The sequence below is a fragment of the Dendrobates tinctorius genome, unplaced genomic scaffold (assembly GCF_039654945.1).
Source record: "Dendrobates tinctorius isolate UK_male_01 unplaced genomic scaffold, ASM3965494v1 ptg000051l, whole genome shotgun sequence".
Taxonomy (NCBI): domain Eukaryota; kingdom Metazoa; phylum Chordata; class Amphibia; order Anura; family Dendrobatidae; genus Dendrobates; species Dendrobates tinctorius.
In genome coordinates, this window is record NW_027361719.1 from 17,848,755 (window position 1) to 17,992,933 (window position 144,179).

A 144,179-nucleotide genomic window follows, 5' to 3' on the forward strand; every position below is an offset into this window, starting at 1 on the left:
ATTGCACAAAGGTTAGAAAGGGTACCGTATCCCCGGAAAACATGTATGGATAGCGTACACATTCAAAATATATGTCTATACAGCATGAGGCAGGCTCAGACGGTGTTAGGCCCAGTATGGATTGCACGTGATTGCACAAAGGTTAGAAAGGGTACCGTATCACCGGATAACATGTATGGATAGCGTACACATTCAAAATATATGTCTATACAGCATGAGGCAGGCTCAGACGGTGTTAGGCCCAGTATGGATTGCCCGTGATTGCACAAAGGTTAGAAAGGGTACCGTATCCCCGGATAACATGTATGGATAGCGTACACATTCAAAATATATGTCTATACAGCATGAGGCAGGCTCAGACGGTGTTAGGCCCAGTATCGATTGCACGTGATTGCACAAAGGTTAGAAAGGGTACCGTATCACTGGATAACATGTATGGATAGCGTACACATTCAAAATATATGTCTATACAGCATGAGGCAGGCTCAGACGGTGTTAGGCCCAGTATGGATTGCACATGTTTGCACAAAGGTTAGAAAGGGTACCGTATCCCCGGATAACATGTATGGATAGCGTACACATTCAAAATATATGTCTATACAGCATGAGGCAGGCTCAGACGGTGTTAGGCCCAGTATGGATTGCACGTGATTGCACAAAGGTTAGAAAGGGTACCGTATCACCGAATACATGTATGGATAGCGTACACATTCAAAATATATGTCTATACAGCATGAGGCAGGCTCAGACGGTGTTAGGCCCAGTATGGATTGCACCTGATTGCACAAAGGTTAGAAAGGGTTCCGTATCCCCTGATAACATGTATGGATAGCGTACACATTCAAAATATATGTCTATACAGCATGAGGCAGGCTCAGACGGTGTTAGGCCCAGTATGGATTGCACGTGATTGCACAAAGGTTAGAAAGGGTACCGTATCACCGGATAACATGTATGGATAGCGTACACATTCAAAATATATGTCTATACAGCATGAGGTAGGCTCAGACGGTGTTAGGCCCAGTATGGATTGCACGTGATTGCACAAAGGTTAGAAAGGGTACCGTATCCCCGGATAACATGTATGGATAGCGTACACATTCAAAATATATGTCTATACAGCATGAGGCAGGCTCAGACGGTGTTAGGCCCAGTATGGATTGCACGTGATTGCACAAAGGTTAGAAAGGGTACCGTATCACCGGATAACATGTATGGATAGCGTACACATTCAAAATATATGTCTATACAGCATGAGGCAGGCTCAGACGGTGTTAGGCCCAGTATGGATTGCACGTGACTGCACAAAGGTTAGAAAGGGTACCGTATCCCTGGATAACATGTATGGATAGCGTACACATTCAAAATATATGTCTCAGGAGTCAGGCTCAGACGGTGTTAGGCCCAGTATGGATTGCACGTGATTGCACAAAGGTTAGAAAGGGTACTGTATCACCGGATAACATGTATGGATAGCGTACAAATTCAAAATATATGTCTATACAGCATGAGGCAGGCTCAGACGGTGTTAGGCCCAGTATGGATTGCACGTGATTGCACAAAGGTTAAAAAGGGTAACGTATCCCTGGATAACATGTATGGATAGCGTACACATTCAAAATATATGTCTATACAGCATGAGGCAGGCTCAGACGGTGTTAGGCCCAGTATGGATTGCACGTGATTGCACAAAGGTTAGAAAGGGTACCGTATCCCCGGATAACATGTATGGATAGCGTACACATTCAAAACACATGTCTCAGGAGGCAGGCTCAGACGGTGTTAGGCCCAGTATGGATTGCACGTGATTGCACAAAGGTTAGAAAGGGTACCGTATCCCCGGATAACATGTATGGATAGCGTACACATTCAAAATATATGTCTATACAGCATGAGGCAGGCTCAGACGGTGTTAGGCCCAGTATGGATTGCACATGATTGCACAAAGGTTAGAAAGGGTACCGTATCCGCGGATAACATGTATGGATAGCGTACACATTCAAAATATATGTCTATACAGCATGAGGCAGGCTCAGACGGTGTTAGGCCCAGTATGGATTGCACGTGATTGCACAAAGGTTAGAAAGGGTACCGTATCACCGGATAACATGTATGGATAGCGTACACATTCAAAATATATGTCTATACAGCATGAGGCAGGCTCAGACGGTGTTAGGCCCAGTATGGATTGCACGTGATTGCACAAAGGTTAGAAAGGGTACCGTATCCCCGGATAACATGTATGGATAGCGTACACATTCAAAATATATGTCTATACAGCATGAGGCAGGCTCAGACGGTGTTAGGCCCAGTATGGATTGCACGTGATTGCACAAATTTTAGAAAGGGTACCGTATCACCGGATAACATGTATGGATAGCGTACACATTCAAAATATATGTCTATACAGCATGAGGCAGGCTCAGACGGTGTTAGGCCCAGTATGGATTGCACGTGATTGCACAAAGGTTAGAAAGGGTACCGTATCCCTGGATAACATGTATGGATAGCGTACACATTCAAAATATATGTCTCAGGAGGCAGGCTCAGACAGTGTTAGGCCCAGTATGGATTGCACGTGATTGCACAAAGGTTAGAAAGGGTACCGTATCACCGGATAACATGTATGGATAGCGTGCACATTCAAAATATATGTCTATACAGCATGAGGCAGGCTCAGACGGTGTTAGGCCCAGTATGGATTGCACGTGATTGCACAAAGGTTAGAAAGGGTACCGTATCACCGGATACATGTATGGATAGCGTATACATTCAAAATATATGTCTATACAGCATGAGGCAGGCTCAGACGGTGTTAGGCCCAGTATGGATTGCACGTGATTGCACAAAGGTTAGAAAGGGTACCGTATCCCCGGATAACATGTATGGATAGCGTACACATTCAAAATATATGTCTATACAGCATGAGGCAGGCTCAGACGGTGTTAGGCCCAGTATGGATTGCACGTGATTGCACAAAGGTTAGAAAGGGTACCGTATCACCGGATAACATGTATGGATAGCGTACACATTCAAAATATATGTCTATGCAGCATGAGGCAGGCTCAGACGGTGTTAGGCCCAGTATGGATTGCACGTGATTGCACAAAGGTTAGAAAGGGTACCGTATCACCGGATAACATGTATGGATAGCGTACACATTCAAAATATATGTCTATACAGCATGAGGCAGGCTCAGACGGTGTTAGGCCCAGTATGGATTGCACGTGATTGCACAAAGGTTAGAAAGGGTACCGTATCACCGGATAACATGTATGGATAGCGTACACATTCAAAATATATGTCTATACAGCATGAGGCAGGCTCAGACGGTGTTAGGCCCAGTATGGATTGCACGTGATTGCACAAATGTTAGAAAGGGTACCGTATCCCTGGATAACATGTAAGGATAGCGTACACATTCAAAATATATGTCTCAGGAGGCAGGCTCAGACAGTGTTAGGCCCAGTATGGATTGCACGTGAGTGCACAAAGGTTAGAAAGGGTACCGTATCACCGGATAACATGTATGGATAGCGTACACATTCAAAATATATGTCTATACAGCATGAGGCAGGCTCAGACGGTGTTAGGCCCAGTATGGATTGCACGTGATTGCACAAAGGTTAGAAAGTGTACCGTATCACCGGATACATGTATGGATAGCGTACACATTCAAAATATATGTCTATACAGCATGAGGCAGGCTCAGACGGTGTTAGGCCCAGTATGGATTGCACCTGATTGCACAAAGGTTAGAAAGGGTACCGTATCCCCGGATAACATGTATGGATAGCGTACACATTCAAAATATATGTCTATACAGCATGAGGCAGGCTCTGATGGTGTTAGGCCCAGTATGGATTGCACGTGATTGCACAAAGGTTAGAAAGGGTACCGTATCACCGGATAACATGTATGGATAGCGTACACATTCAAAATATATGTCTATACAGCATGAGGCAGGCTCAGACGGTGTTAGGCCCAGTATGGATTGCACGTGATTGCACAAAGGTTAGAAAGGGTACCGTATCCCCGGATAACATGTATGGATAGCGTACACATTCAAAATATATGTCTATATAGCATGAGGCAGGCTCAGACGGTGTTAGGCCCAGTATGGATTGCACGTGATTGCACAAAGGTTAGAAAGGGTACCGTATCACCGTATAACATGTATGGATAGCGTACACATTCAAAATATATGTCTATACAGCATGAGGCAGGCTCAGACGGTGTTAGGCCCAGTATGGATTGCACGTGATTGCACAAAGGTTAGAAAGGGTACCGTATCCCTGGCTAACATGTATGGATAGCGTACACATTCAAAATATATGTCTCAGGAGTCAGGCTCAGACGGTGTTAGGCCCAGTATGGATTGCACGTGATTGCACAAAGGTTAGAAAGGGTACCGTATCCCTGGCTAACATGTATGGATAGCGTACACATTCAAAATATATGTCTCAGGAGTCAGGCTCAGACGGTGTTAGGCCCAGTATGGATTGCACGTGATTGCACAAAGGTTAGAAAGGGTACCGTATCACCGGATAACATGTATGGATAGCGTACACATTCAAAATATCTGTCTATACAGCATGAGGCAGGCTCAGACGGTGTTAGGCCCAGTATGGATTGCACGTGATTGCACAAAGGTTAGAAAGGGTACCGTATCACCGGATAACATGTATGGATAGCGTACACATTCAAAATATCTGTCTATACAGCATGAGGCAGGCTCAGACGGTGTTAGGCCCAGTATGGATTGCACGTGATTGCACAAAGGTTAGAAAGGGTACCGTATCCCCGGATAACATGTATGGATAGCGTACACATTCAAAATATATGTCTATACAGCATGAGGCAGGCTCAGACGGTGTTAGGCCCAGTATGGATTGCACGTGATTGCACAAAGGTTAGAAAGGGTACCGTATCACCGGATAACATGTAAGGATAGCGTACACATTCAAAATATATGTCTATACAGCATGAGATAGGCTCAGACGGTGTTAGGCCCAGTATGGATTGCACGTGATTGCACAAAGATTAGAAAGGGTACCGTATCCCTGGATAACATGTATGGATAGCGTACACATTCAAAATATATGTCTCAGGAGGCAGGCTCAGACGGTGTTAGGCCCAGTATGGATTGCACGTGATTGCACAAAGGTTAGAAAGGGTACCGTTTCACCGGATAACATGTATGGATAGCGTACACATTCAAAATATATGTCTATACAGCATGAGGCAGGCTCAGACGGTGTTAGGCCCAGTATGGATTGCACGTGATTGCACAAAGGTTAGAAAGGGTACCGTATCACCGGATAACATGTATGGATAGCGTACACATTCAAAATATATGTCTATACAGCATGAGGCAGGCTCAGATGTGTTAGGCCCAGTATGGATTGCACGTGATTGCACAAAGGTTAGAAAGGGTACCGTATCCCTGGATAACATGTATGGATAGCGTACACATTCAAAATATATGTCTCAGGAGGCAGGCTCAGACGGTGTTAGACCCAGTATGGATTGCACGTGATTGCACAAAGGTTAGAAAGGGTACCGTATCACCGGATAACATGTATGGATAGCGTACACATTCAAAATATATGTCTCAGGAGTCAGGCTCAGACGGTGTTAGGCCCAGTATGGATTGCACGTGATTGCACAAAGGTTAGAAAGGGTACCGTATCACCGAATACATGTATGGATAGCGTACACATTCAAAATATATGTCTATACAGCATGAGGCAGGCTCAGACGGTGTTAGGCCCAGTATGGATTGCACCTGATTGCACAAAGGTTAGAAAGGGTACCGTATCCCCGGATAACATGTATGGATAGCGTACACATTCAAAATATATGTCTATACAGCATGAGGCAGGCTCAGACGGTGTTAGGTCCAGTATGGATTGCACGTGATTGCACAAAGGTTAGAAAGGGTACCGTATCACCGGATAACATGTATGGATAGCGTACACATTCAAAATATATGTCTATACAGCATGAGGTAGGCTCAGACGGTGTTAGGCCCAGTATGGATTGCACGTGATTGCACAAAGGTTAGAAAGGGTACCGTATCCCCGGATAACATGTATGGATAGTGTACACATTCAAAATATATGTCTATACAGCATGAGGCAGGCTCAGACGGTGTTAGGCACAGTATGGATTGCACGTGATTGCACAAAGGTTAGAAAGGGTACCGTATCACCGGATAACATGTATGGATAGCGTACACATTCAAAATATATGTCTCAGGAGGCAGGCTCAGATGGTGTTAGGCCCAGTATGGATTGCACGTGATTGCACAAATTTTAGAAAGGGTACCGTATCCCCGGATAACATGTATGGATAGCGTACACATTCAAAATATATGTCTATACAGCATGAGGCAGGCTCAGACGGTGTTAGGCCCAGTATCTATTGCACGTGTTTGCACAAAGGTTAGAAAGGGTACCGTATCCCAAGATAACATGTATGGATAGCGTACACATTCAAAATATATGTCTCAGGAGGCAGGCTCAGACGGTGTTAGGCCCAGTATGGATTGCACGTGATTGCACAAAGGTTAGAAAGGGTACCGTATCCCTGGATAACATGTATGGATAGCGTACACATTCAAAATATATGTCTATACAGCATGAGGCAGGCTCAGAGGTGTTAGGCCCAGTATGGATTGCACGTGATTGCACAAAGGTTAGAAAGGGTACCGTATCCCCGGATAACATGTATGGAAAGCGTACACATTCAAAATATATGTCTCAGGAGGCAGGCTCAGACGGTGTTAGGCCCAGTAGGGATTGCACGTGATTGCACAAAGTTTAGAAAGGGTACAGTATCCCTGGATAACATGTATGGAAAGCGTACACATTCAAAATATATGTCTATACAGCATGAGGCAGGCTCAGACGGTGTTAGTCCCAGTATGGATTGCACGTGATTGCACAACGGTTAGAAAGGGTACCGTATCCCCGGATGACATGTATGGATAGCGTACACATTCAAAATATATGTCTATACAGCATGAGGCAGGCTCAGACGGTGTTAGGCCCAGTATGGATTGCACGTGATTGCACAAAGGTTAGAAAGGGTACCGTATCCCTGGATAACATGTATGGATAGCGTACAAATTCAAAATATATGTCTATACAGCATGAGGCAGGCTCAGACGGTGTTAGGCCCAGTATGGATTGCAGGTGATTTCACAAAGGTTAGAAAGGGTACCGTATCCCCGGATAACATGTATGGATAGCGTACACATTCAAAATATATGTCTATACAGCATGAGGCAGGCTCAGACGGTGTTAGGCCCAGTATGGATTGCACGTGATTGCACAAAGGTTAGAAAGGGTACCGTATCCCAAGATAACATGTATGGATAGCGTACACATTCAAAATATATGTCTCAGGAGGCAGGCTCAGACGGTGTTAGGCCCAGTATGGATTGCACGTGATTGCACAAAGGTTAGAAAGGGTACCGTATCCCCGGATAACATGTATGGATAGCGTACACATTCAAAATATATGTCTATACAGCATGAGGCAGGCTCAGACGGTGTTAGGCCCAGTATGGATTGCACGTGATTGCACACAGGTTAGAAAGGGTACCGTATCACCGGACAACATTTATGGATAGCGTACACATTCAAAATATATGTCTATACAGCATGAGGCAGGCTCAGACGGTGTTAGGCCCAGTATGGAATGCACGTGATTGCACAAAGGTTAGAAAGGGTACCGTATCCCTGGATAACATGTATGGATAGCGTACACATTCAAAATATATGTCTCAGGAGGCAGGCTCAGACGGTGTTAGGCCCAGTATGGATTGCACGTCATTGCACAAAGGTTAGAAAGGGTACCGTATCCCCGGATAACATGTATGGATAGCGTACACATTCAAAATATATGTCTATACAGCATGAGGCAGGCTCAGACGGTGTTAGGCCCAGTATGGATTGCACGTGATTGCACAAAGGTTAGAAAGGGTACCGTATCACTGGATAACATGTATGGATAGCGTACACATTCAAAATATATGTCTATACAGCATGAGGCAGGCTGAGACGGTGTTAGGCCCAGTATGGATTGCACATGATTGCACAAAGGTTAGAAAGGGTACCGTATCCCCGGATAACATGTATGGATAGCGTACACATTCAAAATATATGTCTATACAGCATGAGGCAGGCTCAGACGGTGTTAGGCCCAGTATGGATTGCACGTGATTGCACAAAGGTTAGAAAGGGTACCGTATCACCGAATACATGTATGGATAGCGTACACATTCAAAATATATGTCTATACAGCATGAGGCAGGCTCAGACGGTGTTAGGCCCAGTATGGATTGCACCTGATTGCACAAAGGTTAGAAAGGGTACCGTATCCCCGGATAACATGTATGGATAGCGTACACATTCAAAATATATGTCTATACAGCATGAGGCAGGCTCAGACGGTGTTAGGCCCAGTATGGATTGCACGTGATTGCACAAAGGTTAGAAAGGGTACCGTATCACCGGATAACATGTATGGATAGCGTACACATTCAAAATATATGTCTATACAGCATGAGGTAGGCTCAGACGGTGTTAGGCCCAGTATGGATTGCACGTGATTGCACAAAGGTTAGAAAGGGTACCGTATCCCCGGATAACATGTATGGATAGCGTACACATTCAAAATATATGTCTATACAGCATGAGGCAGGCTCAGACGGTGTTAGGCCCAGTATGGATTGCACGTGATTGCACAAAGGTTAGAAAGGGTACCGTATCCCTGGATAACATGTATGGATAGCGTACACATTCAAAATATATGTCTCAGGAGTCAGGCTCAGACGGTGTTAATCCCAGTATGGATTGCACGTGATTGCACAAAGGTTAGAAAGGGTACCGTATCACCGGATAACATGTATGGATAGCGTACACATTCAAAATATATGCCTATACAGCATGAGGCAGGCTCAGACGGTGTTAGGCCCAGTATGGATTGCACGTGATTGCACAAAGGTTAGAAAGGGTACCGTATCACCGGATAACATGTATGGATAGCGTACACATTCAAAATATATGTCTATACAGCATGAGGTAGAATCAGACGGTGTTAGGCCCAGTATGGATTGCACGTGATTGCACAAAGGTTAGAAAGGGTACCGTATCCCCGGATAACATGTATGGATAGCGTACACATTCAAAATATATGTCTATACAGCATGAGGCAGGCTCAGACGGTGTTAGGCCCAGTATGGATTGCACGTGATTGCACAAAGGTTAGAAAGGGTACCGTATCACCGGATAACATGTATGGATAGCGTACACATTCAAAATATATGTCTATACAGCATGAGGCAGGCTCAGACGGTGTTAGGCCCAGTATGGATTGCACGTGATTGCACAAAGGTTAGAAAGGGTACCGTATCCCTGGATAACATGTATGGATAGCGTACACATTCAAAATATATGTCTCAGGAGTCAGGCTCAGACGGTGTTAGGCCCAGTATGGATTGCACGTGATTGCAGAAAGGTTAGAAAGGGTACCGTATCACCGGATAACATGTATGGATAGCGTACACATTCAAAATATATGTCTCAGGAGGCAGGCTCAGATGGTGTTAGGCCCAGTATGGATTGCACGTGATTGCACAAAGGTTAGAAAGGGTACCGTATCCCCGGATAACATGTATGGATAGCGTACACATTCAAAATATATGTCTATACAGCATGAGGCAGGCTCAGACGGTGTTAGGCCCAGTATCTATTGCACGTGTTTGCACAAAGGTTAGAAAGGGTACCGTATCCCAAGATAACATGTATGGATAGCGTACACATTCAAAATATATGTCTCAGGAGGCAGGCTCAGACGGTGTTAGGCCCAGTATGGATTGCACGTGATTGCACAAAGGTTAGAAAGGGTACCGTATCCCCGGATAACATGTATGGATAGCGTACACATTCAAAATATATGTCTATACAGCATGAGGCAGGCTCAGACGGTGTTAGGCCCAGTATGGATTGCACGTGATTGTACAAAGGTTAGAAAGGGTACCGTATCCCCGGATAACATGTATGGATAGCGTACACATTCAAAATATATGTCTATACAGCATGAGGCAGGCTCAGACGGTGTTAGGCCCAGTATGGATTGCACGTGATTGCACAAAGGTTAGAAAGGGTACCGTATCCCCGGACAACATGTATGGATAGCGTACACATTCAAAATATATGTCTCAGGAGGCAGGCTCAGACGGTGTTAGGCCCAGTAGGGATTGCACGTGATTGCACAAAGGTTAGAAAGGGTACAGTATCCCTGGATAACATGTATGGAAAGCGTACACATTCAAAATATATGTCTATACAGCATGAGGCAGGCTCAGACGGTGTTAGGCCCAGTATGGATTGCACGTGATTGCACAACGGTTAGAAAGGGTACCGTATCCCCGGATAACATGTATGGATAGCGTACACATTCAAAATATATGTCTATACAGCATGAGGCAGGCTCAGACGGTGTTAGGCCCAGTATGGATTGCACGTGATTGCACAAAGGTTAGAAAGGGTACCGTATCCCTGGATAACATGTATGGATAGCGTACAAATTCAAAATATATGTCTATACAGCATGAGGCAGGCTCAGACGGTGTTAGGCCCAGTATGGATTGCAGGTGATTTCACAAAGGTTAGAAAGGGTACCGTATCCCCGGATAACATGTATGGATAGCGTACACATTCAAAATATATGTCTATACAGCATGAGGCAGGCTCAGACGGTGTTAGGCCCAGTATGGATTGCACGTGATTGCACAAAGGTTAGAAAGGGTACCGTATCAACAGATAACATGTATGGATAGCGTACACATTCAAAATATATGTCTCAGGAGGCAGGCTCAGACGGTGTTAGGCCCAGTATGGATTGCACGTGATTGCACAAAGGTTAGAAAGGGTACCGTATCCCCGGATAACATGTATGGATAGCGTACACATTCAAAATATATGTCTATACAGCATGAGGCAGGCTCAGACGGTGTTAGGCCCAGTATGGATTGCACGTGATTGCACACAGGTTAGAAAGGGTACCGTATCACCGGACAACATTTATGGATAGCGTACACATTCAAAATATATGTCTATACAGCATGAGGCAGGCTCAGACGGTGTTAGGCCCAGTATGGAATGCACGTGATTGCACAAAGGTTAGAAAGGGTACCGTATCCCTGGATAACATGTATGGATAGCGTACACATTCAAAATATATGTCTCAGGAGGCAGGCTCAGACGGTGTTAGGCCCAGTATGGATTGCACGTGATTGCACAAAGGTTAGAAAGGGTACCGTATCCCCGGATAACATGTATGGATAGCGTACACATTCAAAATATATGTCTATACAGCATGAGGCAGGCTCAGACGGTGTTAGGCCCAGTATGGATTGCACGTGATTGCACAAAGGTTAGAAAGGGTACCGTATCACTGGATAACATGTATGGATAGCGTACACATTCAAAATATATGTCTATACAGCATGAGGCAGGCTGAGACGGTGTTAGGCCCAGTATGGATTGCACATGATTGCACAAAGGTTAGAAAGGGTACCGTATCCCCGGATAACATGTATGGATAGCGTACACATTCAAAATATATGTCTATACAGCATGAGGCAGGCTCAGACGGTGTTAGACCCAGTATGGATTGCACGTGATTGCACAAAGGTTAGAAAGGGTACCGTATCACCGAATACATGTATGGATAGCGTACACATTCAAAATATATGTCTATACAGCATGAGGCAGGCTCAGACGGTGTTAGGCCCAGTATGGATTGCACCTGATTGCACAAAGGTTAGAAAGGGTACCGTATCCCCGGATAACATGTATGGATAGCGTACACATTCAAAATATATGTCTATACAGCATGAGGCAGGCTCAGACGGTGTTAGGCCCAGTATGGATTGCACGTGATTGCACAAAGGTTAGAAAGGGTACCGTATCACCGGATAACATGTATGGATAGCGTACACATTCAAAATATATGTCTATACAGCATGAGGTAGGCTCAGACGGTGTTAGGCCCAGTATGGATTGCACTTGATTGCACAAAGGTTAGAAAGGGTACCGTATCCCCGGATAACATGTATGGATAGCGTACACATTCAAAATATATGTCTATACAGCATGAGGCAGGCTCAGACGGTGTTAGGCCCAGTATGGATTGCACGTGATTGCACAAAGGTTAGAAAGGGTACCGTATCACCGGATAACATGTATGGATAGCGTACACATTCAAAATATATGTCTATACAGCATGAGGCAGGCTCAGACGGTGTTAGGCCCAGTATGGATTGCACGTGATTGCACAAAGGTTAGAAAGGGTACCGTATCCCTGGATAACATGTATGGAGAGCGTACACATTCAAAATATATGTCTCAGGAGTCAGGCTCAGACGGTGTTAGGCCCAGTATGGATTGCACGTGATTGCACAAAGGTTAGAAAGGGTACCGTATCACCGGATAACATGTATGGATAGCGTACACATTCAAAATATATGTCTATACAGCATGAGGCAGGCTCAGACGGTGTTAGGCCCAGTATGGATTGCACGTGATTGCACAAAGGTTAGAAAGGGTACCGTATCCCCGGATAACATGTATGGATAGCGTACACATTCAAAATATATGTCTATACAGCATGAGGCAGGCTCAGACGGTGTTAGGCCCAGTATGGATTGCACGTGATTGCACAAAGGTTAGAAAGGGTACCGTATCCCTGTATAACATGTATGGATAGCGTACACATTCAAAATATATGTCTCAGGAGTCAGGCTCAGACGGTGTTAGGCCCAGTATGGATTGCACGTGATTGCACAAAGGTTAGAAAGGGTACCTTATCCCCGGATAACATGTATGGATAGCGTACACATTCAAAATATATGTCTATACAGCATGAGGCAGGCTCAGACGGTGTTAGGCCCAGTATGGATTGCACGTGATTGCACAAAGGTTAGAAAGGGTACCGTATCACTGGATAACATGTATGGATAGCGTACACATTCAAAATATATGTCTATACAGCATGAGGCAGGCTCAGACGGTGTTAGGCCCAGTATGGATTGCACATGTTTGCACAAAGGTTAGAAAGGGTACCGTATCCCCGGATAACATGTATGGATAGCGTACACATTCAAAATATATGTCTATACAGCATGAGGCAGGCTCAGACGGTGTTAGGCCCAGTATGGATTGCACGTGATTGCACAAAGGTTAGAAAGGGTACCGTATCACCGAATACATGTATGGATAGCGCACACATTCAAAATATATGTCTATACAGCATGAGGCAGGCTCAGACGGTGTTAGGCCCAGTATGGATTGCACGTGATTGCACAAAGGTTAGAAAGGGTACCGTATCCCCGGATAACATGTATGGATAGCGTACACATTCAAAATATATGTCTATACAGCATGAGGCAGGCTCAGACGGTGTTAGGCCCAGTATGGATTGCACGTGATTGCACAAAGGTTAGAAAGGGTACCGTATCACCGGATAACATGTATGGATAGCGTACACATTCAAAATATATGTCTATACAGCATGAGGTAGGCTCAGACGGTGTTAGGCCCAGTATGGATTGCACGTGATTGCACAAAGGTTAGAAAGGGTACCGTATCCCCGGATAACATGTATGGATAGCGTACACATTCAAAATATATGTCTATACAGCATGAGGCAGGCTCAGACGGTGTTAGGCCCAGTATGGATTGCACGTGATTGCACAAAGGTTAGAAAGGGTACCGTATCACCGGATAACATGTATGGATAGCGTACACATTCAAAATATATGTCTATACAGCATGAGGCAGGCTCAGACGGTGTTAGGCCCAGTATGGATTGCACGTGATTGCACAAAGGTTAGAAAGGGTACCGTATCCCTGGATAACATGTATGGATAGCGTACACATTCAAAATATATGTCTCAGGAGTCAGGCTCAGACGGTGTTAGGCCCAGTATGGATTGCACGTGATTGCACAAAGGTTAGAAAGGGTACTGTATCACCGGATAACATGTATGGATAGCGTACAAATTCAAAATATATGTCTATACAGCATGAGGCAGGCTCAGACGGTGTTAGGCCCAGTATGGATTGCACGTGATTGCACAAAGGTTAGAAAGGGTACCGTATCCCCGGATAACATGTATGGATAGCGTACACATTCAAAATATATGTCTATACAGCATGAGGCAGGCTCAGACGGTGTTAGGCCCAGTATGGATTGCACGTGATTGCACAAAGGTTAGAAAGGGTACCGTATCACCGGATAACATGTATGGATAGCGTACACATTCAAAATATATGTCTATACAGCATGAGGCAGGCTCAGACGGTGTTAGGCCCAGTATGGATTGCACGTGATTGCACAAAGGTTAGAAAGGGTACCGTATCCCTGGATAACATGTATGGATAGCGTACACATTCAAAATATATGTCTCAGGAGTCAGGCTCAGACGGTGTTAGGCCCAGTATGGATTGCACGTGATTGCACAAAGGTTAGAAAGGGTACCGTATCCCCGGATAACATGTATGGATAGCGTACACATTCAAAATATATGTCTATACAGCATGAGGCAGGCTCAGACGGTGTTAGGCCCAGTATGGATTGCACGTGATTGCACAAAGGTTAGAAAGGGTACCGTATCACTGGATAACATGTATGGATAGCGTACACATTCAAAATATATGTCTATACAGCATGAGGCAGGCTCAGACGGTGTTAGGCCCAGTATGGATTGCACATGTTTGCACAAAGGTTAGAAAGGGTACCGTATCCCCGGATAACATGCATGGATAGCGTACACATTCAAAATATATGTCTATACAGCATGAGGCAGGCTCAGACGGTGTTAGGCCCAGTATGGATTGCACGTGATTGCACAAAGGTTAGAAAGGGTACCGTATCACCGAATACATGTATGGATAGCGTACACATTCAAAATATATGTCTATACAGCATGAGGCAGGCTCAGACGGTGTTAGGCCCAGTATGGATTGCACCTGATTGCACAAAGGTTAGAAAGGGTACCGTATCCCCGGATAACATGTATGGATAGCGTACACATTCAAAATATATGTCTATACAGCATGAGGCAGGCTCAGACGGTGTTAGGCCCAGTATGGATTGCACGTGATTGCACAAAGGTTAGAAAGGGTACCGTATCACCGGATAACATGTATGGATAGCGTACACATTCAAAATATATGTCTATACAGCATGAGGTAGGCTCAGACGGTGTTAGGCCCAGTATGGATTGCACGTGATTGCACAAAGGTTAGAAAGGGTACCGTATCCCCGGATAACATGTATGGATAGCGTACACATTCAAAATATATGTCTATACAGCATGAGGCAGGCTCAGACGGTGTTAGGCCCAGTATGGATTGCACGTGATTGCACAAAGGTTAGAAAGGGTACCGTATCACCGGATAACATGTATGGATAGCGTACACATTCAAAATATATGTCTATACAGCATGAGGCAGGCTCAGACGGTGTTAGGCCCAGTATGGATTGCACGTGATTGCACAAAGGTTAGAAAGGGTACCGTATCCCTGGATAACATGTATGGATAGCGTACACATTCAAAATATATGTCTCAGGAGTCAGGCTCAGACGGTGTTAGGCCCAGTATGGATTGCACGTGATTGCACAAAGGTTAGAAAGGGTACCGTATCACCGGATAACATGTATGGATAGCGTACAAATTCAAAATATATGTCTATACAGCATGAGGCAGGCTCAGACGGTGTTAGGCCCAGTATGGATTGCACGTGATTGCACAAAGGTTAGAAAGGGTAACGTATCCCTGGATAACATGTATGGATAGCGTACACATTCAAAATATATGTCTATACAGCATGAGGCAGGCTCAGACGGTGTTAGGCCCAGTATGGATTGCACGTGATTGCACAAAGGTTAGAAAGGGTACCGTATCCCCGGATAACATGTATGGATAGCGTACACATTCAAAATATATGTCTCAGGAGGCAGGCTCAGACGGTGTTAGGCCCAGTATGGATTGCACGTGATTGCACAAAGGTTAGAAAGGGTACCGTATCCCCGGATAACATGTATGGATAGCGTACACATTCAAAATATATGTCTATACAGCATGAGGCAGGCTCAGACGGTGTTAGGCCCAGTATGGATTGCACATGATTGCACAAAGGTTAGAAAGGGTACCGTATCCGCGGATAACATGTATGGATAGCGTACACATTCAAAATATATGTCTATACAGCATGAGGCAGGCTCAGACGGTGTTAGGCCCAGTATGGATTGCACGTGATTGCACAAAGGTTAGAAAGGGTACCGTATCACCGGATAACATGTATGGATAGCGTACACATTCAAAATATATGTCTATACAGCATGAGGCAGGCTCAGACGGTGTTAGGCCCAGTATGGATTGCACGTGATTGCACAAAGGTTAGAAAGGGTACCGTATCACCGGATAACATGTATGGATAGCGTACACATTCAAAATATATGTCTATACAGCATGAGGTAGGCTCAGACGGTGTTAGGCCCAGTATGGATTGCACGTGATTGCACAAAGGTTAGAAAGGGTACCGTATCCCCGGATAACATGTATGGATAGCGTACACATTCAAAATATATGTCTATACAGCATGAGGCAGGCTCAGACGGTGTTAGGCCCAGTATGGATTGCACGTGATTGCACAAAGGTTAGAAAGGGTACCGTATCACCGGATAACATGTATGGATAGCGTACACATTCAAAATATATGTCTATACAGCATGAGGCAGGCTCAGACGGTGTTAGGCCCAGTATGGATTGCACGTGATTGCACAAAGGTTAGAAAGGGTACCGTATCCCTGGATAACATGTATGGATAGCATACACATTCAAAATATATGTCTCAGGAGTCAGGCTCAGACGGTGTTAGGCCCAGTATGGATTGCACGTGATTGCACAAAGGTTAGAAAGGGTACCGTATCACCGGATAACATGTATGGATAGCGTACACATTCAAAATATATGTCTATACAGCATGAGGCAGGCTCAGACGGTGTTAGGCCCAGTATGGATTGCACGTGATTGCACAAAGGTTAGAAAGGGTACCGTATCACCGAATACATGTATGGATAGCGTACACATTCAAAATATATGTCTATACAGCATGAGGCAGGCTCAGACGGTGTTAGGCCCAGTATGGATTGCACCTGATTGCACAAAGGTTAGAAAGGGTACCGTATCCCCGGATAACATGTATGGATAGCGTACACATTGAAAATATATGTCTATACAGCATGAGGCAGGCTCAGACGGTGTTAGGCCCAGTATGGATTGCACGTGATTGCACAAAGGTTAGAAAGGGTACCGTATCACCAGATAACATGTATGGATAGCGTACACATTCAAAATATATGTCTATACAGCATGAGGTAGAATCAGACGGTGTTAGGCCCAGTATGGATTGCACGTGATTGCACAAAGGTTAGAAAGGGTACCGTATCCCCGGATAACATGTATGGATAGCGTATACATTCAAAATATATGTCTATACAGCATGAGGCAGGCTCAGACGGTGTTAGGCCCAGTATGGATTGCACGTGATTGCACAAAGGTTAGAAAGGGTACCGTATCACCGGATAACATGTATGGATAGCGTACACATTCAAAATATATGTCTATACAGCATGAGGCAGGCTCAGACGGTGTTAGGCCCAGTATGGATTGCACGTGATTGCACAAAGGTTAGAAAGGGTACCGTATCCCTGGATAACATGTATGGATAGCGTACACATTCAAAATATATGTCTCAGGAGTCAGGCTCAGACGGTGTTAGGCCCAGTATGGATTGCACGTGATTGCACAAAGGTTAGAAAGGGTACCGTATCCCCGGATAACATGTATGGATAGCGTACACATTCAAAATATATGTCTATACAGCATGAGGCAGGCTCAGACGGTGTTAGGCCCAGTATCGATTGCACGTGATTGCACAAAGGTTAGAAAGGGTACCGTATCACTGGATAACATGTATGGATAGCGTACACATTCAAAATATATGTCTATACAGCATGAGGCAGGCTCAGACGGTGTTAGGCCCAGTATGGATTGCACATGTTTGCACAAAGGTTAGAAAGGGTACCGTATCCCCGGATAACATGTATGGATAGCGTACACATTCAAAATATATGTCTATACAGCATGAGGCAGGCTCCGACGGTGTTAGGCCCAGTATGTATTGCACGTGATTGCACAAAGGTTAGAAAGGGTACCGTATCACCGAATACATGTATGGATAGCGTACACATTCAAAATATATGTCTATACAGCATGAGGCAGGCTCAGACGGTGTTAGGCCCAGTATGGATTGCACCTGATTGCACAAAGGTTAGAAAGGGTTCCGTATCCCCGGATAACATGTATGGATAGCGTACACATTCAAAATATATGTCTATACAGCATGAGGCAGGCTCAGATGGTGTTAGGCCCAGTATGGATTGCACGTGATTGCACAAAGGTTAGAAAGGGTACCGTATCACCGGATAACATGTATGGATAGCGTACACATTCAAAATATATGTCTATACAGCATGAGGTAGGCTCAGACGGTGTTAGGCCCAGTATGGATTGCACGTGATTGCACAAAGGTTAGAAAGGGTACCGTATCCCCGGATAACATGTATGGATAGCGTACACATTCAAAATATATGTCTATACAGCATGAGGCAGGCTCAGACGGTGTTAGGCCCAGTATGGATTGCACGTGATTGCACAAAGGTTAGAAAGGGTACCGTATCACCGGATAACATGTATGGATAGCGTACACATTCAAAATATATGTCTATACAGCATGAGGCAGGCTCAGACGGTGTTAGGCCCAGTATGGATTGCACGTGATTGCACAAAGGTTAGAAAGGGTACCGTATCCCTGGATAACATGTATGGATAGCGTACACATTCAAAATATATGTCTCAGGAGTCAGGCTCAGACGGTGTTAGGCCCAGTATGGATTGCACGTGATTGCACAAAGGTTAGAAAGGGTACCGTATCACCGGATAACATGTATGGATAGCGTACAAATTCAAAATATATGTCTATACAGCATGAGGCAGGCTCAGACGGTGTTAGGCCCAGTATGGATTGCACTTGATTGCACAAAGGTTAGAAAGGGTAACGTATCCCTGGATAACATGTATGGATAGCGTACACATTCAAAATATATGTCTATACAGCATGAGGCAGGCTCAGACGGTGTTAGGCCCAGTATGGATTGCACGTGATTGCACAAAGGTTAGAAAGGGTACCGTATCCCCGGATAACATGTATGGATAGTGTACACATTCAAAACACATGTCTCAGGAGGCAGGCTCAGACGGTGTTAGGCTCAGTATGGATTGCACGTGATTGCACAAAGGTTAGAAAGGGTACCGTATCCCCGGATAACATGTATGGATAGCGTACACATTCAAAATATATGTCTATACAGCATGAGGCAGGCTCAGACGGTGTTAGGCCCAGTATGGATTGCACATGATTGCACAAAGGTTAGAAAGGGTACCGTATCCGCGGATAACATGTATGGATAGCGTACACATTCAAAATATATGTCTATACAGCATGAGGCAGGCTCAGACGGTGTTAGGCCCAGTATGGATTGCACGTGATTGCACAAAGGTTAGAAAGGGTACCGTATCACCGGATAACATGTATGGATAGCGTACACATTCAAAATATATGTCTATACAGCATGAGGCAGGCTCAGACGGTGTTAGGCCCAGTATGGATTGCACGTGATTGCACAAAGGTTAGAAAGGGTACCGTATCCCCGGATAACATGTATGGATAGCATACACATTCAAAATATATGTCTATACAGCATGAGGCAAGCTCAGACGGTGTTAGGCCCAGTATGGATTGCACGTGATTGCACAAATTTTAGAAAGGGTACCGTATCACCGGATAACATGTATGGATAGCGTACACATTCAAAATATATGTCTATACAGCATGAGGCAGGCTCAGACGGTGTTAGGCCCAGTATGGATTGCACGTGATTGCACAAAGGTTAGAAAGGGTACCGTATCCCTGGATAACATGTATGGATAGCGTACACATTCAAAATATATGTCTCAGGAGGCAGGCTCAGACAGTGTTAGGCCCAGTATGGATTGCACGTGATTGCACAAAGGTTAGAAAGGGTACCGTATCACCGGATAACATGTATGGATAGCGTGCACATTCAAAATATATGTCTATACAGCATGAGGCAGGCTCAGACGGTGTTAGGCCCAGTATGGATTGCACGTGATTGCACAAAGGTTAGAAAGGGTACCGTATCACCGGATACATGTATGGATAGCGTATACATTCAAAATATATGTCTATACAGCATGAGGCAGGCTCAGACGGTGTTAGGCCCAGTATGGATTGCACGTGATTGCACAAAGGTTAGAAAGGGTACCGTATCACCGGATAACATGTATGGATAGCGTACACATTCAAAATATATGTCTATGCAGCATGAGGCAGGCTCAGACGGTGTTAGGCCCAGTATGGATTGCACGTGATTGCACAAAGGTTAGAAAGGGTACCGTATCACCGGATAACATGTATGGATAGCGTACACATTCAAAATATATGTCAATACAGCATGAGGCAGGCTCAGACGGTGTTAGGCCCAGTATGGATTGCACGTGATTGCACAAAGGTTAGAAAGGGTACCGTATCACCGGATAACATGTATGGATAGCGTACACATTCAAAATATATGTCTATACAGCATGAGGCAGGCTCAGACGGTGTTAGGCCCAGTATGGATTGCACGTGATTGCACAAATGTTAGAAAGGGTACCGTATCCCTGGATAACATGTAAGGATAGCGTACACATTCAAAATATATGTCTCAGGAGGCAGGCTCAGACAGTGTTAGGCCCAGTATGGATTGCACGTGATTGCACAAAGGTTAGAAAGGGTACCGTATCACCGGTTAACATGTATGGATAGCGTACACATTCAAAATATATGTCTATACAGCATGAGGCAGGCTCAGACGGTGTTAGGCCCAGTATGGATTGCACGTGATTGCACAAAGGTTAGAAAGTGTACCGTATCACCGGATACATGTATGGATAGCGTACACATTCAAAATATATGTCTATACAGCATGAGGCAGGCTCAGACGGTGTTAGGCCCAGTATGGATTGCACCTGATTGCACAAAGGTTAGAAAGGGTACCGTATCCCCGGATAACATGTATGGATAGCGTACACATTCAAAATATATGTCTATACAGCATGAGGCAGGCTCTGATGGTGTTAGGCCCAGTATGGATTGCACGTGATTGCACAAAGGTTAGAAAGGGTACCGTATCACCGGATAACATGTATGGATAGCGTACACATTCAAAATATATGTCTATACAGCATGAGGCAGGCTCAGACGGTGTTTGGCCCAGTATGGATTGCACGTGATTGCACAAAGGTTAGAAAGGGTACCGTATCCCCGGATAACATGTATTGATAGCGTACACATTCAAAATATATGTCTATACAGCATGAGGCAGGCTCAGACGGTGTTAGGCCCAGTATGGATTGCACGTGATTGCACAAAGGTTAGAAAGGGTACCGTATCACCGTATAACATGTATGGATAGCGTACACATTCAAAATATATGTCTATACAGCATGAGGCAGGCTCAGACGGTGTTAGGCCCAGTATGGATTGCACGTGATTGCACAAAGGTTAGAAAGGGTACCGTATCCCTGGCTAACATGTATGGATAGCGTACACATTCAAAATATATGTCTCAGGAGTCAGGCTCAGACGGTGTTAGGCCCAGTATGGATTGCACGTGATTGCACAAAGGTTAGAAAGGGTACCGTATCACCGGATAACATGTATGGATAGCGTACACATTCAAAATATATGTCTATACAGCATGAGGCAGGCTCAGACGGTGTTAGGCCCAGTATGGATTGCACGTGATTGCACAAAGGTTAGAAAGGGTACCGTATCCCTGGATAACATGTATGGATAGCGTACACATTCAAAATTTATGTCTATACAGCAAGAGGCAGGCTCAGACGGTGTTAGGCCCAGTATGGATTGCACGTGATTGCACAAAGGTTAGAAAGGGTACCGTATCCCCGGATAACATGTATGGATAGCGTACACATTCAAAATATATGTCTATACAGCATGAGGCAGGCTCAGACGGTGTTAGGCCCAGTATGGATTGCACGTGATTGCACAAAGGTTAGAAAGGGTACCGTATCACCGGATAACATGTAAGGATAGCGTACACATTCAAAATATATGTCTATACAGCATGAGATAGGCTCAGACGGTGTTAGGCCCAGTATGGATTGCACGTGATTGCACAAAGATTAGAAAGGGTACCGTATCCCTGGATAACATGTATGGATAGCGTACACATTCAAAATATATGTCTCAGGAGGCAGGCTCAGACGGTGTTAGGCCCAGTATGGATTGCACGTGATTGCACAAAGGTTAGAAAGGGTACCGTATCACCGGATAACATGTATGGATAGCGTACACATTCAAAATATATGTCTATACAGCATGAGGCAGGCTCAGACGGTGTTAGGCCCAGTATGGATTGCACGTGATTGCACAAAGGTTAGAAAGGGTACCGTATCACCGGATAACATGTATGGATAGCGTACACATTCAAAATATATGTCTATACAGCATGAGGCAGGCTCAGATGTGTTAGGCCCAGTATGGATTGCACGTGATTGCACAAAGGTTAGAAAGGGTACCGTATCCCTGGATAACATGTATGGATAGCGTACACATTCAAAATATATGTCTCAGGAGGCAGGCTCAGACGGTGTTAGACCCAGTATGGATTGCACGTGATTGCACAAAGGTTAGAAAGGGTACCGTATCACCGGATAACATGTATGGATAGCGTACACATTCAAAATATATGTCTATACAGCATGAGGCAGGCTCAGACGGTGTTAGGCCCAGTATGGATTGCACGTGATTGCACAAAGGTTAGAAAGGGTACCGTATCACCGGATAACATGTATGGAGAGCGTACACATTCAAAATATATGTCTATACAGCATGAGGCAGGCTCAGACGGTGTTAGGCCCAGTATGGATTGCACGTGATTGCACAAAGGTTAGAAAGGGTACCGTATCACCGGATAACATGTATGGATAGCGTACACATTCAAAATATATGTCTATACAGCATGAGGCAGGCTCAGACGGTGTTAGGCCCAGTATGGATTGCACGTGATTGCACAAAGGTTAGAAAGGGTACGGTATCCCTGGATAACATGTATGGATAGCGTACACTTTCAAAATATATGTCTATACAGCATGAGGCAGGCTCAGACGGTGTTAGGCCCAGTATGGATTGCACGTGATTGCACAAAGGTTAGAAAGGGTACCATATCCCTGGATAACATGTATGGATAGCGTACACATTCAAAATATATGTCTCAGGAGGCAGGCTCAGATGGTGTTAGGCCCAGTATGGATTGCACTTGATTGCACAAAGGTTAGAAAGGGTACCGTATCACCGGATAACATGTATGGATAGCGTACACATTCAAAATATATGTCTATACAGCATGAGGCAGGCTCAGACGGTGTTAGGCCCAGTATGGATTGCACGTGATTGCACAAAGGTTAGAAAGGGTACCGTATCCCTGGATAACATGTATGGATAGCGTACACATTCAAAATATATGTCTATACAGCATGAGGCAGGCTCAGACGGTGTTAGGCCCAGTATGGATTGCACGTGATTGCACAAAGGTTAGAAAGGGTACCGTATCACCGGATAACATGTATGGATAGCGTACACATTCAAAATATATGTCTATACAGCATGAGGCAGGCTCAGACGGTGTTAGGCCCAGTATGGATTGCACGTGACTGCACAAAGGTTAGAAAGGGTACCGTATCCCTGGATAACATGTATGGATAGCGTACACATTCAAAATATATGTCTATACAGCATGAGGCAGGCTCAGACGGTGTTTGGCCCAGTATGGATTACACGTGATTGCACAAAGTTTAGAAAGGGTACCGTATCACCGGATAACATGTATGGATAGCGTACACATTTAAAATATATGTCTCAGGAGGCAGGCTCAGACGGTGTTAGGCCCAGTAGGGATTGCACGTGATTGCACAAAGTTTAGAAAGGGTACAGTATCCCTGGATAACATGTATGGAAAGCGTACACATTCAAAATATATGTCTATACAGCATGAGGCAGGCTCTGATGGTGTTAGGCCCAGTATGGATTGCACGTGATTGCACAAAGGTTAGAAAGGGTACCGTATCACCGGATAACATGTATGGATAGCGTACACATTCAAAATATATGTCTATACAGCATGAGGCAGGCTCAGACGGTGTTTGGCCCAGTATGGATTGCACGTGATTGCACAAAGGTTAGAAAGGGTACCGTATCCCCGGATAACATGTATTGATAGCGTACACATTCAAAATATATGTCTATACAGCATGAGGCAGGCTCAGACGGTGTTAGGCCCAGTATGGATTGCACGTGATTGCACAAAGGTTAGAAAGGGTACCGTATCACCGTATAACATGTATGGATAGCGTACACATTCAAAATATATGTCTATACAGCATGAGGCAGGCTCAGACGGTGTTAGGCCCAGTATGGATTGCACGTGATTGCACAAAGGTTAGAAAGGGTACCGTATCCCTGGCTAACATGTATGGATAGCGTACACATTCAAAATATATGTCTCAGGAGTCAGGCTCAGACGGTGTTAGGCCCAGTATGGATTGCACGTGATTGCACAAAGGTTAGAAAGGGTACCGTATCACCGGATAACATGTATGGATAGCGTACACATTCAAAATATATGTCTATACAGCATGAGGCAGGCTCAGACGGTGTTAGGCCCAGTATGGATTGCACGTGATTGCACAAAGGTTAGAAAGGGTACCGTATCCCTGGATAACATGTATGGATAGCGTACACATTCAAAATTTATGTCTATACAGCAAGAGGCAGGCTCAGACGGTGTTAGGCCCAGTATGGATTGCACGTGATTGCACAAAGGTTAGAAAGGGTACCGTATCCCCGGATAACATGTATGGATAGCGTACACATTCAAAATATATGTCTATACAGCATGAGGCAGGCTCAGACGGTGTTAGGCCCAGTATGGATTGCACGTGATTGCACAAAGGTTAGAAAGGGTACCGTATCACCGGATAACATGTAAGGATAGCGTACACATTCAAAATATATGTCTATACAGCATGAGATAGGCTCAGACGGTGTTAGGCCCAGTATGGATTGCACGTGATTGCACAAAGATTAGAAAGGGTACCGTATCCCTGGATAACATGTATGGATAGCGTACACATTCAAAATATATGTCTCAGGAGGCAGGCTCAGACGGTGTTAGGCCCAGTATGGATTGCACGTGATTGCACAAAGGTTAGAAAGGGTACCGTATCACCGGATAACATGTATGGATAGCGTACACATTCAAAATATATGTCTATACAGCATGAGGCAGGCTCAGACGGTGTTAGGCCCAGTATGGATTGCACGTGATTGCACAAAGGTTAGAAAGGGTACCGTATCACCGGATAACATGTATGGATAGCGTACACATTCAAAATATATGTCTATACAGCATGAGGCAGGCTCAGATGTGTTAGGCCCAGTATGGATTGCACGTGATTGCACAAAGGTTAGAAAGGGTACCGTATCCCTGGATAACATGTATGGATAGCGTACACATTCAAAATATATGTCTCAGGAGGCAGGCTCAGACGGTGTTAGACCCAGTATGGATTGCACGTGATTGCACAAAGGTTAGAAAGGGTACCGTATCACCGGATAACATGTATGGATAGCGTACACATTCAAAATATATGTCTATACAGCATGAGGCAGGCTCAGACGGTGTTAGGCCCAGTATGGATTGCACGTGATTGCACAAAGGTTAGAAAGGGTACCGTATCACCGGATAACATGTATGGAGAGCGTACACATTCAAAATATATGTCTATACAGCATGAGGCAGGCTCAGACGGTGTTAGGCCCAGTATGGATTGCACGTGATTGCACAAAGGTTAGAAAGGGTACCGTATCACCGGATAACATGTATGGATAGCGTACACATTCAAAATATATGTCTATACAGCATGAGGCAGGCTCAGACGGTGTTAGGCCCAGTATGGATTGCACGTGATTGCACAAAGGTTAGAAAGGGTACGGTATCCCTGGATAACATGTATGGATAGCGTACACTTTCAAAATATATGTCTATACAGCATGAGGCAGGCTCAGACGGTGTTAGGCCCAGTATGGATTGCACGTGATTGCACAAAGGTTAGAAAGGGTACCATATCCCTGGATAACATGTATGGATAGCGTACACATTCAAAATATATGTCTCAGGAGGCAGGCTCAGATGGTGTTAGGCCCAGTATGGATTGCACTTGATTGCACAAAGGTTAGAAAGGGTACCGTATCACCGGATAACATGTATGGATAGCGTACACATTCAAAATATATGTCTATACAGCATGAGGCAGGCTCAGACGGTGTTAGGCCCAGTATGGATTGCACGTGATTGCACAAAGGTTAGAAAGGGTACCGTATCCCTGGATAACATGTATGGATAGCGTACACATTCAAAATATATGTCTATACAGCATGAGGCAGGCTCAGACGGTGTTAGGCCCAGTATGGATTGCACGTGATTGCACAAAGGTTAGAAAGGGTACCGTATCACCGGATAACATGTATGGATAGCGTACACATTCAAAATATATGTCTATACAGCATGAGGCAGGCTCAGACGGTGTTAGGCCCAGTATGGATTGCACGTGACTGCACAAAGGTTAGAAAGGGTACCGTATCCCTGGATAACATGTATGGATAGCGTACACATTCAAAATATATGTCTATACAGCATGAGGCAGGCTCAGACGGTGTTTGGCCCAGTATGGATTACACGTGATTGCACAAAGTTTAGAAAGGGTACCGTATCACCGGATAACATGTATGGATAGCGTACACATTTAAAATATATGTCTATACAGCATGAGGCAGGCTCAGACGGTGTTAGGCCCAGTATGGATTGCACGTGATTGCACAAAGGTTAGAAAGGGTACCGTATCCCTGGATAACATGTATGGATAGCGTACACATTCAAAATATATGTCTATACAGCATGAGGCAGGCTCAGATGGTGTTAGGCCCAGTATGGATTGCACGTGATTGCACAAAGGTTAGAAAGGGTACCGTATCACCGGATAACATGTATGGATAGCGTACACATTCAAAATATATGTCTATACAGCATGAGGCAGGCTCAGACGGTGTTAGGCCCAGTATGGATTACACGTGATTGCACAAAGGTTAGAAAGGGTACCGTATCCCTGGATAACATGTATGGATAGCATACACATTCAAAATATATGTCTCAGGATCCAGGCTCAGACGGTGTTAGGCGCAGTATGGATTGCACGTGATTGCACAAAGGTTAGAAAGGGTACCGAATCACCGGATAACATGTATGGATAGCGTACACATTCAAAATATATGTCTATACAGCATGAGGCAGGCTCAGACGGTGTTAGGCCCAGTATGGATTGCATGTGATTGCACAAAGGTTAGAAAGGGTACCGTATCCCTGGATAACATGTATGGATAGCGTACACATTCAAAATATATGTCTCAGGAGGCAGGCTCAGACGGTGTTAGGCCCAGTATGGATTGCACGTGATTGCACAAAGGTTAGAAAGGGTACCGTATCACCGGATAACATGTATGGATAGCGTACACATTCAAAATATATGTCTATACAGCATGAGGCAGGCTCAGACGGTGTTAGGCTCAGTATGGATTGCACGTGATTGCACAAAGGTTAGAAAGGGTACCGTATCCCTGAATAACATGTATGGATAGCGTACACATTCAAAATATATGTCTCAGGAGGCAGGCTCAGACGGTGTCAGGCACAGTATGGATTTGACGGCCCAGATTACACAGCGGAGGAGCAGGGAGAGGTAAAGATTGCAAATGCTGGGGCCCTGCCCAAGCAAGGGGGGCCCACTCATGGGCGTCGGTACTGGCACTGGGCCCCTCATAGTACATCGGTGTGTCTGACGGCGGGTGTGCACCACCACCGTCAGAGACACTTGATTGCACTACGAGGGACCCTGTGCCAGTGCCCTCGCCCAAGAGTTGGCCTACCCACCTGTCCAGGGCAACGGCACTCGCACGGTGTCGTGCGGTAGGTGGTGACCCCGGCCATGGGGGGGGAGACAGCACAGTTAGGGAGTTTTAGAAAGTGGCATATGTTGATGTTGGACATTCAGCTGATGCAAAAGGCGAAATAGGTGAAGTACCAGGAAGAGGTGGACCAAAGCAAGCCATTTTTCTGTCACCCTATGTGTCATCAGGGGAAGGTGGGACAAAATCCTTGGAAACCCATGCGTGGTTCATTTTAATGAAGGTTAGATCATCCACATTTTGGGTTGACAGACGGGTCCTTTTTTCTGTCAGGATTGATCCAGCTGCACTGAAGACTCTTTCCGATAGCATACTTGCAGCTGGGCAAGCGAGCTCCTGTAAGGCATATTGGGCCAATTCAGGCCAGGTGTCCAGTTTGGCGGCCCAATAGTCAAAGGGGAATGACCTGTGTGGGAGAACATCGATATGGGAGGAAAAGTAGTTTGTAACCATAGTTGACAACTGCTGTCTCTTGTCACTTTCCATCGATGCAGTATTACCAGTTGTGTGAGTGGTATTTGAAAAATCAGTCCACAACATTGTCATGAAACCCCTGTCTCCAACGCCACTTCTGCTGTGTGCACCACGAACACCTCTGCCAAGCTGCCCCCGGCCCGTACGGCTCGTGTGAGAACCATCACCGCTGCTGTGTGCTGGGAATGCCTCATGCAACCGATTTACCAGAGTTGCTTGTTTATTAGCCAGTATTAGGTCAAGGTTCTCCTGTGGCATGATGTTTTGTAATTTGCCTTTATAGCGTGGATCCAGGATGCTGGCCAACCAGTAGTCGTCATCGTTCATCATTTTGGCAATGCGGGGGTCCCTTTTTAGGATCCGCAAGGCATAATCTGGCATGTGGGCCAATGTTCCCGGTGTCAATGATGCACTGCGAGTGCTAGGTGGAGGAGCACTTTCTGGCAAATCCACATCCCTCCAGTCACGCACAAACCCTGTACCAGACCTTGCCACGCCAACATTTTCACTTGCCCCACGAGATGCATCCTTTTCCCCTAAGTAATCATCCCCATCATCATCCTCCTCCTCCTCTTCTTCCTCCACCTCGTCCAGGAGAGGTCCCTGAGCAGACAATGGCTGAATGTCATCAAGGATTCCCTCCTCCTCTTCCTCCTCATCAACATTGGCTGCAGACGCCTGCTCCTTAAGGTGCGTCAAAGTTTGCATGAGCAGACGCATAATTGGGATGCTCATGCTTAGGATGGCGTCGTCTGCGCTTACCAGCCGTGTGCATTCCTCAAAACACTGAAGGACTTTACAAAGGTCTTTCAGCTTCGACCACTGCACACCTGTCAACTCCATGTCTGCTCTCAAAGTGCCTGGCCGTGTATCCTCCCACAAATGCATTATGGCCTGCCTCTGCTCGCACAGCCGCTCCACCATGTGCAGGGTGGAGTTCCACCTTGTTGCAATGTCGATAATGAGGCGGTGGTTGGGAAGGTGGAGCAATCGCTGCAGCTTCTGCATACGAACGGAGTGTACAGGCGACCGGTGGATGTGCGCGCACAGTCTTCGCACCTTCTGGAGCAGGGCTGTTAAGTCCGGATAATTTTTGAGGAAGCACTGCACCACCAGGTTCAAGGTGTGAGCCGAGCAAGGTATGTGGCTGAGTTTTGAAAGGGCTATGGCTGCCACAAAATTACGGCCGTTATGACTAACTACCTTGCCTGCCTCAAGATGTACACTGCCCAGCCATGACTCAGTTTGTCGCTTCAAGTACTCGGCCAGCACCTCGGTGGTGTGTCTGTCGCCCAAACACATCATCTGCAACACAGCCTGCTGACGCTTTCCACTAGCTGCTCGATAGGGGGACACATCGTGTGCAACAGTGGCAGCTGCAGATGGAGTGCTCGTACGACTGCGCTCTGTGGACGAGCTTTCGCTTCTGGAGGAGGAGGAGGAGGAGGAGGGTCGAACGCCTACAGCCAACTGTTTCCTATACCGTGGGCTAGGCAGCACTGTCCCACCACCGCTGTCCCCTGTGGACCCTGCATCCACCACATTAACCCAGTGCGCAGTGATGGACACGTAACGGCCCTGGCCATGCCGACTGAACCATGCATCAGTTGTGAGGTGCACCTTTCCGCTCACTGACTGCTTGAGTGCATGGACAATGCGGTCTTTCACATGATGGTGGAGGGCTGGGATGGCTTTGCGAGAGAAGAAGTGGCGACTGGGTAGGTCATAGCGTGGTACTGCATAGGCCATGAGTTCGCGGAAAGCTGTGCTTTCCACCAACCGAAAGGGCATCATCTCAAACGAGATTAGTTTGGCAATGTGGGCGTTCAAACCCAGTGTACGCGGATGAGAGACTGAGTACTTTCTTGAACTACTCATAGTGTCTGGGAGGGTGAGCTGGACTTGAGAGCTGCATATGGTGGAAGTAGCGGTGGACAGGGTGGACTGAGAGAGGGTTGATGATGGTGATGGAGTTGGTGTTCTTTCTGATGGCCTAGAATCAGTCTTTCGTTGATATAACAGTGGGATTCCCTGACTGCTGTGGTCTTGCAACGACACCTCAACATTTGCTGCTGTGCTAACCGGTGGGCTTACAGTGGGGGAAACAATGTAGCGTTGCTGACTACCTTCGTTGTGATCAGTTGCACATATGGCACTTGAGGTTTGGTGTTGTGTCCACGCTTGCAAGTGCATGCTGGTTAAATGTCTAAGCATGCAACTGGTATTCAAATTTTTCAGATTTTTCCCTCGGCTAAAGGTCTTTGCGCACTTCTTACAGATAACCTTGGCCTGATAATGAGGATTTTGTTCAAAAAAGTGCCACACTGCACTCTTCCTACTTTGGCAGACATTTTGCGGCCTAGCACGCTGTGATCTTTTGACCCTCTGGACAAGCTGTCCAGCAACTCTTTTGATGTTTGGAACCTGTCTTTGGAGTGCTCCGGGCCTGCCAGATAACAGCTATTGCGATGTCGATGTCTGCTGTGGATGCTCCTCATCTGAGCTATTGGAAGCAGCACCCTCTTGCCCCAATGGATGCCAATCTGGGTCAACAACTGGGTCATCCATCACCTCCTCTTCTATGTCATGTGCACGTTCCTCTGTGTCACCGTGTATGGTGGTATAGTGTGCGGGAAGGGGCACCTGAGTCTCATCAGGGTCAGAATCTGGCTCTGTACACTGCGAGGACAATGTAGTGCTCTGAGTGAATGTACCAGCAGAATCATCCATCAGCGGCTGTGCATCAGTGCACTCCATGTCAGATTCATCTTGGCCTGGGTAATTCACCATTTAACTTGATAATCCAGGCATGGTATGTGAAAACAGCTCCATGGAGTAATCAGTAGTATGGCCTGCGTCATCCTTCAATCTTGGTTGGGGTGAAGGACACAAGGAAAGGTGTGGTTCATGAACATGAGCCTCCAATGACGACTCAGTGCTTTTACTTTTTACAACTGAAGAAGAGGAGGCGATAGAGCTGGAGGCTGAGTCAGCAATGTAAGACAAAACTTTTTCCTGATTCTCTGGCTTTAAAAGCGGTTTGCCAACTCCTAGAAAACTAAGCGTTCGAGACCTTATGTAGCCAGACGATGACGCAGGGTCAGCACCTCCTGCATTCGGTCCTATTTTGCTCTTGCCACTACCATCAGATCCACCACCAACACCATCATTACCAGCTGCCAACCCCTGCCCAATTCCACGGCCTCTTCCACCAGCCTTCCTCATTTTTGGTAGAAATGTAGACAAAATCCAACAAACTATATAGTAATGTAAAACAAGGTACAAGGTGTCTATAGGACAGGGGAGATTTTGAATTTCTGCACACACTTTTGGACACTGGACACTTTTGGATTGTGTGAGGCCCACTGATATCTGATCGCTATGTGACAGGCTCGATGGCACAGCTGTGACCAAAGTGACGAGAGGATAAGGGAGATTTTGAATATCTGCACACACTTTTGGACAGTGGACACTTTTGGATTGTGTGAGGCCCACTGATATCTGAGCGCTATGTGACAGGCTCGATGGCACTGCTGTGACAAAAGTGACTAGAGGATAAGGGAGATTTTGAATATCTGCACACACTTTTGGACACTGGACACTTTTGGATTGTGTGAGGCCCACTGATATCTCAGCGCTATGTGACAGGCTCGATGGCACTGCTGTGACAAAAGTGACTAGAGGATAAGGGAGATTTTGAATTTCTGCACACACTTGTGGACAGTTGACACTTTTGGATTGTGTGAGGCCCACTGATATCTGAGCGCTATGTGACAGGCTCGATGGCACTGCTGTGACAAAAGTGACTAGAGGATAAGGGAGATTTTGAATATCTGCACACACTTTTGGACACTGGACACTTTTTGATTGTGTGAGGCCCACTGATATCTGAGCGTTATGTGACAGGCTCGATGGCACTGCTGTGACAAAAGTGACTAGAGGATAAGGGAGATTTTGAATATCTGCACACACTTTTGGACACTGGACACTTTTGGATTGTGTGAGGCCCACTGATATCTCAGCGCTATGTGACAGGCTCGATGGCACTGCTGTGACAAAAGTGACTAGAGGATAAGGGAGATTTTGAATTTCTGCACACACTTGTGGACAGTGGACACTTTTGGATTGTGTGAGGCCCACTGATATCTGAGCGCTATGTGACAGGCTCGATGGCACTGCTGTGACAAAGGTGACTAGAGGATAAGGGAGATTTTGAATATCTGCACACACTTTTGGACACTGGACACTTTTGGATTGTGTGAGGCCCACTGATATCTGAGCGCTATGTGACAGGCTCGATGGCACTGCTGTGACAAAAGTGACTAGAGGATAAGGGAGATTTTGAATATCTGCACACACTTTTGGACACTGGACACTTTTGGATTGTGTGAGGCCCACTGATATCTCAGCGCTATGTGACAGGCTCGATGGCACTGCTGTGACAAAAGTGACTAGAGGATAAGGGAGATTTTGAATATCTGCACACACTTTTGGACACTGGACACTTTTGGATTGTGTGAGGCCCACTGACATCTCAGCGCTATGTGACAGGCTCGATGGCACTGCTGTGACAAAAGTGACTAGAGGATAAGGGTGATTTTGAATTTCTGCACACACTTGTGGACAGTGGACACTTTTGGATTGTGTGAGGCCCACTGATATCTGAGCGCTATGTGACAGGCTCGATGACACTGCTGTGACAAAAGTGACTAGAGGATAAGGGAGATTTTGAATATCTGCACACACTTTTGGACACTGGACACTTTTGGATTGTGTGAGGCCCACTGATATCTGAGCGCTATGTGACAGGCTCGATGGCACTGCTGTGACAAAAGTGACTAGAGGATAAGGGAGATTTTGAATATCTGCACACACTTTTGGACACTGGACACTTTTGGATTGTGTGAGGCCCACTGATATCTCAGCGCTATGTGACAGGCTCGATGGCACTGCTGTGACAAAAGTGACTAGAGGATAAGGGAGATTTTGAATTTCTGCACACACTTGTGGACAGTGGACACTTTTGGATTGTGTGAGGCCCACTGATATCTGAGCGCTATGTGACAGGCTCGATGGCACAGCTGTGACAAAAGTGACTAGAGGATAAGGGAGATTTTGAATATCTGCACACACTTTTGGACACTGGACACTTTTGGATTGTGTGAGGCCCACTGATATCTCAGCGCTATGTGACAGGCTCGATGGCACTGCTGTGACAAAAGTGACTAGAGGATAAGGGAGATTTTGAATTTCTGCACACACTTGTGGACAGTGGACACTTTTGGATTGTGTGAGGCCCACTGATATCTGAGCGCTATGTGACAGGCTCGATGGCACTGCTGTGACAAAGGTGACTAGAGGATAAGGGAGATTTTGAATATCTGCACACACTTTTGGACACTGGACACTTTTGGATTGTGTGAGGCCCACTGATATCTGAGCGCTATGTGACAGGCTCGATGGCACTGCTGTGACAAAAGTGACTAGAGGATAAGGGAGATTTTGAATATCTGCACACACTTTTGGACACTGGACACTTTTGGATTGTGTGAGGCCCACTGATATCTCAGCGCTATGTGACAGGCTCGATGGCACTGCTGTGACAAAAGTGACTAGAGGATAAGGGAGATTTTGAATATCTGCACACACTTTTGGACACTGGACACTTTTGGATTGTGTGAGGCCCACTGACATCTTAGCGCTATGTGACAGGCTCGATGGCACTGCTGTGACAAAAGTGACTAGAGGATAAGGGTGATTTTGAATTTCTGCACACACTTGTGGACAGTGGACACTTTTGGATTGTGTGAGGCCCACTGATATCTGAGCGCTATGTGACAGGCTCGATGACACTGCTGTGACAAAAGTGACTAGAGGATAAGGGAGATTTTGAATATCTGCACACACTTTTGGACACTGGACACTTTTGGATTGTGTGAGGCCCACTGATATCTGAGCGCTATGTGACAGGCTCGATGGCACTGCTGTGACAAAAGTGACTAGAGGATAAGGGAGATTTTGAATATCTGCACACACTTTTGGACACTGGACACTTTTGGATTGTGTGAGGCCCACTGATATCTCAGCGCTATGTGACAGGCTCGATGGCACTGCTGTGACAAAAGTGACTAGAGGATAAGGGAGATTTTGAATTTCTGCACACACTTGTGGACAGTGGACACTTTTGGATTGTGTGAGGCCCACTGATATCTGAGCGCTATGTGACAGGCTCGATGGCACAGCTGTGACAAAAGTGACTAGAGGATAAGGGAGATTTTGAATATCTGCACACACTTTTGGACACTGGACACTTTTGGATTGTGTGAGGCCCACTGATATCTGAGCGCTATGTGACAGGCTCGATGGCACTGCTGTGACAAAAGTGACTAGAGGATAAGGGAGATTTTGAATCTCTGCACACACTTTTGGACACTGGACACTTTTGGATTGTGTGAGGCCCACTGATATCTGAGCGCTATGTGACAGGCTCGATGGCACTGCTGTGACAAAAGTGACTAGAGGATAAGGGAGATTTTGAATTTCTGCACACACTTGTGGACAGTGGACACTTTTGGATTGTGTGAGGCCCACTGATATCTGAGCGCTATGTGACAGGCTCGATGGCACTGCTGTGACAAAAGTGACTAGAGGATAAGGGAGATTTTGAATATCTGCACACACTTTTGGACACTGGACACTTTTGGATTGTGTGAGGCCCACTGATATCTGAGCGCTATGTGACAGGCTCGATGGCACTGCTGTGACAAAAGTGACTAGAGGATAAGGGAGATTTTGAATTTCTGCACACACTTGTGGACAGTGGACACTTTTGGATTGTGTGAGGCCCACTGATATCTGAGCGCTATGTGACAGGCTCGATGGCACAGCTGTGACAAAAGTGACTAGAGGATAAGGGAGATTTTGAATTTCTGCACACACTTGTGGACAGTGGACACTTTTGGATTGTGTGAGGCCCACTGATATCTGAGCGCTATGTGACAGGCTCGATGGCACTGCTGTGACAAAAGTGACTAGAGGATAAGGGAGATTTTGAATATCTGCACACACTTTTGGACACTGGACACTTTTGGATTGTGTGAGGCCCACTGATATCTGAGCGCTATGTGACAGGCTCGATGGCACTGCTGTGACAAAAGTGACTAGAGGATAAGGGAGATTTTGAATATCTGCACACACTTTTGGACACTGGACACTTTTGGATTGTGTGAGGCCCACTGATATCTGAGCGCTATGTGACAGGCTCGATGGCACAGCTGTGACCAAAGTGACTAGAGGATAAGGGAGATTTTGAATATCTGCACACACTTTTGGACACTGGACACTTTTGGATTGTGTGAGGCCCACTGATATCTGAGCGCTATGTGACAGGCTCGATGGCACTGCTGTGACAAAAGTGACTAGAGGATAAGGGAGATTTTGAATATCTGCACACACTTTTGGACACTGGACACTTTTGGATTGTGTGAGGCCCACTGATATCTGAGCGCTATGTGACAGGCTCGATGGCACTGCTGTGACAAAAGTGACTAGAGGATAAGGGAGATTTTGAATATCTGCACACACTTTTGGACACTGGACACTTTTGGATTGTGTGAGGCCCACTGATATCTCAGCGCTATGTGACAGGCTCGATGGCACTGCTGTGACAAAAGTGACTAGAGGATAAGGGAGATTTTGAATTTCTGCACACACTTGTGGACAGTGGACACTTTTGGATTGTGTGAGGCCCACTGATATCTGAGCGCTATGTGACAGGCTCGATGGCACAGCTGTGACAAAAGTGACTAGAGGATAAGGGAGATTTTGAATTTCTGCACATAGTTGTGGACAGTGGACACTTTTGGATTGTGTGAGGCCCACTGATATCTGAGCGCTATGTGACAGGCTCGATGGCACTGCTGTGACAAAAGTGACTAGAGGATAAGGGAGATTTTGAATTTCTGCACACACTTGTGGACAGTGGACACTTTTGGATTGTGTGAGGCCCACTGATATCTGAGCGCTATGTGACAGGCTCGATGGCACAGCTGTGACAAAAGTGACTAGAGGATAAGGGAGATTTTGAATTTCTGCACACACTTGTGGACAGTGGACACTTTTGGATTGTGTGAGGCCCACTGATATCTGAGCGCTATGTGACAGGCTCGATGGCACAGCTGTGACAAACGTGACTAGAGGATAAGGGAGATTTTGAATCTCTGCACACACTTTTGGACACTGGACACTTTTGGATTGTGTGAGGCCCAATGAATATCTGAGCGCTATGTGACAGGCTCGATGGCACAGCTGTGACAAAAGTGACCAGAGGATAAGGGAGATTGGATTGCTTTTAAAAAAGCAGTTTGCGGAGCAGTAGGTAAACAGCAATGCCTGCCTGTCAGGAAGCCTTAGAAGGCAGCCCAACAACCAACACCACTGATACACCACTATATAGCCTCCCCTTGCACTGCACACACAGTGACTGGTGTGTTGTGCAGGCCAAATTGCTAGCAGCAGAAGCAGTTTTTTTTTCTTCTCAGCAGGACAAAAAAAAAAAATTGGGATTGCTTTTAAAAAAGCAGTTTGCGGAGCAGTGGGTAAACAGCAATGCCAGCCTGTCAGGAAGCCTTAAAAGGCAGCCCAACAACCAACACCACTGATACACCACTATATAGCCTCCCCTTGCACTGCACACACAGTGACTGGTGTGTTGTGCAGGCCAAATCGCTAGCAGCAGAAGCAGTTTTTTTGTCTTCTTCCCTGCCTAACGCTCTCCCTACAGAATCAGCAGCAACCTCTCCCTATACTAAGATCGGCAGAAGTAAGATGGCGGTCGGCGTGCACGCCCTTTTATACCCCCTGTGACGCCCACCAAAGCAAGCCAATCACTTGCATGCCCTTCTGAAAGATGGTGGTGACCCGTGCCTATGTCATCACGTTGCCCACAGTGTCCGTGGATCCTGATTGGCTGAAAAAGAGCGCAAAACAAACTTTTGAAACGCGACTTTGGCGCGTAAGTCGCCGACCTCGTGGCCGACCTCATCCTAGGGTCGGGTTTCGTTTCATGAAACCCGACTTTGCCAAAAGTCGGGGACTTTTGAATTTTTTCGACCCGTTTCGCTCAACTCTAGTAGTGACTATAATAACTTTAAAGCAATTTTTCAAAGAAACTGCAACCTATTTTGTAAAGAAAGTATTTATTTTAATAGTAGCTATATTGGTGATTTAATAATAATAGTAATACATTTTTTAAACAACAGTGATCATTTAAGTCATTGAGGTATGCAGAGATTTTTGAACCCAATATATTTAGTTAAATATTAAATACCTATTTTATTTACTCCACACCAGAAAAAAAATCTTAGAAATGTACTGTTTGAGCAATAGGATGTTGACTCCATAATATCTTCTACATTGACTACAAGTCTGTACATTTATGCTTTGTTGCTCACCTTGAGAAGACATTACTTCAATCCTGGATTCTGGAAATTGGGGATAGTTTAGGAAATGTTTACTATATTGGTAAATGAATAGGTGCCATAAAGTAGATTTGTAGGATTTTTTACTTTGCAGTGAAGAGTAAAATCACACTGAAACCATTGCCCTCTGTCTGGCCTGTAAATGCAATTTGCTTTCGTAAATGAGCAACTATCTCTTCTTAATTGGATTAACTGTTATCAGGATGCCATGGTTCAGTGACAATGAAATTGAAATCCATAAAATTGTTCTTCTTGTTCTGCAGGTCTTTAAATTGTCACCATGATACTTTATTTTACTTCCACAACTTTATGTATCCCAGACTCACAGATCTGAAACCAGTGATAGAATTGTTGACATTTCTGTGACTGTCCAACTCATCTGTAGGGTGAGTGCAGAAATCCAGGCCCATGTTACACAAAGTATGTCCGATCTTTGATGAAAATAACTGAATTTCAGACACAGAAATTTGGGTAACATCTCCTAAGGCCTCTTTCACACTTCAGTTTTTGCATCAGTCAAAATTCGCCAAAAGGACGGATGGTGGATCCGTTTTAGTACTGATGACAACGGATGCCACCTGTCCGTTTTTTTTTGACGGATCCGACAAATGAAGAATTTTAAAAGAATCGCAGCCTGGAAAAGGAAAGAGAGAGAGAGAGAGAGAGAGAGGGAGAGAGAGAGAGAGTTTTTTTTGGCCGGCACCCAGAAAGAATTTCGGGTTAAATGAGTGTCTGGAGGATCCGCCAGAGAAAAAAACGTTGCAAGCTCCGTTTTGAAATCTGTGAGGATGGTGACGGACAGCAACTTTTGGCTGATCCTAAAAAATAACGGATGCAATGGACGGCAATCCGTCACAATCCGCCATTAATGGAAGTCAATGGGGGAAAAAAACGGATCCTCAAAAGAAAATTGAGGATCCGTTTTTTTCAAAACCTGGCGGATTGTGACTGATTGTAAAAAACTGAAGTGTGAAAGAGGCCTAACGGCCCCGTCACACATAACGACGCACCAGCGATCCCGACAACGATATGAACTTATCAGGATCGCTGGTGTGTCGCTACATGATCGCTGGTGAGCTGCCAAACAGGCAGCTTCACCAGCAATCAGCACCAGCGACAGGAGGGTAACAAGCGACGCACGTCGCTTAGTTACCCACTGTGTACCTTAGTTACCAGCGCACTGGTGCAGGGAGCTGGTAACCAAGGTACACATCGGGTTTCTAAGCGGCGCGCGGATTTAGAAACCAGATGTGTACCTTGGTTACCAGCTCCCTGCACCAGCGCGCTGGTAACTAAGGTACACATCGGGTTTCTAAGCACTGCGTGCCACTTAGAAAGCCGATGTGTACCTTAGTTACCAGCGCCAGCTCGCTGATCGCTGGTCTCCCGCTTGCCACACACAGTAATGCATGCTGGCAAGCGGGAGACCAGCGATCAAAAAAATGTCCAGGTCATTCGAGGACGATCAGCGATACCCGGCAGGGGGGCCGGTCGTTGCTAAGTGTCACACACAGCAATCTCGCTAGTGAGGTCGCAGTTGCGTCACAAAACTTGTGACTAAGCAGCGATCTCGCTAGCGAGATCGCTCTGTGTGACGGGGGCTTAAGACAGTTTTTTCATTAATGATCAAGGCCTGTTTTTCAAATTTATGGGGTACTAACTCTGGAATGCTTCACCATATCCCAGTGATTCTGAAACAGGTTTTGTTTAATACGTTGTACTGTATGTTAGCAATAAATTTAGGTCTGTATGATTTGCTTTTTTAGGAAAATATCTGAAATTTGCTAACAATTTTTGAAAAATTTGAAATTTTCAAGCTTTGTATGTTTATACCCTTGAACCAGATAGTCATACCACACAAAATAGTTAATACGTAACATTTCCTTTAAGTTTATTTTATCTCAGCATCATTTTCAAACATCCTTTTAGAATGTCATAAAGTAAGAAAGGTTAAAATATAGCAGCAATGTATAAAGAAAACTTACAGATCTTATTTTTTGGCTGGAGTCACACACAACGTATAAAAAACGTACAAATGTTTCATGAACAGTGATTCGTATGTCATCCGATTGTAATGCCAGGATGTGATTTTCTCACATCTAAGCATCCATGTGACATCCGTATGACATCCGTATGGCGAGATTTTCTCGCCGGCTTGCAAAATGGACATACAGTCATATGTAAAAGTTTGGGCACCCCTATTAATGTTAACCTTTTTTCTTTATAACAATTTTGGTTTTTGCAACAGCTATTTCAGTTTCATATATCTAATAACTGATGGACTCAGTTATATTTCTGGATTCAAATGAGGTTTATTGTACTAACAGAAAATGTGCAATCTGCATTTAAACAAAATTTGACCGGTGCAAAAGTATGGGCACCCTTATCATTTTCTTGATTTGAACACTCCTAACTACTTTTTACTGACTTCCTGAAGCACTAAATTGGTTTTGTAACCTCATTGAGCTTTGAACTTCATAGCCAGGTATATCAAATCATGAGAAAAGGTATTTAAAGTGGCCACTTGCAAGTAGTTCTCCTATTTGATTCTCCTATAAAGAGTGGCATCATGGGCTCCTCAAATCAACTCTCAAATGATCTGAAAACAAAGATTATTCAACATAGCTTTTCAGGGGAAGGATACAAAAAGTTGTCTCAGAGATTTAACCTGTCAGTTTCCACTGTGAGGAACATAGTAAGGAAATGGAAGAACACAGGTACAGTTCTTGTTAAGCCCAGAAGTGGGAGGCCAAGAAAAATATCAGAAAGGCAGAGAAGAAGAATGGTGAGAACAGTCAAGGACAATCCACAGACCACCTCCAAAGACCTGCAGCATCATCTTGCTGCAGATGGTGTCACTGTGCATCGGTCAACAATACAGCGCATGCATAACGCCTTTTTGTATGACCAAACAACTCAATCTTTGTTTCATCAGTCCACAGGACCTTCTTCCAAAATGTAACTGGCTTGTCCAAATGTGCTTTTGCATACCTCAGGCGACTCTGTTTGTGGCGTGCTTGCAGAAACGGCTTCTTTCGCATCACTCTCCCATACAGCTTCTCCTTGTGCAAAGTGCGCTGTATTGTTGACCGATGCACAGTGACACCATCTGCAGCAAGATGATGCTGCAGGTCTTTGGAGGTGGTCTGTGGATTGTCCTTGACTGTTCTCACCATTCTTCTTCTCTGCCTTTCTGATATTTTTCTTGGCCTGCCACTTCTGGGCTTAACAAGAACTGTACCTGTGTTCTTCCATTTCCTTATTATGTTCCTCACAGTGGAAACTGACAGGTTAAATCTCTGAGACAACTTTTTGTATCCTTCCCCTGAAAAGCTATGTTGAATAATCTTTGTTTTCAGATCATTTGAGAGTTGTTTTGAGGAGCCCATGATGCCACTCTTCATAGGAGAATCTAATAGGAGAACTACTTGCAAGTGGCCACTTTAAATACCTTTTCTCATGATTTGATACACCTGGCTATGAAGTTCAAAGCTTAATGAGGATACAAACCCAATTTAGTGCTTCAGGAAGTCAGTAAAAAGTAGTTAGGAGTGTTCAAATCAAGAAAATGATAAGGGTGCCCATACTTTTGCACTGGTCAAATTTTGTTTAAATGCAGATTGCACATTTTCTGTTAGTACAATAAACCTCATTTGAATCCAGAAATATAACTGAGTCCATCAGTTATTAGATATATGAAACTGAAATATCTGTTGCAAAAACCAAAATTGTTATAAAGAAAAAAGGTTAACATTAATAGGGGTGCCCAAACTTTTACATATGACTGTATAATGGATCCCAATGATAGGTTAAAACACAAACGAAAGAATAGATATATATACACATAGAATATACACTCACTGGCCACTTTATTAGGTACACCTGTCCAACTGTGTGTTAAGACTTAATTTCTAATCAGCCAATCACATGGCGGCAACTCAGTGCATTTAGGCATGTAGACATGGTCAAGACAATCTCCTGCAGTTCAAACCGAGCATCAGTATGGGGAAGAAAGGTGATTTGAGTGCCTTTGAACGTGGCATGATTGTTGGTGCCAGAAGGGCTGGTCTGAGAATTTCAGAAACTGCTGATCTACTGGGATTTTCACGCACAACCATCTCTAGGGTTTACAGAGAATGGTCCGAAAAAGAAAAAAAATCCAGTGAGCGGCAGTTCTGTGGCCGGAAATGCCATGTTGATGCCAGAGGTCAGAGGAGAATGGGCAGACTGGTTCGAGCTGATAGAAAGGCAACAGTGACTCAAATTGCCACCCGTTACAACCAAGGTAGGCAGAAGAGCATCTCTGAACGCACAGTGCGTCGAACTTTGAGGCAGATGGGCTACAGCAGCAGAAGACCACACTGGGTACCACTCCTCTCAGCTAAGAAAAGGAAACTGAGGCTACAATTTGCACAAGCTCATCGAAATTGGACAGTAGAAGATTGGAAAAACGTTGCCTGGTCTGATGAGTCTCGATTTCTGCTGCGACATTCGGATGGTAGGGTCAGAATTTGGCGTAAACAACATGAAAGCATGGATCCATCCTGCCTTGTATCAACGGTTCAGGCTGGTGGTGGTGGTGTCATGGTGTGGGGAATTTTTTCTGGGCACTCTTTGGGCCCCTTGGTACCAATTGAGCATCGTTGCAACGCCACAGCCTACCTGAGTATTGTTGCTGACCATGTCCATCCCTTTATGACCACAATGTACCCAACATCTGATGGCTACTTTCAGCAGGATAATGCGCCATGTCATAAAGCTCGAATCATCTCAGATTGGTTTCTTGAACATGACAATGAGTTTACTGTACTCAAATGGCCTCCTCAGTCACCAGATCTCAATCCAATAGAGCATCTTTGGGATGTGGTGGAACGGGAGATTCGCATCAGGGATGTGCAGCCGACAAATATGCGCCAACTGTGTGATGCCATCATGTCAATATGGTCCAAAATCTCTGAGGAATGCTTCCAGCACCTTGTTGAATCTCTGCCACGAAGAATTGAGGCAGTTCTGAAGGCAAAAGGGGGTCCAACCCCTTACTAGCATGGTGTACCTAATAAAGTGGCCAGTGAGTGTATATATATATATACACATGTCATTGAGACACATTTTTTTTTATATTTCATTGAGTGCTAGATAGTGTACTAGCCGCTAAATCAATTGCCGGCTTCTGTAAAATCGTTACAGAACCCGACATGAAATGACAAATGGTTTACATACAGCAAACCATTTAATTTCATTTAGTTTTTTTTATATGTCTTTGACTAATAATTAGATTAGTGTATGTGTGTAAAATCTTGGACATGTAGGTGTTAAATTAACGGGTAAATTAGTTGAAAATAATTGCGTGGGTTCCAGCGGTATTTTTTCCACCAGAGAGGGAAAGCCAGTGATTGAGGGCAGATATTAATAGCCTAGAGAGGGACCATGGTTATTGCCCCCCCGACTACAAACATCTGCCCACAGCCACCCCAGAAAAGGCGCATCTATAAGATGCGCCTTTACTGGCACTTAGCCGCTCTATTCCCATTTCCTTTAGCGGTGGCTAATGAGTTAATAAGGGGTTAATGTCACCTTGCTATTGACGTCACTAACGTAACTGAGGAAGCGCGGAGTCCCCGACTGACCTGAGGTGATCTGACAGCATGGGAAAAAGTTCAGAAACTTTCCCACGCTAATCAGTTCATCCAGCGGTCAGCCGGGGAGCCTGCGCAGACATGCTACACTTGTAAGGAGAGCTTTAAACTAGAACAACATGGGAAGGGAAGCAAAAGACCAGAAAAAGCCATACACCTGACAAATGCTATTGAGAACTCTGCTATTAGAAGTGGAAAGGAAGAACAAAGACAAAAGAATATAATTAATAAAAATATTGGAGAAAGAGAAACCAATCACAAACTAAAATGTTTCTATACTAATGCACAAAGCATGGGCAACAAACAAGGAGAATTGGAACTACTAATGCAGGAGAAGAAATATGATGTCATTGGAATCACTGAAACTTGGTGGGACAATACACATGATTGGAATACAAGACTAGAAGGATACAACTTATTTGCAAGAAACAGACTTGATAAACGAGGAGGAGGTGTCGCATTGCATGTTAGAAACGCTTATATCTGCACAGAGATTGAAGCTTCAGAGACTGGGAGTTCTGTGGAAACTGTTTGGGTAAGAATACAAGGACAGAACAATGGAAAGGACACCATTGTAGGCATTTACTACAGGCCGCCTGTGCAAGCTGAAGATATGGATGAACTCTTTATGCATCAAATGGCCAAGTTCTCCCAAAAATATGACATAGTTGTCATGGGAGATTTCAACTATCCAGACATTTGTTGGGAATCTCTCTCAGACAAAACTAACAGGTCAAGGAAATTCTTATCCTCTCTGGCTGACAACTTTATCTTCCAAAAGGTAGGGGAGAAAACAAGGGGAACTGCTACCTTGGATCTAATCCTTATAAACAGGGAGGAAATGGTTGAGGAGGTAAAAGTGGCTGGGACCCTAGGAGGTAGCGACCATGCTATTTTAGAATTTTAGATAACTAGAGGCAGAAGACCTGTGAAGACTCAGACGTCAAGGTTAAATTTCAGAAAGGCAGATTTTAAGGGATTCAAAAAGAGAATTGGAGGGATCCAATGGCTGGATATCCTTAAAGACAAAAATGTCCAGGAAGGATGGGAAATCTTGAAAAATGAAATTCTCAAAGCACAATTGTTAACAATTCCGAAAAGAGGGAAGAATAGGAAGCATTTAAGGAAGCCAGGATGGATGAACACAGAACTTAAGCACATGCTAAAAAGGAAGAAAAAAATGTTTATAAAATGGAAAGAGGGAGGCATATCTAAAGAAGAATATAATGCTGTCTGCAGAACCTGCAGGGCACAAATCAGATTAGCTAAAGCTGACAATGAATTGAGGCTTGCAAGAGATGTCAAAAGCAATAATAAAGGATTTTGGGGATATGTCAAAAGTAAAAGAAAAGTCAAAGATGCTATAGGATTTTTACAGGATGAAAATGATGAAATGGTAAGACAGGATGTTGAGAAGGCCGAACTTTTAAATTCCTATTTTGCATCTGTTTTCTCTCAGAAAGGAAATGTGACATCAACTGTTCTTCACTGTCCTATTAAGGGAATAGAAGAATCCAGGATATATATAAACAGAAAGATAGTGAGGAAACACTTAGCTAACCTAAATGAATTCAAGTCTCCAGGTCCAGATGAATTACACCCCAGAGTACTGAAGGAGATAGCAGAAGAAATTTTTGAACCCCTCTCCATAATCTTTGAAAATTCTTGGAAAACAGGAGAAGTCCCAGAAGACTGGAGAAGAGCAAATGTTGTTCCTATCTTCAAAAAGGGGAAGAAGGTGGACCCAGGCAACTATAGGCCGGTGAGTCTGACTTCTATACCAGGAAAGATCTTTGAACAAATTATTAAATAACATGTATGTCAATACCTGGATAAGAATTGAAGTGATTAAACAGAGTCAGCATGGGTTTGTAACTAGTAAGTCATGTCAGACTAACTTAATTTCCTTCTATGACGGAATCACTGATTGGGTGGATCAAGGAAATGCTGTAGATATAGTATATCTTGACTTCAGCAAAGCATTTGACAAAGTATCTCATACAATCCTTATTGAAAAAATGACTAAGTATGGAATGGACAAGGCAACTGTTAGGTGGATTCATAACTGGCTTAGTGATCGGACCCAAAGAGTGGTCGTAAATGGCTGCACATCCAGTTGGAAGAATGTCTCAAGTGGGGTACCACAGGGCTCTGTCCTGGGCCCTGTATTGTTCAACATCTTTATCAACGATTTAGATGAAGGAATTGAGGGTAAACTGATTAAATTTGCTGATGACACAAAGCTAGGAGGGATAGCTAATACTAGAGAAGAGAGAGAGAGGATTCAAAACGATATAAATAAACTGGAGAAGTGGGCAGCAACTAACAGAATGGTTTTTAACAGGGAAAAATGCAAAGTACTACATCTGGGCAATAAAAATGAAAAAAGCATATACAGAATGGGAGGAATAGGCCTAAGCAACAGCACATGTGAAAAAGACTTGGGTATACTAATAGATCACAGACTGAATATGAGTCAACAGTGTGATGCAGCAGCAAAAAAAAGCAAATACAATTCTAGGATGTATTAACAGAAGCATACAGTCTAGATCACGTGAAGTCATTATTTCCCTCTACTCCTCTTTGGTCAGACCTCAACTGGAATATTGTGTCCAGTTTTGGGCACCACATTTTAAAAAAGACATCAACAAACTGGAGCAAGTTCAGAAAAGAGCAACCAGAATGGTGACCGGTCTGCAAACCCTGTCTTATGAGGAAAGGGTGCAGGATTTGGGATTGTTTAGTTTGCAAAAGAGAAGACTGAGAGGAGACTTAATAGCTGTCTACAAATATCTAAAGGGCTGTCACATTGTAGAAGGATCAACTTTATTCTCATTTGCACAAGGAAAGACTAGAAGCAATGGGATGAAACTGAATGGGAGGAGACACAGATTAGATATTAGAAAAAACTTTTTGACAGTTAGGGTGATCAATGAGTGGAACAAGCTGCCACGAGAAGTGGTGAGTTCTCCTTCAATGGATGTCTTCAAACAGAGGCTGGACAGACATCTGACTGGGATGATTTAGCGAATCATGCTTTGAGCAGGGGGTTGGACCAGATGGCCCAGGAGGTCCCTTCCAACTCTACGATTCTATGATTCTATGATTTCATTCATTCTGCAGTGGTTTACAGCCGGGCTGGTAGTATTAGACAGGATCCCTTATTTTATTCTAAACTGCTCTCAGGACATTTCTCTTAACTCCCTGAGCTTTTTTAGATTTTTCGTTTTCGCTTTTCGCTCCTCTTCTTTCCAGAGCTATAACTTTTTTATTTTTTCATCAATATGGCCATGTGAGAGCTTATTTTTTGTGGGACGAGTTGTACTTTTGAACAACACCATTGGTTTTACCATGTAGTGTATTCAAAAACGGGAAAAAAATTCCAAGTGCAGTGAAATTGAAAAAAAAGTGCAATCCCACACGTGTTTTTTGTTTGGCTTTTTTGCTAGGTTCAATAAATTCTAAAACTGACCTGCCATTATGATTCTCCAGGTCATTACAAGTTCATAAACACCAAACATGTCTAGGTTCTCTTTTATCTAAGTGGTGGAAAAAAATTCCAAAGTTTTCTAAAAAAAAAAAAAATGGTGCCATTTTCCAAGACCCGTAGCGTCTCAATTTTTCATGATCTCGGGTCGGGTGAGGGCTTATTTTTTGCATGCTGAGCTGACGTTTTTAATGATACCACAGACATCTTCCTTTGATCGCTTGTTATTGCATTTTAATGCAATGTCACAGCGACCAAAAAATGTAATTTTGGCGTTTTGATTTTTTTCTCGCTAGGCCGATTTACTGCATTGTTATGAGCGCCGACCATCTTCTTCTCTTCTCTATGGGGTTAAGGTTAGGTAAGTTTGCTGGCCAATCAAGTACAGTGATACTGTTGTTTTTAAACCAGGTATTGGTGTTATGAAACCTAGAGTGGACCCACTGGATCGCGGTACCGACCGACCCTGGGCGAGCTGGCCAGGTGGAACCGACCCATATACAGGGACCATTAGGGGCAGGCCCAGGAGGAAGGTATACCACAATAGCTAGTGCCAGAGTATCGGCTCGAGGACAAGGAGAAGAATCAGGGTATTCACCGAGAATGAGACAGAGCTGAGCGGCCGCGGAGAGACACGGGATCCTGGACAAGGCAGAGTTCACAGAGCACAGAGACACAGGGTCCGGGACAAGACAGAGTTCACCGAGGATGCGAGATCCTGGGCAGAGCAGAGCACGCCCTGGCAGGTGTACATAGATAGAGCAGATCAGAGCACACACTGGAAAGCATACTGGGACAAAGCAGAGCAAAGCACACACTGGAAGCATACAGGGAAAGAGCAGAGCACACACTGGAAAGCATACTGGTAGAAAGCAGAGCAGAGCCTGTACTGGAAGCATACAGGGACAGAGCAGAGCAGAGCACGCACTGGAAGCGCACAGGGACAGAGCAGAGCACGCACTGGAAGCATACAGGGAAAGAGCAGTGTAGAGGACACACTGGAAGTGTACAGGGACCTGGGAGAGCACCTACACAGGCAACTGCAGGAAGTAATAATCAGGTGCCAAGGAATGGCTGAAGCCGTCTGATATACCTGACACCGGGTGCCCAGCGAGATCACTTCCGGGTCAGGACTCTTGGCAGAAGCCTAGTGCACCTGGCAAGAGCACGGCTGAGGCCTAAGAGTGCGCATGTGCGGACAGCAAGGAACACAGTGACAGCATGGCGTGCCCCGGTCCCCGCAGCCCTTCGGGAGACCGGAGAGCGGGGAGCAAGGGCGGACATGGCGGTAATAATTGGTGTTGTGAATTCGCTTTCTGGCCTACCTCTGGTTACTAGTGAAGATAGTGGAGCTGGTTATATTGACAGAGGGGTTGTGAGTTCTTTTTCTGGGCTCCATCTGGTGGTTACTGGAGGTAATGGAGCTGATCTAATTAACAGAGGCCTGCCACCTAATAATGAGGAGGATGACTGGAGATCTGGAGTTTCTGACTGGATTTAATCCCTGCTGGTGATTTTTTCCTGCCTCCTGAGGTCTTAGTTTCCAGCTCAGTCCCTGCATGCTCAGCTAAGTGTTCTTTTGCTATTGTTCACATTTGATCTGGTTTTGTGTATTTCAGTTTTGTGTGGTCAGCCAGCTCTGGCTGGTGTTGTGCTGAATTTCCATCCTCATGTTACTGCTTGTGCCAGTTTGTTTTTGTCCCTTATTAGATTGGCCTCCTTTTGTTCTGCTTTCAGAATACCAGAGTGCTGATATAGTGGGCGAAGTCTAGTGACTTCAGTATTTTTTCTATCAGACGTGTTGGGCATTTTTTGCAGGTTTTTTTGCGTGATTGCAGACAGAGTCTTTCCTGTCCTGTCTAGTTAGTATGCTCAGTCTATTTTCCTACCTGCGTTTGTGTTTTCATCTTGTCTCACCGACAATATATGTTTGGGGGCTATCTATTCCTTTGGGGTCTGCTCTGGGGCAGTTTAAATTTCCCCTTTCTTGCTTTATGCTTATTTAGTTCTCCGGCTGTGTTGAGGCGTCTAGGATCATCGTAGGTACACTCCACAGCTACTGCTAGTTGTGTGGATAGGATCAGGGGTCTGCAATCCGCTTAGTTACCAACCTCTCTGGTTTTTTGTGGCTTAGCTTGGTCTTGCTTTCCTCCTCGGTGACCCAATCATAACAAATGGGTACTTTTGGCAGTGTGGACAGGTGCCAATTCCTGCTGGAGAATGAAATTTCCATCTCCAAAAAACTTGTCGCAGAAGGATGCCTGAAGTGCTCTAAAATTTGTGGTCTTGATAAAACACAGTAGACCTACACCAGCAGATGATATGGCTCCCCTAACCATCACTAATTGTGGAAACTTCACATTAGACCTCAAGCAGCTTGTATTGTGTGCCTCTCCACTCTTCCTCCAGACTCTAGGACCTTAATTTTCAAATGAAATGCGAGTACTCATTTACTGCAAAGTATGGAATTCTGCTGTCAACGCCCAGTTCTTGAGAAACCCTATTTAGAACAGTAACAGTATCAAATGCCCCTTTAAATGTAAAGTCATTTATTTGAGCAGTCCCAAAATTCCCCCAAGAACCTCTCAACTCAGGAATGTGAGCCTCATGGGTCTCTGTTTCGACCTCGTCGCCAGCAAGGACACACAGGGGGAACTCATCTGCCTCCAACAGCGATGGGAATTCTTTATGGTTGAACCTGCCCTTATCTGAGTAACTTGGCACCACTATTTTTTTCTTCATAAGTCCCAAAATAAGCTAAATACCACCCCATTGTTACTGGTTGTAGCAGGTCTTTAACTACTCTGACCTCATGGGACTCAGTTTGTGCCACAGTTCATTTTTATGGCTACTTTGGTGAAAGGGTAGTCCTTGGCGTCCCTGTGACTAAAGCTGATGCCAATGCTCTTTCTGGGGATCAAAAGTTGGGAGAGTGTGGCCCTTACCTGGGTCACCAAACTCCCCGAGTTAAATGGGTATGTGTCAGCGCCCGGTTTCCTAAAGGACTTCTCGATCACCTGGTATCTTTCTACTAGTCCAGCCAGGTTATCCGCATTCCGAAGGTCTCCCTTGGCAATTCAGGTCTGCAGAGGCATAGGAATGGAGTGAATAAATGACTATAACAATGTGCTTGACCATCTGGGCTGGGGTATGAATTATCACCTGGACATGGGGGAACAAGCCACCCGCTCAGGTCCAATAAAAAAGTTCAACTTTTTTTTAACAGACGCACAGCTTTGGAGATCTCCAGAGACACTGAACACTGAAGGATTCCAATGGCTTCACCTTTAGCTGGGGTGGAGATATGGTGAACAGCCTCCCACCCACTCTTCAGCTGTTCCCAAAAACACAGCCCTTATCATGGATGATTAACCACTCTCAGCACTTAGTATGCTGGAGTATGTTTCCATGTTTATATCCCTGAGGCTAACATCCTGAGTGACACATATCTCCTCTCCAGTATTTTACCACAATTTACCTTCTCAAAATTGCCACAGTCTTTTTCACAGCTCAAATAAAATCATTTAGTCGAGGACTTGGGCCTTCCTAAACATTCTGCAGGGCTCTAGACTAAAGGAAAATAACCTGCTAGCTACTGGTACCTGTTTTTCATGGTACTGAAGCAGAGAAAATGAATTTCTTCCATACTTTTCTGAAGACATTGCTCTAGTGTATTGCAGTGATATTCCTGGGCTTATGGAAAAATGTAACATTGAGTACAATGTGAATGGAGAGTTTTTATTGATTCATCCAAAAAAAAATCTGAAAGCTGTGCTGCACAATGGCAGCATGTATGCTTCAGTGCCTGTAGGGCATTCTGTGCACTTGAAAGAAAGCTATGAGAATTTAGACTTTTATTCTCAAGAAACTTAGCTATGAGGATCAAGGATGGCCAACATGTGATCTGAAAGTTCTCTCTTTGCTCCTTGGGCAGCAAGAAGCCTCCACAAAGTTCCATGATTTTTGTGTGAATGGGATAGCCTTGATAGGACTCATCCCCGGAGCCAAAAAATATGGCCAATGAGAACATCTTTGCAACCTGTTGCAACAAGTTTTGAGGCTTGTCTCTGTGCTGTTTTGTGTATTGTAAACAAGATACTTTGTGGCATTTGCACAGTAATGGCTTTCTTTTGGCGACTTGACCATGCAGCACATTTTTATTCAAGCGTCTCCTTATTGTGCATCTTGAAACAGCCACACCGCTAGTTTTCAGAGTCCAGTATTTCAGCTGATGTTATTTGTGGATTTTTCTTTGCATCCCAAACAATATTCCTGGCATTTGTCACAGGTCACTGGTGAGGATGTTACCTTTAGTAGCTATTCAAACCCATCTGTGTTAACTTCTGTGCATGTTATCAGGCCAAAATCACCAGGGTATGTGAACTTTTGATCAGGGTCATTTGGATGTTTTGGGTTGTCAATATGATTTAAAAAGAGAAAACACAATAGTTTGACAATAAGTGGCTTCACCCAACCAGTAACCATGAGTGGAGAAAAAGTTTTGGTGTTATCATTCATATTCTCTGAAAAAGGCCAAGAAAGCAAAAATTCTGTTATAAAAGCTATACACTCTTAAATTTTTTATTTTACGAAAAAATGAATGTATTTTTGCATTATCATAATCTGAGAACTGTACGATCTTTATTTTTCTGGCAACATAGCCATGTGAGGGCTTTTTTTGCAGAATAAGATGGCATATTCAATGATAACATTTCTTTTATATACAGCCTTTTGGTTCAGGTCGTTCTGAATGTGGCAATGACAGATATGTGTACGTTTTTCTTTATTTCTGTTTTTACAAAAAATCCTGCGTTTTTAGTGGCAAAATTTGGTTTTTTTACATCTTTTTGAAGATTTTTTTTTATTACACTATGACTTGAATAATTTTCTCTATTATGGCTGGTTTGATACACTGCAGTATGTCTGTACTGCTGTAAATCAGACCAATCAGTGTTATACTGTCTAACAGAATACCCTATTTGGAAGATCCCGAGGCCATTACTTGGCTGCAGATTACTCTCGCAACCAGTGGGACCCTTCTGGGTCCCTGCAGGAGCTCCCTCCTTCTGTATGCATCTAGATGCAGCTGTTGTTATTGATAGTGGCATCTAGAAGGTTATTTATTGTAGTAGGACACACACTACCTTACAGCGTCTTTAATCTTCTTTGTGACATGACTGAGAACACTGGAGGTGGGAGAGCTGGATAAACCAGCTCCCTTCACTGTGATTGGTCTGTCTATATAGACAGACCAATCACATAAGTTGCCGGGCTGGGCAAAGCTGATTGGTCCCCTGCCAACTGACTGTATGTCTCTGGTGTCCTGGACAGCAGTTTTCATTAATATTCATTCATTTCATTACTAGCTGTGAACCCGTCCTACGCCCAGGTGGTGGGCATTTTTATTGGTATATGGTCTCCCATCCTGCTATGTGCTGCCACCCTCCTATCCTGGTACGCATGGCACCCCTCATTCCTACCCTGGTATGCATGGTACCCTCACCCCCCAATGCTGGTATGCATGGCACCCCATTCTTCATCCTGGTATGCAAGGTCCCCTCACCCCCCAAACCTGGTATGCATGGTACTCCCTCATCCCTATCATGGTATGCATGGTCCCCTCACCCCCAATCCTGGTATGCATGGCCCCCTCACCCCCAATCCTGGTATGCATGGCCCCCTCACCCCCTATCCTGGTATGCATGGTCCTCTCATCATCCAATCCTGGTATGCATGGTACCCCTCATCCCCCAATCCTGGTATACATGGTCCTTTCACCCCCCCAATCCTGGTATGCATGGTACTCCCTCATCCCTATCCTGGTATGCATGGCCCCCTCACCCCCCAATACTGGTAAGCATGGTCCTCACCCCCCTATCCTGGTATGCATGGTACCCCTCATCCCCCAATCCTGCTTTGCATGGCCCCCTCATCCCCCAATCCTGGTATGCATGGCCCCCTTACCCCCCTATCCTGGTATGCATGTTCCTCTCAGCTCCCCTATCCTGGCATGCATGTTCCCCTCACTCCTATTAATACTACACACATACAAAAAAAAAACATTTATACTCACCCTTCTTTTCCTGTGCTCCAGCACTGTCACGTTCTACTGGAGGCCGAAGCAGGAGTGCAGCCGGAATCGTGCATGCGCATAGCGCGATCTGGCGGCATTTTACTGAAGACATACTTGCAAGTGTGTCTTCAGTAAAATGGCGTCGCCCCGGTCTCCGGCCGAAGAGAAGCGCAGCGGCAGCGCTCCTTCCGGTCAGGTAAGTATGTAAGTATGGCGTCGGAGATGGCGGTATGCAGTGTGTACGGTACCGCCATCTCTGGCGCCATACACACTCCTCACCGCTGGCTGCCTCATTCTGCCTAGAGCCAGACTGCGTAGGCGCTTCTATAAAGTCTATAAAGGATTCGGACAGAGTGACGCTTAGCCGGTTATATTATAGTTTATTATTTATTATCATAGCGCCATTTAATCCATGGCGCTTTACATTTAAAAAGGGGTAAACATAATAAAAAACATGTAATATAATCATGAACTGGTACAGGAGGAGATAGGACCCTGCCCGCAAGGGCTCACTGTCTACCAGGGATGAGTAAGGATACAGTTAGTTATTGTAGAGCTTGGCCATGCAGCAGTATAGTGGAATGAGAGTTACTGAAGGTTGTAAGCTTGTTGGAAGACATAGGTATATAGGTTCCTTTTGAAGGTTTCCCCAGGTAGGCAAGAGTCTGGTATGCTGGGGTAGAGAGTTCCAGAGTTGGGGGGATGTGCGGGAGAAATTTTGTATGTGATTGTGGGAAAAGGAGATAAGAGGGTAATAGAGAAAGAGATCTTGTGAGGATCGAATGTTGTAAGCAGATAAGCACCTGTCAGGGCTGGCGGAACGCACCAACTTATAAAATAATAGTAGGTGCTTTCGCAGCCCGGGGTCCACCGTGCAGAGGTGGTATACTGCTGCTAGGTAATGGCGGAAGTATAAAGCGGTGTGGAAAGGTCACACGTGGGTTACGTCACCCCGTGGGAACAGGAGCGGACTCTGTTTACTCACAGAGCCGCACAACCGCTGAACATAAATGCTGGGGCCTGTTTAGCTCACAGAGCCCGGCTAAAGCGCCCACAGAATGCGGCCACAGAACTCTACCCCAAGGACACGGGGTTAGAGTCCCTCTAGGCCCTCTGAGCGCGCAGTGTCGCTGCCACGAACGCCGCTATAGACGCTGGCAATGGAGTGTAGAGCACGTGCACTGAGGCGTGCCAAGTCACTGATGATGCCTAAAACCTGACTCAGACTCTGACCTACCTACACCTAAGCCTGGGCGCTAGCAGGCTAGGCTGCACAACACATGCATACCAAGGGTAGGGGTTTCATAATGAGTCAGTCACCAGAGACATTCATACGTGCATACACCACTCACTCCTCATAGTCTGAAATTAGTCTATCCTAGCGCATGGCCGAGCGGCCATGCAAACCTTTTATAGCCGCGCGCGTCCGGGACCCTCCTGGCTTCTCGGAAGGGCCAATCCGAACACGCGCAGGATCTGAGCATGTGACCTTCGATCTCCAATGGGAGATCACTCCACGAGCATGCCCAGTGGCCCGAAATGGGGACCTAGTCCCTGGAAAAACTCGCTGCTGAGCAGCATGCATTGCCATAGCTGTGCCAGAGGTGGCAGCAGCAAGCAAACCCACAGAGCTGGTCTGGGCAGAGCGCCGGGACCGACGAGTTTGCTTAGCAACCTCCTCTGCGGCTGGGGAGGAATGGGAGACCACCGGGAGCAGGGCTCGGGATTCCCGCTGTGCAGCAACAGGAACCCAACGCCTAACAGTACCGGGAGACTAGGTCACAGATGTATGGAGGAGACAGGTTGGGGATGGCTTTGTATGTCATGGTGAGAGTTTTGAACTGGTTTCTCCAGGCAATGGGGAGCCAGTGAAGGGACTGGCAGAGAATAGAGGCTGAAGAATAGTGGGGGAACAGGTGGATTAGCTGGGCAGAAGAGTTTAGGATAGATTGAAGGGGTGCAAGAGTGTTAGAAGAGAGGTCAAAGAGCAGGAGGTTGCAGTTTTCGAGGTGGAATATGATGAGGGCATGCACTAGTGTTTTTGCAGATTCTTGGTTAAGGAATGTATAGATCTGGGAAATATTTTTGAGATGGAGTCCGCAGGAGGTGGAAGGAAGTCAAGAATTACCCCAAAGAAACGACCTTGTGGGATTAGGGAGAGTGAGCAGCCATTGACTTTGACAGGTCTGTTGGGGGGATTAAGTGAGATGAGGAAAAATTATCAATTTCATTTTGTCCATGTTAAGTTTTAGAAATCGAGCAGAAAAGAAGGATGAAATAGCTGACAGACATTGTGGGATTCTGGTTTGTAAGGAGGCCAAAGGTGTAGATGAAGAAGAGAAGGTGTTCTGGAGCTGAACCTTGGGGGACACCGACAGATAGGTGTCAAAATGAGAAGTTAATATGTGAGGGGGAGACGCAGGATGTACGGTCTGTTAGTAGGAAGTGATGCAAGATAGGGCCTAGTCTGTCATGTTACTGTAAGATAGAATCTGCAGTAAGAGGGAATAGTCCACTGTGTTGAAGGCAGAGGACAGGTGTAGGAGGAGGACAGAGTAGTGTTGCTTGGCTTGGTGGTTAGTAGGTCTTTGGTGACTTTAGTTAAGGCAGTTTTGCTTGAATGATGTGGTCTGAAGCCAGATCGTAACCAGTCAAAGACTGAGCAGGAAGAGAGGTGGGAGGACAGTTCTAGATGGACATGCTGTTCCATTAATTTTGATGCATAGGGAAGAAGAGATATGGGGCGATAGCTAGACACAGATGAGGGGTCAAGGAAGTGCATTTTAGGATGGGCGTGATCGAGGCATGTTTAAAGCATAAGAGCAAGACACTAGTTCTTAGTGACAGGTTGAAGAGATGGGTTAGAGTTGGGATGAAGACTGTGGTGAGGTTTGGAATGAGGTGGGATGGTATCAGGGCAAGTGCACTTGTGGTGAGATGTGATCTTGAGAGTAGTGGTGAAAGCTTATTGGTTTTGGACGGAGAGATGTGAGTAGTTATGAGGAGGGGCTGTGGGGCTGTAGGCCAAAGCTTTCTTTGATGTTATCTTCATCTTGAAGAATGAGACAAAGTCTTTAGCTGTGCTGAAAATCTGGCTTATACACGAGTCTATACGGTAATTTTTTAGAGTACACTTATATATATGATACACTTGCATGATGCAAAGGTAGAATAGTATGGCAGATTATGGGAAAGTACAGCATCCCTAACGCACAAATACATAGTTTTGCATTAAGTGGTTAATAAAAAGCCCTCCAATTAATTTTAACAGGTGATGTTGGGCTAGTCAATGAAATAGGGCTCAATAATAAACCTGCTCCTGAGCTCTCCCTAGTGGCACCACAATAATTTTATGAATTATTTAGCTGTGTAGAAAAAAACATGATTTTAACAATAAGCAGAACTAGAATTTTTATAGATTAGGACTTTCAGATCCAAATGCATTTTTTGGAATTCCATTTCTAATTGACTTGCCACAGTATGTCTGTTGAAGTGCAAATGGACTCGTAACTTATTGTACTATAATTTAATTGTATTTATTCTACCAGAGAGCTAATTGAAATTATTCAACAATATACGGTTTATTTCTTGGCAGTGAAAAATTGTCAAACATCCACTGATATAAATTGTGCCATGAGGACTGTATAGTTGTTAGTGTACTAGGTAACGCCAATTTGTGTGGTTCTGTTTCCTTGGTGCACAGGAGTACCTTGAAGCTCCCGGGCCCCAGTGCATAATCTGTAATAGGGGGCCACATTTTCCATGCAACCTTCCTATTTTCAAAGGGCCCTCAGGACCCCATATGCCCCTGAACTTGGATGTGACTTTCTTCTGCACCTGCTCTAGCTACCCTCTTGTGTGGATAATTCCCAAGCAAATTGAGTGTGATATCAGCAACAATTGTACTGAATTTATGATTTTCTAAGCAAAATCTTTCTACGTGGCCTGTGTGCTCACAGGAATTTAATGTATGCAAGTCTCACAGCAACCACATTTTTGTCTGCTTTTCGTCTAGCCTTCTCTTTAATAATGTGTAAGAAAAGAAGCCAATGTTATCATCATCATATTCTCTACTGTATTTGGACTGCCTTGCTTTTAACTTTGCTTCTTTTAGAGGAATTGATTTGAGCAGTCTACATTTGATCAAAGGTTGACAAAGTGGCAGTGGAAAGCGGACTTGTCACCTTCTCACCCATCTGATAAAATATTTGTGAGACCTCTGTAGCTCATAATAAATATGTAGCTGACTGTCATAACACTGACATGCTAGGCCCTCATTTTCATTACAGTCTTCAGCTTTCTAGATGTTCACTGGTTCTGAACTTTTTTCTTTCCCCACTCTTAAAGGGAATCTGTCAGCGGGTTTTTGCTATGTAATCTAATAGCAGCGTTATGTGAGAACAGAGACCCTGAATACAATGAGTTGTCACTTACTGGGCAGTGTTTTTGCTATTTCGATACAATCAGTGTTTTATCAGAAATAGATTATCACTAGAGAACAACGGGCCTTGTGCATCATAGTTCAGCCATCTCCCCAGCTCTGTCATTATACAATGTACTCAGAAAGCTTTGATAACTATAAAAAGAGGTTATATGCTTCTGTATGATGAGACAGAGATTGAGCCAAGACATCAAAACATCCAAAGGACCAGAGATAGGACAGCAGCCAAGGTATCATGGCTCCATCACGAGGGACATAGATTTATCATTCTTCAGGATGCCAGCTTATGGGACCTCAGTCCCTGCTGAAAAATACTGCTCCATTGGCTACCATGGATGCATTTGGAGAAAGCCAGGATTGGGAACCGCCGGTCTCCTGGCTGTATGGAGATGTTCGGAGAAGCCAGGTTGTGGCCCTCTGGTCAACTGGCCTTGTACCTCAATGGACTGTCATATTCCTAAGCTTGTCGTTACCTCCTCTCTGCGTGCCACATGGGGGAAGTCGTCCCTTGAAACTGAAGCCATGTTGTAATTTAAGGAGGTGGCGGAGAACCTCATGTGTCTTCTCTCTCCCGGGCGCTGTTCACACAGTCATCTGCGGCACCTCATGGATTATAAATATAAGTGTGGTTTTCTAATCTTATTGATGTAATGTTTGCATGTTGTGATGTTATGTACTGTCTGTAGGATTAGAGTTAGAGTAGGAACTTATATAGTATAGGATAACTGCTAGTAAGATCGGGGCCTGTCCAGATGATAGGGAAAGAAAGGAAGATGACTCTGTATGTGATGTGTGCCACCAAAGTAATGACTGTTTTAATGTTAAGCAATGCTACACTGTTGGGCAAGAACATGGAGCACAGAGTGATTTATGGGACTTATGCATCAAAGGCTGAAGTAACACGGATTGTGGAAATTTCAGCAGCTGAAGTGAGTACAGTACTGCATGCAGAGCTGAAAGGACTTGTTGTTTCATCTCTGAGGTGCCAGGGTGTGGGAACAGAACAGCTAGTTGCCACATCTACCACCCTGGCCGCCTTACAGTAACTAGGGTTTTTTAGGGTGTTACAGGGTCACCGACGTTGAGCGGGGGCACCACATCGTCAACAACTAGGGTGCCAACTTCCGCGATCAGGAAGGGACTTATTAGGGCCCATAAGGGCGAGTGTAGTTGTCCTGAGTATTTTACTAATTTCTGTTTGGTGGTTTTTTGGTGATTTATTGTCCTGTACCCTACGAGTTGGGATTGTCCAAAAGTTTTTAAATATCTAATTAAAAGTGAATTTTTAGGTGTCATTATAAGCCGAGGCACCTAATTTTGCCACGGAAAACTGGGTAAGCTTATTGACTCGAGTATAAGCTGGGTATGCATTGTCCTCTCATCCCTGTCCTGGTATGCGTGGCCCCCCTGTTGTATGTATGGCTCCTCCGTCCTCCCACTGTTGCATTCAAGGCTCCCCCGTCCTCCCCCTGTTGTATGCATGGCTCCCCCATCCTCCCCTGTTTTATGCATGGCTCCTCCATCCTCCCCCTGTTGTATGCATGGCTCCTCCATCCTCCTTCTGTTGTATGCATGGCTCCTCCGTCCTCCCCCTGTTGTATGCATGGCTCCTCTGTTCTCCCCCTGTTGTATGCATGGCTCCCCCATCCTCCCCCTTTTGTATGCATGGCTTCTCCATCCTCCCACTGTTGCATTCAAGGCTCCCCCGTCCTCCCCCTGTTGTATGCATGGCTCCTCCATCCTCCCAATGTTGCATTCAAGGCTCCCCCGTCCTCCTCCTGTTGTATGCATGGCTCCCCCATCCTCCCCTGTTTTATGCATGGCTCCTCCATCCTCCCCCTGTTGTATGCATTGCTCCTCCATCCTCCCTCTGTTGTATGCATGGCTCCTCCGTCCTCCCCTGTTGTATGCATGGCTCCTCCGTCCTCCCCCTGTTGTATGCATGGCTCCCCCGTCCTCTCCCTGTTGTATGAATGGCTCCTTTGTCCTCCCTTGTTGTATGCATAGCTCCTCCCTCTTCCCCCTGTTGTATGCATGGCTCCCCCATCCTCCCCCTGTTGTATGCATGGCTCCTTTGTCCTCTCCTTGTTGTATGCATGGCTCCTCCGTCCTCTCCCTTTTGTATGCATGGCCCCTCTGTCCTCTCCCTTTTGTATACATGGCTCCTCCGTCCTCCCCCTGCTATATGCATGGCTGAGCTCGGCTGCCCCTGTCTTCCCCCGTCATATTCACCCACTCTTGGTGCTGTCGCTGCAAGTCCTCCCTGCATTTCTCTGTTGTCTCGGCGAGGCAGCTTCTTCCTGTGTTCAGCGGTCACGTGACCCCGCTCATTAAAGTAATGAATATGCGCTCCATGCCTATGGGAGTGGAGACGCGTGCATATTCATTACTTTAAAGAGCGGTACCACGTGACCGCTGAACACAGGAAGAAGCTGCCTCTCCGGTACAACAGAGAGATGCAGAGAAGACTTGCAGCGATCGCACGAGGAGTGGGTGAGTATGATGTGACAGCCACCAGCTTCTGTTGCTCCCCTTTCCCCTCCCCCCCAACCCCCTGGGACAATGACTCGTGTATAAGCCGAGGGGGGCGTTATACACGAGTATATACGGTATTGGCTAATAACTATTTTGTCCTTATTCTTTCTCAAGTATCTGTTCTTAATACTGTCATCAGATATAGATTTTGTAATTTCCTGTTCCCTATCAGATGCCATTTTCTACCAATACAGTGTTATTACTAGGGTTGAAGTTTTAGCACCTCTCTAATCTTGCATTTTCTATTTATCTTTTTCAATTTTGGACAATGTTTCACTTCACTTTCTCACTATTACATGCCATGTTCAGAAACATAATGACAAATTAATAATGATTCCCAATCCCTAATATATTGTAGACTAAATTATTATGCATGATAAAAAGTCTACACACACCTATTAAAATGTCAGGTTTTTTGTCATATAAAAAAAATTATACAAAGAATTATTTTTTCAGAAATTTTTCCACCTTTAATGTAACCCATAATCTGCACAAATACATTGAGAAAAAAAATCTGAAATCATTTTGAGGGGCAAAATAAATATAACAAAAATAAAATAATATGATTGCATAGGTGTGAACACTCTCTTATAATTGAGGTTGTGGTTAAGTTCAGATTTAGCCAATCACATTTAAACTCATGTTAAATAGTAGTCAGCAATAGTGATGAGCGAGTATACTCGTTACTCGAGATTTCCCGAGCATGTTCGGGTAACCTCTGAGTGTTTTGGCGTGCTCGGAGATTTCGTTTCTGTCACTGTAGCTGCAAGATTTGCAGCTGCTAGCCAGCTTGAATACATGTAGGGATTGCCTGTTTGTTAGGAAATCCCCACATGTATTCAGGCTGTCTAGCAGCTGCAAATCATGCAGTTACAGCAACAGGAACTAAATCTCTGAGCACATCCAAATACTCGGAGATCACCTGAGCATGCTTAGGAAATTTCGAGTAATGAGTATACTCACTCATCACTAGTCCGCAGTATGCAGCTTTCATTATTTAACCCCTTTCTGACATCAGACGTACTATTCTGTCCATGTGCCCTGGCACAATTTGACCATGGAAGGAACAGTACGTCTAAGCAATCAGCAGTGCTCACGGGGGGAGCATGATTCTCACAGCTGACACCCAGCACTAAGTGCCAGGGCACCTTAAGCCCCTAAATACTGCGATATAACAAGATCGCAGCATTCGGGAGCCGGCACAGGGGCTGACAGCCCCTCTGCCATTGTATCTGAGACCCTGTGACCTGATGCCGGTCTCAATGTTGCCATGGTGAGCCAGATGTCATCATGACGACATCTGGGTCACCAGAGCTAAGTAAACTTGCTGATCGTGAGCAGTGCATGATCAACAAGTCTCTCTCTGTCAGTGCAGCACTGACAGCTTGTACGGCATGCAGATGCTGCTTCATCTGCATGCCATAGAACCGATCAGCCTGCAAAAAATGATTGTCCCATAGTGGGACTAAGTAAAAAAAGTTATGGAAAAGTAAAAAAAAATTAATATAACTGTAAAAATATAAAATAAAAAATAATAAAAAAAATCAATATATATTCTATCTCTAAATAAATATTTGAATGAATAAAAAAACAATGAAAATATACATATTTGTGTCTGTAACAACCAAACCTATTAAACTGTCCCATTAGTTAACCCCTTTAGTGAACACCATTAAAAAAACAAGGCAAAAAACAATGCTTTATCATCATACCGCCGAACAAAAAGTGGAATAACACGCAATCAAAAAGACAGATATAAATAAACATGGAACAATTGAAAACGTCATCTTGTCCTGCAAAAAACAAGCTGCCATACATCTCCATTAGTGGAAAAATAAAAGAGTTATAGATATCAGAACAAAGTGATCCAAAAACAATTGTTTTTTCTATAAAATAGTTTTTATTGTATAAAAGAGCCCAAACATAAAAAATTATGTAAATGAGGAATCGCTGTCATCGTATTGACCCGAAGAATAAAACTGCCTTATTAATTTTACCACACATGAAACGATATTAAACCCCCCCAAAAGAAATTCATGAATTGCAGGTTTTTGCACATTCTGTCTCCCAAAAATTGGAGTAGAAAGGGATCAAAAAATATCATGTGCCCAAAAATTATACCAATAAAAACGTCAGCTCGTCCCACAAAAAACAAGACCTCACATGACTTTGTGGGCCAAAATATGGAAAAATGATAGCTCTCAAAATGTGGAGATGCAAAAGCTATTTTTTGCAATAAAAAGCATCTTTTAGCGTGTGACAGCAGCCAAACATAAAAACATTAGTTTTCAACCTGGATGGTGCTAAGAAACGACTGTCCACGCCGAGAACCACTGGTGAATGAGCTGCTCCAGTCACTGGGCTCCGTTCCCAGCCGGGTTGCACTGCAGTGAGATCTGGTGAGATCCCCGCTAGCACGGTGCTAGTGGGGATCTCACTGAAGTCACCGAAGTTACATCCGATCACTGTCCTCTGTTCCCAGCTGGTGTGAGCTGCGGTGAGATAAAATTCACATACCAGGAAACAGTAGATTAGTTCCAAAAAGGGGGCATTTGTTGGGCATTGCCTCTGTTAATGCACATCTAGATAAATTCCGTGAGTGGTCTATTTTCCAAAATGAGGTGAGTTGAGGGGGTTGCCACTGATTAGGCACATCAGGGGCTCTTCAAACATGACATGACTCCATCAAACCATTCCATCAAAGTCTACATTCCAAAACGTCACTACTTCCCTTCTGAGCTCTGCCATGCACGCAATCAGTAGTTTTCTTCCACATTCGGGGTACCAACATACTCAGGACAAATTGGACAACAACTATCGGGGTCCAATTTCTCCTGTTAGGCCTGTTTCACACTTCAGTTTTTGTCCATCAGTCAAGATCCGCCGTTTTGCAAAAAAAATGGATCCGCTATTTTGTTTGGCGGATCCGTTTTTTTTCCCATTGAGTTGCATTACCGGCGGATCTTGACGGACGGCCATCCGTTGGATCCATTTTTTTGCGGATCCGCCAAAATGTTGCCGTCCGCCGACATGCCCGAACGGAGCATGTAACGTTTTTTCGGGCAGCAGGATCCACACTTCACACTGCGCATGCCCGAAAGACTTCAAAGCCTGAAATTTAACCCTAAAGTCTGTTATGGCGCCTGGAAAGAAAAAAAAAAGAAATCTCTCTCTCTCTCTCCCTCTCTCTCCCTCTCCGGGCTGCGGTTCCTTTAAAATTCTTCATTCATCGGATCCGTCAAAAAAAAGGTCCGGTGGCATCCGTTCACATCAGTTAGCAATGGATCCGCTTTCCGCCATTTTGGCGGATTTTAACTGACACAAAAAAACTGAAGTGTGAAACAGGCCTTACCCTTGGGAAAATCAAAAATTGGGGGCTAAAAATCATTTTTGTGAAAAAAAAAATGTTTTTTTTTCATGGCCGGGCATTATAAACTTTAGTGCAACATTTGGGGGTTCAAAGTTCTCACCACACTTCTAGATAAGTTCCTTACAGGTTCTAGTTTCCAAAATGGGTTCACATGTGGGGGGTTTCCACTGTCTAGGCACATCAGGGTCTCTCCAAATGCAACATGGCGTCCGATCTCAATTTCAGCCAATTTTGCTTTGAAAAAGTCAAACGGTTAACCTTCCCTTCTGAGGTCTGCCATGCGCCCAAACAGTGGGATACCCCCATATATGTGTGATCTGTGATGTGACAGATCAGCGATGTCCCACCTGGGACAATGTAATAAAGTAAAAAAAAAAAAAAAGCGTTGAAATAATTTAAAAAAAATCGCCAAATAAATTAGAAAAAAAAAAATATTCCCCCAATAAATTCATTTTTTGGAAATAAAGAAAACAAAAACAATAAAAGTGCACATATTTGGTATTACTGCATCCGTAACGACCTGCCCTATAAACCTGTCCCATTAGTTAACCCCTTTAGCGAACCCCTTAAAAAATAAAAATAAGAAACAAAGCAAAAAATAATGATTTAATATCGTACTGCCGAACAAAAAGTGCAATAACGCGCGATCAAAAAGACGCATATAAATATCCATGGTACCGCTGAAAACGTCATCTTGTCCCGCAAAAAAGGAGCCACCATACAGCATCTTCAGCAAAAAAATAAAAAAGTTATCGCTCGCAGAATAAAGCAATGCAAAAATAATTATTTTTATATAAAATAGTTTTCATTGCATAAAACCGACAAAACATAAAAAAAGACCTAAATGAGGTATCGCTGTAACCATACCGTCCCAAAGAATAAAACCGCTTTATCAATTTTATCGCACGCGGGATGGTGTAAACGCACCCCCCCAAAAGAAATTCATGAAACGCTGGTTTTTGTTCATTCTGCGTCCCAAAAATCGGAATAGAAAGCGATCAAAAAATGTCACGTGCCCGAAAATGGTACCAGTAAAAACGTCAACTCTTCCCGCAAAAAATAAGACCTCACCTGACTCAGTGGCTCAAAATACGGAAAAATTATAGCTCTCAATATGTGGTAATGCAAAAACTATTTTTACAATTAAAAAGCTTCTTTTAGCATGTGACAGCTGCCAAACATAAAAACCCGCCATAAATAGTAAATCAAACCCCCCATTATCACCCCCTTTGTTAGGGAAAAATAATAAAATTAAAAGAAAATGTATTTATTTCCATTTTCCCATTAGGGCTAGGGCTAGGGTTAGGGCCAGGGCTGGGGTTAGGGCTAGGGTTAGGGTTAGGGCTAGGGTTAGGCCTGAGATTAGGGTTAGGGGTGTGTTGGGGATAGGGTTGTAGTTATAATTGGGGGTTTCCACTGTTTGGGCACATCAGGTGCTCTCCAAATGCAATATGGCGTCTGATCTCAATTCCAGCCATTTCTGAGTTGAAAAAGGCAAATGGTGGTCCTTCCCTTCCAAGCTCTGCCATGCGCCCAAACAGTGTTTTACCCCCACATATGGGGTATCAGCCTACTCAGGACAAATTGCAAAACAACTTTTGGGGTCCAATTTCTCCTGCTACCCTTAGTAAAATAAAAAATTGGGGGCAAAAATATCATTTTTGTGGAAAAAAATGATTTTTTTATTTTCACGCCCGGGCGTTATAAACTTCTGTGAAGCATTTGGGGGTTCAAAGTGCTCACCAGACATCTAGATAAGTTCCGTGGGGGGTCTAGTTTCCATAATGAAGTCACTTGTGGGAGTTTCAATAGTTTAGGTACATCAGGGGCTCTCCAAACGCACATGACACCCGCAGACCATTCCATCAAAGTCTGCATTCCAAAACGTCACTACTTCCCTTCCGAGACCTGACGTGTGCCCATACAGTAGTTTTCTCCCACATATGGGGTATCAGCGTACTCAGGACAAATTGGACAACAACTTTTGGGGTCCAATTTCTCCTGTTACCCATGGGAAAATAAAAAAATGGGGACTAAAAGATCATGTTTGCGGAAAAAATATGATTTTTTTATTTTCACGCCCGGGCGTTATAAACTTCTGTGAAGCACTGCAGGGCTTAAAGTGCTCACCACACATCTAGATAAGTTCCTTGGGGGGTCTAGTTTCCAAAATGGGGTCATTTTTGGGGGGTTTCCGCTGTTTTGGTACATCAGGGGCTCTCCAGACGCGACATGGTGTCCAATCTCAATTCCAGCCAAAAACGTCAAATGGCGCTGCTTCCCTTCCAAGCTCTGTCATGCGCCCAAATAGTGGTCTACCCCCACATATGGGGTATCAGCGTACTCAGGACAAATTGCACATTAACTTTTAGGGTCCTGTTACCCTTGGAAAAATAAGAATTCAGGGTGAAAAGATCATTTTTGTGGAAAAATTATGATTTTTTGTCACGCTCGCGCCTTGGCTGAAAGGCGCGAGTCGGGGGGTTGTGGCCCCACTGTGCCATAAACCAGACTACCCTGGAAGGGGCGTGACTACGACAGCTACCTCGGTCTTCACTGGAGCCTCTGATGGTGAGGTCAGGCTTGTGCGGCAGATAGCTGTCGGGTGCCACTCCAGGGTGGTGTCTGGCTGTGGCTGCTGGTCCCACTCGGGGACAAGTTACTTTGACAGAGGCTATAGACAGGCAGGCAGGTAGACACGACAGGCACGGCTGAGACACAGGGCAGGCGGGCACGGCTTGGAGACACAGGACAGGCGGGCACGGCTTGGAGACACAGGACAGGCGGGCACGGCTTGGAGACACAGGACAGGCGGGCACGGCTTGGAGACACAGGACAGGCGGGCACGGCTTGGAGACACATGACAGGCGGGCACGGCTTGGAGACACAGGACAGGCGGGCACAGCTTGGAGACATAGGACAGGCTGGCACGGCTTGGAGACACAGATAGGGACCTGTTCACACAGCAGGTGTAGGCAGGAGGGAGTGGTTTATGCTGGAACAGGATCTGGACCTGTTCACACAGGAGGTGCAGGTATGGATATAGGCAGGAAGGAGTGGAATATGAAGGAACAGGTAGGCAGAGCCGCAGGAGTGCGGAGCAGGCAGAGCCGCAGGAGTGCGGAGCAGGCAGAGCGGCTAGGGAGCCGTGCAGACAGAGCGGATAGGGAGCCGTGCAGACAGAGCAGCTAGGGTGCAGATGCACAGATAAAGCTGCGAGGGTGCAGATGCACAGATAAAGCTGCGAGGGTGCAGATGCACAGATAAAGCTGCGAGGGTGCAGATGCACAGATAAAGCTGCGAGGGTGCAGATGCACAGACAGGGAGGACACAAGGAAAGACACGGCAGAGAAGGAACCACAAACAAGGAGACTGACAGACAGAGGTAAGACTAGGTTCAGACAGAGACACCGGGACAAAGACACAGGGACCAGGATATTCTGCCTCCTGGCAGGCGGACAGAGAACAGACAGGGCACTGGGAACAAGACTCAAGGGCCAGGATATTCTGCCTCCTGGCAGGCGGACAAGGTACAAAGCGAGACAAATAACTGAGTATAGACATTGCACAGGCAATGATTCAGTGGGTGTGGTGAAAATAAATAGTCAAGGGCTCTAGGTGATTGGTAAGGGACAGATTACACAGGTGCACCCTGACTGCATAAGAACCAGAGAGTTCAGGCGCCGCCCCCCTATATACACAGTCTGGAAACATGGAGAGCAGAGGCACAGAGCTGGCAACAGACAGAATTCACAGCATGGCTTGAAGCAGAAACTAAGTTGGTGTGCGGGGGATGGGAGGCCATGTAGTGATGCCAGCAGGGTTGTTACATTTTTTAATTGTACGGCTGTATGTTATAAACTTCTGTGAAGCCCTTGGGGGTTCAAAGTTCTCACCACACATCTAGATAAGTTCCTTGGGGGCTCTAGTTTCCAAAATGGTGTCATTTGTGGGGGGTTTCCACTGTTTTGGTACATCAGGGGTTTTCCAATCGTGACATGGTGTCCGATCTCAATTCCAGCCAAAACCGTCAAATGGTGCTGCTTCCCTTCCGAGCACAGCCATGCGCCCAAATAGTGGTTTACCCCCACATGTGGGGTATCAGCGCACTCAGGACAAATTGCACAATAACTTTTAGGGTCCTGTTACCCTTGAGAAAATAAAAATTGGGGGTGAAAAGACCATTTTTGTGGAAAAAATATGATTTTTTAATTGTATCGCTGTACATTATAATCTTCTGTGAAGCCCTTGTGGGTTCAAAGTTCTCACCACATATCTAGATAAGTTCCTTGGGGGGTCTAGTTTCCAAAATGGGGTCACTTGTGGGGGGTTTCCACTGTTTAGGTACGTCAGGGGGCTCTCCAAACATGACATGGCGTCCGATCTGAATTCCAGCCAATTTTGCATTGAAAAAGTCAAACGGCGCTCCTCCCCTTCTGAGCTCAGCCATGCGCCGAAACAGTGGTTCCCCCCCACATATCAGGTATCAGCGTACTCAGGACAAATTGCACAATAAATTTTGCAGTCCAATTTCTCCTGTTACCCTTGGTAAAATAAAAAAAATTGAACCTGAAGTATTTTTTTTTGTGTAAAAGAGTTAAATGTTCAATTTTTTTTAAATATTCAAAAAATTCCTGTGACGCACCTAAAGGGTTAATAAACTTCTTGAATGCGGTTTTGAGCACCTTAAGGGGTGCAGTTTTTAGAATGGTGTCACTTTTGGGTACTTTCTATGATATAGACCCTTCAAAGTGGCTTCAAATGTGATGTGGTCCGTAAAAATAAAATGGTGTTGCAAAAATGAGAAATCGCTGGTCAATTTTTAACGCTTATAACTTCTTAACAAAAAAATTTTTGTTCCAAAATTGTGCTGATGTAAAGTAAACATGTGGGAAATGTTACTTATCAAGTTTTTTGTGTGCCGTATCTCTGTGATTTAAGGGCATAAAAATTCAAAGTTGGAAAATTGCAAAATTTTCACCAAATTTCCATTTTTTTCACAAATAAATGCAAGTTATTTGAATGAAATTTTACCACTAACATGATGTACAATATGTCATGAGAAAAGAATGTCAGAATCACCAGGATCCATGGAAGCGTTTCAGAGTTATTACCTCATAAAGGGACAGTGGTCAGAATTGTAAAAAATTGCCCGGTCATGAACATGCAAACCACCCTTTGGGCTTAAGGGGTTAAGGGCATGAAAATTCAAAGTTGGAAAATTGCGAAATTTTGAAACTTTTCACCACTAAATTTCCTTTTTTTCACAAATAAATGCAAGTCATATCAAATAAATGTTACCACTATCATGAAGTGCAATATGTCTCGAGAAATCAATGTCACAATTACCAGGATCCATGGAAGCGTTCCATTACGTCATAAAGGGACAGTGGTCAGAATTGTAAAAATTGGCCTACTCATTAACATGCAAACCACCCTTGGGGGTAAAGGCGCTAATGTGAAGGTTTAGCTGATCTAGTAGAATTTTCATGGCATTTTCTAAGTTCAATTTTACAATAAAAGCCATGGTCCATAAATAGTAGAGATGGGGAGATCTTTTGAAATTCAAACTTTCAGAAAAATTAGAACTGCGGTCAACACATTTTTGTGAATCTAAATACTGGAAAGCATTTAATTACACAGAAAATAAATGTGAGAAGGAGAAGAGCGATAGAGAACACCATTGACCATACGAGATGGCACTTTACAAAAGAAATTGAGGACCCCTCTGATTATAAGAGCTTACACTTTACAGGAGAGAGAGGACCCCTCTGTTCACAGGAGCTTATATTTTACATTTGAGAAAGGGAGAGAAAGAAAGGATTGTTAACTGTAAGAGCTTAAAGTGGGGGAAACAATTATTTGATCCCTTGCTGATTTTGTAAGTTTGCCCACTGACAAAGACATGAACAGTCTATAATTTTAAGGGTAGGTTAATTTTAACATTGAGAGATAGAATATTAAAAATAAAATCCAGAAAATCACATTGTATAAATTATTTAAGTTTATTTGCATTTTGCAGTGAGATATAAGTATTTGATCCCTCTGGCAAACCAGACTTAATACTTGGTGGCAAAACCCTTGTTGGCAAGCACAGCAGTCAGACGTTTTTTGTAGTTGAAGATGAGGTTTGCACATGTTAGGAGAAAATTTGGTCCACTCCTCTTTGCAGATCATCTCTAAATCACTAAGATTTTGAGGCTGTCACTTGGCAACTCGTAGCTTCAAATCCCTCCACAAGTTTTCTATGGGATTAAGGTCTGGAGACTAGCTAGGCCACTCCATGACCTTAATGTGCTTCTTTTTGAGCCACTCCTTTGTTGCCTTGGCTGTATGTTTCTGGTCTGTTTTCACTGTATACTCTACGGAAATGAGAAACTTGCCAAGTCACTCTAGAGATGGAAAACTACTGTGCCATAAAAACTGTGCTGGGAAACACTGATCTGTGATGGCTCAGGTACTAGCCGCCACTGTGCAAGGTATGATAATCCCCAAGATGTCATAGCTGTAAGGAATTATGGATGCATGTACACTGATGCTTCAGCAGTACAGAACATTATGGAAATTCAACTCAAAATTGATTCTCAAGGGATCAATCTGCTTAGTTTTAGTAAAAAACTTTGAACGATGCAAAGGGATCTCATTTTTGAAAGCTATCAGTCAGGAAAAGGGTGCAAAAAAATTTAAAGTTATTATATATACCAGCAACATTGCAAAGACAGACATCAAGGAGTGGCTTACGTTTTGTCAGAACATTAACATTACCTAGAACTGGATAGTCATATACTGTATTAAAACAACAGAGACAACATAAATGATATTCTACGTATAACAAGTAAAATATATACTGTATATGCACAAATCTAACAGATTTTTTACAGGTGCTCTGTAAAAATTAGTGAAAAAAGCACTAAAAGGTCCAACCAAGCAACTAAAACCATCAAAGTGCAATGTGCACCGTGTATTTGTGGCCTTGGTAACACTGGGTACTCTGCTCCCATGCATCCTGTCACGTGACTCGGGTGCTTGGACTTCTGGGTCCTCCTGACCGCACATGCGCCGTATACACTTGGGTCACAGCTATCGGTTACGATCCTTGCATACTATAAAACCCCCCCTGATTTTACTACAGCCACCTCCTGACGAAGGAAGATTTTCAGAAACGCGCGTCGGGGTGCGCGATATGATGGGAAGTGGCGACCCTTAATGAGATAATACTCCTATATTCTATTCCTCTGTCTTTTGCATTGCACATTGCACTTTGATTGTGTCACTGCATATTATTCACTATTTGAAACACTTATACACCAGTTATATCCGTATATATTTTTTATTTAAAGCGCGTGCACTTTTATGTGATTAATTTTATCCACTTATTTAATTTTTTCAATTAACTGTTTTTTTATAATATTGCACATTTATTTGCACATATTGTTTCTGTGTTATGCCTGAGCAATATTAATTTAGCAATTGTAATATTATGCAATTGGGTCTGCCTCTTTCAATCTGGTTTTTATATACTGTATATGTAATGATTTAATTAATGGTATATTTTTCCCTATACGTGCACATGTTTTTATGTAATAATTTTTGCCACTTTTATCTAATAAAGGCATTTTATTAATTATTTCCTGCTTGGTATTCTTTGGCAATCCATGGTTTTGGTTGTTTGGTTGGTCCTAGAATTGGATAGAAATTGATGAAAGACAAGATGAAAATTGGTCTAGATAGCTTCTAGGCTAGTTTCACACTAGCTTATTATCCACGCAGCGCTCGGCGCCGCTAAGCCCCGCCCCCGCCAGCTCCCTGCCCACCCCATCCGGTCATCGCCGCCTACTATCGCACACGGCTGCATGCGATCTATCTTTAGCATAGGGTGCGCAGACCGTGCGCAGACCATGCGCTAGTAGGATTTTAGCGTGCGCTGCACACTTTTGAAGGTGCGCCGGAGTACGCCGAACGCACCATGTTGCATTTTGGCGCGCTCGGCGCATCTTCAAAAGTGCGCAGCGCACGCTAAAATCCTACTAGCGCACAGCCAGCGCACAGTCTGCACACCCTATGCTAAAGATAGGGTGCACAGATCGCATGCAGCCGTGTGTGATAGTAGGTGGCGATGACTGGATGGGGCAGGCAGGGAGACGGCAGGGGGCGGGGCTTAGCGGCGCCGAGCGCTGTGTGGAAAATAAGCTAGTGTGAAACTAGCCTAAGAGAGCTGCAGGAATCTCTGGAAAGTACTGGCTGTATATTGCATATGAAAATAATCGCACATATTCTTATTTATATCTGACCAGTGGTAATGTTTTGCCCAAACCTACATTAAATTGCCTGCCAAAAGCATGTAGGGAAATGTGTTATGAATTTATGAGATTAAAGTTGAACTCTTTGGCCATAATTCCAAAAGGTATATTTAGCACAAATCCAACACTGTATCGCCAAAAGAACACCATACCCATAGTAAAACATGTATGTGGGAGCATTTTGCTTTGGGGCTGTTTTGGGGGCAGCTAGAAGTGGGGCTTTGGTCAACGTGGAAGAAATTATGAACAGTTCCAAATATCATTAAATATTGAAAAAAAAACTTTCCAACCGACGCTAAAAGACACAACAACAACTCGAGGCATACAGTACCTCCAAATCAAAAATTTTTTTTTTTTCACCACTAGAACTTTAGGAGTCGCCAATCGGTGCCCAGACCTGAATTCAATTGAAAATTTGTGGGTTGACCTGAAGGGCTGTACACAGGTGAAGTCCTCATAATCTAATAAATTAGGAGCTCTACTGCAAGGAAGAGTTGACAATGGTTACCAATTCTAGATGTACTACTCAAAAAAAGACAGAATGCTGTCATAAACTGATTGGGCAATTCAATAATGTATTAGATTCAAGGTGTACATATTAATGCAACCACATTATTTTAGTTCTATAGCTTTCTTTTCTTCACCCAAACAGATTTCAGTATATTTTTCAATTGAATTGTACAGGTTATAGGTGAGATTAAAGGTGGACAAAAATTCTGAAATAATTATTTTTGTTGTGATTTTAGTACATGAAAAAAACTGACATTTTAACAGTGGTATGTAGACTTTTTATATTAACTGTATCTCCAGAAATACATTTTGTGTATATGATGACTAGTGTTGAGCATTCCGATACCGCAAGTATCGGGTATCGGCTGATATTAGCTGTATCGGAATTCCGATACTTAGTTCCGATACTTTTTTCATATCGAATACCGGAATCGGAAGTTCCCATAATGCTAGGAGCCCGCTCGATTTGATTCAGCCAATGGGGATCCTCAGAAGTGTGGGCACATCCTGTTAGGCATGTAGGCATGTTAACTACTGGCATGGCTGTGATTGGCTGCTGAAATGATGTCATGATGCACTATAAAAACCGCAGCAGCCGCCATTTCGGGTTCACTCTGCTGTGAATTCAGTTAGGGACAGGCTGCTGTTGAAGACTGTGAGGGACAGTTAGAAATAGCGATCATCAAACATATCTATTGCTCTACCCAGGCTACATAATCCACCACTGTAGCACTTTTGTAGCCCAGCAGCGCTGTTTTAATAGCTGTCTGCAAGGGCTGTGTGAGTGCAGACCCACGCTGTGTAGTGTGTCCTGCAGGCACGTCTGCTTGTAGGCCGCCCAGCGTGTGTCTCTGCCTCATACACACTTTTATTGCTGCTTTTTTTTTTCTCCTATATAGTGTGCTTCCATACGTATCCATATACGTTGGTTGCAAACACTAAAGGAGTGGACAGCGGAGCCTTTCAGCAGCCTTTCAGTGCTATAGCCCATTTCTCTGCACTGTTTTTGGCTGTCTGATAGGTCTCTCTGTGTGTGAGTGCAGCTCACGTTGCAGTGTGTTCTACAGCCACCGCTGGTTGTAGTCCGCTCAGCGTGCGTCACTGCCTCATACATAGTCCTTTTTTTGCAGCAAATTTATCCAGATTTTTGCTCCTATATTAGTGTGCTTCCATCCGCATCCATTGTCATTGGTTGGTTGCAAACACTATATAGGATTAGATAGAGGAGCCTTTTTGCTGGCTTGTGCCCTTCAGGGCCAGCCAGACTAGTATCACCCTATTTTTTGGAGCCTCATCAATTGCATTGTAGGTTAGCTTCCTGCATTGTAATCGCTCCAAAAAGTTTGTGATACTATAGCTTTCAAACTTTGGTCACATCCTTTTCTTTCCCCCCCCAAAAAAAGGAAATAAAGTTCACCAAACACTCCACTTTACAGTTGTCTAGGCCACATTAGATCATATTAAAGTGTAGTACACACACTCTTAGCCAAATTAGTGTTTCTTATACTGGTTAGCAGGTGTTCAGGAATAAGAACACTAAGCCACCCCTTTTTTACTTTTCTGCCTATCTTTATCAGTCTACCAAGATGAAGAAGGCAGGTAGTAAGGCACGTGGTCGTGGCCGTGGAGTTTCAGCAGGGAGAGGAAGGGGGGATTCAGCAGGGAGAGGACGTGGGGATTCGGTGTCTGCTGCTGCCACCAGTGACCCGGCATCCCCCACTTTTACCAGGCAACAGTCCTTCATGCGCAGCTTTGTAGGACCTCGCCGTACCCCACTGCTGCGTGACGAACAAATTGAAGCCGTTGTCGGATGGATGGCAGCTAACGCATCCACTTCAATGACTTCCGCATCCTCCCAGGGCCAGAGCACTGAAGAGCATCCATCTGTCTCTTCACCACCTGCCAAATTGCCCAGGCAGTCTGAGAGCCCTGGACAGGAGCCATCTCAATCTTTACTTCTGTTCTCAGAATCTGTTGGCTTGGAAAGAGGTGGCCAGCCAAGCAGCATTCTAGAGCGTGAAGAAGAGGGAGTATGCAGTGATGCGCAACTGCTTTGTCCCTCTGAATCTGAAGAGGCGGGTGGGCCCGTGCCTATTGTCAGCACACCTCAGTGCTCATCTGATGATGATGAGACTCAGTTGCCAATTTCTGGTGCGTACGGTGCTGGCGAGACAACCCAGGACCAGCCGGTGCTTGAAGAGGGGAGTGGAGATGATGAGGTCCTTGACCCATCATGGCGTCAGCCACAGGAAGGTGGTGGGAGCAGCTCTGAGGAAGAGTTCCCCGAACGGCCAAAAGAGGAGGGAGAGGGCGGGGGCAGACTTGGTTGCCTGTAGCCTCCACTTTGGCACCCGTGAGGAGCAATCCTCTTCCAAAACAGAAAACAGGCGCTCCCAGGACTTGCAGTGCGTGGTCTTTTTTTGACACAGTTGCAGATGACATTTGCTTTGTCAAATGCAAGTTGTGTCATCAGAAAGTTAAACGAGGGAAAAATGTGAGCAACCTCAATACCACAAATATGTGGAAACATGTGCGTACCAAGCACGAGGTGGAGTTACACAGACCCACTGAAGATGTAGGCCAACTTCAGCAGCACCTACCACCTCTTCAGCTCGTGTTGGGGCCTCTTCCTCCAGCTCACACACAGCTGGTTCGGCTTCCTCACTGGAACGCCATGGAAGAACCACTGCCACTGTTGTCCAGAGACCCAGTGAAATTCCACCCACTGAACCACGTTCTCAGTCATCAGCACACTCCCAGGCCACTCACCAGCAATCGGTAGCACAGGCATGGGAGAAAAAGTGTCCATTCTCAGCAAACCATCCCCGAGCACTGGCTCTGAATGCCGGCATTGCCAAACTACTGGCCCTTGAGATGCTGTCATTCAGGTTGGTGGAGACTGACACCTTCCGGAACTTGATGTCATTGGCAGTTCCACAATACAATGTGCCCAGCCACTTTTATTTCAGCAGGCAAGCCGTCCCTGCCCTGCTAAAGCATGTGGAGGTAAAAATTAAAAATGCGCTACTAAACGCCGTCAGTAGCAAGGTGCACCTGACCACCGATGCGTGGACCAGTAGCCATGGACAGGGACGATACCTTTCCCTCACTGCCCATTGGGTCAATGTTGTGGAGCCGGGTACAGATCTGGAGAGTGGCTCTGTACGTATTCTGCCAACTCCAAGGATTGCAGGAATGCAGTCTGTACATATTGAGTCCTCCTCCTACTCTAGTTCCTCGGAATCAGCACTGCATGAGCCTGTTAAGCCAGATATGAGCACAGGTGTGGCCAAACGTCAACAGGCCGTCCTTAAATTAATTTCTTTGGGGAATCGGAGCCACAGAGCACAGGAGCTCTGGAATGCCATCAAGCAGGAGAGCGATGTGTGGTTTGTGCCAGCGAATCTCCAGCCAGGTTTGGTAGTGAGTGACAATGGCCGAAATCTAGTGGCAGCTCTGGGCCTAGGCAACCTCACTCACATACCATGTCTGGCATACGTGCTCAATTTGGTCGTGCAGAGCTTTCTAAGGGACTATCCGGATCTTGATGCACTGCTGCACAAGGTTCGCCTAGAGTGTGCTCACTTGCGGCGTTCCAGCATGGCAAGATCGCGCATTGCATCTCTGCAACGCCGATTCCGCCTGCCAGAACATCGCATCATATGTGACCTCCCCACCAGGTGGAATTCAACGTTACATATGTTGGAGCGGTTGTGTGAGCAGCAGGCAGCAGTAATGGAGTACCAGCTGCATCAGGCGCAAAAAAGTCGCACTGTGCGCCGGACACACTTCACCACCACTGAGTGGGCCACTATGAGGGACATCTGCCAAGTTTTGCGTGCCTTCGATGACTCCACACGGATGGCCAGTGCAGATGATGCACTAGTCAGCATGACTGTCCCCCTTATCTGTCTGCTTCAAAAAACCTTACAAGCACTAAGTGAGGAGGTTTTTGAAGAGGTCGAGGATGAGGAATCAGAAATGCCATCTGCTTCTGGCAAGTCTGCGCAACGTGCTTCCACACAAAGGCCCAGGCAGGGGACACTTAGTGAGGAGGAGAGGAGGATGACGAGGAGTCAATGGAGGAGGAGGAACACATCTCTCCAGAGGAGGGAGGTACACAAGGCTCTAGTAGTCAGTGTGTACAGCGAGGGTGGGGTGATGCTGAGCAGGCTGAGATGCTGCCTCAAGCTGGGGACAGTGTTTCCGGTCCAGTTGGCAGTCTGCAGCACATGGTTGATTTCATGCTGCAGTGCTTGTTAAATGACCGCCGCATCGCCAACATTCTCCACACGGCTGATTATTGGGTGTACACCCTCCTAGATCCTCGCTACCGGGACAACTTACAAAGCCTCATACCACAGTTGAACCGGGAGCGAAAAATGCGGGAGTACCAAGAAACACTTGTGCAGGCCATCATGTTCTCCATTTCCCCCGCAAGTGTTGCTGGTAGTGCTTTTCAAAGCAGCCATGTGGGTAGAGGCAGTGGAGGAAACTCTGCACAAAGAGGTAGCAGAGGCAGTGCCGCAGGACAAGGCAAGGCCAGTATGGCCCAAATGTGGAAAAGTTTTGTGGGACCGCCATAAACGGCTACACCATCACAGACGGCTCCAGTCAGCAGGAGGCAACGTTTCCGTCAGACAGTGACAGACTACTTGTTTTGCCCTGTTAGTGTACTCCCAGACGGCTCTTCCCCGTTCAAGTATTGCGTCTCTAAGCTGGATACATGGCCAGAGCTTAGCCAGTATGCATTGGAGGTGCTGGCTTGCCCTGCTGCCAGTGTATTATCGGAACGTGTCTTTAGTGCTGCAGGTGGTGTGGTAACAGACCGTCGCACGCGACTATCCGCCGATAATGTTGACCAGCTTACTTTTCTGAAGATGAACAAGGCCTGGATCTCACCTGAATTTGCCAGTCCTCTTCCAGAATAAATAATTGGCTGGCAACAGAATCCAGGTCTCCTGTTGTGTTCATGTTTCTATGACCTGAACTTTATTTCCTGGGCTACAGCAATGCCCGTTGTTGCTCAGAAGTGCTGTCCACACAGACAAAACACTTGCTCATGTGTAAGTGGGGTTCGGTAACGTCAGCTGATCCCCTGCTGTGTGTATGGAAAAGTGTCCTGCTCCCTCCACAGTCAAACAACCTCAGATTTATACCTGGCTCCAAGTAGGCCTCGGCCTACTACCTGATTTTCCCTGGGCTCTGACACCGCCAGTTGGTGCTCAGAAGTGCTGTCCGCACAGACAAAACACTCGCTCATGTGTAAGTGGGGTTCGGTTGCTGTGTGTATGGCAAAGTGTCCTGCTCCCTCCACAGTCAAACAACCTCAGATTTACACCTGGCTCCAAGTAGGCCTCGGCCTACTACCTGATTTTCTCTGGGCTCCGACACCGCCAGTTGTTGCTCAGAAGTGCTGTCCGCACAGACAAAACACTCGCTCATGTGTAAGTGGGGTTCGGTAACGTCAGCTGATCCCCTGCTGTGTGTATGGCAAAGTGTCCTGCTCCCTCCACAGTCAAACAACCTAAGATTTACACCTGGCTCCAAGTAGGCCTCGGCCTACTACCTGATTTTCCCTGGGCTCCGACACCACCAGTTGGTGCTCAGAAGTGCTGTCCGCACAGAGAAAACACTCGCTCATGTGTAAGTGGGGTTCGGTAACGTCAGCTGATCCCCTGCTGTGTGTATGGCAAAGTGTCCTGCTCCCTCCACAGTCAAACAACCTCAGATTTACACCTGGCTCCAAGTAGGCCTCAGCCTACTACCTGATTTTCCCTGGGCTCCAACACCACCAGTTGTTGCTCAGAAGTGCTGTCCGCACAGACAAAACATTCGCTCATGTGTAAGTGGGGTTCGGTAATGTCAGCTGATCCCCTGCTGTGTGTACGGCAAACTCTCCTGCTGCCTACAACTTCTGACTACCTCTGATTTAATATGTTCTCTGATTTGCCCTCTGTCTCCACTCTGTTTTGAGTATTTCCTCCGGCCTACAACACCACCCGTTTCTGCTCTCAAGTGCCGTCTGCACAATCCACACTTGTTCCTGTGTTACCTGGGTCCTGTAACATCTGCTCATCTCCAGAGGTGAGTCCGGCAATGTCTCCTGCTTTGTCTACATTCCCACTACTTGTAGTGGAAAAGTGGACAGAGCAGGAGACATTGCCTGACTCACCTCTAGGGAGAAGCTGCTGTTACAGAACCCCAGTAACACAGGAACAAGTGTGGGTTGTGCAGACGGCATTTCAGAGCAGCAACTGGCATGGTTGGAAGCCAGAGGAAATACTCGAAACAGAGTGAAGACAGAGGCCTAATTGGAGTACGTTGACAGTTAGTAGTAGTCTAGAAACAATTGAAAACTGCCACCAAGTAGGCCTCGGCCTACTACCTGATTTTCCCTGGGCTTTGACACCGCCAGTTGGTGCTCAGAAGTTCTGTCCACACAGACAAAACACTCGCTCATGTGTAAGTGGGGTTCGGTAACGTCAGCTGATCCCCTGCTGTGTGTATGGAAAAGTGTCCTGCTCCCTCCACAGTCAAACAACCTCAGATTTACACCTGGCTCCAAGTAGGCCTCGGCCTACTACCTGATTTTCTCTGGGCTCCGACACCCCAAGTTGTTGCTCAGAAGTGCTGTCCACACAGAAAAAAACACTCGTTCATGTGAAAGTGGGGGTCGGTAACGTCAGCTGATCCCCTGCTGTGTGGAGGGCAAAGTGCTGCTGCCTCCAAATTGTAACTACTTCAGATTTAAACATTCTCTGATTTGGCCTCTGTCTCCACTCTGTCTCTAGTATTTCCCCTGACCTCCAGCACCGCCAGTTCCTGCTCACAGTTGCCGTCCGCGCATTCCACACTTGTTCCTGTGTTCCTGGTGTTCTGTTACGTGAGCAGATCCCCCAATGTGTGTCCGGCACTGTCTCCTGCGCTGTCCACCTTCCCACTGCAATCGGTGGGAATGTGGACAGAGCAGGAGACAGTGGCAGACACACATCAGGGGATCTGCTGACATTACAGAACCCCAGTAACACAGGAACACGTGTGGATTGGGCAGACGGCTGCTGTACGCATAAACTGGCGGTGTTGGTGGTCACGTGAAATCCTGGAAACCGAGTGGAGACAGATGCCTAATTGGAGCACGTTGACAGTCTGTTGTAGCCTACAAACAATCTAAAACTGCCACCAAGTAGGCCTCGGCCTGCACCATGATTGTCCCTGGGCTCCAACAACGCCAGTTGGTGCTCGGAAGTGCTGTCCACACAGAAAAACACACTTGTTCATGTCAAAGTGGGGTTCGGTAATGTCTGCTGATCCCCTGCTGTGTGTACGGCAAACTCTCCTGCTGCCTCCAAATTCAAACAATGTCTTATCTTAAACTGCCTCCAAGTAGGCCTCAGCCTACAAAATGACTATCCCTGGGCTCCAACATCGTCAGTTGTTGTTCGGAAGTGCTGTCCACACAGAAAAAAACACTCGTTCATGTGAAAGTGGGGTTCGGTAATGTCAGCTGATCCCCTGCTGTGTGGAGGGCAAAGTGTCCTGTTCCCTCCAAAGTCAAAATACCTCCGATTTACACTTGGCTCCTAGTAGGCCTCGGTCTGCACCATGATTGTCCCTGGGCTCCAACAACGCCAGTTGGTGCTCGGAAGTGCTGTCCACACAGAAAAAAACACTCGTTCATGTGAAAGTGGGGTTCGGTAACGTCAGCGGATCCCCTGCTGTGTGGAGGGCAAAGTGTCCTGCTCCCTTCAAAGTCAAAATACCTCCGATTTACACCTGGCTCCTAGTAGGCCTCGGCCTGCACCATGATTGTCCCTGGGCTCCAACAACGCCAGTTGGTGCTCGGAAGTGATGTCCACACAGAAAAAAACACTCGTTCATGTGAAAGTGGGGGTCGGTAACGTCAGCTGATCCCCTGCTGTGTGGAGGGCAAACTGCTGCTGCCTCCAAATTGTAACTACTTCAGATTTAAACATTCTCTGATTTGGCCTCTGTCTCCACTCTGTCTCTAGTATTTCCCCTGACCTCCAGCACCGCCAGTTCCTGCTCACAGTTGCCGTCCACGCATTCCACACTTGTTCCTGTGTTCCTGGTGTTCTGTTACGTGAGCAGATCCCCCAATGTGTGTCCGGCACTGTCTCCTGCGCTGTCCACCTTCCCACTGCAAGCGGTGGGAAGGTGGACAGAGCAGGAGACAGTGGCAGACACACATCAGGGGATCTGCTGTCATTACAGAGCCCCAGTAACACAGGAACACGTGTGGATTGGGCAGACGGCTATTGCACGCATAAACTGGCGGTGTTGGTGGTCACGTGAAATCCTGGAAGCAGAGTGGAGACAGATGCCTAATTGGAGCACGTTGACAGTCTGTTGTAGCCTACAAACAATCTAAAACTACCACCAAGTAGGCCTCGGCCTTCACCATGATTGTCCCTGGGTTCCAACAACGCCAGTTGTGCTCGGCAGTGTCTTTGGCACTGGTACTCCTTGTTGCCCAGCCTGGTTCCAGCACGGCAGCTGTTTCCGGGTAGTGTCAAGGTCACTATGCCACCAATCCGTTGTCCAGTCGTCTTGCGGCCGGGTTAGACTACTTTAGGGTGCCTGCAGTTTAGGTGACTCCTATGTGGGCTGCGGGAACTGGCACTGAAGGCTGGATCCATAGTGCCAATGGGACATGGACCCCCTGTAGGACTGTGGGTTTCGGTAACTGCGGCCGGCTTGCGGCCTGGCTACTTTGCTTTGGATAGGTACCTTCTGCTACCCACCCGGGTTCCAGCACTGTCAGCTGGTTCTCGCCAGAGCCTTTGGCCTAGGTGCCTCCATCTCGGTATCCGAAGGTCCAGCACCGTCAGCTGGTCCTTGGTAGTGCTTTCTAGCACAGGTACCTCCTGCCTAGTAACCGTGGTCCAGCAACGTCAGCTGTTCCTCGGTAGTGCCATTGGCTCTTGTAGCTTTTGCTACCCATCTGGGTTCCAGCACCGTCAGCTGGTTCTCGGCAGTGTCTTTGGCACGGGTACTCCCTGTTGCCCAGCCTGGTTCCAGCACGACAGCTGTTTCCGGGTAGTGTCAAGGTCACTGTTGCACCAATCCGTTGTCCTGTCGTCTTGCGGCCTGGTTAGCGGACTCTACGGTGCCTGCAGTTTAGGTGACTCCTATGTGGGCTGTGGGAACTGGCACTGAAGGCTGGATCTGTAGTGCCAATGGGACATGGACCCCCTGTAGGACTATGGGTTTCGGTAACTGCGGCCGGCTTGCGGCCTGGCTACTTTGCTTTGGATGGGTACCTTCTGCTACCCACCCGGGTTCCAGCACTGTCAGCTGGTTCTCGCCAGAGCCTTTGGCCTAGGTGCCTCCATCTCGGTATCCAAGGTCCAGCACCGTCAGCTGGTCCTTGGTAGTGCTTTTTAGCACAGGTACCTTCTGCTTAGTAACCGTGGTCCAGCACCGTCAGTTGGTCCTCGGTAGTGCCATTGGCTCTTGTTCCTTCTGCTACCCATCCGGGTGCCAGCACTGTCAGCTGTTTCTCGCCAGAGCCTTTGGCCTAGGTGCCTCCATCTCGGTATCCGAAGTCCAGCACCGTCAGCTGGTCCTTTGTAGTGCTTTTTAGCACAGGTACCTTCTGCTTAGTAACCGTGGTCCATCTCCGTCAGTTGGTCCTCGGTAGTGCCATTGGCTCTTGTTCCTTCTGCTACCCATCCAGGTTCCAGCACTGTCTGCTGGTTCTCGCCAGAGCCTTTGGCTTAGGTGCCTCCATCTCGGTATCCGAGGTCCAGCAACGTCAGGTGGTCCTTGGTAGTGGTTTCTAGCACAGGTACCTCCTGCATAGTAACCGGGGTCCAGCACCGTTGTTGTGGATGGATTTACTTTTGATTTGGGTAGATTTACCCCTGTGCATACTGTGGCCTGTCCTAATTAGACAGAGTCTTATTGAGCGCTCAAAGAAGGAAAGACGCCAGACTTGGTTGGCAGCAATATCTCCCAGCAAAACTCTGGAAGTTTATTGAATATACTTGGTTTTATCAGTTGTACAGAAAAGAGTGGCTACTAATTAACATAGAGGCTTTACTTCTTTGCTAATTGGTCAGTTTTAATGCATAAACATATATGGGCGTTGACCTAAGGTGACTTAAGCATCAGATGATATACTGCTCTTTGTCTTACAATGTCAGCAATGTTCTGATATCGGCTGGCCCATCTGGCCTAAACTTCCTCTTTCTATGTCTGGGACAAATATCACAAGACAATGCTATCATAAGATACCATCTGCTCCCCAGACTATCTCATGGGGGGGCAGTAGGTCATTTCCACCAACTAGTTACAAGGTTCAAACTGTGAATATGTATCTGTGTGCATATAAGAATATATAAGAGTACATGAGTATATAGCAGTATATGGAGTATATAGCCTATAGCAGGCAAGTGAGATCTATATGAAATACATATACATATATATTTCCATATCAATCCCCCCTTAGATATCACTTGCCCTAAAACCCTGCTCTTGGCCCAAAGCGCTGCAACTCTTTTATGCTGCCAGTGGACTGACATATGCCTAGTGCACACATCCTCCTCTATACAGACTTTTCGCAAATGGGCAGTCAGGAGATCTGTCCCTAAAGGGGGTGTGGTGCAATGTAATCAAAGTCTCTTAGCTAGCAGTCTATGCAGTCAGTGCATGTGTATTCTCCGTCAGGTAGGTAATTTATTCAGTCAGGGAGGTCATCCACAGCATCATTCCAGCTCAGGTGTATCTTCTGGTATTAAGGCCTTTTCCTGTAATGCAATGCGTGGATCCAGGAGGGGTTTTCTCTCCAGGTCGGCTGCGTCAGCACTTGGAGAAGTGCCATCAGATCTGGGATCGAGTGCTTCTCTTTACAGACGTTTTTTTCACCAACACTCAGCAGTCTCCTGACTTCAGGACGTGCATACCAGGCACCGAATCTGGACCTGGCAATGAGGGAGAAAAACTCAAGAATGGACATTAGCAAAATTCTTGATAAATTCAATTACACATGCAGACAAAGTATCATATTGCATAGTCAACTGCTAAGTAAAGAATACCCCTAAACTGGGTTTTTTACCCAAATAAAGTCTCATATTGGTGACAGCTTTATCTGAGCCTACGGGAGTGTCTAATGCCAGGGTTTGTCTGTCTCTTGGGCAGATCTTTTAGCATGCTGCTCTTAAGTGTCCCACCTAGTCTATGGTGTGGGATGGTGAGTAGTGTGTAGGTCTACGTCTGACCCTACTGCTGATCAGATCCCTTGTGTAAGGTTTGCTGTGTATGGGGGTCCCTGATCACTTGCTATTGCTTCTGGAAACCCCATATCTGCACACTATTTTTGAGAGTAGCTTCTTTGCAGTAGTCTTCGCCAACTGGTTCTTTACTGGGAAGTCTTCAGGCTAGATGATGTGGGGGAACTTTTCCCGCTTGTCCGATGTTAAATTTGTCGGTGGCCGAACAGCTGCTGGGAATCTTCGCTGTTTAGGTGTGAGTTGAGTCCAATCAGGTCATTCATTTGTGTGGGGGCCATGTGCCCATTGAACCACCGTAGGATACACACTTTGAGATAGACTGGGTCTGTCTTGAGGTAGACGGTTTGAGGTAGACGGTTTGAGGTAGACGGTTTGAGGTAGACTAGGCCTGTCTTGAGGTAGACGTTTTGACGTAGACGGTTTCTTGGAGCCCAGTGCTTTTGGCCTTCAGCATCCAGCTCTCCTTCTCCTCCTTCCGAGTCTGATCCTGTTACTTCTTGTACAGGTTTCAGGAAGTCATCTTGTCAGGTTTAGTGACTGGGTTGTGGTAACTGACATTCTCTGAGCTGATGGTGGGATTTTAGCTGAGGTTTCGTCTCTGTCCGCGCCTCCCTCTGTATGAAGACTCTGGTTAGACTGTGTCAGAGGAGGACTTGGGACTCTTTGCATTGGTACAGGTCCAGTCGGTATTCTTCAGGGATGAGGGGGAAGGTCAAACTGTTGTAGCCTTGGGATGCCTTCGGACTCATGCAGCTCGTCTCGGGGGGACGGGGTAAGTGTTGCCGTGGACTTCTGACCGTAGGACTGTGCTGGAGAAGAAGCTTCCCCACGAGAGGATGGTGGAGGACAATCTTCTGGAATGTTCTCCATCAAATACGTCCTTTCTGGTAAAGGTGGGCACCATTCTTCTGCCTCAGAATTCATATCCACGTCAGAGTCTTCGTCCTGGAAGTGATTCAGCTTGTTGACTGGCGGAGGAGGAGGCAGCACTTCTGTCCAATTCAGAGATGGCATCTTCAATGGTTTTCCCATTGACTTCTGTTTGCCAGGTTTTCTCGTCTTCAGTCGTCATGTAGTAGCCGTCCGGCTCTACGACCTCTCCCATTTTCCATATTGTCTTCCTCTGGCTGCTTCTTTGGCTGCCACGTCTGCTGTTGATGCCCCGTGTCTCTACTGTGTTCAGTTTTCCGTGTGCCTTGGCCTTCAGCACTGCCACCACTTTTAGTAGTTGAAGAGCGTCCAGCAGGTCTCTGATGGCTCCATGGTGCTTCACGGTCGATCCGCTTGCTGTGATGAAGTTTCTTGCAGCCCAGATGGGTCCAAAGTCAGGTGCCATGTCATGCGAGTACCTGGAAGTTTTCGTTCTTCGCAATCTGGCAGGTCTTTCGTCAGCTCTATCAGCTCCGTTTCTTGGGCTCTTGGGCTGACAACCTTCTGGACCATAGAATGTCTTGATTGCTGGTCGCTGCACATCCCGTGTGGAACTTTCCTTCACCATTTGCAAGGCGGGAGCCATGTACGGTATCTTGCAGATTTTTCATCTGAGGGTCCGTATCCGCATCCCCCCTTGGGAGTGGGAGTAGAGACAGGTAACGGCTGAGAGCACTGAAGAGTGGTGGAGAGCAGCCTTGTCAGGAGGGCGTGTGCTGAGGGTATTGCTTTCATGCAGGAGGGCCCCCCCTTGCAACTGGATCCAGGCCAGCTGAGAGGTAGTCTAGAGGCCTCTGGTTTTCCTCCGTGGGTCTGTTTTAAGCCTGGCCAGTAGCATGACCTTCTCCATCTTGGTCCTTCTTTTTCCGTTTTGGTCAGGACGGGATGGCTTTCGTAGTCAGGGAGGCCTAGAGTTGGCGCTGAGACTATGAAGTCTTTCAGTTTCCTGTACGAGATGAAGGTTGCAATGCGTTGTTGCAATTGTACAGAGGCTGCATTAAGCCTGGAGCACCAGGGATCCAAGTTCTGCAGTACGAGACTAGACTAAGGAAGGACTGCATCTTCGGAGTTGTTGAGGGAGCCATCTTCTCCTCCACGGCCCTCCGGTCATCTGTCAAGTGTTTCGTCTAGTGGGCGATACAGTGTCTTCAGGAACTTGCTTTTGACACCACTGGACTCTGTTTTGCAGAACTTACGTTGCTGCTCTGCCAGGCAGAGTAGAGGAGACATGGAAAGCGCTGTGCAGGTAGCGGTGTCGATGACTTCTGCATGCTCCGCAATCCAGTTGGTGGGGACGGAGGGCAATGCTCTGGCGAGCTGTGAAAAGCTGTTCTGGGCCTTCTTGGGTCTCACTGTCCATTTGTTCCACACCCCCCTTGTGCGTTTTCAGGAACTGGTCGTCCAGGTGAGGGGGAACATTGAGGGAAGCTTCGGGCAGATCCATTGCCGTGAGCACCGTTGCTGTGGCTGGCACATTTGTCAGCAGAGTGTGCAGATCTGGCACAACTGGGGTTTCAAACACGGTTGCTTCGCTCACAGTCCTCAGGTTATACACCATTCAATGTGATCTGGTTCTCCTTTCACAGTCTTCTTCTTGATCGAGAGAAGCTGGGACCGCATGATGATTCCCGTGGGTGAGGCGGCTCAATCTGGCCTTGCTCTTCACAGTGCCGTGAGCGACTCCCATCTTCTGGCACAGGGCTGGCAGGAAACCAAACCGTTTGCTGGGGTCCTTATTTTTCGTCAGAGGTGACGTTCAGCTGAGCTTTCTTGCTCTCACAGGGGGTATTTTTGCTGGGGCATCTTCTTTACCAGCCAGCAGCAGCTCCTTTCACCGAGCTTGATTTCTGGTCAGCATCTTGTTAACCAATTTGAGGAGCTGAGTGGCTGTCTTCTGGTCCAGGGCCTGGATTAACTTCAGGGAGCACCTTCAGAATCTTGTCCAAGATGATCCTCTGGCGCTGGAGCCGGAAGCAGTGCAGCCATTCCACGAAGCGGGTGTGGTCCCTCTGGGTTGAGAGTTTTCCTGGCCCATGCCAAAGTTCTTAGGCCATTTCTTGAACAGCAGTTCCACTTAGACCTCCAGCTGGTCAGAGTCAGTTTAGCTCTGGGTGATGAGCTGCGGATGCTGGGCCTTCGGAGCGTCCGGGGTTGTAGACTTGAGTGACACCCGCACTGGCGAAACTTGAAGTCTCCCTTGGGCCATAGGCTTCTGGGTGCTATGTCCAGCACCTCCTTGGGTAGGCTTGCACCGGTTGTTCGAGCGAGGCTCTTGTAGGGCCACCAGCATGATTGATTCTTCTTGGGTCTGAGGTGGGGAAGTTGTCAAGGTCACATCTTCATGGGACACTTTGGTCACCATCAGTTCCTGCAGTAGGTCTGCGCTCATCAGGTGGGGTGGGCAGGTCTCCACCGTAAACTGGAACAAGATGGAGTGTCCTGGCTGTGTCCACATGCTCAGGGGCTTGCAAGCTGGGGAACGTCTGTCTTGACCTTAAATCCCCATACAAGACACAGAGTGTTCTGATAGACTGGTGGTGTCGGGGATTTTCACTTCTGACTGCACCAGTGTCCACAAGGAAAGATATGACAGCCCCCAGTGATTTGAGGTATTGGGTCCGCTGATTGTCAGGGGCGTGACGTCTGGCAGACCTGGTTAGCCTCTGTCCTATGGACAGGGTTCTTCATTGTCTTCTGTGTTTCTTTCTTGGCCTACTCCTCTGCGTGATGACCTGGGTTGCCGGGGTGCTGTGCACTGGTTCCGGAAATGGCCAAGGTTGCCACAGTTGAAACACTTGACAGGTCTTCTGTCTCTGCAGGGTGGTTGCTCCTCCACGTCAGTGGCCATCACAGGAGGGCCTGTCCTCCGTACTCCTGGGAGGGACTCAATTCTTCTGGCTACTGTAAGCAGGACAACTACTGCTAATGTCCTGTACTCAGGCCTGGCCACTATCAGTAGTTTCTTGATTGGTTCTCTTAGTCCTTGCACAAAGGCCTGTGCCAACATTTGTCCGTGTACCTGATCATGAATAGTGAAGCCTAAAATTTGGAATACTTGCCTCACTCTGCCATGAAACTCGTCTACAGACTCTGTCTCGGCTTGGCTCATGTTATGCAGGCTGAGGGCTTGTCTGGCGTTGGCCCATTCTCTAAGCTGTTCAATTAGCTTTGATCCTGATTTCCAGGAATGCACATCTAATTCTGATGGAAGCTTGAGGTGTTCCTTCATGATTTTAGAATACTGAACACCTGACTAGGGGTGAAGGGCACATAGTGTAAGAGTTCTGGCTCTATCTGCCCCTGCCTACTATGCAGCATAATCTCCTCTTCATGTTCATCAGAGGAGGAACTGTGCCACTGTGTGATTGTCTTTCTGTGTGTGTGTACTTCCCCCCCCTTGAGACTGGAGCTTCGTGTGGCACATAGGATCTTCAGTCTCAGAGTTAGCAGGTGCAGTGTCTGATGGCCCACACCTCCCTTCTGCTATCTGTTGTATCGGGAGGGCACCTGTGTTGTCATGTGTGGGGAGTGATTCACTTTCTTCTCCCGGTGACATAACTGTCTCTTTAGAGAGAGTCCCCTGTGGAACTAGGGACACTCCATTGTCTGGATCTGGCACTGGGCTAGCGGGTGACGATGAACTGAGAGGTGGGTGAGAAAAAAGAAGAAGAAGAAGAAGAAGAAGAAGAAGAAAGGGTGGAGGAGATGGTGAAGACAAGGAGGAGGGAAGAGGACACGGGTGCAGTGGATGAGAGGGGTGAGAGGTGGGCGTTGGTGATGAAGATAGAAAGGGAGGAAAGGTAGGAGAGAGAAAAGGAGGAGGAGAAGGGATAGGAGGAGAGATAGGCGGAGGTGGAGAAGATAGAGGAGGGAGAGATGGTGAGGGAGGACGAGGTATAGGAGGAGAAATAGATGAGAGAGGGGAGGAGGTTGTGAAAATAGCGGAGATAGAGGGAGGAGGGAGATGGGAGGAGGGAAGAGTGAGGAGAGAGGAGATGGGGGGCGGATTGCTTCCCCCCCTGCCGTCACGGAAGGCATTCTTCGACCTGTGGTCCTCCTCAGACGGCACAGATTACTATGAAAACACTTTTTCCTACACGTAAAACAAAAAAAAACAATCCTGTCTTGATCACACTATCTGCTAGCACCTACTGGGCTGTTAAATGCTCTGTCACTTTAAGAAATGCAGACTGCAATTGAGCTCAACTAGCTACTTCCCTTTTTTCCTTTCAATACATTATGCCATTGTACAGCATACGGAGCTGCCCATAGAAACCGACATGCTTAACTTTCTGAATAACACCTACTGTGTCTGTTCCAAAAACTTTAAAAAAGGTTAGTGATTAAACCTTTTAACACCTTGCAACCCCTTTTAACCTACTTACAAGGGAACAAAAAGAAAACAAGAATATGGAAAATCAAAAATTGGCAAGATAGCACAGGAATTACCAAAGCAGGTAAAAATTCAAAATTCTTTTTTTTAACAAAAAACTGGAAGAAAGAAGTGAAAACTAAAACTTAAAAAAACTGATAAAATATTTCACAAAAACGTGGAAGAAAAACTCGGAAGAAAAATTAAGAGATAAAAAAGGAAATTTTTTTTTTTTTTCCTTAAAAAGATTTTTAAAGGATGAAACAACCCAAAAAATTGATAAAATCAAAAAGTATATAGTATATAAAACTTTAAACCAACAATAAAACAGTTAATGTAGAATGCAGGCACCCAATTTCCTCTTTTTTCTGCCTGTGTCTTTCAGTGACATGAAGAGGAAAAAAAACAAACATTGATATGCTCAAAAAGACCCAGCTTTCCCGAAAATTCTCACACTGCAGTAACAAAAGCCTCTACCAAAAATTCAAAATAAAAGATAAAATAGGGAAAAACAGAGTCCAAAATATAACAATATGAAATATATATATATATCTCAGGGACCACACCCTGCAGGCAAAAGAGGAAGTTTACAATAAAAAAGGCAAAACTCTTTCTGCTTCAGATCTTTGCGGAAACCTGCAATAAATTCACATATAGACGTCCGGGGAGAGAGATCGAAAGCCCTTCTGCGACACGTCAAACAGCTGCTGACAACCGGTAACTGCCAATCACCCATGGCGCTTTGGTTAGCACCGGGATGTATCACCCTCCGTCTGCTGGGAGACGTGAGCCGTGATATCCCATTAGATTATCACCCCTCCGTGTGCACCCGAGAACCGTGATAATCTCTCCAGTGATCAGTCTGTGATATCCCCCCAGTCTGCCGCATCCGCGTGTGTGCGGGGACTGTGGCAGCCGAGGGATTCACCTGTGATGCCACCCTTAAGCTGACACCTCCGTGTGTGTGTGCGGGGACCGTGACAGCCGTGGGGTGGGATTCACCTGTGATACCTCCTTGAAGCTGACACCTCCTTGTGTGTGTGCGGGGACCGTGATAGCTTTTTCAGAGGAAACCACCTGTGATATCCCGTCTAAGTCAAAACCTCCGCATGGAGCGGGGACGTGATCTGACTTAGTCAGAGAGACTCAGTCTTGTTATCGGTGTCTCAGCAGCTACAAATCAAGTCACAGTCTCCACCAACTCTCTCACCCGAATCTCAGACACACAGGATCACAGTAGACACTTAGCTTATCCCAGGGTTTGGATTTCCTCGTGGACTTTTCAACACTACCTGGGTTTGGTGACCACACTGACCGGCTAGAGTTGCTGACCCAGACTGGGCACAGGGAACATTCAGGTAAGATAACTAGATTTTCTTACCTTACTTATAGAGTTGCGCAAATCTCCGTTCCCATGAGCCAAGACCTTGGCCGGCACCTCTGTCCTCTCCGGTCAGCAGGATCCCCGTGCGTTTTCGTCCACGGCCTCGCTGGGCGCCACTTGTTGTGGATGGATTTACTTTTGATTTGGGTAGATTTACCCCTGTGCATACTGTGGCCTGTCCTAATTAGACAGAGTCTTATTGAGCGCTCAAAGAAGGAAAGACGCCAGACTTGGTTGGCAGCAATACCTCCCAGCAAAACTCTGGAAGTTTATTGAATATACTTGGTTTTATCAGTTGTACAGAAAGGAGTGGCTACTCATTAACATAGAGGCTTTACTTCTTAGCTAATTGGTCAGTTTTAATGCATAAACATATATGGGCGTCGACCTAAGGTGACTTAAGCATCAGATGATATACTGCTCTTTGTCTTACAATGTCAGCAATGTTCTGACATCGGCTGGCCCATCTGGCCTAAACTTCCTCTTTCTATGTCTGGGACAAATATCACAAGACAATGCTAACACAAGATACCATCTGCTCCCCAGACTATCTCATGGGGGGGCAGTAGGTCATTTCCACCAACTAGTTACACGGTTCAAACTGTGAATATGTATCTGTGTGCATATAAGAATATATAAGAGTACATGAGTATATAGCAGTATATGGAGTATATAGCCTATAGCAGGCAAGTGAGATCTATATGAAATACATATACATATATATTTCCATAACACCGTCAGCTGTTCCTCAGTAGTGCCATTGGCTATTGTTCCTTCTGCTGCCACTATGGGTTCCAGTACTTTCAGCTGGTTCTCGCCAGTTTCTCAGCCTTCTTGTACCTTCTGCTACATTTCCAAGATCAAGCTTTTTGAAATTGTCTTTGGTAATCCTTATTGATCTCCATGACGACGACCCTGATGACGACGACCCTGAAGACCACACCAAAGAAGACCAGAAATATGACCCTAAATAATAAGACCAAGAGGACAAAGAACATGAAGACAACCACCAAGATACAGAACAAAAGACAGAAGAACAAGAAGCAGAAGAAGCAAAAGCAGAACAGAAAGCAGAAGAACATTAAGCATAAGACTAAAAATCAGCATAGAAGAAATCAAAATTATAAGCAGAAGAAGACTAAGCAGTAAATGGGGGTGAGTCCGTTCCTCCTCGTGGTGCCCCTGGAAAATGCCTGCTGCTGCAGGCCAAACTGAACGCGGACAAATCCTGTTGTAAATCTTTTGTGACAGGCAGAACGTAAGGTGTAATCTTATAACTTTTATAGATAAGTAGTACAGGAATGCCTGTCACCATAAGAAAATGAAGAAAAAGAATAGGAAGAAGATGAAGAAATAGCATATGAAAATTAATAATAGCTGAATAAGAAGAATATGAAGAATGGAAGAAAAAAAAAATTAATGGGAAGGTGAAGAAGATGAATAAGGTGAAGAAAAAGTTGATGAAAAAAATGCTACTGCTGCGGATCATGAAGGAGAAAGTGTGGGAGAAGTACAAAAGAAGGTGAAGAGCATGGAAGTTGTGAAACATACATATGTGACAAAATATAAAAAAGTTAACATAGTCAATATCTTTTTAACTCCGAACGTCTTGAAAAAAAAAATTGGAATTAATGCTATGCCATGTGATTTGAATAAACCACTATGCCTTTAATGTCTCCTCCACCTCCCACAATACATTCTACATGACTCTTATTTATTTTCAATTACGTAGAATTAGCCAACAAGGTAATAAAGGGCTTTTTTAAATTCCGATACCGGAAGTCCCATTGACTTGAATGGGACTTCCGGTATCGGAATCGGCGATACCCGATATTTTTTTCGTATCGGGCGATACCATCCGATACGATATTTTTGGGTATCGAACGGTATCGCTCAACACTAATGATGACTATATGATGACATGTCTGGCTGTTAAATTTCACTGTGCGGTTTTGAAAAACAAATATTTTTAATGAGAATAATTTAAGAAATTATCCTGTTTGTAGATATAACTGTTATATACTTGTTATTGTGCCCTTTTGTGTTCTCTTGTCTCTTTTTTCTAAGAAAATCCACTAGAAGGAATCACTCTGCTGCCTGTGAACAATGTATCAGATAGGTGATAATAAGGTCCCCTATGCACAAAAGATCATCCGACAGCTATCTTTTCTGACACCCCCATACACAGGGACTCCTCTGGCAATGGCTTATCGCCAGTGAGAACAATTCATCAGGCCAGATCATTCTTTTTCTTGACATCAATGTCAACCTATCCTGCCGACATTGGAGAGTTTAGTCAACTTTAGTCTAATCTCTATACTGGTATTAAGCATCTGGCCTACTTTCCAACTCACAAAAATTTTTTGGGAGACACCCAGAAAGAGTAAATCTCCCCATGAGCTGGTTAATCTCCCAGATAGCACACTTCACTCTATCCTTTCCTGCCTTTCCTTCAAGATGTCTTTCAGGACATCTCAATTTTTGTTACAAAAACACCCATGGAACAGTGGTTGCTGTGATTATCTCCTGCTATCCCATATATTAAGTTTGATAGATTTTCATTTAATAAAATGACAGGTTTGGCAAAAAACCCCAGATCTCTGGAGATAAAAGTTTCATGATAGAAATGAGTAAGAAGCTACGCAGGACCTTGATCCATTGGTCAGACCAGAGTCCCATGAACCTCCACCTACTTGCCAGAATGTTTTCTGATTAGTAGGCCCAGGTCAATATCACCATTGCAGCATTATGCTTGATATCAAGCCAGCACTACTAATCAGTAAAGGCATTAGGGATGCTGGAAGGTAGGTAGAGATTCGAAGGGCTCTGTTCAATGGACTACCAACGTGGTTGCTGGATGAGGATCCTGCACATTTTTGTTGCTTAAATTTATTTCACACACTTTATATAGATTTTTTTATGAATGGGAACTTTTGATTTTTGGTTGGAGGCAAGATAAATGCAAATAACACAAAAATGATAACATGAAATCTTTTCTACTACATTTAAAGGGAATCTGTCACCCCTTTTCTCGAATATCAGCTGCCGGCACTGACATCAGGGGCTTATCTACAGCATTCTGTACTGCTGTAGATAAGCCCCCAATGTAACCTGAAAGATAAGAAAAAAGAGTTAGATTATAGTCACCCTGGCGTCCGGTCTGATGGGTGTCGCCGTCCGGTCCGGCGCCTCCTATCTTCATACGATGCCGTCCTCTTCTTTCCTTCCTGTCGTATCTCCTGCGCAGGCGCACTGCTCTGCCCTGTTGAGGGCAGAGCAGAGTCCTGCAGTGCGCAGGTGCTGGGAAAGGTCAGAGAGGTCCAGCGCCTGCGTACTGCAGTATTCTGCTCTGCCCTCAACAGGGCAGAGCAGAGTGACTGTGCCAGAGCCACGACAGGAAGGAAAGAAGAGGACAGCATTGTATGAAGATTGGAGGCGCCGGACCACGACACCCTTCGGACCAAGACCGCCCCCCCCGGTGAGTATAATCTAACTCCTTTTTCTTCTCTTTCAGGTTCCATCGGGGGCTTATCTACAGCATTATAGAATGCTGTAGATAAGCCCCTGCTGGCAGTGCCGGCAGCTCATATTCGAAAAAAGGGGTGACAGATTCCCTTTAACAAATGCGTGAATATTATATTTCCATTTAAAATGAGATTATGTCTGGCAAATATACACTATGGTTCATAGCACATAGGTCATACTGCATGCATAACTAGGATAGAACTTGTCTTCCTGCTTCACATATACTCTTTCCAGCTTATGCCATTGTACTTTTTGCTTTGAATGTTTCATGTCATCCTGAATAATACCTACCTGCATAATAGGTGTTTATTTCATTTTGCTAGTTTTGCCTCAGTCCATTGTTCAGCTCTATAGCCCTCTCTGTCCTTTCTATCTTCTCCATTGCATCTCCAGTGCTGCCTACTAGACAGAAAAGGAAATCAGAGATAAACACAGAATTGGCAACAAATCCATGCTTTCATGGGACAATTATGAAGTGGCCTATTTTGGAAGGTCTTTAAAGAACTAAGAGCTTCTCCATCTTTTCTGTATCGTGTCTTTGTCACATTGGTAATTGTATCTTCCAACCCCCAGGCTCAGGCTTGCTGTATGCAGCACAGTATTAGCCATTTTATTTTCTTTATTCTCTTTTTTTTCTTTTAGCCAGCAGCCTCCTCTTGAAAAGAAAAGCAATTGTACTTAAACAAAGCAATCTACCATCCATCTGCGTACCGCACTCTCCGTGCTCAAAGTCGTGTCAAGGTCACATAGCCCTGTTCATATGGATGGAAGGGCAGGAATTGTGTTTACCAGCCATCTTCTTAAGATGAAAAAGTTAGAAGATCACTGTGAGGATACAAATCATGTCATATCCACAAATGAGTTTGGTTAGACATGAGGAAAGGATGAACTGTGTAATAACCTCTTTTCCAGATAGCTTAGGCTTGGAAACCATGTGGGTGAATGAGAGGTGAATCAGCTGACCTAGGAAGATGTACTGTATTATCCATCATACAAGTATTGACCTTTTCGGAGTCCCTTTGTAATACGTCCTAGCCTAGAAAATGTAACGTTCCTAGAAGTTATAATCATGCTAAGGGCTAATTTAGGCGTCAGTTTTTCTTGTATGACTGCTATCCATGTTTTTCAGTTAAAACTCATTCATATATGTAATAGTCAATAGGGTAGTTGACATGTCCGATACTTTCCTCAAATTGAGTGGCTCACACAGCAATATAGAGACTTGTTCAATAGAGATCCAAGTGTTGGCTCAAACTCGCCAGTACACGTCTATGGATCCATCAAAAAATCAAACAGCTCTCAAATGCCGTCTGTGTGATGTCTGTTTTTCACAGACTGGTTGATAAAAGAATCTTGAGAAACCTTCATCCTAGTCAAATTCAGACTATTTTTTGCGTGTGTGAAAAATCACTGACGTGTGAATGAACCTTTACTTAAGGTGCTCGTCCCTACTGAAATCTAATATGCCATAGCTAATACCTCCACTTATTCCAGTGCTTAGTACTCCATTTTTGCCACAGAAGTGTCCATGTTTACGACAGGGCTTTTTTTTCCAATTCCCAAAGACTCTCTCTGCAGTAAAGAGTTACTGCACTTGTCCCTCTCTGACTGGAACTGGGAGGCCAAGCACAGCTCTGTCATAGTGGGCAGACCAGCCAGGGGCCAACATAGTTGGTGTTTGTGTGGGCATACAGGTTGCATTACCTTTGTTATGAAGGGCAGCCACTGGTTATGATAGTCTTGGCATTTGGAGCTTGAGGAGTTGACCTCACACTTCTCTGAACTATTTGCCAGTGTGATCATATTATTCAACTTTATTTAGTACATTACTACATTAGCAGTCACTCTCTCTCCAATCCTGCAACAATGAAATAAAGTTGAAAAAAGCTTTGTACCTTAAAATTCCCATTGCCCTCTTAACTTGCCATCCCTGTAGAATTTATATTTTAGTACATTATTTAACATGTTCTCTTATGATGATATAAGCTGGCACATCAACAGATGAATTGTGTCTGGCAAAATCAATGGTCACATAATTGTCACATGAAATCCCAATGACTTGGCAGTTGGCACTTTAGCCTTGCAGACAAGAACTGGATGGTCAGAATATGTGTATAGAGTTTACATGTCCACTATATCTTTGTCTCAATCTGTATATGTTTTCTCTAGCTTTCTTAGCATTTTTTGAAAATATGCTGACAAGCTTTTTGTCATTTATCCCTATCCAGCAGGTATTGTCTGTTCATCGGCTACAATTAGGGATGAGCGGACCTGTGGATGTTCTAATTAGAGTTAAAAGTTTGGTTTGGCATCCCAAACCCAATAGAAGTCAATGGCGACCCAAACTTTGGCGCTTTAAAATGGCTGTAAAATGGTCATAGCAAGGTCTGCAAAAGGAAGCTAAATAGACTTAAGAGCAGGAAAGTGCCCTGCAAACAAATTTGGATAGATACATTATTTAAAATAACATAGAATCTCCCAAAAAAGATTGAATCTAAAAAGTTTGTGAAGTAGATTAGATTAAAAAAAAACTTGAAGATAAGTCCCTGTAGCACAACAGCCACGTACACATGGATGGTACAGTGAAAGTATGAATGGTCACTAAATCAGTTATTTTGGATAACATTTTTTTAATTTCTGGCTACAGATCATAAAATTATGAACTGGTAGAGGAATGCATAGAAAGCCTGACAGAAGAGTCACATAGGCCCCCACGCCCTCACCCTTCTCCCGAGCAACCCTGTGCATTGCCTTGGGTACATTGGTTGACAAACCAGGGCGGACATGGTGCACTCTGGAGGTCATTCACCTTACCCACCCAGCGAGCCACTCTCTCTTCTGCCTTCTGACCACCCCCCCGTTAAATGCCGATGTCCTTGGAATACAGTGAATTAAGGTTTGAATCTGGAAAGGCAGCCTAATAAACAGGTACTACACATAGAAGGAAGGCAACAGTTAAGCAAATGAACCACTCTACACATGAGACATGCACAAAAATGAACAGGTCAGTAAGAAACTGTTTACACCACCCGAAGACTGAGACACAGAAAAACACACAGTATGACAAACGTGCATGAATACTCTGTTGTAAAATATATGTAACAGTAAGCAGCAAGTGCTAGTAAGAGATGATAACAAAAACAGGGTATTAAGTTGATACTTTTTTGCAAAAAATGTATACCAAGCCACTCCACCACGTCACGGTAACCCTGCTTGGAGCAGTCCTATCTAATGTATTTAAAACCTGAACATGTGAACAATACCTACATGAGCAGGACTCAGAAAGGCGCTGCTAGGTATGGGCACGCTGGGCAAAATGGCTTTTTATGTGCATGTCCCACAAGAGAGAGGCGGGGATCTCCCAAAGCTTGCATAAGCAAGAAATTAATGGATCAAGAACACATGAGACATGCACAAAAATGAACAGGTCAGTAAGAAACTGTTCACACCACCCGAAGACTGAGTTACAGAAAAAGCACACATTATGACAAACGTGCATGAATACTCTCTCCTCTCTCTTGTGGGACATACACATAAAAAGCCATTTTGCCCAGCATGCCCATACCGTGCAGCACCTTTCCGAGTCCTGCTCATGTAGGTATTATTCACATGTTCAGGTTTTAAATACATTAGATAGGACTGCTCCAAGAAGGGTTACCGTGACGTGGTGGAGTGGCTTGGTATGCATTTTTTGCAAAAAAGTATCAACTAAATACCCTGTTTTTGTTATCATCTCTTACTTGCACTTGCTGCTTACTCTTACATATATTTTACAACAGAGTATTCATGCACGTTTGTCATACTGTGTGTTTTTTCTGCCACTCTTCAACTGAGTCAACAGTTGAGGTTGCAACACAGTATTGCCATCCATGACAATTTAGAGGCACTGTAGTTGGAATATGCAGCTAAAATTTTTAATGAGCATCTATTGAAGGGCAAATCTGGTGCCAGCCTCCATGGTAATTACAGCTCCAGTAGCATACAGTAAGGTCTCCCACCACTGCTGTGCACACACGGATCATACAGCAAAACTGCGAATAGTCATTAAATGGCTCAGTGGTTAGCACTGCAGCTTTGAATCTCTGGGGACCTGAGTTCTAATCTGATCAAGGACAGAATCTGCAAGGAGTTTTAATGTTCTCTTCATTTTTTTGTGGCTTTCCTTCGTGTGCTCCAGTTTCCTCCCACACTGCAAAGACATACTGATAGATAATCTAGATTGTGAGCCCCAATGGAGTTAGTTCTGAAACTTTCTAGAAAGCGCTGTGGAATTAATGGTGCTATATAAGTTTGTAAAATCAATAAATAAATATATTTCTCAGTACAAGTGACCATAAAAAAACAGGAATCAGTCAAAGAATGTATGGGAGAAAGCTATCCAGATAAAATCTGTGACCATAATGAACACTCATTTCCAGCAGATGATACCAATATGACACAAAAAGAAACCCAACAAGATGTCAAAACCAAGAATTTGCCTTGGTCTAGGAAAAATATTGGAATGAATTTTAAAACATTGTGAAGTGGATTTGATTCAAACATTTTTTGAAGATGAGGTACTGTAAAGAGTATAGGAGATATAATTTCATATCAATCATTTGTATCCTATTTGGAATGAGATTATAAAAGCCCCTTCCTTTCTGCAACTGTAACAGGACACCTAGGTCCGCAGGTGGTCAAGCCTCAAAAGTAGAGTTGAGTGAATTTGTTCGAATTTGGTTCTGAATATAATCGGAAGCGAATATTGTTTATGCAATATTCGTCGAACACAGCCGAACATCACTAGAGTAAATTGAAGTAGAAATTACCAAATATGTTCGGAACTGCTCATCAAACATACATTTGGCACAAATAGGGTACCAATGGTACCAATATGGCAAGAATATGGCAAATTCAAATTCGGCAACCGAATCCGAACAAATTCGCTCAACTCTACTCAAAAGGCTGTAAGTGACAGATCTTAAACCTTAAGCCAGCAAAGCTTAGGACAAAAGGCTTGCTTGAATTAAGGAATCCATGGAGTGTAACTGCTTTGTGAAGACAGCTAGGATTTCATAAGGAGAATATGGACGTATTAAAAATCCTAGTCACATACCAGTTACATTTTCGAGATCTCTGGAATAGGCCGAACACTTTCCAGGGTCTCGATCTGCTCTATCACCACAGGGTGGAGAGCTAAATAGAATGGCTAGTGGGAGCCAGATAGCAAAGTGGTGTTTAGTTTCAGTGCATAGCAGGGTCCCGGCCGGATGTGCTGGTGCCAAATGCACCTCCCTTAGACCGTCCATTAAGGAGTTATGACCCATCTTAGGTTTTGGAGTGCACCTGGAGTGCAGCTGGTGTGTGTGGCACTCCCCTGTAAGCCTTGTGGGTGAAAAGAGCCAGTACATATGCCAGCACAACAGCCCTCTGGCATGCATGTACTGAAAATGGCACATCTGCCTCCAACATAAGAGAAGCAAATATCACTGTAACAACCCTGCTGGCATCACTGCATGGCCTCCCATCCCCCGCACACCAACTTACTTTCTGCTTCAAGCCATGCTGTGAATTCTGTCTGTTGCCAGTCCTGTGCTCTGTGCTTCTGCTCTCCTGTATGCTTCCAAGCTGTGTGTGTATAGGGAGGCGGCGCCAGAACTCTCTGGTTCTTATGCAATCAGGGTGCACCTGTGTAATATGTCCCTGACCAATCACCTAGAGCCTTTGACTATTTAGTTTCGCCACTCCCACTAACCCTTGCCTGTGCAATGTCTATACTCAGTATCTTGCTGCTGAGGAAGCCAGGCCCTGTTCTGCGTATCTCCTTCTCTGGAGGAATAGTTCTTGTCTTGCTTTGCACCTTGTCTGCCTGCCAGGAAGCAGAATATCCTGGTCCTTGAGTCTTTGTCCCTATACCTTGTCTGAACTCTGTCCTACCGCTGCCTCCTTGTCTTTGGATTCCTTCCCTGCTGTGTCTTTCCTTGTGTCCTCCCTGTCTGAGCCTCTGCACCCTTGCAGCTCTGTCTGTGCCGCTGCACCCTTGCAGCTCTGCCTGCTCCTCTCCTGTTGTTGCAGAACCTCTTGCTGCAGCTTCTCTCCACAGACCTTGTGGTTCAGCTTTGCTCTGCTGCTGTAGAACCTCTTGCTGCAGCTTCTCTCCACAGACCTTGTGGTTCAGCTTTGCTCTGCTGCTGCAGAACCTCTTGCTGCAGCTTCTCTCCACAGACCTTGTGGTTCAGCTTTGCTCCACTCCTGCTGCTGCAGAACCTCTTGTTGCAGCTTCTCTCCACAGACCTTGTGGTTCAGCTTCATATTCCACTCCTTCCTGCCTGTATCCATACCTGCATCTCCTGTGTGAACAGGTCCAAACCAGTTCCTTCATATTTCACTCCTTCCTGCCTATATCCATACCTGCACCTCCTGTGTGAACAGGTCCAAACCTGTTCCCTCATATACCACTCCTGCTTGCCCTGTGTCTCCAGCCGTACCCGCCTGCCCTGTGTCTCCATCTGTGCCCGCCTGCCCTGTGTCTCCAGCCGTGCCCGCCTGCCCTGTGTCTCCAGCCGTGCCCGCCTGCCCTGTGTCCCAAGCCGTGCCTGCCTGCCCTGTGTCTCAAGCTGTGCCTGCCTGCCCCGTGTCTCAAGCCGTGCCTGCCTGCCTGCCCTGTGTCTCAAGCCATGCCCGCCTGCCCTGTGTCTCAAGCCTTGCCAGCCTGCTCTGTGTCTCGTCTGTACCAGCCTGCTCTGTGTCTCCAAGCCGTGCCTGCATGCTCTGTGTCTCAGTCATACCTGCTTGCCCTGTGTCTCAGCCTGCCTGTCAGTCACACCTGTCCAAGTGACTTGTTCCCGAGTGGGATCAGCAGCCACAGCCAGACACCACCCTGGAGTGGCACCGGACAGCTATCTGCTGCACAAGCCTGATCTCACCATCAGAGGCTCCAGTGAAGACCAAGGTAGCTGTCGTAGTCACGCCCCTTCCAGGGTAGTCTGGTTTGTGGCACAGTGGGGCCAAAACCCTCCAGCTCGCGCCATTCAGCCAAGGCGCGAGCGTGACAATCATCTTGTGCCGTGGGTCAATGAAGGTGCACAGTCAGTATTTCATGTTGGACAAAATGTGTTTCATGCGAGGGTCTTGAGAAAGGCATCTGAACATGAACTCTGCTTTGTGTGGCAGACTACAAAGAGTCAAAGGTTCAGTGTCTTCACAAAGAAGAAAGCTGACCATCACCTCCTCCTCACAATGCATAGCCTCCTCCTCCACTTCAGGCCATCAATTCTGGACAGGCATGAAGCTGGGATTGGAATTCCCCTCTGCAGCGCAGACCAAAACTTCCTGTTCCTCCTCATCCTCCTCCTCCTTCTGCTCCTCGTCATCACCCAATGTGGCCTGAGAATATTGTTTGATGCTGTCCTGTGTGGTATCAGCCACTGTAAAATCTTGCTCTACAGCCACCTTCTTAGCACTCAACGCTTCCTCTTTGAGATTCTGCAGCAAATGTTTTAATAGACAGAGCAGCGGGATAGTTACGCAGATAATAGCATCATCAGCACTCACAATCTTGGTGCAGTACTCAAAGTTTTGAAGAACCTCACATATTTCAGCGATTCACACCCACTCGACAGTTGTTATGTGTGGGGGCTCAGTGTTACTCTGACAGACATTGAGAACCTGGAATTCAGACACTGCCCTCTGCTGCTCCACACTAAGCCTAGCCAAAATATGAAAGGTCAAATTTCAGTGTGTGGGCAGGTCACAAATCAGTCGGTCACGAGGCAAATAAAAGTGCTGCTGCAGCAAAGCTAGACCAGCGAAAGCCTGAGATGACTTTCATAAATGTGCGCTGACACGTTGTAGCTTGGCAAGTAGGTCCAGCAAGTCATGGTATGTTTTTAAAAAGCACTGTACAACCAAGTTCTGCACGTGGGCCATGCATGGAATGTTTTCCAGCTTGCCTAGATTTAAAGCAGCCATGCCCACTATCGCACACAATCAGACAAGGTTAGAGGTTCAGCGGGGAGAGCCACTGATTGGTCTGTTCTTTTATCCCTTTCAACAGCTCTATGTTAGGCGTCGGGTTCCGGGCGCTGCACAGTTGGAATCCCGAGCCTTGCTGTCGACGGTCTCCCTTTCTTCTTCGGCTGCAGTGGAGCCTGCTCAGCAGATTACTCGATACCAGCGCTCTGCTCACACCAGCAGTGTGGGTTCGGTTGCTGCTGCCACCTCTGGTCCAGTTATGACAATGCAGCCTGGTCAGCAGCAAAAGACTCCAGTCTAAGTCCTTCCGTCGCTCCACTGAGCATGCTCGTGGGACGATCTCCCATAGGGGATCGGGAGTCACATGCTCAGGTCCTTCTCCAGTTCTGATTGGACCATCAGGGGGATCAGGAAGGTTCCAGAAGGACACGGCTATAAAAGGTTCGCATGGCTGCCCCGCCATGTGCTATGATAGACTCTGAGGCTATAGTGCTAGTGTATGTGTGATGATGGATGAATGAGCCTGGTGACTGACGCATTATAATTCCCCCCTCCTTGGATATTACGTATGAGTTAGGGTTAGAAATCTGAGTCAGCACCGTAGCTCTGACACTGCTTAGCGCTGCAGTGTGTCTCCTCATCGTCCACTAGCGCCTTGGGCGTCGGCCAGTACAGGCATCCTGGACTACTGCTACGGCAGCGTTCACCAGAGCAGCACTGTGCGCCGTATGTACGCTTTCCATCACCGTTGACAGGCTGGTTAGTGGCCTCTGTCAGACCAGACATTGCACCCGCTCCAAGCGGTGGTTCACATTACCGTGACCGGTGACGTTAACAGGTTGCGGTTGTTCGCTGGCTGGCGCGAACTACGTGAAGTAACAGTCATCTCTAGAAAATTAGGAAGGGGAAAGGGAAATTTGTGCTCACCAAAATAGTCCTGTAAGCCGGTCGTGCCTAGGGATCAAATGGCTGACCACCATGTGTTCTTCCAGGTTCTTCCTCAGAGACATGAAACAAAACAGTTCACAAAATGATTATAAACATTCCTAATCAGCAGAGGGACTCCACACATGTGTATAATCAAAGAGGCAGACAACTAAGCCCTCAAATCACTGGTGGATTAACTCCCTTGCAAGAAGAAAGAAAAAAAAAAAAGGAAAAGACCTAAACAACAATGGACAAGACATAGAATATATAAAAACATGTGCAATACACACGTATAAATGCATAAATACATAGCAACTATCAAATGTCATTTGATAGTTGCTATGTATTTAAACAGTCATCTCTGCATGGTGGGCCCCAGGCTGCAAACGCACCTCACATATTATTCCATCTTTATTATTTGGTGCGTTCCGCCAGCCCGTAATATTATCATAGCGCCAGGGCCTGGCTAACAATGACGGACAAGCAGCGCCTGTGGCGGTATGTCCAGCAGCTGGAGGGCAGGTTGTCCGCTCTTGAGTGCTCAGCTTCAGCTGCGGACGTCACTGCAGTCGCCGTCCAGGCGGCAGCAGAGGCAGTCTCCCGCGCCTCCACGTCCATTCCTGCCCCGACATTGTCCCGTCTCCCGTTGCCCGACAAGTTCTCGGGGCGACAGCACCGCCTGTAGGGGTTTCGTGAGCCAGTGCTCTATCCAGCTTGAGTTACTGGCCACGCGATTCCCATCAGAGTGGGCTAAGGTGGGGTTTATCATCTCCCTTCTGTCGGGCAGGCCTCTGGAATGGGCCACCCCACTGTAGAAGCATGGGGACCCAGTGGTTTTGAGTGCTGCCCAGTTCCTGACATCCCTTAAACAGGTCTTCTTGGGGCCACGGGTCACACACAACACCTCTCTTCAGTTATTGGCATTAACACAGGGTTCCTTCTCGGTCAGCCATTCCGCTGTTCGCTTCCGGACATGGCTTCCGAGCTGGAATGGCCTGATAAGGTACTCATCCCTGTGTTCTGGAGAGGTTTGGTGGAGCATGTTAAGGATGCTCTAGCAACCAGGGAGGTTCCCGTTAGTCTGGAGGAGCGGATTACCGTCTCCACCCGTATAGACCTCCGTTTTATGGAGCACGGGCTGGAGCGTTCTCAGTCCAGACCGAGGGTTAGGTTGGCTCCTGCCTTCTCTAGACCTCTGGACCTACCTGATCTGGGCGTCATGCCTCCGGAGGCCATGGATGTATCTTGCACCGGTTCCAAGTGTCTCCCGATGTGAACCTCCATACGCTGTTTCCAGTGTCGACAACCTGGTCACCTGGCCAGCAGGTACCCTCTGCGGTCGGGAAACGGCCACATCTAGTGGTAGTCGGAGGAGGCCTACTAGGCACTGGAACTTTCTCCTCCAAACTGTCCTTCAGAGGGACGTTAGAGAGCGGTACTTCCACCTGGGAGGTAGACGTTTGCGTGGACTCCAGGGCAGAGGGAAACTTTATGTCCTCGGCCTTCACCCAATGGCACACAGTTCCCTTGGTGCCACTTCCTCACCCCGTGAGCATTAGGGTGGTGAACGGTTCGACCTTACCATCCCAAATCACACACCAGACAGCTCCCCTTGGGATCTCACTCTCGCCGTCCCACCATGAGACGTTGTCTCTTCTCATTATGCCCGAGGGTATCGACCAGGTCCTCCTAGGAGTTCCCTGGCTGCGTTGCCATTCTCCCCATATAGAGTGGTCCTCGGGGAGAATACTGGGTTGGAGCAAGTCCTGTGAGGGTAGGTGCATGAGGGACTGTGTTCACATAGCCTCCACCGAGGTTCCCGCGGATATCTCCGCACTCCCAAGGCAATACCAGCAGTACACGGAAATGTTCTCCAAAAAAATCTGCTGAGACTCTTCCGCCCCAATGTCCCTACATCTGTCCTATAGACCTTTTGCCAGGTGCGGAGCCTCCTCGAGGTCGCGTATATCTCCTGTCTCTCCCGGAGACGGAGGCCATGTCACAATACATTCGGGAGGACCTGGCAAGGGGATTTATTAGCAAGTTGGTGTCACCAGCGGGGGCGGGGTTCTTCTTCGTACAGAATGGAGAGCTGCGCCCTTGCATTGATTACAGGGGTCTTAACGCTATAGCCATCAAAAACAAGTACCCTCTTCCTATGATATCTGAGCTGTTCGACAGGTTGCGTGGGGCCTGGATCTTCACTAAGCTAGATCTACGGGGGGGCTTACAACCTCATACGCATTCGTGAGGGGGACGAGTGGAAGGATGCCTTTAATATCAGGGATGGCCACTATGAGTATCTGGTCATGCCCTTCGACTCTGTAATGCACCAGCTGTCTTCCAGGACTTCGTGAGTGATGTCTTTCGGGATATGCTTTCCACCTCAGTGGTGGTCTATCTGGATGACATTCTTATCTTTTCTCCAGATTTGGCCTCTCACCGGAGAGACGTCAGCAAGGTCTTCAACCACTTGCAGGCGAATTCTCTCTTCGCCAAGTTGGAGAAGTGTCAGTTTGAGAAGAAGTCTTTGCTGTTCCTGGGCTACATCATCTCGGCCCAGGGGTTGGCTATGGATCCTGCCAAATTGCAGGCGGTAAAGGACTGGCAGGAGCCCCACTCTCTTAAAGCGGTGCAGCATTTTCTGGGGTTTAATTACTACCGCCAGTTCATCCCCCACTTCTCTATCCTGGTGGCTCCTTTGGTCGCCCTCACCAAGAAGGGAGCCAATCCCAAGGTTTGGTTGGAACTGGTCTCCATGGCCTTCTCTGCCCTTAAGACCCACTTTGCTGGCGCTCCTATCCTTCATCGTCCAGATGTGGATAAACCCTTTATCCTAGAGGTGGATGCCTCGTCTGTCGGTGCTGGAGCAGTCCTTTTCCAGAAGAATTCTCAAAGTCGGAAGCATCCCTGCTTCTTTTTCTCAAAGACCTTTTCACTGCAGAGAGAAACTACTCCATCGAGGACAGGGAGCTGCTGGCAATGAAGTTGGCTTTCTCCGAGTGGAGACATCTCCTGGAGGGAGCTCGGTTTCCCTTTCAGGTGTACACCGACCATAAAAACCTGGTGTACTTGCAAACAGCCCAGCGCTTGAACTCTCGCCAAGCCAGGTGGTCGCTTTTCTTCTCCCGTTTCCGCTTCACCCTGCGCTATCTGTCCGGTGAGAAGATGGTATCAGTGGAGGAGGCGGAGCCTTGGCTAACCGTCCCCTCTGAGATTCTGAGGACCATGGCCCCGGTTGCTCTTGAGTCAGCGCCGCCAGGCAAGACCTTTGTTGCCCCTCGCCTGCGACCAGAGGTTCTCTCGTGGGCTCATGCAGGTCCTCTAGTCAGAGACCGGCTGGGTTACTTTACCCCTTGCCGGTGGCAGACAGACCCTGGGAGATGGTCAGCATGGATTTTGTGGTCGGCCTGCCCAAATCCAGCCGCAGCACGGTCATCTGGGTCGTTACCGATCATTTTTCTAAAATGGTGCATCTGGTGCCACTCGCGCAGCTGCCTTCTGCTCGAGGTCTAGCTGCGCCGTTCATCAAGCACATATTTCGCTTGCACGGTATGCCGGACAAGATTGTTAGTGAGGGAGCTCTGCAGTCTGCTCAGCATCGAGCTAAATTTGTCTTCCGCCTATCAACCCGAGACGAACGGGTTGGTTGAGAGAGCTAACTAAACTCTGGTCACATACCTGCGACATTTTGTCTCTGTCAGGCAGGATGACTGGGCATCCTTACTACCATGGGCAGAATTTGCCTTGAATAACGCAGTAGCCGATTCCACCAGCCAGACTCAGTTCCTCCTTAATTACGGCCAGCATCCGCGCTTCCCTGTCCCGATGCCAGTGTCTTCCACTGGTTCCAGGGTGGCAAACTGGGCAGTGGAGGCTTGTGACTAGAGTTGAGCGAAACGGGTCGAAAAATTTCAAAAGTCGCCGACTTTTGGCAAAGTCGGGTTTCATGAAACGAAACCCGACCCTAGGATGAGGTCGGCCACGAGGTCGGCGACTTACGCGCCAAAGTCGCTTTTCAAAAGTTTGTTTTGCGCTCTTTTTCAGCCAATCAGGATCCACGGACACTGTGGGCAACGTGATGACATAGGCAGGGGTCACCACCGTCTTTCAGAAGGGCATGCAAGTGATTGGCTTGCTTTGGTGGGCGTCACAGGGGTTATAAAAGGGCGTGCACTTCTGCCGATCTTAGCATAGGGAGAGGTTGCTGCTGCTGATTCTGTAGGTAGAGCGTTAGGCAGGGAAGAAGAAAAAAAAACTGCTTCTGCTGCTAGCGATTTTGCCTGTACAACACACCAGTCACTGTGTGTGCAGTGCAAGGGAAGGCTATATTGTGGTGGATCAGCGGTGTTGGTTGTTAGGCTGCCTTCTAAGGCTTCCTGACAGCTGCATTGCTGTTTACCCACTGCTCTGCAAACTGCTTTTTTAAAAGCAATCCCAATTTTTTTTTTGTCCTGCTGAGGTACTGAGCGTGCATTTTTTCACACCATACAGCGGTGTACGCTCCTCACACAGTACCGTGTAACAGCTGTTATCACAGCCACAGTGAAGCTATCTGTGTGTCACTCTGTGAGAATAAGTCGAGGACATGTTCCGTTCTTACAGACCTGCACCTACTAGTTTTGTCTAGCTTTCAAACAGTTAAATATATTTGCTGTTTGATCACATTCAAAACTATAGAGAGACAGCGTGTGTCAGTCCGTATACTTAAAAAACACGGAGCTTGACAATTTTACGTACACCGGACAGCCGTGTACGTGCACGCTCCTCTCAGTACTGTGTAACGGCTGTTATCACGGCCACAGTGAAGCTATCTGTGTGTCACTCTGTGAGAATAAGTCGAGGACATGTTCCGTTCTTACAGACCTGCACCTACTAGTTTTGTCTAGCTTTCAAACAGTTAAATATATTTGCTGTTTGATCACATTCAAAACTATAGAGAGACAGCGTGTGTCAATCCGTATACTTAAAAAACACGGAGCTTGACAATTTTACGTACACCGGACAGCCGTGTACATGCACGCTCCTCTCAGTACCGTGTAACGGCTGTTATCACGGCCACAGTGAAGCTATCTGTGTGTCACTGTGGAAGGATAAGTGGAGGACTTGTTCCGTTCTTACAGACCTACACTCTAGGGAGATTCCTATTCTGCCCAGTTCTACATACACCTTGTAGTTTGTGATACACTAGCCAATTTCTGCCTGTAACATAGCGCTCTGATATTCAGTGGGCCTCACACAATGTGGTATGTGTTAAAGGGGCGCTCTTTCACCCAGGGCACATGAAAACCTGGAGCCAGCCCTACCCCCCCCACAACTTTAGCCAAATAACCCCCATTTTTCAGTGCGTAACTTGTATTATGAAGTTAATTAAGGTTGACAAGCTTAAGTAAGAAGAATTGATGCTTTTGGCATTCAAATGGGCACTGTAGGTGTGTTTCCTGTCCTCCTCTCACTGCCGACTTTTATTCCCCATTGACTTACATTGGGTTTCGTGTTTCGGGACGACTCCGACTTTTCCCTATAATCGGCCGATCTTGCTCGACCCGACTTTTGGAAAAGTCGGGTTTCACGAAACGAAACTCGACCCTAAAAAACCAAAAGTCGCTCAACTCTACTTGTGACATTTGAGACCACATTCAGGATGCCATTTGGGCCTCTAAGGAAAGAATGAGGGCATCTACCGACACGCACCGGTGTCCCGCTCCGACTTTTGCCCCTAGCGACTTGGTGTGGCTCTCTACCGGTAATATCAGGCTGCGGGTCAAGTCCGCCAAGTTTGCGCCTCGCTACATTGGTCCCTTCAAGGTCCTGGAGCAGGTCAATCCTGTTGTCTATTGCCTGGCTCTTCCCTCTCACATGGCCATTTCTGACACCTTTCACGTGTCCGTCCTTAAGCCTGCTCACTTGTCCCGGTTTTCCGAGTCATCTGCCGGGACATCCCACCTCTCTTCGGACCAGTTCGAGGTCAATGCCATCGTGGGATGCAGGGTAGTGCGTGGCAAAAAGTTTTATTTGGTGGACTGGAAGGGTCATGGTCCAGAGGCTCGGACCTGGGAGCCAGTGGAGAATATCCTCGCCCTGCTCCTTATTGCGGGATTTGAGCGCAGCGAGGCTCAGAGGGAGGGCCCTAGGAGAAGGGGGTAATGTTAGGCATCGGGTTCCGGGAGCTGCACAGCGGGAATCTCGAGCCTTGCTGTCGACGGTCTCCCATTCTTCTTTGGTGCAGTGGAGCCTGCTCAGCAGACTCCTCGATCTCGCCGTTCTGCTCACACCAGCAGTGTGGGTTCGGTTGCTGCTGCCACCTCTGGTCCAGTTATGACAATGCAGCCCGGTCAGCAGCAAAAGACTCCAGTCTAAGTCCTTTAGTCGTTCCACTGAGCATGCTCGTGGGACGATCTCCCATAGGGGATCGGGAGTCATATGCTCAGGTCCTTCTCCATTTCTGATTGGACCATCAGGGGGATCAGGAAGGTTCCGGAAGGACACGGCTATAAAAGGTTTGCATGGCCGCCCTGCCATGTGTTATGATAGACTCTGAGGCTATATTGCTGGTGTATGCGTGATGACTAGAGTTGAGCGACTTTTGGTTTTTTAGGGTCGCGTTTCGTTTCGTGAAACCCGACTTTTCCAAAAGTCGGGTCGAGCAAGATCGTCCGATTATAGGGAAAAGTCGGGGTCTTCCCGAAACACGAAACCCAATGTAAGTCAATGGGGAATAAAAGTCGGCAGTGAGAGGAGGACAGGAAACACACCTACAGTGCCCATTTGAATGCCAAAAGCATCAATTCTTCTTACTTAAGCTTGTCAACCTTAATTAACTTCATAATACAAGTTACGCACTGAAAAATGGGGGTTATTTGGCTAAAGTTGTGGGGGGGGGGCTGGCTCCAGGTTTTCATGTGCCCTGGGCGAAAGAGCGCCCCTTTAACACATACCACAACTCATCATGCTCCGATACGGCAGAGAAATAGCGGTATAGTACAATGAAAAATACTTCACTTTTTACATCTCATGACGAGGCCCATCTATTTCTCCATACAGAATCATTGGTCCCATATAATGTTTGAAACAGTATATGATGAGCTCCACATAATGCTACAGTATATGTTGGTCCCCATGGATGAAGCTCCACTGTCTTATGGGCCCAAATAATGCTCCAAACATAATGGGCCCCATTTCTAATGCTCTAGTGTATAATGGGCCCTGTAAATGCTGCTCCAGTGTCTGATGTCCACCTTTGGAATGTTCCAGTGTATGGTGGGCCCCATCTATCATTCTCCAGAGTAACGTGCTCCCCAAAAATTGCTGTCCCAACATTGAAAACAATCAAATAAGTCTCCTCGCTAGGGAATCCCTGTACTAGTCTGGACTCCTCGTCGTCCCCATCTTCCATCTCACTGCACAGTATTTCAACCTTGCAAGTGCTGTGATCCTGAGCAAGCAGGGGGGGCCCACTCGTTGGCGACGGCACTGGCACAGGGCCCCTGATAGTACGGTGGTGTGTCTGATGGCGGGTGGGCCGAACCTGCACTTTCATCTGCAGCTTCCTCTTTGTAACCGTGTAAGATGGAACTGTATATGGGAAGGGTAACCTGAGTTTCATCAGGGTCAGATTCAGGCCGTGTAGCGTGCGAGGGGAATGTAGTGGTCTGGGTCAATGTACCAGCAGATTCATCGAGCAGTGGCTGGGCATCAGTGCACTTGTGTCGCCCCCAGGAGTACGGTCGCCACAGTGGCATTACCTTCCTCCTAGGGAGTGTGATGTCATGCTTGGGAGCAACGAAGGATCTCTCTAGCAGGTTAACTGATTGGGCGGCGTTATTCCCACGAGTCATGACCCTCCAAACAGCGTTCATGAAGGCAAATTGTTTGTTTTACGTGGGCAGTATGGTTGCAAAGCTGAACCTTAAAGGAATGTCCAGAAGGGCACCACCAGGAGTGGAGCCTACGGTTAAATTCGACTCCACCTGGGAAACCTCAACCATGCCAACTACAGAACAGATGCACACATTGCAAGCTTAATTCCGTTAATGAACGAGACTCCGTCATGCCCCGCGGTCCGAGTCCAGCTTACTAGAGGGACACGTGAGGCTCTGGAACATGAGATTGGCCAATAACTGGTGTGTCATGCCCTTACATGTCCGTGGCTGCATGTGCGCTACACTGAAAAGGCCAGCGTTTGTCGCTTACAGGTGCAGATAACCCGCTGAACAACGTTAGTGATGGGGATCACTGATTACAATTATTACCCGCGAACAATGATTTCCCAGTAAGTGCAGGTCAACTGCAGTTCCGGAATTAGGCCTAACCGTCATTCCTGAAAAAATGAAAAACTTACGTGTGCAAACCACAGGTGCTGTAGCTTGCTTAACAGCTCGCCAGCCGTTCTCACGCCCAGTATGGATTACACGTGATTGCACAAAGGTTAGAAAGGGTACCGTATCCCCAGATAACATGTATGGATAGCGTACACATTCAAAATATATGTCTCAGGAGGCAGGCTCAGACGGTGTTAGGCCCAGTATGGATTGCACGTGATTGCACAAAGGTTAGAAAGGGTACCGTATCCCCGGATAACATGTATGGATAGCGTACACATTCAAAATATATGTCTCAGGAGGCAGGCTCAGACGGTGTTAGGCCCAGTATGGATTGCACGTGATTGCACAAAGGTTAGAAAGGGTACCGTATCCCCGGATAACATGTATGGATAGCGTACACATTCAAAATATATGTCTCAGGAGGCAGGCTCAGACGGTGTTAGGCCCAGTATGGATTGCACGTGATTGCACAAAGGTTAGAAAGGGTACCGTATCCCCGGATAACATGTATGGATAGCGTACACATTCAAATTATATGTCTCAGGAGGCAGGCTCAGACGGTGTTAGGCCCAGTATGGATTGCACGTGATTGCACAAAGGTTAGAAAGGGTACCGTATCCCCGGATAACATGTATGGATAGCGTACACATTCAAAATATATGTCTCAGGAGGCAGGCTCAGACGGTGTTAGGCCCAGTATGGATTGCACGTGATTGCACAAAGGTTAGAAAGGGTACCGTATCCCCGGATAACATGTATGGATAGCGTACACATTCAAAATATATGTCTCAGGAGGCAGGCTCAGATGGTGTTAGGCCCAGTATGGATTGCACGTGATTGCACAAAGGTTAGAAAGGGTACCGTATCCCCGGATAACATGTATGGATAGCGTACACATTCAAAATATATGTCTCAGGAGGCAGGCTCAGACGGTGTTAGGCCCAGTATGGATTGCACGTGATTGCACAAAGGTTAGAAAGGGTACCGTATCCCCGGATAACATGTATGGATAGCGTACACATTCAAAATATATGTCTCAGGAGGCAGGCTCAGACGGTGTTAGGCCCAGTATGGATTGCACGTGATTGCACAAAGGTTAGAAAGGGTACCGTATCCCCGGATAACATGTATGGATAGCGTACACATTCAAAATATATGTCTCAGGAGGCAGGCTCAGACGGTGTTAGGCCCAGTATGGATTGCACAAAGGTTAGAAAGGGTACCGTATCCCCGGATAACATGTATGGATATCGTACACATTCAAATTATATGTCTCAGGAGGCAGGCTCAGACGGTGTTAGGCCCAGTATGGATTGCACGTGATTGCACAAAGGTTAGAAAGGGTACCGTATCCCCGGATAACATGTATGGATAGCGTACACATTCAAAATATATGTCTCAGGAGGCAGGCTCAGACGGTGTTAGGCCCAGTATGGATTGCACGTGATTGCACAAAGGTTAGAAAGGGTACCGTATCCCCGGATAACATGTATGGATAGCGTACACATTCAAAATATATGTCTCAGGAGGCAGGCTCAGATGGTGTCAGGCACAGTATGGATTTGACGGCCCAGATTACACAGCGGAGGAGCAGGGAGAGGTAAAGATTGCAAATCCTGGGGCCCTGCCCAAGCCAGGGGGCCCACTCGTGGGCGTCGGTACTGGCACTGGGCCCCTCATAGTACAGCGGTGTGTGTGACGGCGGGTGTGCACCACCACCGTCAGAGACACTTGATTGCACTATGAGGGACCCTGTGCCAGTGCCCGCGCCCAAGCGCTGAAGCTATGGATGAACTCTTTATGCATCAAATGGCCAAGTTCTCCAAAAAATATGACATAGTTGTCATGGGAGATTTCAACTATCCAGACATTTGTTGGGAATCTCTCTCAGGCAAAACTAACAGGTCAAGGAAATTCTTATCCTCTCTTGCTGACAACTTTATCTTCCAAAAGGTAAGGGAGAAAACAAGGGGAACTGCTACCTTGGATCTAATCCTTATAAACAGGGAGGAAATGGTTGAGGAGGTAAAAGTGGCTGGGACCCTAGGAGGTAGCGACCATGCTATTTTAGAATTTTGGATAACTAGAGGAGGAAGACCTGTGAAGACTCAGACATCAAGGTTAGATTTCAGAAAGGCAGATTTTAAGGGACTCAGAAAGAGAATTGGAGGGATCCAATGGCTGGATATCCTTAAAGACAAAAATGTCCAGGAAGGATGGGAAATCTAGAAAAATGAAATTCTCAAAGCACAGTTGTTAACAATTCCGAAAAGAGGGAAGAATAGGAAGCAGTTAAGGAAACCAGGATGGATGAACACAGAACTTAAGCACATGCTAAAGAGGAAGAAAAAAATGTTTATAAAATGGAAAGAGGGAGGCATATCTAAAGAAGAATATAATGCTGTCTGCAGAACCTGCAGGGCACAAATCAGATTAGCTAAAGCTGAAAATGAATTGAGGCTTGCAAGAGATGTCAAAAGCAATAATAAAGGATTTTGGGGATATGTCAAAAGTAAAAGAAAAGTCAAAGATGCTATAGGATTTTTACAGGATGAAAATGATGAAATGGTAAGACAGGATGTTGAGAAGGCTGAACTTTTAAATTCCTATTTTGCATCTGTTTTCTCTCAGAAAGGAAATGTAACATCAACTGTTATTCACTGTCCTATTAAGGGAATAGAAGAATCCAGGATATCTATAAACAGAAAGATAGTGAGGAAACACTTAGCTAGCCTAAATGAATTCAAGTCTCCAGGTCCAGATGAATTACACCCCAGAGTACTGAAGGAGATAGCAGAAGAAATTTTTGAACCCCTCTCTATAATCTTTGAAAATTCTTGGAGAACAGGAGAAGTGCCAGAAGACTGGAGAAGAGCAAATGTTGTTCCTATCTTCAAAAAGGGGAAGAAGGTGGACCCAGGTAACTATAGGCCGGTGAGTCTGACTTCTATACCAGGAAAGATCTTTGAACAAATTATTAAACAACATGTATGTCAATACCTGGATAAGAATGAAGTGATTAAACAGAGTCAGCATGGGTTTGTAACTAATAAGTCATGTCAGACTAACTTAATTTCCTTCTATGACGGTATCACTGATTGGGTGGATCAAGGAAATGCTGTAGATATAGTATATCTTGACTTCAGCAAAGCATTTGACAAAGTCTCTCATACAATCCTTATTGAAAAAATGATTAAGTATGGAATGGACAAGGCAACTGTTAGGTGGATTCATAACTGGCTTAGTGATCGGACCCAAAGAGTGGTCGTAAATGGCTGCACATCCAGTTGGAAGAATGTCTCAAGTGGGGTACCACAGGGCTCTGTCCTGGGCCCTGTATTGTTCAACATCTTTATCAACGATTTAGATGAAGGAATTGAGGGTAAACTGATTAAATTTGCTGATGACACAAAGCTAGGAGAGATAGCTAATACTAGAGAAGATAGAGAGAGGATTCAAAAAGATTTAAATAAACTGGAGAAGTGGGCAGCAACTAACAGAATGGTTTTTAACAGGGAGAAATGCAAAGTACTACATCTGGGCAATAAAAATGGAAAAAACATATATAGAATGGGAGGAATAGGGCTAAGTGACAGCACATGTGAAAAAGACTTGGGTATACTAATAGATCACAGACTGAATATGAGTCAACAGTGTGATGCAGCAGCAAAAAAGGCAAATGCAATTCTAGGATGTATTAACAGAAGCATACAGTCTAGATCACGTGAAGTCATTATTTCCCTCTACTCCTCTTTGGTCAGACCTCATCTGGAATATTGTGTCCAGTTTTGGGCACCACATTTTAAAAAAGACATCAACAAACTGGAGCAAGTTCAGAAAAGAGCGACCAGAATGGTGACCGGTCTGCAAACCCTGTCTTATGAGGAAAGGTTGCAGGATTTGGGAATGTTTAGTTTGCAAAAGAGAAGACTGAGAGGAGACTTAATAGCTGTCTACAAATATCTAAAGGGCTGTCACATTGTAGAAGGATCAACTTTATTCTCATTTGCACAAGGAAAGACTAGAAGCAATGGGATGAAACTGAATGGGAGGAGACACAGATTAGATATTAGAAAAAACTTTTTGACAGTTAGAGTGATCAATGAGTGGAACAGGCTGCCACGAGAAGTGGTGAGTTCTCCTTCAATGGAAGTCTTCAAACAGAGGCTGGACAGACATCTGACTGGGATGATTTAGCGAATCCTGCTTTGAGCAGGGGGTTGGACCAGATGGCCCAGGAGGTCCCTTCCAACTCTACGATTCTATGATTCTATGATTCTAAGAGTCGGCCTACCCACCTGTCCAGGGCAACGGCACTCGCACGGTGTCTTGCGCTAGGTGGTGACCCCGGCCATGGGGGGGGAGGCAGCACAGTTAGGGAGTTTTAGAAAGTGGCATATGTTGATGTTGGACATTCAGCTGATGCAATAGGCGAAATAGGTCAAGTCCCAGGAAGAGGTGGACCAAAGCAAGCCATTTTTCTGTCACCCTATGTGTCATCAGGGGAAGGTGGGACAAAATCCTTGGAAACCCATGCATGGTTCATTTTAATGAAGGTTAGATCATCCACATTTTGGGTTGACAGACGGGTCCTTTTTTCTGTCAGGATTGATCCAGCTGCACTGAAGCCTCTTTCCGATAGCACACTTGCAGCTGGGCAAGCGAGCTCCTGTAAGGCATATTGGGCCAATTCAGGCCAGGTGTCCAGTTTAGCGGCCCAATAGTCAAAGGGGAATGACCTGTGTGGGAGAACATCGATATGGGAGGAAAAGTAGTTTGTAATCATGGTTGACAACTGCTGTCTCCTGTCACTTTCCATCGATGCAGTATTACCAGTTGTGTGAGCGGTATTTGAAAAATCAGTCCACAACATTGTCATGAAACCCCTGTCTCCAATGCCACTTCTGCTGTGTGCACCACGAACACCTCTGCCAAGCTGCCCCCGGCCCGTACGGCTCGTGTGAGAACCATCACCACTGCTGTGTGCGGGGAATGCCTCAAGCAACCGATTTACCAGAGTTGCTTGTTTATTAGCCAATATTAGGTCAAGGTTCTCCTGTGGCATGATGTTTTGTAATTTGCCTTTATAGCGTGGATCCAGGATGCTGGCCAACCAGTAGTCGTCATCGTTCATCATTTTGGCAATGCGGGGGTCCCTTTTTAGGATCCGCAAGGCATAATCTGACATGTGGGCCAATGTTCCCGGTGTCAATGATGCACTGCGAGTGCTGGTTGGAGGAGCACTTTCTGGCAAATCCACATCCCTCCAGTCACGCACAAACCCTGTACCAGACCTTGCCACGCCAACATTTTCACTTGCCCCACGAGATGCATCCTCCTCCCCTAAGTAATCATCCCCATCATCATCCTCCTCCTCCTCTTCTTCCTCCACCTCGTCCAGGAGAGGTCCCTGAGCAGACAATGGCTGAATGTCATCAAGGATTCCCTCCTCCTCTTCCTCCTCATCAACATTGGCTGCAGACGCCTGCTCCTTAAGGTGCGTCAAAGTTTGCATGAGCAGACGCATAAGTGGGATGCTCATGCTTAGGATGGCGTCGTCTGCGCTTACCAGCCGTGTGCATTCCTCAAAACACTGAAGGACTTTACAGAGGTCTTTCAGCTTCGACCACTGCACACCTGTCAACTCCATGTCTGCTCTCAAAGTGCCTGGCCGTGTATCCTTCCACAAATGCATTATGGCCTACCTCTGCTCGCACAGCCGCTCCACCATGTGCAGGGTGGAGTTCCACCTTGTTGCAATGTCGATAATGAGGCGGTGGTTGGGAAGGTGGAGCAATCGCTGCAGCTTCTGCATACGAACGGAGTGTACAGGCGACCGGCGGATGTGCGCGCACAGTCTTCGCACCTTCTGGAGCAGGGCTGTTAACTCCGGATAATTTTTGAGGAAGCACTGCACCACCAGGTTCAAGGTGTGAGCCAAGCAAGGTATGTGGCTGAGTTTTGAAAGGGCTATGGCTGCCACAAAATTACGGCCGTTATCACTAACTACCTTGCCTGCCTCAAGATGTACACTGCCCAGCCATGACTCAGTTTGTCGCTTCAAGTACTCGGCCAGCACCTCGGCGGTATGTCTGTCGCCCAAACACATCATCTGCAACACAGCCTGCTGACGCTTTCCACTAGCTGCTCGATAGGGGGACACATCGTGTGCAACAGTGGCAGCTGCAGATGGAGTGCTCGTACGACTGCGCTCTGTGGACGAGCTTTCGCTTCTGGAGGAGGAGGAGGAGGAGGAGGAGGGTGGAACGCCTACAGCCAACTGTTTCCTATACCGTGGGCTAGGCAGCACTGTTCCACCACCGCTGTCCCCTGTGGACCCTGCATCCACCACATTAACCCAGTGCGCAGTGATGGACACGTAACGGCCCTGGCCATGCCGACTGGACCATGCATCAGTTGTGAGGTGCACCTTTTCGCTCACTGACTGCTTGAGTGCATGGACAATGCGGTCTTTCACATGATGGTGGAGGGCTGGGATGGCTTTGCGAGAGAAGAAGTGGCGACTGGGTAGGTCATAGCGTGGTACTGCATAGGCCATGAGTTCGCGGAAAGCTGTGCTTTCCACCAACCGAAAGGGCATCATCTCAAACGAGATTAGTTTGGCAATGTGGGCGTTCAAACCCAGTGTACGCGGATGAGGGACTGAGTACTTTCTTGACCTACTCATAGTGTCTGGGAGGGTGAGCTGGACTTGAGAGCTGCATATGGTGGAAGTAGCGGTGGACAGGGCGGACTGAGAGAGGGTTGATGATGGTGATGGAGTTGGTGTTCTTTCTGATGGCCTAGAATCAGTCTTTCGTTGATATAACAGTGGGATTCCCTGACTGCTGTGGCCTTGCAACGACACCTCAACATTTGCTGCTGTGCTAACCGGTGGGCTTACAGTGGGGGAAGCAATGTAGCGTTGCTGACTACCTTCGTTGTGATCAGTTGCACATGTGGCACTTGAGGTTTGGTGTTGTGTCCACGCTTGCAAGTGCATGCTGGTTAAATGTCTAAGCATGCAACTGGTATTCAAATTTTTCAGATTTTTCCCTCGGCTAAAGGTCTTTGCGCACTTCTTACAGATAACCTTGGCCTGATCATGAGGATTTTGTTCAAAAAAGTGCCACACTGCACTCTTCCTACTTTGGCAGACATTTTGCGGCCTAGCACGCTGTGATCTTTTGACCCTCTGGACAAGCTGTCCAGCAACTCTTTTGATGTTTGGAACCTGTCTTTGGAGTGCTCCGGGCCTGCCAGATAACAGCTGTTGCGATGTCGATGTCTGCTGTGGATGCTCCTCATCTGAGCTATTGGAAGCAGCACCCTCTTCCCCCAATGGATGCCAATCTGGGTCAACAACTGGGTCATCCATCACCTCCTCTTCTATGTCATGTGCACCTTCCTCTGTGTCACCGTGTATGGTGGTATAGTGTGCGGGAAGGGGCACCTGAGTCTCATCAGGGTCAGAATCTGTCTCTGTACACTGCGAGGACAATGTAGTGCTCTGAGTGAATGTACCAGCAGAATCATCCATCAGCGGCTGTGCATCAGTGCACTCCATGTCAGATTCATCTTGGCCTGGGTAATTCACCATTTCACTTGATAATCCAGGCATGGTATGTGAAAACAGCTCCATGGAGTAATCAGTAGTATGGCCTGCGTCATCCTTCAATCTTGGTTGGGGTGAAGGACACAAGGAAAGGTGTGGTTCATGAACATGAGCCTCCAATGACGACTCAGTGCTTTTACTTTTTACAACTGAAGAAGAGGAGGCGATAGAGCTGGAGGCTGAGTCAGCAATGTAAGACAAAACTTTTTCCTGATGCTCTGGCTTTAAAAGCGGTTTGCCAACTCCTAGAAAACTAAGCGTTCGAGGCCTTATGTAGCCAGACGATGACGCAGGCTCAACACCTCCTGCATTCGGTCCTATTTTGCTCTTGCCACTACCATCAGATCCACCACCAACACCATCATTACCAGCTGCCAACCCCCGCCCAATTCCACGGCCTCTTCCACCAGCCTTCCTCATTTTTGGTAGAAATGTAGACAAAATCCAACAAACTATATAGTATGTAAAACAAGGTACAAGGTGTCTATAGGACAGGGGAGATTTTGAATTTCTGCACACACTTTTGGACACTGGACACTTTTGGATTGTGTGAGGCCCAATGAATATCTGAGCGCTATGTGACAGGCTCGATGGCACAGCTGTGACCTAAGTGACTAGAGGATAAGGGAGATTTTGAATCTCTGCACACACTTTTGGACACTGGACACTTTTGGATTGTGTGAGGCCCAATGAATATCTGAGCACTATGAGACAGGCTCGATGGCACAGCTGTGACCTAAGTGACTAGAGGATAAGTGAGATTTTGAATCTCTGCACACACTTTTGGACACTGGACACTTTTGGATTGTGTGAGGCCCAATGAATATCTGAGCGCTATGTGACAGGCTCAATGGCACAGCTGTGACCTAAGTGACTAGAGGATAAGTGAGATTTTGAATCTCTGCACACACTTTTGGACACTGGACACTTTTGGATTGTGTGAGGCCCACTGATATCTGAGCGCTATGTGACAGGCTCGATGGCACAGCTGTGACCTAAGTGACTAGAGGATAAGTGAGATTTTGAATCTCTGCACACACTTTTGGACACTGGACACTTTTGGATTGTGTGAGGCCCACTGATATCTGAGCGCTATGTGACAGGCTCGATGGCACAGCTGTGACCTAAGTGACTAGAGGATAAGTGAGATTTTGAATCTCTGCACACACTTTTGGACACTGGACACTTTTGGATTGTGTGAGGCCCACTGATATCTGAGCGCTATGTGACAGGCTCGATGGCACAGCTGTGACCTAAGTGACTAGAGGATAAGTGAGATTTTGAATCTCTGCACACACTTTTGGACACTGGACACTTTTGGATTGTGTGAGGCCCACTGATATCTGAGCGCTATGTGACAGGCTCGATGGCACAGCTGTGACCTAAGTGACTAGAGGATAAGTGAGATTTTGAATCTCTGCACACACTTTTGGACACTGGACACTTTTGGATTGTGTGAGGCCCAATGAATATCTGAGCGCTATGTGACAGGCTCGATGGCACAGCTGTGACCTAAGTGACTAGAGGATAAGGGAGATTTTGAATCTCTGCACACACTTTTGGACACTGGACACTTTTGGATTGTGTGAGGCCCAATGAATATCTGAGCGCTATGAGACAGGCTCGATGGCACAGCTGTGACCTAAGTGACTAGAGGATAAGTGAGATTTTGAATCTCTGCACACACTTTTGGACACTGGACACTTTTGGATTGTGTGAGGCCCAATGAATATCTGAGCGCTATGTGACAGGCTCGATGGCACAGCTGTGACCTAAGTGACTAGAGGATAAGTGAGATTTTGAATCTCTGCACACACTTTTGGACACTGGACACTTTTGGATTGTGTGAGGCCCACTGATATCTGAGCGCTATGTGACAGGCTCGATGGCACAGCTGTGACCTAAGTGACTAGAGGATAAGTGAGATTTTGAATCTCTGCACACACTTTTGGACACTGGACACTTTTGGATTGTGTGAGGCCCACTGATATCTGAGCGCTATGTGACAGGCTCGATGGCACAGCTGTGACCTAAGTGACTAGAGGATAAGTGAGATTTTGAATCTCTGCACACACTTTTGGACACTGGACACTTTTGGATTGTGTGAGGCCCACTGATATCTGAGCGCTATGTGACAGGCTCGATGGCACAGCTGTGACCTAAGTGACTAGAGGATAAGTGAGATTTTGAATCTCTGCACACACTTTTGGACACTGGACACTTTTGGATTGTGTGAGGCCCAATGAATATCTGGGCGCTATGTGACAGGCTCGATGGCACAGCTGTGACCTAAGTGACTAGAGGATAAGGGAGATTTTGAATCTCTGCACACTCTTTTGGACACAGTACACTTTTGGATTGTGTGAGGCCCAATGAATATCTGAGCACTATGAGACAGGCTCGATGGCACAGCTGTGACCTAAGTGACTAGAGGATAAGTGAGATTTTGAATCTCTGCACACACTTTTGGACACTGGACACTTTTGGATTGTGTGAGGCCCAATGAATATCTGAGCGCTATGTGACAGGCTCGATGGCACAGCTGTGACCTAAGTGACTAGAGGATAAGGGAGATTTTGAATCTCTGCACACACTTTTGGACACTGGACACTTTTGGATTGTGTGAGGCCCAATGAATATCTGAGCGCTATGTGACAGGCTCCTATGTCACAGCTGTGACCAAAGTGACTAGAGGATAAGGGAGATTGGATTGCTTTTAAAAAAGCAGTTTGCGGAGCAGTGGGTAAACAGCAATGCCAGCCTGTCAGGAAGCCTTAAAAGGCAGCCCAACAACCAACACTAATGATACACCACAATATAGCCTCCCCTTGCACTGCACACACAGTGACTGGTGTGTTGTGCAGGCCAAATTGCTATCAGCAGCAGAAGCAGTTTTTTTTTCTTCTCAGCAGGACAAAAAAAAAAAATTGGGCTTGCTTTTAAAAAAGCAGTTTGAGGCCCAATGAATATCTGAGCGCTATGTGACAGGCTCGATGGCGCAGCTGTGACCAAAGTGACTAGAGGATAAGGGAGATTGAATTGCTTTTAAAAAAGCAGTTTGCGGAGCAGTGGGTAAACAGCAATGCCAGCCTGTCAGAAAGCCTTAGAAGGCAGCCCAACAACCAACACCACTGATACACCACTATATGGCCTCCCCTTGCACTGCACACACAGTGACTGGTGTGTTGTGCAGGCCAAATTGCTAGCAGCAGAAGCAGTTTTTCTGTCTTCTTCCCTGCCTAACGCTCTCCCTACAGAATCAGCAGCAACCTCTCCCTATGCTAAGATCGGCAGAAGTAAGATGGCGGTCGGCGTGCATGCCCTTTTATACCCCCTGTGACGCCCACCAAAGCAAGCCAATCACTTGCATGCCCTTCTGAAAGATGGTGGTGACCCGTGCCTATGTCATCACGTTGCCCACAGTGTCCGTGGATCCTGATTGGCTGAAAAAGAGCGCAAAACAAACTTTTGAAACGCGACTTTGGCGCGTAAGTCGCCGACCTCGTGGCCGACCTCATCCTAGGGTCGGGTTTCGTTTCATGAAACCCGACTTTGCCAAAAGTCGGCGACTTTTGAATTTTTTCGACCCGTTTCGCTCAACTCTAGTGATGACGGATGAATGAGCCTGGTGACTGACGCATTATAATTGCTCCCTTCTTGGATATTACGTATGAGTTAGGGTTTGGAACCTGAGTCAGCACCATAGCATTGCACCCGCTCCAAGTTGTGGTTCACATTACCGTGACCTGTGACGTTAACAGGTTGCGGTTGTTTGCCGGCTGGCACGAACTACGTGAAGAAACGGAGTTCATCCCTGCTAGGACCGGGTGAGTGGTTACCCACCGGTGTCCGGCCTTCTCATCATTGTTTAGCTGCAGTTGGTCATCTCTGCATGGTGGGCCCCGGGCTGCGAATGCACCTCATATATTATTCCATCTTTATTATTTGGTGCGTTCCGCCAGCCCGTAACACTCTGCTGCATTATGAGCTTTATCACCTAAACTGATGAGCTTCAGCAGAGCGTGCTGCCGCTTTGCCAAGGCAGTGCTGCAGATTTCCCAGCTGGGGAGTGATTGGGAGGCTATTTCCACTGAGGATGGGGAAGAGGAGGAGGACAGACAGGAACTGGAATATGAGGAGACTGAAACCCTGATGGAAGTTGGGCCCGCTATTCTTTGTGTGGGTAAGATGTGTGATGTTCCAGCCCATCACTCTGTCCTAGACTCCACCAGGTTACCCCAGTGTGCCGTCAGGGAAATGTATCTTCCCTGCCCACAAGAACTTATCCACGTGTCTGTGGTTAGGTTGACCTTACCTATGACTGCATTGGCCAGAGCACAGCTGATATTGTGTAACACGTGCTTATTAGTGATGAGTGAGCATGCTCGCCGAGTATTTCCGGGGTTGTTCGGGTCCTCTCCCTGCATGTTTGGCGCTCTTTAGAGAGCCAATGAACATGCAGGGATTACCTGCCACACATTGTAATGCTGCAGCCATGTTGGTTGTGGCATTTCAGTGATTGGCTGGCCACACAGTGTCATCAGGTCTATATCAGACCTGGCACCGTCATGCTCGTCACAGTCTACTCCGGAATCAGGCAGTGTAGAGAGATTTGCTTCTGAGCTAGGGAGAGATTTGCTTGTTTCTTAGTGTAGGTATAGTGCAATGTATTATACACATATCCATCTCAACTAACAGTCCTTCGGAGGACTATTCCAGCCAGCTACATAGATATCAGTGCTATGCAGACAGGCAATGTATATGGCAGACTGCAGTGAATATAGCAAGAGGGTCCATTCCAGTTCTGTCTGCTGCTGCTGCTTTTACAGATATTTCTAGACATAGCACTAGGTATCAGGGGCCAGGAATATTTTTTTTTAATCCTGATTTTATTTGCTTAAAAATCTATCCAGAGAACTCAGTTTTTCTGCTCCATTTGCTTGTTGGCATAGCAAAATACAGCCAGATACTTTCCATATTACAGCGATAAAAATCCATCTATTTAAAACTGTGGTTTGTCCGTCATACAGATCACATAAAAGTGCACTCAAAATTCTTCCATTTCTGCCCTCCATTTCAATTTTGTTGCAGTGTGTTAGCAGTGTGTTAGCAAAGTTATTGACACCAGTTTGCTGTTAATAATAGTTACAGTACCTACAGGCCAGCTATTTAAAACTGTGGTTTTCCGTCACACGGATCACATATAAGTTCACTCCAAATTCAGCCATTTGTAGTGAAAGTGGAAAATATTGTCCTCCATTTAAAATGGGCAAGGTACGTGGCAAGGGACGGGAACTGGACGTGATGGTGCAAGCAGAGTCCGAGGCCATGGGCAAGCTGAAATTGTGCCACAACAAACACCAACATCTTCTCACCTGACTTTCCTGTCCAAATTACTAGGGGACGGCGGCACACCACTATTCAACACAGAGCAGTGTCAAAAGGTTGTTGGTTGGATAGTGGATAATGCTTCCAGTCACTTTGCCATGACCACCATCACCCTGTCTTCCACAAGGTCAAATCTCAGTAGCCGTGAATCTGGACTGCATATTCCTAACCCTGATCCTCTTTCCTCCCACCATACCGAGTGCCCAGGGAAAACTGATCCCACACTTGGCACTCTGAAGAGCTGTTCACTTTTACATTTATAGATCCGGGCCTCTCGCCCAGTCCACTTCAAGTGGGGCAAGAAGAGTTTGAATGTAGCGTTGCACAAATATTTGAGTTGCCATGGTAACATGAAGGCGACAGTGGGAAAGTTTCACACGAGGTGGACGATGATGAGACACAATTGCCAGAAAGTTAGTAGCAGGACTGGGGTGCAGAAGTGGAAGACGAGGTGGTGGATGATATCATAACTGACCCCACCTGGCAGGAGGACATGCAGAGCGAGTACAACAGTACACAGGAGGAGGGAGGTGTAGCACCCCAACAGGCAGGAAGAAGCAGTGTGGTGGCTGCAGACAGAGGGCGGGCAACTGTTCCCCGTAACACCAACACAACGGAAGTTTGCCAGTACAAGTCTTAGGTCTTCCCGAGTCTGGTTGTTTTATAAAGACTCTGCCAATAACCCCAAAAAGGCTAATTGTACCACCTGTCAGGCCAGCATCAGCAGGGGTAGCAAAACGAGCAGCCAAACCACCAGCATGATCAGGTACATGGCAGCAAAGCACCTGACTTTGTGGGAGGAACCCCAGGGTCCAGGAACAGTGTCTACAGGTGACATCACTGTTTCTTCCGCTGTTCTGTGTGCAAGCCAATCCCATGTCCATGGTGCATGTGAAGATGCCTCCTGCCCTGAACCTCTCGTTGCACACATTCAACTAGCACCATAAGCAAGCATATCACAGTGTTCAGTTGTCCATAACCCAGTCCTTGGAATGCAAGCGCAAATACGTAACCAATGCCACACAGGCCACACTATGTGCTCAAAATGTTGCCTTTTAGGCTCGTGGAGATGCAAGATTTCCGCAACCTGATGGTGGCAGCTATTCCCCAGCCTCTACTATTTCTCATGGTGTGCCATCCCCGCATTACACAAGCACGCGTCCAACAACAATAGCCATGCCCTCAGCAATGCAGTTACTGGGAAAGTCCACCTAACCACATACAAGTGGACAAGTGCTTGTGGCAGGGACAGTACATCTTGTTGATGGCACACACAGTCAGATCTTGGGATGATACATGTCCTCCCAACGCCGAGGATTGCGGGCCCTTAGGTCAATTAGGGTTGCCATCACAGTCTACAGCTCCTGCTCCTCATCCTCCTCCTCTTCCTCCTCCTCTTCAGCCTCCATCTCAAAAATGACCACATCAGTCACAAGCTGGAAGCACTGCAGTGCTGCCTCAGCCAAGTGGCAAAAGGCTGTGCTAAAGTTAATATGCTTAGGTGACAAACCGCACAATGCTGAAGAGTTGTGGACAACTCTGAAAGAGCAGGCAGATCTGTGGCTGACACAGCTGAACCTACAGCCAGGCATGGTTGTGTGTAACAATGGTCGGAACCTGGTGGTGGCTCTGAGGTGAGCTCTCACACACGTACCATGCCTGGCCCATGGGCTTAACCTCGTGGTTCAGCAGTTTCTCAAAACCTACCTGGAGCTGCCAGATCTGCTTGTCAAAGTACTCCGCCTGTGTTCCCATTTTAGAAAGTCAGCTCCAGCTTCCACCACCCTTGCAGTGCTTCGCATTTGCAACTTCCGGCTCACTGAGTGGTGTGTGATGTCTCCACATGTTGAACCTCTACACTGCAGATGTTGGGAAGGATTTGTGAGCAGAAGATTGCAGTTGTTGACTACCAGCATCAACAAGGCTGTTGGTATTCAGTTCAGACTCCACATATAAGACCTCATGAGTGAACATGGATGTCAGACATATGTACCATCCTCCAAAACTTTGATGACTCCACCAAGATGAGCAGCGATGATGCCATAATTAGCATCACCATCCCGCTTCTCTGTGTTCTGAAATGCTCTCTGATAATAATCAAAGAGGATGCATTGCAGGCAGAGCACGATGAGATGGAGCAAGGAACAATACAGGGTGATTACACACAACCCAGCCTCATCTTATCCCAACGTAAATTGGGTGACAATGAGGAAGATGCGGAGGAAGAACTGGAGCTAGTTTTTAGCGCTATAGATGGTACTGCCTGCACAAATGTCATATTGTCTGTTCAGCGTGGATGGCCTGAGGACAGGGAGGAGGAGGAGAGCATGGTCAGTCGTCCTCTTGGTGAGGACATGGAAGTCTTGCCAACTAGCAGTCTGGCATGCATGACTGAGTTTATGTTACACTGCCTTTCCCATGACCCTCGCATTCTCAAAATTTTGGGTGACAGTCATTACTGGTTGGTGACCCTTCTAGACCCATGCTACAAGGAGAACTTTCTATCTCTTATTCCCAAGACAGATAGGTATACTAAAATGGGGCAGTACCAGAAGGCCCTTGTTGAGGAATTATTAAAAAAATTCCCATCTGAAAACACTGATGGCAGAGGACACAGTTCGTTGGACAACCAAGGAGACAGGCAAGAGAGACACATCTCCAATCCAGCAGAGGCAGAGGAACACTGTCAAAGTTCTGGGAGAGATTTCTCAGACCTTAACATCGCACAGGCCCTAAGACATGGGATACTCTCACAGGGAGTGCAAAGTTTGGGTAAATGCTGAGGTGTTGAGGGAGTACCTTGCTGACCGTACCAATGCCCTCCATGATTCCTCTGTGCCTTATAATTATTGGGTATCCAAGCTGGACACATGGCATGAACTGGCTCTCTATGCCTTGGAGGTCATGGCCTGCCCTGCCGCTAGTGTTTTGTCAGAGCGGGTTTTGAGTGCCACTGATGGAATTATAACTGATAAGCGCATCTGCTTGTCAACTGAAAATGCTGACAGGCTGACTCTTATCAAGATCAGACAATAGAGCAGGTGGAGGCGTTGGTCTATTTCTATCACCAAAATGTACCTTTCAGGTTATCCCTTAACTACCCTCACTAGTCTTCCCTTCTTTTGAGGTCCATGCCGTCAGACTCTACACCCCCTTCTCCATGCGAGTGGCGGTGGTGTATCGTCCCCCCGGCCCCTCCCATCAGTTCCTGGATCATTTTGCCACTTGGCTTCCACATTTTCTCTCCTGTGACATCCCTACCCTCAGCATGGGAGATTTCTACATCCCCATTGCTCTTCCACTCTCCCCATCTGCTACTCACCTTTTATCTCTCACCTCCTCATTTGGCCTTTCGTAGCTTACTAATTCTCCAACGCATGAAGACGGAAACTCCCTCGACTTGGTCTTCTCTCGGCTTTGTACAGTGGATGATTTTGCAAACTCCCCTCTCCCGCTCTCTGACCACAATCTTCTTTCATTCTCTATCAAGAACTGCCAGGCTGCTCAGGTCTCCCCCACTGTCCATATTTATAGAAACATACAGGCCATTAACACCCAGAAACTTATGAAGAACTTGCAGTCTTCATTGGCCCCTATCTCCTCCCTCTCATATCCTGATTCTGCATTGAAGCATTACAATGAAACACTTCAAAGTGCCCTGGATGAATTTGCACCCCCTATAAATAGAACACCACAACACAGACGGCAACAACCCTGGCACACCCTGCAAACACGTTTCCTGCAGTGGTGCTCCAGGTGCGCCGAACGTCTGTGGAGAAAATCCAATCTACACGAAGATTTCATCCATTAAGTTTATGCCTCGAACATACAACACTGCCCTTCACCTCTCCAAGCAAACCTATTTCAACACCCTCATCACCTCACTGTCCAATAACCCGAAACGTCTCTTTGACACTTTTCATTCTCTACTCAACCCAAGAGTACAGGCCAAAACCACAGAGCTCCGAGCTGACGATCTGGCCAATTACTTCAAAGAAAAATTGACCAGATTCGACAGGAAATTATCTCCCAATTACCTCATACCATGCACTGTCCTCCCTCCCCCACTGCATCTAGCTCACTCTCTGATTTTGAACCAGTCAAAGAAGAAGAAGTAAGCAGGCTCCTTGCATCTTCTCGCCCAACCACTTGCACCAGTGACCCATTTCTGTCACATCTCCCCCAGTCCCTTTCCCCTGCTGTCACCCCTCACCTAACTAAAATATTTAACCTCTCTCTCTCTTCTGGTATCTTTCCCTCCTCATTTAAGCATGCCATCATACATCCACTACTTAAAAAACCATCCCTCGACCAAAACTGTGCCGCTAACTATAGACCTGTCTCTAATCTTCCCTTCATCTCTAAACTCCTGGAACGCCTGGTCCACTCCCGTCTGATCCACTATCTCTCTGATAACTCTCTTCTCGACCCTCTCCAATCCGGTTTCCGCTCTTTACACTCTAGTGAAACTGCCCTCACTAAAGTCTCTAATGATCTACTAACAGCTAAATCAAATGGTCATTACTCCATGCTAATTCTCTTGGATCTCTCTGCAGCATTCGACACTGTGGATCATCAGCTTCTCCTCACTATGCTCCGTTCCATTGGCCTCAAGGACACCGCTCTCTCCTGGTTCTCTTCCTATCTCTCTGACCGCTCCTTTACTGTATCTTTTGCTGGCTCCTCCTCCTCTCATCTTCCCCTTACTGTTGGGGTTCCTCAAGGATCAGTTCTAGGCCCCCTCCTCTTCTCCTTGTACACTGCCCCTATTTGTCAAACAATCAGTAGATTTAGTTTCCAGTACCATCTCTATGCTGATGACACCCAATTATATGCTTCTTCTCCTGACATCACGCCAGCCTTTCTAGAAAACACCGGCGATTGTCTAAACGCTGTGTCTAACATCATGTCCTCACTATATCTGAAACTGAACCTGTCAAAGACTGAACTCCTTGTATTTCCTCCCTCTACTAATGTACCTATACCCGACATTGCCATTTCTGTGTGTGGTTCCACTATTACTCCCCAGCAACATGCCCGCTGTCTTGGGGTCATACTTGACTCCGAGCTTTCTTTCACCCCCCACATTCGATCACTGGCTCGCTCTTGTCATCTGCACCTCAAAAACATCTCTAGAATTCGACCTTTTCTTACTTTTGACTCTACAAAAACTCTTACTGTTTCTCTTATTCATTCTCGTCTCGACTATTGTAACTCTCTTCTAATCGGTCTCCCTCTTACCAAACTCTCCCCTCTCCAATCTGTCTTGAATGCTGCAGCCAGGATTATATTCCTCACCAATCATTACACCGATGCCTCTACCTTGTGCCAGTCATTACACTGGCTACCCATCCACTCCAGAATTCAGTATAAACTTATTACCCTCACCCACAAAGCCCTCCATGGCTCAGCACCACCCTACATCTCTACCCTTGTTTCAGTATACCACCCTACCCGCACCCTCCGCTCTGTTGATGACCTGAGGTTAGCATCCTCAATAATCAGAACCTCCCATTCCCGTCTCCAAGACTTTACACGTTCTGTGCCAATTCTTTGGAATGCACTTCCCATGTCATTACGATTAGTCCCCAATCCCCACAATTTTAAGCGCGCCCTGAAAACGCATTTATTCAGACTAGCCTATCGCCTCAACACATTAACCTAACCTATCCCTGTGTGGCACAGCCAAAAGTTTTACCATAACCAGGTTCACCGCATCATGTTCCCACATGCTTTATGCATCCATTAGCCCTCTGTGTCTGTACTGTTACACACTTAACATTATGGCTGGTCCATACAATCAGGGCAACTGTTACCACCCACCTTTCGTGTCTACCTCTTTCTTCATAGACTGTAAGCTTGCGAGCAGGGCCCTCATTCCTCTTGGTATTTGTTATAATCTATGTGATTATTGTTATGCTGTAATGTCTATTGTCTGTACAAATCCCCTCTGAAATGTAAAGTGCTGCGGAATATGTCGACACTATAGAAATAAAATTTATTATTATATTATAAAAATGAATAAGGGCTGGATTGGGCCAGACTTCTTTACACAACCAAATGATAGCAGCGTAACATAAACTGAAATCCAGTGCCTTTTTTGGGAGGTCTATTCCCATGCACCTCTTCACATCCACACATGGGTATACGCTTTCTGATTTTGGCTATTTGCTGTTGTCCCCCTCCTTCTCCTCATCCTCATCCTCCACCACCATATCACCAGAGTGACTGTGGTCCGTGATGCAACACCCACATATTTTTTTAAAGGGTGTTTAGGATGCCCCTAAAAAAAAAATTGTTATACAGTATGTTCATGTATACCCCCCATGGGATAATGTATGTCAGCCCATACACTTGGTGCATGGGCATTACAAGTATAGGAGACCCGCTCCTTTCTAATGGGAGCATTTTTTAATGAGGCCCTTCTCCACATCTCTTTCAAGGGGCATTGAAGTGCTTTCACATTCTGATCTTGCATTCATTGCATAGTCAAACACTATGGGACACCCACTTTCTAATAATGGGAACATTTTTTCATAAGTCCCTCCTCTATGTCTCTTCAAAGAGGCATTGGAGTGCCTCCAAATTTTTGGCATTTTCATGCATTTGTCTTGGTTGAAAGCAATGCTAAAGTTCAAAAATGCATCAAAACCGCTACTTGTGAACATAGCCCAAGGTGTGGAGAAGCATTTTTGTTTTTGATTATTTATTTTACCTTTTATACAAGTCATTACCCTGGAAAGGATGTTCCTTAACATATTTCCCAGGAAAATCCATTTTTGTTTTGTTTTGTATGTTTTATTGTGAGTCTGTAAAAGTGGCATAAGACTCTGACAACATTGTTCACAGCAGTGACCTGGGAGTCAGAAATGCTTCCAGGGGTCTTACACATGCTGTTCCCATGTCATTTGAGCACTGTACCCATCGATTTCCACAATTTCTAGTCTCTCTGAAGACCGTCGGGGGGCCGCCGGAAAAATGCTCAAGTTTCCCGTAGACTTACATTGGGCTTGTTGCTCAGGTCGAGCATCCGAGCATTCCAATTTGCTCGACCCGAGCAATGATCGCATTTTAGTGCTCGCCCATCACTAGTGCTTATGTAATGCGAGGACGGCACATTGGAAAAAATAGTGGTGACTGGGAATCGAGTACTATGGGGCTGACATTGCCTAGAGGTTGCAGAAAAACTCAGTTATCACAAGTCGAAATGACAACATTTCCAGTGCTAGCAATCTGGCATTGTGGGTATTTAGCATTTGGGTCTGTGAGTGAGGGGTTGGATATTTCTGCTTTCTGTTAAACGTCTGGATCAGGGACAACTGAACTCTGCACTGGGACAACGAACTGGACATGCTTGCTGTCTGTTGTGTGTGTGTAACTGCAGGTTGTGGGCAGGAGGCATCAGCGCCTGCTTCAAGGTCAGTAGATTAGGAATGCCATGACACAGGGGAAGGGGCAGTGGTTTCACCCTCAGACACAGATTTTGTACCCTTGCATTCTGCCCATGTACTGGGGTGCTTTGCTGTCATGTGCTTTTGCATGCTGGTGGTGCTCAGGTTGTTATTGTTCTTGCCTCTTCTTAGCTCAGTTTGGCAGATGCTGCAAATTACAGTTGTTTTGTCTGAAGGAATTTCAGAAAAGAAAACTGTCATACAGGGGAACAATACACCCTTGGTCTGTTATCTAGCCGAGTGGGGGTGTTCTGTGGAACAGTTCATCGAGTTCTCCCTCTGGTCAAACCACTACCTCTTCTTGCCTATTTTCGTGCTACCGACCAATCCCTCTCTGCTCTACTGTTCTCGCTAGGCGTGCCATCTTGCCAGGTTGGATCAGTGGTCTCATCATTAACCACGTTGTCTTCCAATTCTTCAATCTGATCCTCCTTCTGAATTGTGAATTGAGGTTGACCTGGTGGCAACTGTGCGTCATGATTATATTCTACCTCTTCAGACATGAATTGTGTCACGTCGCCGTCAGACTTGGGGCCTGCTGTTCCAGTCGCGGCCACTAGGAGGCGCCGGACCGCCACTTTGTCGTCAGACTCAGGGACGGCTGTTCCTACCTTGGCCACTGGGAGGGGCCGTGGTTCCGTCACATCAGACTCAGGGCCTACTGTCCCGACTTTAACCTCTAGGAGGCGCCGGTCTCTCACGTTGCCTTTAAATTCGGGGCCTGCTGTTCCGGTCGCGGTCACTAGGAGGCGCCATGGCTCGCCCGTTAGTTATTGTGCTGACAGAGTAAGGGCACCTGCACAGGCATCTGGTGGGCGCAGGCTCCGCCCCTCTGTCAGTCATCAGCAGGTTACTGCATCATCATCTGGCCTGGTCCTGGGGGCGGTACTGATGACATCATCAGTCCAGGAATCTGTGAGGGGTGACCTGATCCCTCAAATACCTTGGGACTGGTCTTGCAAGCCGCCGGATATATTCTTGGTTCCCCTGTGCGCTACTTGGTGATTGACTATTGTTTGACTCTGACCTCAGCCTGGATTTCTGACCCCTCTATTGCCTGACGATTTTGTACTTCTGCTATTCTCCCGGTTTGTGACCTTGGCCTGGATATCCTGACTCTGCTACTGCCTAACGATTCTGTACCTCTGCCGTCCTCCTGGTTTATGACTCTGACCTTGGCCTGAATTTGACTCTGCTACTGCCCGCTGTTTCTGTACTTCTGCGGTTTCCCTGGTTAAGACTAGGATTCCTGACTACGCTTTTGGTCCCGTTTTTTAACCCCTCTCTGATGACCATCCTGCTCTGGCCGCTGCTCATATTCAGACAGCTACCTCCTGGGCTCTGTTGTAAATCCAGATCCCTGTATAGGGGTAAAGGGTATCAGTGTTTCTCGGGGTGTTGTCTGGCTGCAGCCCAGAACTGCAGACGGACGTCACATATTGACCTTCCCCAATGTGGCTTTCTCCAGGCCGTGGGTGCTCAAATGTTTGGGCATCACTGCACTCCACCTCCTCATGACCCTCTTTAACCCCTTCACTACCAAGGGTGGTTTGCACGTTAACTACCGGGCCAATTTTTACAATTCTGACCACTGTCCCTTTATGAGGTCATAACTCTGAAACGCTTCCGTGGATCCTGGTGATTCTGACATTGTTTTCTCGTGACATACTGTACTTCATGTTAGTGGTAAAATTTCATTCATATAACTTGCGTTTATTTATGAGAAAAATGGAAATTTGGCGAAAATTTTGAAAATTCCGCAATTTTCCAACTTTGAATTTTTATGCCCTTAAATCACAGAGATATGGCACACAAAAAAGCTAATAAGTAACATTTGCCACATGTTTACTTTACATCAGCACAATTTTGGAACCAAAATTTTTATTTGTTAGCAAGATATAAGGGTTAAAAGTTGACCAGCGATCTCTCATTTTTGCAACACCATTTTATTTTTACGGACCACATCACATTTGAAGCCACTTTGAGGGGTCTATATGATAGAAAATACCCAAAAGTGACACCATTCTAAAAACTGCACCCCTTAAGGTGCTTAAAACCACTTTCAAGGAGTTTATCAACCCTTCAGGTGCGTCACAGGAATTTTTTGAATATTTAAAAAAAATTAACATTTAACTTTTTTTCACAATAAAAATTACTTCAGGTTCAATTTTTCTATTTTACCAAGTGTAACAGGAGAAATTGGACTGCAAAAATTATTGGGCAATTTGTCCTGAGCACGCTGATACCTGATATGTGGGGGGTAACCACTGTTTCGGCGCATGGCAGAGCTCAGAAGGGAAGGAGCGCCGTTTGACTTTTTCAATGCAAAATTGGCTGGAATTCTGATCTGACGCCAAGTCGCGTTTGGAGAGCCCCTGATGTACCTAAACAGTGGAAACCCCCCACAAGTGACCCCATTTTTGAAACTAGACCCCCTAAGGAACTTATCTAGATATGTGGTGAGAACTTTGAACCCACAAGGGCTTCACAGAAGTTTATAATGCACAGCGGTACAATTAAAAAATCATATTTTTTCCACAAAATGATCTTTTCACCCCCAATTTTTATTTTCCCAAGGGTAACAGGACCCTAAAAGTTATTGTGCAATTTGTCCTGAGTACACTGATACCCCATATGTGGGTGTAAATGACTATTTGGGCACATGGCAGAGCTCGGAAGGCAAGCAGCGCCATTTGACTTTTTTGGCTGGAATTGAGATCAGACACCATGTCGCGTTTGGAAAGCCCCTGATGTACCAAAACAGTGGAAACCCCCCACAAATGACCCCATTTTGGAAACTAGACCCCCCAAGGAACTTATCTAGATGTGTGGTGAGAACTTTGAACCCCCAAGTGCTTCACAGAAGTTTATAACGCCCAGGCGTGAAAATAACAAAATAATTTTTTTCCACAAAAATGATATTTTTGCCCCAAAATTTTTATTTTCCTAAGGGCAACAAGAGAAATAGGACCCCAAAAGTTGTTTTGCAAATTGTCCCGATTAGGCTGATACCCCATATGAGGGGGTAAAACACTGTTTGGGTGCATGGCAGGGCTTGGAAGGGAAGGAGCACCATTTGACTTTTTCAACGCAGAATTGGCTGGAATTGAGATCAGATGCCATGTTGCGTTTGGAGAGCACCTGATGTGCGCAAATAGTGGAAACCCCCAATTCTAGCCCTAGCCCTAACCCTAACCCTAACCCTAGCCCTAACCCTAACCCTAGCCCTAGCCCTAGCCCTAGCCCTAACCCTAGCCCTAACCCTAACCCTAACCCTAACCCTAATGGGAAAATGGAAATAAATACATTTTTTTAATTTTATTATTTTTCCCTAACTAAGGGGGTGATAACGGGGGGTTTGAATTACTATATATGGCGGATTTTTATGTTTGGCAGCTGTCATACGCTAAAAGACGCTTTTTATTGTAAAAATAGTTTTTGCATCACCACATATTGAGAGCTATAATTTTTCCATATTTTGACCCACCGAGTCATGTGAGGTCTTATTTTTTGTGGGACGAGTTGACGCTTTTATTGGTATCATGTTCGGGCATGTGACATTTTTTGATCGCTTTTTATTTCGTTTTTTGGGACGCAGAATTTACAAAAACCAGCGTTTCATGAATTTCTTTTGGGTGGTGCGTTTACGCCGTTCCGGGTGCGGTAAAATTTATAAGACGGTTTTATTCTTCGGGTCAGTACGGTTACAGCGATACCTCATTTATGTCTTTTTTTATGTTTTGGCGCTTTTATGCAATGAAAACAATTTTATATAAAAAATAATTATTTTTGCATCACTTTATTCTGCGAGCTATAACTTTTTTATTTTTTCGCTGATGATGCTGTGTGGTGGCTCATTTTTTGTGGGACAAGATGACGTTTTCAGCGGTACCATGGATATTTATATGCGTCTTTTTGATCGCGCGTTATTGCACTTTTTGTTCGGCGGTATGATAATAAATCATTATTTTTTGCTTCGTTTTTTATTTTTATTTTTTAAGGGGTTCGCTTAAGGGGTTAACTATTGGGACAGTTTTATAGGGCGGGTCGTTACGGACGCGGCGATACCAAATATGTGTACTTTTATTGTTTTGTTTTTTTTTATTTTCAAAAAATAAATTTATTGGGGAATATTTTTTTTTTTTTTTTTTTTTTTTAATTTATTTGGCGATTTTTTTAAAATTATTTTTACACTTTTTTTTTAATTTTTTTTTACTTTATTACAATGTCCCATGGGGGACATCACTGTCCTGTGACAGATCGCTGATCTGTCACATCACAGATCACTGTGACAGATCAGCGATCTGTCACAGGCACTGCACAGGCTTCCTCATGCCTGCGCTTTGCAGGCACTGAGGAAGCCAGCTTCCTGCAGGCCCCCGGAGGTCCCCGTCGCCATATTGGATCCGGGGACCTGCAGGAAAGGAGTCCCCCACAGCAGCGCTGCACATTGCGCTGCCGTGGGGGGCTCAGGGAAGCACGGAGGGAGCCCCCTCCCTGACGATGCTTCCCTTTAACCCCCGGTACACCGCGATCGTGTTTGATCGCGGTGTGCAAGGGGTTAACGTGTCGGGGGCGGTCCGTGACCGCCCCTGACACATTGTGCCGGGTGTCAGCTATGATAATTAGCTGACACTCGGCCGCGATCAGCGGCGCTCACCACGTGGGCGCCGCTGATCGCGATGACGTAATATTCCGTCCATGGTAATTAGGTCCATGGTCACATGGACGGAATATTACGTCAATTGTAGGTAAGGGGTCAATGATGCACATTGAGAGGCCTGACAAATTACAAGGGAATGTAAACAGTTCCTCAGAGTGGCCAGCATTGGAGTCATATGTCTACTGGGACTTTTGATAGTGGGACGAAGGAGGACCAAGTTGAGGATTCAGAGGCCCAGCCTCTTGGCTACTGAGACTGGACCATGTGGAATACTTTGTGGTGCTGCCTGTCAACACTCTGCAGTGATCTGGAGTGATGGGGACTCAGTCTTGCAGCATGGGCGCTGTGAGGCACCAGGCCATCTGCCGTGCTGGTACATTGTTGCTGCAGCAGTGGTCGGCACACGGCTCCGCTTTGTTAGGGCGATAGGGACTAAGAGGTTTCCAGTGACATGGCAGTGGGCTTCATACAGTCTGATCAGAATGATAAACTAAGAATCTCATGTTCAGTTATATATACAGAATTTTTACCTAGCGGCATTAGATCAATGTATGATTTTGGGAGTTGCTGTCCATTCTCTTTTTCAGCACACTGGAACCTTTCTTTTATGTGGATGATGAGGATGAGGATAAGGAGGAGGATAACACCAAACAGACCAAATCAGGAAGCGGATACCCATGTGGGGTTGTGAAGAGGTGCATGAGAATAGACCTCCAAAAAAAATAACGTATTTGAGGTTATGTTTCACTGTTTTCATTTGGTGGTGTACAGAAGTCTTGCCTAATCCAGCCCTTGTTCATTTTTATAAGAGTCAGCCTGTCAGCATTGTCAGTGTAATTATTTTTACACTTTTTTTTTTATTTTTTTTTTACTTTATTACAATGTCCCATGGGGGACATCACTGTCCTGTGACAGATCGCTGATCTGTCACATCACAGATCACTGTGACAGATCAGCGATCTGTCACAGGCACTGCACAGGCTTCCTCATGCCTGCGCTTTGCAGGCACTGAGGAAGCCAGCTTCCTGCAGGCCCCCGGAGGTCCCCGTCGCCATATTGGATCCAGGGACCTGCAGGAAAGGAGTCCCCCACAGCAGCGCTGCACATTGCGCTGCCGTGGGGGGCTCAGGGAAGCACGGAGGGAGCCCCCTCCCTGACGATGCTTCCCTTTAACCCCCGGTACACCGCGATCGTGTTTGATCGCGGTGTGCAAGGGGTTAATGTGTCGGGGGCGGTCCGTGATCGCCCCTGACACATTGTGCCGGGTGTCAGCTATGACAATTAGCTGACACTCGGCCGCGATCAGCGGCGCTCACCACGTGGGCGCCGCTGATCGCGATGACGTAATATTCCGTCCATGGTAATTAGGTCCATGGTCACATGGACGGAATATTACGTCAATTGTAGGTAAGGGGTTAATGATGCACATTGAGAGGCCTGACAAATTACAAGGGAATGTAAACAGTTCCTCAGAGTGGCCAGCATTGGAGTCATATGTCTACTGGGACTTTTGATGGTGGGACGAAGGAGGACCAAGTTGAGGATTCAGAGGCCCAGCCTCTTGGCTACTGAGACTGGACCATGTGGAAGACTTTGTGGTGCTGCCTGTCAACACTCTGCAGTGATCTGGAGTGATGGGGACTCAGTCTTGCAGCATGGGCGCTGTGAGGCACCAGGCCATCTGCCGTGCTGGTACATTGTTGCTGCAGCAGTGGTCGGCACACGGCTCCGCTTTGTTAGGGCGATAGGGACTAAGAGGTTTCCAGTGACATGGCAGTGGGCTTCATACAGTCTGATCAGAATGATAAACTAAGAATCTCATGTTCAGTTATATATACAGAATTTTTACCTAGCGGCATTAGATCAATGTATGATTTTGGGAGTTGCTGTCCATTCTCTTTTTCAGCACACTGGAACCTTTCTTTTATGTGGATGATGAGGATGAGGATAAGGAGGAGGATAACACCAAACAGACCAAATCAGGAAGCGGATACCCATGTGGGGTTGTGAAGAGGTGCATGAGAATAGACCTCCAAAAAAAATAACGTATTTGAGGTTATGTTTCACTGTTTTCATTTGGTGGTGTACAGAATTCTTGCCTAATCCAGCCCTTGTTCATTTTTATAAGAATCAGCCTGTCAGCATTGTCAGTTGACAGGCGGATGTGCTTATTTGTTATAATTCCACCCGCGGCACTAAAAACCCGCTGTGACAGAATGCTAGCAGCAGGGCAGGCCAGGACCTCCAAGGCATAGAGAGCCAGTTCATGCCATGTGTCCAGCCCAGATACCCAATAATTAAAAGGCACAGAGGAATCCCGGAGAACGTTTGTACGATCTGCAAGGTACTCCCTCAGCATCTTCCCAAACATTGCACTTCTTGTGCCAGCACCCATTGCCTCGGTGCTGGCAGGATGGGAGGGTCTGAGATAACTGTCCCAGAACTTTGCCATTGTTCCCCTGCCTGAGCTGGATTGTACTTCTCACTCTCTCGCTTGGACTCCTTGGTTGCACAACAAACTCTGACGTCTGCTGCCAGCGTTCTCACATGGGAATTTTTTCAGTAATTTCGCTACAAGGGCCCTCTGGTACAGCAACATTTTTGTACATCTCTCTGCCTTTGGAAGAAGAGATTGAAAACTCTCTTTGTAGTGTGGGTCTAGTAGTGTCACCAACCAGTAATGAGTGTCACCGAAAATTTAGATAATGCGAGGGTCATGGGAAACGCAGCGCAACATAAAGTCAGCCCAATGCATCCCAGACTGCTAACAGGCAACACTTCTGTGCCGTCACCAAGGGGACGACTGACTATGCTGTTGTGGTACTCGCAGGTACGCAGGATTCAGTGACGAGTCGGAGACGGAGTAAGCTCAAATTCAACTTTTATATATGGATTATATGGATAACTGATAAAGCTGACAATAGGTTTCTATGCAGGGAAGCTAGACACTAATACACAAATAACATGATATAAGACTTCTCGGCAAGTGCCGGCAACTGCATGGCTGTGATATGGCCGACCACAGGTCCTGGAACTATAACGATCAATCAACAGAGTGTCACTTATCATTCTCTGACATCCTGCAGAGTTGTTGTCCGGGAGGTGTTCGTTCAGCGTCTCAGCCGCTGGGCCCAGCCGACGAGGACTTGTCGTAGGCTTTGGGTGTTCCTACGTCCAGGTGGAGAAGGGATGCAACAGGCCTCAGGAGAATAACTCAGCATCGGGATTGCCCCTCTTGGAGGCAGGGTGGCGGCAGCTGCGGGCCTTGTCATATGGGCCGCAGCCACGATCAGGAGCGGAGCAGTGGCAGCCATGGGTGGCAGCGTACAGGCCACAGCCCTGGGACAGAGTGGGGCAGTGGCGGCCATGGGTGGCAGTGTACAGGCCACAGCTGCGGGATGGAGCGAGGCAGTGGCGGCCACTGGTGGCAGCGTAAAGCTGGGCCGAAACCGCGGTATGGAGCAGGGCAGAGGCAACCGCGGGTGTCAGGTCTGTGTCTCTGTGCCGTCCTCTCCCTGGATTAGGTGAGCCCCGGTCCTGTCTCTCTGGAAAGTGCTGACTCACTCCTGCTCTCCAGCGCCACCTATGCTCCTGCTTCCTGCTCCTGGTCTTTCTTCCCGTCGAACTCTGCCTACTGGTCTCCTGTCCTCCTTTTATAGCCGCCCCACCCCCGTACTTTCTAGAAGAGTCTCTGTCCCAGCTTGTAACTACTTCCCCCAGGAACATACCCCCTGGGAACCTAAGTGACAGTCCCCTTAGTTCCGGCCCGGTTACCCAGCGGGGGCTCTCTCTCCTACACTGTCCTCCTCCTCCTTGTCCTCAGGCCTACAACACTTACAATGAACCTCAGTAAGATCATAGTACAAACATCATTGGAAATACCTTCTTGTAAATACACCCCTGTATTTTTAATCCCCCCCACCTGATTTTAGGTTGTAAGCTGTCACGAGCACGATTGTTTTGTTTGGGTTAAATTTTTGTTATCGTTGTTACTTAGTGTAGATTGTAAACTGTCACGAGCAAGGTAGTTTTATTTGGGTTTAATTATTGGATTATTGTTAGTGTTGTTATTTAGGACTGCTGTGTTTGAAACTGTTAAACTGTAAATATGTTTTCGCTCTTTAATAACTTTCAATATTCAAATTAGAACACAGATAAGCGGGATGGAGACATCAATTGTGGTGTCATTGACGCTCACCATCTTGGTGGATTCCTCAAAGTTTTGGAGGATGGTACACATGTCAGACATCCATGTCCACACCTCAAATGTTATGTGTGAAGACAGAACTGAATACCAACAACCTAGTTGATGCTGGTAGATTAGTCACCAACTGCCCTCTACTGCTCAGAAATTCTTTCCTACATCTGCAGTGTAGAGTTCCAAGGCCTGGGGGCATCACACACCAGTCGGTGAGCCAGAAGCAGCAAGCGCTGCTGAAGCATGGCAAGGGTGTATGAAGCTGTAGCTGACTTTCCAAAATGGAAATTTAGAGAGTTGTATTTTTATCAGCAGATCTGCCAGCTCCGTGTCGCTTTTCCAAAAACATTGACCATGAGCCAGGCATGGCATGTGTGTGAGCTCGCCTCGTCATATAGCTGCCACCAGGTTCCACCCATTGTTCCTCACAAACATGCCTTGCTGTGGGTTCAGCGATCTCATCCACCGATATGCCTGAGGTTTCATAGCTGTCCACAACTCTTCAGCATTGTGGGGTTTTCCACAGAAGCATATTAGCTTCAGCACAGCCTGTTTCCGCTTTGATTAGGCAGTGCTGCAGTGCTTCCTTTTTGATGTGCTACCTTTTTGAGATGGAGGCTGAAGAGGAGGCAAAGGGGGGCAGTGCACTATGCACCCGAAGCACCGTCGCTGTGGCAAAATGCAGCAGACAGACCCGGTGACCCAGGGCTGCCACTAGGAATTTCGGGGCCCCATACTGGTAAAATTTTCGAGGCCCCCTTGAGACTCTGCCCAGGCTCCACCCCAGCCCCGCCTCCACCCCTTGAACTGTCCAAAGTCCCATCACTCTCTCTTGGAAAAACTCCACTTCTCACCAATCACACATTAACAGTTCCCATCACCAGATCACACATATTGCCGTCTGCTTTTGTTTTGGCCAAAAGACTTTTTAAGCCGCCACCATAACACAGTAGACTCTTTTGGCCGTGCCCTAATCTACTGTAACCTATTAAATATTTGTTAAAATATGTGATACAATTTAGGTTTTTTTCATTTTTCAATTTTTAAAATGACCAATAATATCACATACAAGGGAAAAATACCACCGCACCATGTCCAGACCACATAATGACCTATAATACCACACACAAGGAACAAATACCGCCAGACCATGACCAGACCACATATTACCACCACAGTGACCGAATAATATCACATACAAGGAACACCACCGCACCATGACCAGACCACATATTATCACCACAGTATAGACACCCTCCACCTTGTTATGCACCATCCAATTTCAGCCTGTTACATTGAGGTGTAATCTCTCCTGTGCTTGAGACAATAGTTCTGCGTACTCAAATCTATAGTGAGATTCAAATTCTCACCAATAGTACATACACCTTCTACCTTGTTTTATAGTACCATATAGCTGGTGGTATTTTGGGTACATTTTCACAAAAATGAGCAAGTATGGTGAAAGACGCCATGGAAGAGGGCGGGGGTTGCCAGCTGGTCCCGATGGTGGTGGTGGTGGTGTTGCATCTGTTGGTAGTGGCAAAAGCACAGCAGAACCTAAGGCAGGAGGTGTTGAGCCTGCGTCATGGTCTGGCTCCACAAGGCCTCAAAGGCTCTCTTTTCTGGGAGTAGGTAAACCACTTTTAAAGCCGGAGCTTCAGGAACAAGTTTTGGCTTACATTGCTGACACATCCTCCAGCTCTCTCGCCTCCTCTTCTGAAGTTTCAAAAAATGAAACCACTGAGTCGTCATTGCAGGCTCCTGGTCAGGAACAACACCTTTACTTGTGTCCTTCACCCCTACCAAAAGTGAAGGATGTTGCAGGCCACACTACCGATTAGTCCATGGAGCTCTTTTCACATATCATGCCTGGGTTAGCAAGTCAAATCGTGAATTCCCCAGTTCAAGATGAATCTGACATGGAGTGCACTGATGCACAGCCACTGCTAGATTTTTCTGCTGGTACATTCACTCAGAGCACTACATTGTCCTCGCAGTGTACTGAGGCAGAATCAGACCCTGATGAAACTCAGGTGCCCCTTCCCACATACTATACCACCTTACACGGTGACACAGAGGAAGGTGCACATGAAATTGAAGAGGAGGTGATGGATGACCCAATTGTTGACCCAGATTGGCATCCATTTGGGGAAGAGGGTGCCGCTGCCAATAGCTCAGAAGAGGAGGAGGAGGATCCGCAGCAGGCAATGACATCGCAACAGCTGTTATCTGGCAGGACCATAGCAGTCCAAAAACGTGTTACAAAAACCAGAAGAGTTGCAGGACAGCTTGGCCAGATGGTCAAATTAGCACAGCATGCAAGGTCTCAAAATGTCTTCCATAGTAGGAAGAGTGCAGTGTGGCACTTTTTTGAACAAAATCCTAATGATCAGGCAAAAGTTATCTGTAAGAAGTGCGCAATGACCTTTAGCCGAGGGAAAAATCTGAGAAATTTGAATACCAGATGCATGCTTAGACATTTAACCACCATGCACTTGCAAGCGTGGACGGACTATCAAACTTCACGTACCACATGTGCACCTGCTCCGAATGAAGGTAGTCTGCAAAGCTACATCGCTTCCCCCACTGTAAGCCCACCGGTTAGCACACCACCAGCAGCAAATGTCGAGGTGTCATCGCAAGGGCAAAGCAGTCATGGAATCACAAAGTTATTGCTACGAAAGACTGAATCTAGGCCATCAGCAACACCACCAACACCATCACCATCACCAACCCTCTCTCACTCCTCCATGTCCACCGCTTGTTCCACCATATGCAGCTCCCAAGTCCAGCTCATCCTACCAGAGACTCTGAGTAGGACATGAAAGTACTCATCCTCTCATCCGCGTACACTGGCTTTGAATGCCCACATTGCCAAACATTAGAGATGATGCCCTACCAGTTGGCTGAAAGCAAAGCTTTCCACGAGCTCATGGCCTGTGCAGTACCACGCTATGACCTACCCAGTCGGCACTTCTTTTCACGAAAAGCAATCCCAGCCCTCCACGTGCATGTGAAAGACCGCATTGTCCATGCACGCAAGCAATCAGTGAGTGGAAAGGTGCACCTCACAACAGATGCATGGTCCAGTAGGCTTGGCCTGGGCCGTTACGTGTCCATCACTGCGCACTGGGTTAATGTGGTGGATGCAGGGTCCACAGGGGACAGCAGCGGTGAGACAGTGCTGCCTAGCCCACGGTATAGGAAACAGTTGGCTGTAGGCATTCGACCCTCCTCCTCCTCCAGAAGCAAAAGCTCGTCCACAGAGCGCAGTCGCATGAGCACTCCATCCGCAGCAGCCAGTGTTGCACACGAGGTGTCACTCTATCAAACAGCTAGTGGTAAGCGTCAGCATGCTGTGTTGAAGATGATGTGTTTGGGCGACAACAGACACACCGCGGAGGTACTGGCCGACTACTTGCAGCGACAAACTGAGTCATGGCTGGGCAGTCTACATCTTGAAGCAGGCAAGGTAGTTAGTGTTAACGGCCGTAATTTTGTGGCAGCCATAGCCCTTTCAAAACTCAGGCACATACATTGCCTGGCTCACACCTTAAACCTGGTGGTGCAGTTCTTCCT